The following is a 144,179-nucleotide window of genomic DNA, read 5'->3' on the forward strand; positions in this document are numbered from 1 at the left end:
AGCATTTTAAATGTTCCCATGTAAATAAACCACTGAAATTCAATTGGCTGCTTGTGGCTCCGCCCACTTTTAAAATTTGAACCCAAGCCACAACCCAAGCTGCAATTTAAATGTTCCCATATAAAACAAACAGCTGAAATGTGATTGGCTGTTGTAGGCTCCGCCCACTTTTCTAAAATTTTAACCATAGTAACCCAGTGACCCACGGTGCCAAGTTTAGGGACTCTGGCTTGAAAACTGTTAGAATGACAGCTTTTACAATTTTCCCATTGAAGTCAATAGGGAAAATGCGATTGGTTGTTTGTGGCTCCGCCCACTTTTGCAGTCCCCAAAATGTGAAAGAAATTTTATTTCAACCCCATGACTAAGTGACCCAAGTTTGGTGAGTTTACCTTCAGATCTGCCTGATTGGTGAAAGTTTAACATTTTCCAATGAAAGTCTATGGGGAAAAAATGGGGTTTTCGGGGGGCCGCCCCAGGGGCACCGAGGGTAAGATAGTTTAACAGAGCACAAGCAACCTACACGGCTATGGGCCGAAGAAGTGTGCAAAATTTCACACATGTACTCCTAAAACTCTTAAAACTGTAGAAAGAATAGAGTTTCCATGTTAAAAGTATTATTTGCATCTATTTACATTGGGCAGGTGTGTTGGCGAAGGGTTACTGTGCGTCTGTCTACCAAGTGGAAGGTTGTGAGTTCGATTCCTGGATGAGTCCAGCCCACCGAACCATGGGCGACGTGGGCTAAATTCCATGGCTGGACCGGGGTGGTAGATTCCAACCCCCTAGGTGGAGACAAAGCAGTAAAGCCTGCCCCAATTTTTATGTCACAATACTTTCTGACTGATTTTAGCCGCAAGTCATTTTTTTCCCTTTGGCTGTTGCTGGCTCCGCCCACTTTTTTTTAACCTTTTCAGCCCGCAGGTACTTTTCACCTCATGGCTGAGAGAAATTTTCCCATTTCAGCGCTCCTCCCTTTCATTCCCCAATAACTTTATCACTACTTATCACAAAGAAGTGATCTATACCTTGTTTTTTCCACCACCAATTAGGCTTTCTTTAGGTGGAGCATTATGCTAAGAATTATTTTATTCTAAATGCATTTTAACTGAAATAATTAGGAAAAAAATGGAAAAAATCATTATTTCTCAGGTTTCGGCCATTATAGTTTTAAAATACCACATGCTACTGTAATTAAAATCCACACATTTTATTTTCCCATTTGTCCCGGTTAATGCAACCTTAAAATTATATCCCTAGTATAATGTATGGTGACAATATTTTATTTGGAAATAAAGGTACATTTTTTCAGTTTTACATCCATCGCTAATTTTTAGCCCATACATTTATAATAATATGGCCTTTTATTTTATTTTTGTTCCCTAAAGTCAGTAGATGTCATTTTACTATTTGGCCACAAGATGTCCCCGCAGAGCAAAATCCTATGTAGCGTACAAGTACGCTACATAGGAAACAATTTGTTGCTACATTGTTACTAGGGAAGTGATGCAGGCTTCAATTAAAGCCTGCATCACGGGTGTCCGGTGGGGAGATTAATGAATGGGAACTTTGTTTCCATTCATTAGTCTATCGATCGGGTGGCGGAAAGTGGCAGAAATCGTCGGCAGGAGGAAGCATGGTGGAAATCGTCGGCAGAAGGAAGCGCGGCGGCTCTATTTAAGAATAAACACTGTATTTGAACAAAAACAGTGTTTATTCTCGGTGGACATGTACGGATTGGCACAGGGGACTTTTGTCCATTTCAGCCAATCGCCCCTGTTGCCGGCAACATCACGAACGTGAGCATCTGCCTGCACGATTGCGTGCACACACCCCCAAACTGCAGGGACGTGACTAGCGCGTCCCTGCGGCTGTAGCAGCTGCCGCTGGGGATGTGAAACTCACGTCCGCGTGGCATAAATGGTTAAAATAAGCTTATCGCAGTGAATTTGAGATTAAGGGTGTGATATATGAAAGGCTGATAATTTTGCTGTGCGCAATTTCACCAGTCCTAACGTCAGAATTACGCCGCTAGTTACCACAGCAATGCCCGCATTAGTTTTTTTTTTCTTCTTGAAAGTGAGTGCTTCATGCTGATATCAAAGTCAACAATACAAGCGAGAGCAAAAATGCAAATGCAGACGCATAGAGATTTATTAATTTTGTGGCAAAATCTGGACATGCATTGCACAGGACGCACATGACAGGCAAGCTGAAAATGCAAAAAAAAAACTGCTCAATTGCCTAGAGATGAGTAAATCCTATGCCGCAGTTGTGGCCACTTGTCTCAGAAGCGGCATAGTATTTACACCGCCGGATTTCAACGGTACTGTGTCAATCGACTGTGCACGCTGCTGGTGAATCGGCTGTGGTAAATCATGACAGCTGAGTAGTTAGGGCTCGTTCACATCTTGGATGTTTTTATGCACTGTAGCATAACGCTGACACCATGCATAACGCATGGTGTCTATAAAATGTATTTAAATCAATTGACCCCATGCAGGTCATTGCACTGCAATAAAGAGCGATGCTGACACTTAGGGTTGTCAGCATTTTTGAGCGTTGCTAATTAACAACGCATGTAATGAAAGTCAATGCCCGTTTTCTTTTTATCACACAAAAGCACGCAGAAGTGCACCTAAACGCAAGGTCATGTGTATTTTTTTATGCATAATTGTACTTGTAATTGTAGTTTTGTACACATATAGAAATCCTGCCCAGCCCTCCCATTATTCAGGGGAAAAAACACATAGTAATGCATACACAAACGTGCAAAAATGTGCTGAAACACGCTTGCGTTATTAAAGCCCATTTATGTGCAATCCCAAACGCACCTGATGTGAATGAGGCATCAGTGGCGGACATACGGCCGTGCAGGCCGTGCCGCCGCACGAGGGCCCCTGAAGTTCCGCTGCTTCAGGGGCCCATTAAGTATTGCAGGTTTTTTTTTTAAATTTTACCTTTTATTTTAACCTGGGGGGCCCCGACTCCTGTCCTCCCCCCTCACATCGGCTCCCCCTCATGCGATGCGGCGGGAGAGCAGAAAATACAGGAAGTCTCCGCCGGGGCTGCAGCAGACACTAGAGGCTGCTGCCGCTTGGTCTCCCGTATCTCCAACTTTGTACACTGCTCGCTACTTCCTGGTTTAGTAGCGAGCAGTGTACAAAGTTGGAGACACGGGAGACCAAGCGGCAGCAGCCTCTAGTGTCTGCTGCAGCCCCGGCGGAGACTTCCTGGATTTTCTGCTCTCCCGCCCGCCGCCGCCGCCGCGCATACCGGGAGGGGGGCCCCGAGGTGAGTGAGGGAGGATAGGAGTCGGGCCCCCCACCCGGATAGCTACACACCCATCCACCCGGCTACCTTACCCACCCGGCTAACTACCCACCCGGATACCCTCACACTCACCCGGCTACCTACCCACCCGGATACCCACACACCCACCCGGCTAACTAACCACCCACCCAGCTACCTACCCGGCTACCTAACCACCCTGCCGGCTACCTACCCACCCGGCTACCTACCCACCCGGATACCCACACACCCACCCGGCTACCTACCCGGCTACCTAACCACCCACCCGGCTACCTACCCGGCTACCTACCCAGCCACCCACCCGGCTACCTACCCACCCACCCACCCGGCTACCTACCCGGCTACCTAACCACCCTGCCGGCTACCTACCCACCCACCCGGCTACCTACCCACCCGGCTACCTAACCACCCACCCGGCTACCTACCCACCCGGCTACCTACCCGGCTACCTAACCACCCACCCGACTACCTACCCACCCAGCTACCTACCCGGCTACCTAACCACCCACCCGGCTACCCACCCGGCTACCTAACCACCCACACATCTACCCACCCACCCGGCTACCTAACCACCCACCCACCCGGCTACCTAACCACCCACCCGTCTACCTACCCACCCAGCTACCTAACCACCCACCCGGCTACCTACCTACCCACCCGGCTACCTACCTACCCACCCGGCTACCTACCCACCCGGCTACCTACCCACCCGGCTACCTACCCACCTGGCTACCCACCCACCCGGCTACCCAACCACTCACCCGGCTACCTAACCACCCACCCGGCTACCTACCCGGCTACCTAACCACCCACCCGGCTACCTACACACCCACCCGGCTACCTACCCACCCACCAGGCTACCTACCTACCTACCCACACGGCTACCTACCAACCCACCAGGCTACCTACCTAAAGACCCACCAGGCTACCTACCCACCCACCCAGCTACCTAACCACCCACCTACCCACCCACCAGGCTACCTACCCACCAGGCTACCCACCCGGCTACCCAGCCACCCACCAGGCTACTTACCCACCCGGCTAAGGGCTGCCTACCTACCTACCCACCAGGCTACCTATCCACCCAACCACCCATGGGAGCTGCGCGCTGGATGGAGGCTGGGACAGGAGGTCTGCTGCTGCAGGTGAGTAAATGGTTTTTTTTATTATTTATTTTAGCAGGTGTATGTTCTGGGCAGGTCTGCCACATGATTGCATGTATGTTCTGGGCAAATTTGCTACATGATTGCATGTGTTTTCTGGGTAAATCTGCCGACATGATTGCACGTATTTTCTGGGCATATCTGCCGACATGATTGCACGTATTTTCTGGGCATATCTGCCGACATGATTGCACGTATTTTCTGGGCATATCTGCCGACATGATTGCGCGTATTTTCTGGGCATATCTGCCGACATGATTGCACGTATTTTCTGGGCATATCTGCCGACATGATTGCACGTATTTTCTGGGCATATCTGCCGACATGATTGCACGTATTTTCTGGGCATATCTGCCGACATGATTGCACGTATTTTCTGGGCATATCTGCCGACATGATTGCACGTATTTTCTGGGCATATCTGCCGACATGATTGCGCGTATTTTCTGGGCATATCTGCCGACATGATTGCACGTATTTTCTGGGCATATCTGCCGACATGATTGCACGTATTTTCTGGGCATATCTGCCGACATGATTGCACGTATTTTCTGGGCATATCTGCCGACATCATTGCACGTATTTTCTGGGCAAATCTGCTCACATTATGTGTATTTTCATGAGAAAACCTGCACAATTATGTGAATTTTCTGGGGAAAGGGTCACCAAAACCTGGGCCCACTGTCTTTGCATTGCACTTTTCAAGGGAACCTGAGGTGAGAATAATATTGAGGCTGCCATATTTCTCTCCTTTTAAGCAATACCAGTTGCCTGGTTGCCGTTCTGGTCCTCTGCCTCTTATTCTTTCAACCATAGACCCTGAACAAGCATGCAGCAGGTCAGGGGTTTCTGACAATATTGTCAGAACTGAGAAGATTAAGCTGCATGCTTGTTGCTGGTGTAATTCAGTTTATTACTGCAGCCAAATAGATCAGCAGGGCCGCCAGGCAACTAGTATTGTTTAAAAGGAAATAAATATGGCAGCCTCCATATCACTCTCACCCCGGGATCACTTTAAATTACAGTTAGCTCCGCCCTTATCCGGTCATTGCCACGCCCATTTTTTGCTGCGGCGCTATGCGCCGCAGGTTCTGTCCACACCCATTTTTTGCTGCGGCGTGCTTCGCGCGTCGTAGGTTATAGCCACGCCCATTTTTTGCCGCGGCGCGCTTAGCGCGCCGCAGGTCAGGGTGGCCCACAATTGATATTTTGCACAGGGGCCCACTGCTGCCTGTGTCCGCCACTGTGAGGCATTAATGATTCAGTAAGGACTCAGTTTTATTGGCTCCCTACCATGTGATCGCTGTGAGCCAATCACTGTGATCACTAGAGAGAAAGCAACAAAGTTGCATTCTCTCCAGCTTTCTCAACCAGCTGCAGTGATCTCTGGATAGAGAGAGCTGTAGCTGCTGTGTGTCTGTGTCTCACAGACAGCGTTACAGTGTAAAAACACATTTATATTCACATAATTTCAGCTCACAACCCCTCTGATCCCTTTCCATTCACCCCTAGTATGTAGGTGAAGTCAGATATATATACATATACATATATATATATACATATACATATATATATATATATATATATATATATATATATATATATATATATATATATATATCAGTGGTGCTCAAATACCCCTTTTCAAAATTCGAGTTAGGTCGAATTCGAATAGTAAATTATTCGAGGTCAGTCGAATATTCGAGTCGAATAATTTTTACTATTCGATTCGACCTCGGAATTCGAGCTCACTATTCGAGTCGGTATTCGAGCTCATTATTCGAGCTGACTATTCGAAATGGCCTTAAATAGCTTCCAACACTTGTTTTGAGGGTGAATGATGCAAGAAACCTCTTTTTTTCCAAGTAACAACAGCAAGTGATTATGTGGGGATGTTCCTTTAAAAAAAAAAGTTGAAAAGAGAAGTTGTGTCCAGAAATTTGTTCAGTACTGTATATACTTCTTCTTCTTCTTCTTTATCTTCTATATCTTCTTCTTCTCCTTCTTCTATATCTTCTTCTTCTATATCTTCTTCTTCTATATCTTCTTCTATATCTTCTTCTTCTTTTATATTGTCTTCTTCTTCTTCTTCATCTTCTTCATCATCATCTTCTTCTTCTTCATCTTCTTTTTCTTCATCTTCTTCATCTTCTTCTTCATCTTCTTCATCTTCTTCTTCATCTTCTTCATCTTCTTCTTCTTCATCTTCTTCATCTTCATCTTCTTCATCTTCTTCTTCTTCTTCATCTTCTTCTTCTTCATCTTCTTCTTCTTCTTCTTCTTCTTCATCTTCTTCTTCTTCTTCATCTTCTTCTTCATCATCTTCTTCGTCTTCATCTTCTTCATCTTCATCTTCTTCATCTTCTTCATCTTCTTCTTCTTCATCATCTTCATCTTCTTCTTCTTCTTCATCTTCTTCTTCTTCATCTTCTTCTTCTTCTTCATCTTCTTCATCTTCATCTTCTTCATCTTCTTCATCTTCTTCATCTTCTTCTCCTTCTTCTCCTTTTTCTTCTTCTTCTTCTTCTTCTTCTTCTTCTTCTTCTTCTTCTTCTTCTTCTTCTTCTTCTTCTTCTTCTTCTTCATCTGCTTCTTCTTCAATATCGTCTTCTTCTTCACTTATTTCTCTTTTCAAATTTTTTTTTTTAAAGAAATGCAGCTATTTTTGAGCGTAACAAATAGCTGGTGGCGCACGCATGTTGGAAGCACCATTGTATGTGCTCCCTGGCAGTGGAAACACACAGACAGCAGGAGGTAAATTCAGCAGCAGGAGGAGGAGGATGAGTGTGTGGCAGCAGGCAGTCAATGAGGCAGGCAGCGTGACATAATAGCCCTGGTACCTAGCGGTGATACCAGGGCTGTAAATAAACACAGCAGGCAGGAGGTCCCAGACAGCGGTCGTGCAGCCCACATTGTGTCCAATACACAACTGGGACAACACAGTTTTCAACCCGGGCACCTCAGAAAAATTAAACCTTTTTTTTTTTGGTTTTTTTTGGTTTGTTTTTACAACCAATTACACAGATATAGCTATTTTTTGACGTAATAGCTGGTGGCAGAGTGGCAGCAGAAGGTAATTCTGTGTACCCTGGCAGTGTTAAACACAGACAGACAGCAGCAGCAGGAGGAATGGAGGAGTAGTGTGAGTGTGGCAGCAGGCAGGCAGCGTGACATAATAGCCCTGGTACCTAGCGGTGATACCAGGCCGTAAATGAACACAACAGGAGGTCCCAGACAGCGGTCGTGCAGCCCACATCGTGTCCAATACACAACTGGGACAACACAGTTTTCAACCCGGGCACCTCAGAAAAATTAAACCTTTTTTTTTTGGGTTTTTTTTGTTTTGTTTTTACAACCAATTACACAGATATAGCTATTTTTTGACGTAATAGCTGGTGGCAGAGTGGCAGCAGAAGGTAAATCTGTGTACCCTGGCAGTGGGAAACACAGACAGACAGCAGCAGCAGCAGGAGGAATGGAGGAGTAATGTGAGCAGCTATTGTTTGACGTAATAGCTGGTGGCAGAGTGGCAGCAGAAGCTAATTCTGTGTACCCTGGCAGTGGGAAACACAGACAGACAGCAGCATCAGCAGGAGGAATGGAGGAGTAGTGTGAGTGTGGCAGCAGGTAGGCAGCGTGACATAATAGCCCTGGTACCTAGCGGTGATACCAGGCCGTAAATGAACACAACAGGAGGTCCCAGACAGCGGTCGTGCAGCCCACATTGTGTCCAATACACAACTGGGACAACACAGTTTTCAACCCGGGCACCTCAGAAAAATTAAACCTTTCTTTTTTTGGTTTTTTTTGTTTTGTTTTTACAACCAATTACACAGATATAGCTATTTTTTGACGTAATAGCTGGTGGCAGAGTGGCAGCAGAAGGTAAATCTGTGTACCCTGGCAGTGGGAAACACAGACAGACAGCAGCAGCAGCAGGAGGAATGGAGGAGTAATGTGAGCAGCTATTGTTTGACGTAATAGCTGGTGGCAGAGTGGCAGCAGAAGCTAATTCTGTGTACCCTGGCAGTGGGAAACACAGACAGACAGCAGCATCAGCAGGAGGAATGGAGGAGTAGTGTGAGTGTGGCAGCAGGTAGGCAGCGTGACATAATAGCCCTGGTACCTAGCGGTGATACCAGGCCGTAAATGAACACAACAGGAGGTCCCAGACAGCGGTCGTGCAGCCCACATTGTGTCCAATACACAACTGGGACAACACAGTTTTCAACCCGGGCACCTCAGAAAAATTAAACCTTTTTTTTTTGGTTTTTTTTGTTTTGTTTTTACAACCAATTACACAGATATAGCTATTTTTTGACGTAATAGCTGGTGGCAGAGTGGCAGCAGAAGGTAAATCTGTGTACCCTGGCAGTGGGAAACACAGACAGACAGCAGCAGCAGCAGGAGGAATGGAGGAGTAATGTGAGCAGCTATTGTTTGACGTAATAGCTGGTGGCAGAGTGGCAGCAGAAGCTAATTCTGTGTACCCTGGCAGTGGGAAACACAGACAGACAGACAGCAGCAGCAGCAGCAGGAGGAATGGAGGAGTAATTATGTGTGCAGCTATTGTTTGACGTAATAGCTGGTGGCAGACTGGCAGCAGAAGGTAATTCTGTGTACCCTGGCAGTGGGAAACACAGACAGACAGCAGCAGCAGGAGGAATGGAGGAGTAGTGTGAGTGTGGCAGCAGGCAGGCAGCGTGACATAATAGCCCTGGTACCTAGCGGTGATACCAGGCCGTAAATGAACACAACAGGAGGTCCCAGACAGCGGTCGTGCAGCCCACATCGTGTCCAATACACAACTGGGACAACACAGTTTTCAACCCGGGCACCTCAGAAAAATTAAACCTTTTTTTTTTTTAATGGTTTTTTGGTTTTGTTTGTAAAACAAATTACACAGATATATAGCTATTGTTTGACGTAATAGCTGGTGGCAGAGTGGCAGCAGAAGGTAAATCTGTGTACCCTGGCAGTGGGAAACACAGACAGACAGCAGAAGGGCAGTACACAGCAGCCCACTGTAGGTGTAAAATGTGTGGCTGCAGGCGACGTAATAGTCAAAGTGAACCAGGCTGGCTTAGTGAGCAGGAGCCAGGAGGTGGTAAAGGGTGGTAAGGCACATTAACGATGGTTCTTAGCCAGTTCATGTCCCCCTCTCGCCGACAACAGGGGCCAGGAACTCGCCTTCCACCCACGCCTGGTTCATCTTGAGAAACGTCAGTCTGTCCACAGACTTGTGAGACAGACGTGAGCGTTTCTCGGTGACCACACCACCAGCTGCACTGAAGCAGCGCTCGGACAGCACGGTGGAAGGGGGGCAGGACAGCACTTCCAGGGCGTACTGCGCCAGCTCGCTCCAGATCTCCAGGCGCTTGACCCAATACTCCATGGGATCAACAGGGGCATCGCTGTCAAGCCCGCTGTAGGACCCCATGTAGTCAGCCACCATGCGGGTCAGGCGCTGGCTGTGACCGGTGGAGGATGCTGCTGCATGCACCTCCTCTCTAGTCACTGCTGCCGGAGCCTCTACAGTCCTGTAGAGCTCATGGCTGAGAGACAGCAGGTCTGTGGGGCGCTTGCTGCTGGATGCAGGCACCTGCTGCTGCCTCTGTGCTGGCTGCTGGACAGTGGGGGTGGAAGGCTGGGGGAAGGCTTCCTCCAAGCGCTCAACAAGGGCCTGCTGCAAGCTCCTTATTTGTTGCGCTGGGTCTCCTCCTGCAGGCGGCAGGAACTGGCTCAACTTCCCCTTGAGGCGTGGGTCCAACATCATGCTGATCCAGATGTCCTCCCTCTGCTTCATCTGGATCACCCTGGGGTCTCTGTGCAGGCACGTCAGCATGTGCGCTGCCATTGGGAAGAGGCGGGCCACGTCTGCTGGCACATCGACGGCAGTGCTGCTGTCCTCATCCTCCTCCTCTGCCTCGTCAGCCTCATCCTCTCTCCACCCCCGCACCAACTCAGCTGCACTGTGCTGCTCCCCCTCATCACCAGCAAGGTCAGGGACCTCCACCAAGTCCTCCTCCTCCTCCCCCTCAGAGGTGGACTGTGCAGCTGCTTGCCGCTCCTGCTGGTCCAAGGCTGCCGCTCCCTGTTCCAGCAAAGCATCGAGGGCCCTGTTCAGCAGACAAACCAGGGGCACCCACTCGCAGACCATAGCATGGTCCCTGCTCACCATGTTAGTGGCCTGCAGAAAGGGAGCCAGCACTAAGCACACCTGCTGCATGTGCCTCCAGTCATCATCGGGGACGATGGACGGGATGTTGCTGGTCTTGTCCCTTCTCTGAGCGGCGGAAACAGTGGCCAGGGCAAGGTACTGGTTGACAGCGTGCTTCTGTTCAACCAGACGCTCCAACATCGCCAGGGTGGAGTTCCAGCGAGTCGGAACGTCAAGGATCAGCCGATGGCGTGGCAGATCCAGCTCCTTTTGCACGTCTTCCAGGCTCGCACAGGCTGCAGCCGAGCGCCGGAAGTGACGCACAACGTTCCTTGCCGTTTCCAGCAGTTCGCCCATCCCCTGGTAGGTGCGCAAGAACTTCTGCACCACCAGGTTCAGCACGTGTGCAAGACAGGGGATGTGGGTCAGGTTTCCCCTGCCTATTGCGGCAACCAGATTGGCCCCATTGTCGGCCACCACCTCTCCGACTCTGAGGCCTCTGGGGGTCAGCCAAATCCTCTCCTGCTCCTGGAGTTTGGCCAACACATGGGTTGCCGTCAGCTTGGTCTTCCCAAGGCTGACCAAGTGCAGCAGCGCTTGGCAGTGGCGGGCCTTCACGCTGCTGCTGAGGCGGGGGGTTTGGCCAGGTGTGCCGGAGGATGGCAGAGGATCGGAACCTGCTGCAGTTCCCCTGACCCTGCGGGGTGGCACCACCCACTGTGTTGCTGCTGCTGCTGTGCCCGCTGCTGCTCTCCCATCCTCACCCCCTTCCACCAAGCTGACCCAGTGGACAGTGAAGGACAGGTAGCGGCCTGTCCCGAAGCGGCTGCTCCAGGAGTCCATGGTGACGTGGACCCTTTCACCAACCGCGTGCTCCAGCCCTCGCTCCACATTGGCCATCACAAAGCGGTGCAGTGCAGGAATGGCCTTGCGGGAGAAAAAGTGTCTGCTGGGGAGCTGCCAGTCTGGGGCTGCGCAAGCAAGCAGCGCACGAATGTCGCTCCCCTCCTGCACGAGCGTGTACGGCAGGAGTTGGGAGCACATGGCCCGTGCCAGCAAGCCGTTCAGCTGCCGCACGCGACGGCTGCTGGGAGGCAGAGCCCTAACCACCCCCTGGAAGGACTCGCTCAAAAGGCTCTGGCGTGGCCTTTTGCTGGCACGGGAATCAGCAGACACAGCGGAGGAGGCCACTGAGGACTGGCTGCCAGAACAGGCCTCAGTGTCGGCGGCAGGAGTTGCAGAGGGGGGAGGAGCAGTGCGTTTCCGCACTCCTGCTGGTGCTGCTGGAGGAGCAGGAGGGCGGGTGGCTGCTGTTGCTGCTGCTGCTGAAGGCTGTGCAGTGATGGGTGTGGTGCCACTGCCAGCACCAGATGCCTTCAGTCTCTGGAACTCCTCATGCTGGTGGAAATGTTTCGCAGCAAGGTGGTTGATGAGCGAGCTGGTGCTGAACTTTAAGGGGTCTGCACCTCTGCTCAACTTCCGCTGACAGTGGTTGCAAGTGGCGTACTTGCTGTACACAGTGGGCATGGTGAAATATCGCCAGATTGGTGACAGAAACATCCCCCTACGGCATGGAAGCGCTGCTGCCTGTCTCCCTGTGGTGGTTGGGGGGGGGGCTTAGGGGGCTTGGGTGCGGCTGGTGGTGGTACTGGCAGATGCTGCTGCTGCTGAGCCTGAGACACCAGCAGGCTGTGGGACCTGCCTACTGCTGCTGCCAATGCTTGCAATGATGCGCCTCCTTGCAAGGCCCACAAGAGCATCCTCCTCCTCCTCCTCAGAGCTGCTGAGGACGACATCCCCTGGAGGTGGTGGCACCCAGTCTCTGTCTGTCACCGGGTCATCATCATCCTCCCCCTCCTGAAACATGTCCTGCTGGGATGAGGACCCCCCAAACTCCTCTCCTGATGCATGGATGGGCTGCTTGACTGTCGCCACAGTCTTGCTGTCCAATCCCTCATCCCCCAAAGTGCCCATCAGCATCTCCTCCTCAAAATCGCCAACAACAGCAGACAATTGACTCATGATGCCTGGGGTCAAAAGACTGCTGAATGACAGGTCGCCAACTGACGGTGAACTGGCCTCCTCCCCAGGCCCTGCTGGGCGGCTGCTGCGAACAGGGGTGGTGGTGAGGGTGGAGGCCTCGGATGCAGAGCTGATGGCGGGCTGCTCATCCTCCGTCATGAGTTGCACCACAGTGTCTGCATGCTTTTCCTCAATGGGACGTTTCCGACCCGGCTGGAGGAAAATCGGAGCAGGTGCTACACGCTGCTGCTGCTGTGTCTCTGCAGCGTGAGTTGCAGATGCTCCTGCTGGGCGGCGCCCAAGGCGTCCACGGCCAGTGGCTATGGGAGGAATGTTAGCCACTGACGCTGCTGCTGCTGCTGCGGAACTGTGCATGGTGGCGCGGCCGCGGCCTGCCACAATGCTGCTCCCTCTCCTCCTAATTCCCTTGCTGCCCTTCCCCTTGCCCAAACCACGCTGGCTGCCACTTCCAGACATCTTCGATGTTTTGGGCGTATAGACAAAAGTTTTTTAAAAGGGCGGTTGAAAAGTGCGGTACTTTAATGGAGTGGGTTGGTGGGTGAGGTGACTGAGTGAGTGTCCCTAGTACAGTAAGTAAGTAGTAACAGTCAGGAAGTACAACTAGCAGTTACAATAATCAGTAGTAATCACAAGTAAATTTAGTGTGTGTACACTACAGACAGTGAGTGCACGCACGCATGCGCAAACACGCGCAGGAGCTAGCCTATGAACAGTGACTGAGTGAGTGTCCCTAGTACAGTAAGTAAGTAAGTAGTAACAGTCAGTAAGTACAACTAACTAATTACAATAATGAATCAGTTATCAGAAGGAAATAGAGTGTGTGTAGTGTGTACACAGAAAGTGAGTGCACACACGCAGGAGCTAGTAGCCTATGAACAGTGACTGAGTGTCCTAGACTCCTAGTACAGTAAGAGTAAGTAGTAACAGTAAGTACAAACAACTAACTAATTACAATAATCAATCAGTTATCAGAAGGAAATAGAGTGTGTGTAGTGTGTGTACACAGACAGTGAGTGCACACACGCAGGAGCTAGTAGACTATGAACAGTGACTGAGTGTCCTAGACTCCTAGTACAGTAAGAGTAAGTAGTAACAGTAAGTACAACTAACTAATTACAATAAGCAATGAGTTATCAGAAGGAAATAGAGTGTGTGTAGTGTGTGTACACAGACAGTGAGTGCACACACGCAGGAGCTAGTAGCCTATGAACAGTGACTGAGTGTCCTAGACTCCTAGTACAGTAAGAGTAAGTAGTAACAGTAAGTACAAACAGCTAACTAATTACAATAATCAATCAGTTATCAGAAGGAAATAGAGTGTGTGTAGTGTGTGTACACAGACAGTGAGTGCACACACGCAGGAGCTAGTAGACTATGAACAGTGACTGAGTGTCCTAGACTCCTAGTACAGTAAGAGTAAGTAGTAACAGTAAGTACAACTAACTAATTACAATAATCAATCAGTTATCAGAAGGAAATAGAGTGTGTGTAGTGTGTGTACACAGACAGTGAGTGCACACACGCAGGAGCTAGTAGCCTATGAACAGTGACTGAGTGTCCTAGACTCCTAGTACAGTAAGAGTAAGTAGTAACAGTAAGTACAAACAACTAACTAATTACAATAATCAATCAGTTATCAGAAGGAAATAGAGTGTGTGTAGTGTGTACACAGACAGTGAGTGCACACACGCAGGAGCTAGTAGCCTATGAACAGTGACTGAGTGTCCTAGACTCCTAGTACAGTAAGTAGTAACAGTAAGTACAACTAACTAATTACAATAATCAATTACAATAATCAATCAGTTATCAGAAGGAAATAGAGTGTGTGTAGTGTGTACACAGAAAGTGAGTGCACACACGCAGGAGCAGCTAGTAGCCTATGAACAGTGACAGTGAGTGTCCTAGTACAGTTACAGTATATAACTACAATACTAATACAATCAGTAGTAAAGGACAGCAGAAATATATAGAATAGAGAGAAATAAACAGAGGACAGGAGGACAGCTGCCCACACAGGCAAGGCCCTGAGGCCTAAAGCTGTAAGCCTGCAGCAGCTGGCCTGTCTCTATGTAACACAAATGCTACTAACTAAAATACAATGTCTAACTAACTAACAACAATATAGGTGTGTATAGGAGGTGTATGTGAGCAAAAACGCTAGGTAAATGACCACAATAGAGCTCTTGCTAAGCCAAAGCACAAAGGAGCAACTCTCTCTCTGTACAAGTCTCAGGCAAGCACGGAGAAACGTAACATGGCGGCCGCTATTTATAGGGTAGGGGCTGGCCAGGGTCCCCCTCTGTGATTGGCTGCCGTCAGAGGGCCTGGGAGCCCTCTGATTGGCTCTAAGGACATCAATCTGGGCTATGACGCTATTCGAGCTCGGTACCGAGCTCGAATAGCGCCGTTTGCTCGAATAGCTCGAATAGTGAATGGGCTATTCGAGTGTACGCGAATAGCCCATTCGAATAGCTACAGCTATTCGGAGCTCGAATACCGAGCTCGAATAGCTGGAAAAGAGCTCGAATATTCGAGCTACTCGAATATTCGAGCTCTGCTGAGCACCACTGATATATATATATATGCTTTGTAATGTTACTGTGTACAGGGGCTGTATCCTTATACAGTTAGTTTAAGTAATGTATGTATATTGACAACTTTCTCTGGACACTGGTTTTTACTACAGAAACAATGTAGCCACATATATCTTATATCATTTTATTCAGAAGGAGTTACTGAATCATTTTTGGGGTGAATTACTACAATACTCCAAAGCATATCTGTGAAAAAGCAGAACAGCTAACATATGTGAATAAAAGAAATGAATTTTACATTTTCTTGTTATACATTCCATCAAATTTCACCAATAATCTCTGCAGCCAAAATTATCAACACACCCATCGAAGGATACCTCAGGTGGTGTAGTTTACTAAATGAAGCCATTTATGGTGGGAATTTGACAATCTCTTTACCTCAGACTTTATTGTAAGTGGCCTATGCTGGAAAATACAAGCATGTGAATTATGCTCTGCGAAAGCTTAATTATTGACAACTTTCTCTGGACACTGGTTTTTACTACAGAAAAAATGTAGCCACATATATCTTATATCGGTTTGTTCAGGAGGAGTTATTGCATCATTTTTGGGGTGAATTACCACAATACTCCAAAACATATCTACGACAAAAGCAGAACAGCTGAAATATCTGAATAAAAGAAATGCATTTTTCATTTTGTTGTTATACATTCCATCAAATTTCACCAATAATCTCTGCAGCCAAAAGTATCAATGCATCCATCCATGGGTACCTCAGGGGGTGAAGTTTAATAAGTGAAGTCATTTTTGGTGGGAATTTGACAATCTCTTTACCTGAGACTTCATTGTAAGCAACCTACACTGGAAAATACAAGCATGTGATTTATGCTCTGTGAAAGCTCAATTATTGACAACTTTCTTTGGACACTGCTTTTTACTACAGAAGCAATGTAGCCACACATATCTGATATTGTTTTATTTAGAAGGAGTTACTGAATCATTTTTTGGGTAGATTTTCTGCCATATTCCAAAGCATGACTGTGAAAAAGCAGAAATGTATATATTACCATTAAATTGCAATAGGTAACATTTGATTGGCTGTTGTAAGCTCCGCCCCCGTTTTCTGAATTTTAACCCCAGTCCCCCAGTCATGGTCCGTGCCAAGTTTGGAGCCTCTGGCTTTAAAACTGTGAGAATGGCAATGTTTGAAAATTTTACATTGATGTCAATAGGTGAAATCTGATTGGCTGTTTGTGGCTCCACCCACTTTTGCTAAATTTTGACTGCAGTCACCCAGTGAGTAATTGTGCTAAGTTTGGGATGCCTGGCATTTAAACTGCAATAATAGCAGTAGTTAATCTTTTTTTATTAAGGTCAATAGCTGAAATCTGATTGGCTGTTATTGCCCCACCCCTTTTTTCCTTTAACTGTGAACCACAGTCACTCAGTGGCCAACACTTTAAGGTTTGGGAATCCTGGCATTTAAAGTGTCGAAATGGCAGAAGTTTTAATTTCTCCATTGAAAATCAATGGGTGAAATCTGATTGGTTGTCGGTGGCTCCGCCCACTTTTTCTAACCTTAAAGTGCAAACACCCAGTGAGAACATTTGTAAACTTTGGGGTCCTTGACATCAATAATATGAGAATAGCAGCATTTTAAATGTTCCCATGTAAATAAATCACTGAAATTCAATTGGCTGCTTGTGGCTCCGCCCACTTTTAAAATTTGAACCCAAGCCACAACCCAAGCTGCAATTTAAATGTTCCCATATAAAACAAACAGCTGAAATGTGATTGGCTGTTGTAGGCTCCGCCCACTTTTCTAAAATTTTAACCATAGTAACCCAGTGACCCACGGTGCCAAGTTTAGGGACTCTGGCTTGAAAACTGTTAGAATGACAGCTTTTACAATTTTCCCATTGAAGTCAATAGGGAAAATGCGATTGGTTGTTTGTGGCTCCGCCCACTTTTGCAGTCCCCAAAATGTGAAAGAAATTTTATTTCAACCCCATGACTAAGTGACCCAAGTTTGGTGAGTTTACCTTCAGATCTGCCTGATTGGTGAAAGTTTAACATTTTCCAATGAAAGTCTATGGGAAAAAATGGGGTTTTCGGGGGGCCGCCCCAGGGGCACCGAGGGTAAGATAGCTTAACAGAGCACAAGCAACCTACACGGCTATGGGCCGAAGAAGTGTGCAAAATTTCACACATGTACTCCTAAAACTCTTAAAACTGTAGAAAGAATAGAGTTTCCATGTTAAAAGTATTATTTGCATCTATTTACATTGGGCAGGTGTGTTGGCGAAGGGTTACTGTGCGTCTGTCTACCAAGTGGAAGGTTGTGAGTTCGATTCCTGGATGAGTCCAGCCCACCGAACCATGGGCGACGTGGGCTAAATTCCATGGCTGGACCGGGGTGGTAGATTCCAACCCCCTAGGTGGAGACAAAGCAGTAAAGCCTGCCCCAGTTTTTATGTCACAATACTTTCTGACTGATTTTAGCCGCAAGTCATTTTTTTCCCTTTGGCTGTTGCTGGCTCCGCCCACTTTTTTTAACCTTTTCAGCCCGCAGGTACTTTTCACCTCATGGCTGAGAGACATTTTCCCATTTCAGCGCTCCTCCCTTTCATTCCCCAATAACTTTATCACTACTTATCACAAAGAAGTGATCTATACCTTGTTTTTTCCACCACCAATTAGGCTTTCTTTAGGTGGAACATTATGCTAAGAATTATTTTATTCTAAATGCATTTTAACTGAAATAATTAGGAAAAAAATGGAAAAAATCATTATTTCTCAGGTTTCGGCCATTATAGTTTTAAAATACCACATGCTACTGTAATTAAAATCCACACATTTTATTTTCCCATTTGTCCCGGTTAATGCAACCTTAAAATTATATCCCTAGTATAATGTATGGTGACAATATTTTATTTGGAAATAAAGGTACATTTTTTCAGTTTTACATCCATCGCTAATTTTTAGCCCATACATTTATAATAATATGGCCTTTTATTTTATTTTTGTTCCCTAAAGTCAGTAGATGTCATTTTACTATTTGGCCACAAGATGTCCCCGCAGAGCAAAATCCTATGTAGCGTACAAGTACGCTACATAGGAAACAATTTGTTGCTACATTGTTACTAGGGAAGTGATGCAGGCTTCAATTAAAGCCTGCATCACGGGTGTCCGGTGGGGAGATTAATGAATGGGAACTTTGTTTCCATTCATTAGTCTATCGATCGGGTGGCGGAAAGTGGCAGAAATCGTCGGCAGGAGGAAGCATGGTGGAAATCATCGGCAGAAGGAAGCGCGGCGGCTCTATTTAAGAATAAACACTGTATTTGAACAAAAACAGTGTTTATTCTCGGTGGACATGTACGGATTGGCACAGGGGACTTTTGTCCCCTTCAGCCAATCGCCCCTGTTGCCGGCAACATCAAGAACGTGAGCATCTGCCTGCACGATTGCTTGCACACCCCCCCAAACTGCAGGGACGTGACTAGCGCGTCCCTGCGGCTATAGCAGCTGCCGCTGGGGATGTGAAACTCACGTCCGCGTGGCATAAATGGTTAAAATAAGCTTATCGCAGTGAATTTGAGATTAAGGGTGTGATATATGAAAGGCTGATAATTTTGCTGTGCGCAATTTCACCAGTCCTAACGTCAGAATTACGCCGCTAGTTACCACAGCAATGCCCGCATTAGTTTTTTTTTTCTTCTTGAAAGTGAGTGCTTCATGCTGATATCAAAGTCAACAATACAAGCGAGAGCAAAAATGCAAATGCAGACGCATAGAGATTTATTAATTTTGTGGCAAAATCTGGACATGCACTGCACAGGACGCACATGACAGGCAAGCTGAAAATGCAAAAAAAAACTGCTCAATTGCCTAGAGATGAGTAAATCCTATGCCGCAGTTGTGGCCACTTGTCTCAGAAGCGGCATAGTATTTACACCGCCGGATTTCAACGGTACTGTGTCAATCGACTGTTTACGCTGCTGGTGAATCGGCTGTGGTAAATAATGACAGCTGAGTAGTTAGGGCTCGTTCACATCTTGGATGTTTTTATGCACTGTAGCATAACGCTGACACCATGCATAACGCATGGTGTCTATAAAATGTATTTAAATCAATTGACCCCATGCAGGTCATTGCACTGCAATAAAGAGTGATGCTGACACTTAGGGTTGTCAGCATTTTTGAGCGTTGCTAATTAACAACGCATGTAATGAAAGTCAATGCCCGTTTTCTTTTTATCACACAAAAGCACGCAGAAGTGCACATAAACGCAAGGTAATGTGTATTTTTTTATGCATAATTGTACTTGTAATTGTAGTTTTGTACACATATAGAAATCCAGCCCAGCCCTCCCATTAGTCAGGGGAAAAAACACATAGTAATGCATACAAAACGTGCAAAAATGTGCTGAAACACGCTTGCGTTATTAAAGCCCATTCATGATGCGATCTCAAACGCACCTGATGTGAATGAGGCATTAATGATTCGGTAAGGACTCAGTTTTATTGGCTCCCTACCATGTGATCGCTGTGAGCCAATCACTGTGATCACTAGATAGTAAGCAAAAAAGTTGCATTCTCTCCAGCTTTCTCCACCAGCTGCAGTGATCTCTGGATAGAGAGAACTGTAGCTGCTGTGTGTCTGTGTCTCACAGACAACGTTACAGTGTAAAAACACATTTATTCACATAATTTCAGCTCACAACCCCTCTGATCCCTTTCCATCCACCCCTAGTATGTAGGTGAAGTCAGATATATATATATATATATATATATATATATATATATATATATATATATATACTGTGTAATGTTACTGTATACAGGGGCTGTATCCTTATACAGTTAGTTTAAGTAATGTATGTATATTGACAACTTTCTCTGGACACTGGTTTTTACTACAGAAACAATGTAGCCACATATATCTTATATCATTTTATTCAGAAGGAGTTACTGAATCATTTTTGGGGTGAATTACTACAATACTCCAAAGCATATCTGTGAAAAAGCAGAACAGCTAACATATGTGAATAAAAGAAATGAATTTTACATTTTCTTGTTATACATTCCATCCAATTTCACCAATAATCTCTGCAGCCAAAATTATCAACACACCCATCGAAGGATACCTCAGGTGGTGTAGTTTACTAAATGAAGCCATTTATGGTGGGAATTTGACAATCTCTTTACCTCAGACTTCATTGTAAGTGGCCTATGCTGGAAAATACAAGCATGTGAATTATGCTCTGCGAAAGCTCAATTATTGACAACTTTCTCTGGACACTGGTTTTTACTACAGAAAAAATGTAGCCACATATATCTTATATCGGTTTGTTCAGGAGGAGTTATTGCATCATTTTTGGGGTGAATTACCACAATACTCCAAAACATATCTACGACAAAAGCAGAACAGCTGACATATCTGAATAAAAGAAATGCATTTTTCATTTTGTTGTTATACATTCCATCAAATTTCACCAATAATCTCTGCAGCCAAAAGTATCAATGCATCCATCCATGGGTACCTCAGGGGGTGTAGTTTAATAAGTAAAGTCATTTTTGTTGGGAATTTGACAATCTCTTTACCTGAGACTTCATTGTAAGCAACCTACACTGGAAAATACAAGCATGTGATTTATGCTCTGTGAAAGCTCAATTATTGACAACTTTCTTTGGACACTGCTTTTTACTACAGAAGCAATGTAGCCACACATATCTGATATTGTTTTATTTAGAAGGCGTTACTGAATCATTTTTTGGGTAGATTTTCTGCCATATTCCAAAGCATGACTGTGAAAAAGCAGAAATGTATATATTACCATTAAATTGCAATAGGTAACATTTGATTGGCTGTTGTAAGCTCCGCCCAGTTTTCTGAATTTTAACCCCAGTCCCCCAGTCATGGTCCGTGCCAAGTTTGGAGCCTCTGGCTTTAAAACTGTGAGAATCGCAATGTTTGAAAATTTTACATTGATGTCAATAGGTGAAATCTGATTGGCTGTTTGTGGCTCCACCCACTTTTGCTAAATTTTGACTGCAGTCGCCCAGTGAGTAATTGTGCTAAGTTTGGGATGCCTGGCATTTAAACTGCAATAATAGCAGTAGTTAATCTTTTTTTTATTAAGGTCAATAGCTGAAATCTGATTGGCTGTTATTGCCCCACCCCTTTTTTCCTTTAACTGTGAACCACAGTCACTCAGTGGCCAACACTTTAAGGTTTGGGAATCCTGGCATTTAAAGTGTCGAAATGGCAGAAGTTTTAATTTCTCCATTGAAAATCAATGGGTGAAATCTGATTGGTTGTCGGTGGCTCCGCCCACTTTTTCTAACCTTAAAGTGCAAACACCCAGTGAGAACATTTGTAAACTTTGGGGTCCTTGACATCAATAATATGAGAATAGCAGCATTTTAAATGTTCCCATGTAAATAAATCACTGAAATTCAATTGGCTGCTTGTGGCTCCGCCCACTTTTAAAATTTGAACCCAAGCCACAACCCAAGCTGCAATTTAAATGTTCCCATATAAAACAAACAGCTGAAATGTGATTGGCTGTTGTAGGCTCCGCCCACTTTTCTAAAATTTTAACCATAGTAACCCAGTGACCCACGGTGCCAAGTTTAGGGACTCTGGCTTGAAAACTGTTAGAATGACAGCTTTTACAATTTTCCCATTGAAGTCAATAGGGAAAATGCGATTGGTTGTTTGTGGCTCCGCCCACTTTTGCAGTCCCCAAAATGTGAAAGAAATTTTATTTCAACCCCATGACTAAGTGACCCAAGTTTGGTGAGTTTACCTTCAGATCTGCCTGATTGGTGAAAGTTTAACATTTTCCAATGAAAGTCTATGGGAAAAAATGGGGTTTTCGGGGGGCCGCCCCACAGGCACCGAGGGTAAGATAGCTTAACAGAGCACAAGCAACCTACACGGCTATGGGCCGAAGAAGTGTGCAAAATTTCACACATGTACTCCTAAAACTCTTAAAACTGTAGAAAGAATAGAGTTTCCATGTTAAAAGTATTATTTGCATCTATTTACATTGGGCAGGTGTGTTGGCGAAGGGTTACTGTGCGTCTGTCTACCAAGTGGAAGGTTGTGAGTTCGATTCCTGGATGAGTCCAGCCCACCGAACCATGGGCGACGTGGGCTAAATTCCATGGCTGGACCGGGGTGGTAGATTCCAACCCCCTAGGTGGAGACAAAGCAGTAAAGCCTGCCCCAATTTTTATGTCACAATACTTTCTGACTGATTTTAGCCGCAAGTCATTTTTTTCCCTTTGGCTGTTGCTGGCTCCGCCCACTTTTTTTTTAACCTTTTCAGCCCGCAGGTACTTTTCACCTCATGGCTGAGAGAAATTTTCCCATTTCAGCGCTCCTCCCTTTCATTCCCCAATAACTTTATCACTACTTATCACAAAGAAGTGATCTATACCTTGTTTTTTCCACCACCAATTAGGCTTTCTTTAGGTGGAACATTATGCTAAGAATTATTTTATTCTAAATGCATTTTAACTGAAATAATTAGGAAAAAAATGGAAAAAATCATTATTTCTCAGGTTTCGGCCATTATAGTTTTAAAATACCACATGCTACTGTAATTAAAATCCACACATTTTATTTTCCCATTTGTCCCGGTTAATGCAACCTTAAAATTATATCCCTAGTATAATGTATGGTGACAATATTTTATTTGGAAATAAAGGTACATTTTTTCAGTTTTACATCCATCGCTAATTTTTAGCCCATACATTTATAATAATATGGCCTTTTATTTTATTTTTGTTCCCTAAAGTCAGTAGATGTCATTTTACTATTTGGCCACAAGATGTCCCCGCAGAGCAAAATCCTATGTAGCGTACAAGTACGCTACATAGGAAACAATTTGTTGCTACATTGTTACTAGGGAAGTGATGCAGGCTTCAATTAAAGCCTGCATCACGGGTGTCCGGTGGGGAGATTAATGAATGGGAACTTTGTTTCCATTCATTAGTCTATCGATCGGGTGGCGGAAAGTGGCAGAAATCGTCGGCAGGAGGAAGCATGGTGGAAATCGTCGGCAGAAGGAAGCGCGGCGGCTCTATTTAAGAATAAACACTGTATTTGAACAAAAACAGTGTTTATTCTCGGTGGACATGTACGGATTGGCACAGGGGACTTTTGTCCCCTTCAGCCAATCGCCCCTGTTGCCGGCAACATCACGAACGTGAGCATCTGCCTGCACGATTGCGTGCACACCCCCCCAAACTGCAGGGACGTGACTAGCGCGTCCCTGCGGCTGTAGCAGCTGCCGCTGGGGATGTGAAACTCACGTCCGCGTGGCATAAATGGTTAAAATAAGCTTATCGCAGTGAATTTGAGATTAAGGGTGTGATATATGAAAGGCTGATAATTTTGCTGTGCGCAATTTCACCAGTCCTAACGTCAGAATTACGCCGCTAGTTACCACAGCAATGCCCGCATTAGTTTTTTTTTTCTTCTTGAAAGTGAGTGCTTCATGCTGATATCAAAGTCAACAATACAAGCGAGAGCAAAAATGCAAATGCAGACGCATAGAGATTTATTAATTTTGTGGCAAAATCTGGACATGCACTGCACAGGACGCACATGACAGGCAAGCTGAAAATGCAAAAAAAAAACTGCTCAATTGCCTAGAGATGAGTAAATCCTATGCCGCAGTTGTGGCCACTTGTCTCAGAAGCGGCATAGTATTTACACCGCCGGATTTCAACGGTACTGTGTCAATCGACTGTGCACGCTGCTGGTGAATCGGCTGTGGTAAATCATGACAGCTGAGTAGTTAGGGCTCGTTCACATCTTGGATGTTTTTATGCACTGTAGCATAACGCTGACACCATGCATAAAGCATGGTGTCTATAAAATGTATTTAAATCAATTGACCCCATGCAGGTCATTGCACTGCAATAAAGAGTGATGCTGACACTTAGGGTTGTCAGCATTTTTGAGCGTTGCTAATTAACAACGCATGTAATGAAAGTCAATGCCCGTTTTCTTTTTATCACACAAAAGCACGCAGAAGTGCACATAAACGCAAGGTAATGTGTATTTTTTTATGCATAATTGTACTTGTAATTGTAGTTTTGTACACATATAGAAATCCAGCCCAGCCCTCCCATTAGTCAGGGGAAAAAACACATAGTAATGCATACAAAACGTGCAAAAATGTGCTGAAACACGCTTGCGTTATTAAAGCCCATTCATGATGCGATCTCAAACGCACCTGATGTGAATGAGGCATTAATGATTCGGTAAGGACTCAGTTTTATTGGCTCCCTACCATGTGATCGCTGTGAGCCAATCACTGTGATCACTAGATAGAAAGCAAAAAAGTTGCATTCTCTCCAGCTTTCTCCACCAGCTGCAGTGATCTCTGGATAGAGAGAACTGTAGCTGCTGTGTGTCTGTGTCTCACAGACAACGTTACAGTGTAAAAACACATTTATTCACATAATTTCAGCTCACAACCCCTCTGATCCCTTTCCATCCACCCCTAGTATGTAGGTGAAGTCAGATATATATATATATATATATATATATATATATATATATATATATATATATATATATATATGCTGTGTAATGTTACTGTATACAGGGGCTGTATCCTTATACAGTTAGTTTAAGTAATGTATGTATATTGACAACTTTCTCTGGACACTGGTTTTTACTACAGAAACAATGTAGCCACATATATCTTATATCATTTTATTCAGAAGGAGTTACTGAATCATTTTTGGGGTGAATTACTACAATACTCCAAAGCATATCTGTGAAAAAGCAGAACAGCTAACATATGTGAATAAAAGAAATGAATTTTACATTTTCTTGTTATACATTCCATCCAATTTCACCAATAATCTCTGCAGCCAAAATTATCAACACACCCATCGAAGGATACCTCAGGTGGTGTAGTTTACTAAATGAAGCCATTTATGGTGGGAATTTGACAATCTCTTTACCTCAGACTTCATTGTAAGTGGCCTATGCTGGAAAATACAAGCATGTGAATTATGCTCTGCGAAAGCTCAATTATTGACAACTTTCTCTGGACACTGGTTTTTACTACAGAAAAAATGTAGCCACATAAATCTTATATCGGTTTGTTCAGGAGGAGTTATTGCATCATTTTTGGGGTGAATTACCACAATACTCCAAAACATATCTACGACAAAAGCAGAACAGCTGACATATCTGAATAAAAGAAATGCATTTTTCATTTTGTTGTTATACATTCCATCAAATTTCACCAATAATCTCTGCAGCCAAAAGTATCAATGCATCCATCCATGGGTACCTCAGGGGGTGTAGTTTAATAAGTAAAGTCATTTTTGTTGGGAATTTGACAATCTCTTTACCTGAGACTTCATTGTAAGCAACCTACACTGGAAAATACAAGCATGTGATTTATGCTCTGTGAAAGCTCAATTATTGACAACTTTCTTTGGACACTGCTTTTTACTACAGAAGCAATGTAGCCACACATATCTGATATTGTTTTATTTAGAAGGAGTTACTGAATCATTTTTTGGGTAGATTTTCTGCCATATTCCAAAGCATGACTGTGAAAAAGCAGAAATGTATATATTACCATTAAATTGCAATAGGTAACATTTGATTGGCTGTTGTAAGCTCCGCCCAGTTTTCTGAATTTTAACCCCAGTCCCCCAGTCATGGTCCGTGCCAAGTTTGGAGCCTCTGGCTTTAAAACTGTGAGAATCGCAATGTTTGAAAATTTTACATTGATGTCAATAGGTGAAATCTGATTGGCTGTTTGTGGCTCCACCCACTTTTGCTAAATTTTGACTGCAGTCGCCCAGTGAGTAATTGTGCTAAGTTTGGGATGCCTGGCATTTAAACTGCAATAATAGCAGTAGTTAATCTTTTTTTATTAAGGTCAATAGCTGAAATCTGATTGGCTGTTATTGCCCCACCCCTTTTTTCCTTTAACTGTGAACCACAGTCACTCAGTGGCCAACACTTTAAGGTTTGGGAATCCTGGCATTTAAAGTGTCGAAATGGCAGACGTTTTAATTTCTCCATTGAAAATCAATGGGTGAAATCTGATTGGTTGTCGGTGGCTCCGCCCACTTTTTCTAACCTTAAAGTGCAAACACCCAGTGAGAAAATTTGTAAACTTTGGGGTCCTTGACATCAATAATATGAGAATAGCAGCATTTTAAATGTTCCCATGTAAATAAATCACTGAAATTCAATTGGCTGCTTGTGGCTCCGCCCACTTTTAAAATTTGAACCCAAGCCACAACCCAAGCTGCAATTTAAATGTTCCCATATAAAACAAACAGCTGAAATGTGATTGGCTGTTGTAGGCTCCGCCCACTTTTCTAAAATTTTAACCATAGTAACCCAGTGACCCACGGTGCCAAGTTTAGGGACTCTGGCTTGAAAACTGTTAGAATGACAGCTTTTACAATTTTCCCATTGAAGTCAATAGGGAAAATGCGATTGGTTGTTTGTGGCTCCGCCCACTTTTGCAGTCCCCAAAATGTGAAAGAAATTTTATTTCAACCCCATGACTAAGTGACCCAAGTTTGGTGAGTTTACCTTCAGATCTGCCTGATTGGTGAAAGTTTAACATTTTCCAATGAAAGTCTATGGGAAAAAATGGGGTTTTCGGGGGGCCGCCCCACAGGCACCGAGGGTAAGATAGCTTAACAGAGCACAAGCAACCTACACGGCTATGGGCCGAAGAAGTGTGCAAAATTTCACACATGTACTCCTAAAACTCTTAAAACTGTAGAAAGAATAGAGTTTCCATGTTAAAAGTATTATTTGCATCTATTTACATTGGGCAGGTGTGTTGGCGAAGGGTTACTGTGCGTCTGTCTACCAAGTGGAAGGTTGTGAGTTCGATTCCTGGATGAGTCCAGCCCACCGAACCATGGGCGACGTGGGCTAAATTCCATGGCTGGACCGGGGTGGTAGATTCCAGCCCCCTAGGTGGAGACAAAGCAGTAAAGCCTGCCCCAATTTTTATGTCACAATACTTTCTGACTGATTTTAGCCGCAAGTCATTTTTTTCCCTTTGGCTGTTGCTGGCTCCGCCCACTTTTTTTTTAACCTTTTCAGCCCGCAGGTACTTTTCACCTCATGGCTGAGAGAAATTTTCCCATTTCAGCGCTCCTCCCTTTCATTCCCCAATAACTTTATCACTACTTATCACAAAGAAGTGATCTATACCTTGTTTTTTCCACCACCAATTAGGCTTTCTTTAGGTGGAACATTATGCTAAGAATTATTTTATTCTAAATGCATTTTAACTGAAATAATTAGGAAAAAAATGGAAAAAATCATTATTTCTCAGGTTTCGGCCATTATAGTTTTAAAATACCACATGCTACTGTAATTAAAATCCACACATTTTATTTTCCCATTTGTCCCGGTTAATGCAACCTTAAAATTATATCCCTAGTATAATGTATGGTGACAATATTTTATTTGGAAATAAAGGTACATTTTTTCAGTTTTACATCCATCGCTAATTTTTAGCCCATACATTTATAATAATATGGCCTTTTATTTTATTTTTGTTCCCTAAAGTCAGTAGATGTCATTTTACTATTTGGCCACAAGATGTCCCCACAGAGCAAAATCCTATGTAGCGTACAAGTACGCTACATAGGAAACAATTTGTTGCTACATTGTTACTAGGGAAGTGATGCAGGCTTCAATTAAAGCCTGCATCACGGGTGTCCGGTGGGGAGATTAATGAATGGGAACTTTGTTTCCATTCATTAGTCTATCGATCGGGTGGCGGAAAGTGGCAGAAATCGTCGGCAGGAGGAAGCATGGTGGAAATCGTCGGCAGAAGGAAGCGCGGCGGCTCTATTTAAGAATAAACACTGTATTTGAACAAAAACAGTGTTTATTCTCGGTGGACATGTACGGATTGGCACAGGGGACTTTTGTCCCCTTCAGCCAATCGCCCCTGTTGCCGGCAACATCAAGAACGTGAGCATCTGCCTGCACGATTGCTTGCACACCCCCCCAAACTGCAGGGACGTGACTAGCGCGTCCCTGCGGCTATAGCAGCTGCCGCTGGGGATGTGAAACTCACGTCCGCGTGGCATAAATGGTTAAAATAAGCTTATCGCAGTGAATTTGAGATTAAGGGTGTGATATATGAAAGGCTGATAATTTTGCTGTGCGCAATTTCACCAGTCCTAACGTCAGAATTACGCCGCTAGTTACCACAGCAATGCCCGCATTAGTTTTTTTTTTCTTCTTGAAAGTGAGTGCTTCATGCTGATATCAAAGTCAACAATACAAGCGAGAGCAAAAATGCAAATGCAGACGCATAGAGATTTATTAATTTTGTGGCAAAATCTGGACATGCACTGCACAGGACGCACATGACAGGCAAGCTGAAAATGCAAAAAAAAACTGCTCAATTGCCTAGAGATGAGTAAATCCTATGCCGCAGTTGTGGCCACTTGTCTCAGAAGCGGCATAGTATTTACACCGCCGGATTTCAACGGTACTGTGTCAATCGACTGTTTACGCTGCTGGTGAATCGGCTGTGGTAAATAATGACAGCTGAGTAGTTAGGGCTCGTTCACATCTTGGATGTTTTTATGCACTGTAGCATAACGCTGACACCATGCATAACGCATGGTGTCTATAAAATGTATTTAAATCAATTGACCCCATGCAGGTCATTGCACTGCAATAAAGAGTGATGCTGACACTTAGGGTTGTCAGCATTTTTGAGCGTTGCTAATTAACAACGCATGTAATGAAAGTCAATGCCCGTTTTCTTTTTATCACACAAAAGCACGCAGAAGTGCACATAAACGCAAGGTAATGTGTATTTTTTTATGCATAATTGTACTTGTAATTGTAGTTTTGTACACATATAGAAATCCAGCCCAGCCCTCCCATTAGTCAGGGGAAAAAACACATAGTAATGCATACAAAACGTGCAAAAATGTGCTGAAACACGCTTGCGTTATTAAAGCCCATTCATGATGCGATCTCAAACGCACCTGATGTGAATGAGGCATTAATGATTCGGTAAGGACTCAGTTTTATTGGCTCCCTACCATGTGATCGCTGTGAGCCAATCACTGTGATCACTAGATAGTAAGCAAAAAAGTTGCATTCTCTCCAGCTTTCTCCACCAGCTGCAGTGATCTCTGGATAGAGAGAACTGTAGCTGCTGTGTGTCTGTGTCTCACAGACAACGTTACAGTGTAAAAACACATTTATTCACATAATTTCAGCTCACAACCCCTCTGATCCCTTTCCATCCACCCCTAGTATGTAGGTGAAGTCAGATATATATATATATATATATATATATATATATATATATATATATATATATATATATATATATATATACTGTGTAATGTTACTGTATACAGGGGCTGTATCCTTATACAGTTAGTTTAAGTAATGTATGTATATTGACAACTTTCTCTGGACACTGGTTTTTACTACAGAAACAATGTAGCCACATATATCTTATATCATTTTATTCAGAAGGAGTTACTGAATCATTTTTGGGGTGAATTACTACAATACTCCAAAGCATATCTGTGAAAAAGCAGAACAGCTAACATATGTGAATAAAAGAAATGAATTTTACATTTTCTTGTTATACATTCCATCCAATTTCACCAATAATCTCTGCAGCCAAAATTATCAACACACCCATCGAAGGATACCTCAGGTGGTGTAGTTTACTAAATGAAGCCATTTATGGTGGGAATTTGACAATCTCTTTACCTCAGACTTCATTGTAAGTGGCCTATGCTGGAAAATACAAGCATGTGAATTATGCTCTGCGAAAGCTCAATTATTGACAACTTTCTCTGGACACTGGTTTTTACTACAGAAAAAATGTAGCCACATATATCTTATATCGGTTTGTTCAGGAGGAGTTATTGCATCATTTTTGGGGTGAATTACCACAATACTCCAAAACATATCTACGACAAAAGCAGAACAGCTGACATATCTGAATAAAAGAAATGCATTTTTCATTTTGTTGTTATACATTCCATCAAATTTCACCAATAATCTCTGCAGCCAAAAGTATCAATGCATCCATCCATGGGTACCTCAGGGGGTGTAGTTTAATAAGTAAAGTCATTTTTGTTGGGAATTTGACAATCTCTTTACCTGAGACTTCATTGTAAGCAACCTACACTGGAAAATACAAGCATGTGATTTATGCTCTGTGAAAGCTCAATTATTGACAACTTTCTTTGGACACTGCTTTTTACTACAGAAGCAATGTAGCCACACATATCTGATATTGTTTTATTTAGAAGGCGTTACTGAATCATTTTTTGGGTAGATTTTCTGCCATATTCCAAAGCATGACTGTGAAAAAGCAGAAATGTATATATTACCATTAAATTGCAATAGGTAACATTTGATTGGCTGTTGTAAGCTCCGCCCAGTTTTCTGAATTTTAACCCCAGTCCCCCAGTCATGGTCCGTGCCAAGTTTGGAGCCTCTGGCTTTAAAACTGTGAGAATCGCAATGTTTGAAAATTTTACATTGATGTCAATAGGTGAAATCTGATTGGCTGTTTGTGGCTCCACCCACTTTTGCTAAATTTTGACTGCAGTCGCCCAGTGAGTAATTGTGCTAAGTTTGGGATGCCTGGCATTTAAACTGCAATAATAGCAGTAGTTAATCTTTTTTTTATTAAGGTCAATAGCTGAAATCTGATTGGCTGTTATTGCCCCACCCCTTTTTTCCTTTAACTGTGAACCACAGTCACTCAGTGGCCAACACTTTAAGGTTTGGGAATCCTGGCATTTAAAGTGTCGAAATGGCAGAAGTTTTAATTTCTCCATTGAAAATCAATGGGTGAAATCTGATTGGTTGTCGGTGGCTCCACCCACTTTTTCTAACCTTAAAGTGCAAACACCCAGTGAGAACATTTGTAAACTTTGGGGTCCTTGACATCAATAATATGAGAATAGCAGCATTTTAAATGTTCCCATGTAAATAAATCACTGAAATTCAATTGGCTGCTTGTGGCTCCGCCCACTTTTAAAATTTGAACCCAAGCCACAACCCAAGCTGCAATTTAAATGTTCCCATATAAAACAAACAGCTGAAATGTGATTGGCTGTTGTAGGCTCCGCCCACTTTTCTAAAATTTTAACCATAGTAACCCAGTGACCCACGGTGCCAAGTTTAGGGACTCTGGCTTGAAAACTGTTAGAATGACAGCTTTTACAATTTTCCCATTGAAGTCAATAGGGAAAATGCGATTGGTTGTTTGTGGCTCCGCCCACTTTTGCAGTCCCCAAAATGTGAAAGAAATTTTATTTCAACCCCATGACTAAGTGACCCAAGTTTGGTGAGTTTACCTTCAGATCTGCCTGATTGGTGAAAGTTTAACATTTTCCAATGAAAGTCTATGGGAAAAAATGGGGTTTTCGGGGGGCCGCCCCACAGGCACCGAGGGTAAGATAGCTTAACAGAGCACAAGCAACCTACACGGCTATGGGCCGAAGAAGTGTGCAAAATTTCACACATGTACTCCTAAAACTCTTAAAACTGTAGAAAGAATAGAGTTTCCATGTTAAAAGTATTATTTGCATCTATTTACATTGGGCAGGTGTGTTGGCGAAGGGTTACTGTGCGTCTGTCTACCAAGTGGAAGGTTGTGAGTTCGATTCCTGGATGAGTCCAGCCCACCGAACCATGGGCGACGTGGGCTAAATTCCATGGCTGGACCGGGGTGGTAGATTCCAACCCCCTAGGTGGAGACAAAGCAGTAAAGCCTGCCCCAATTTTTATGTCACAATACTTTCTGACTGATTTTAGCCGCAAGTCATTTTTTTCCCTTTGGCTGTTGCTGGCTCCGCCCACTTTTTTTTTAACCTTTTCAGCCCGCAGGTACTTTTCACCTCATGGCTGAGAGAAATTTTCCCATTTCAGCGCTCCTCCCTTTCATTCCCCAATAACTTTATCACTACTTATCACAAAGAAGTGATCTATACCTTGTTTTTTCCACCACCAATTAGGCTTTCTTTAGGTGGAACATTATGCTAAGAATTATTTTATTCTAAATGCATTTTAACTGAAATAATTAGGAAAAAAATGGAAAAAATCATTATTTCTCAGGTTTCGGCCATTATAGTTTTAAAATACCACATGCTACTGTAATTAAAATCCACACATTTTATTTTCCCATTTGTCCCGGTTAATGCAACCTTAAAATTATATCCCTAGTATAATGTATGGTGACAATATTTTATTTGGAAATAAAGGTACATTTTTTCAGTTTTACATCCATCGCTAATTTTTAGCCCATACATTTATAATAATATGGCCTTTTATTTTATTTTTGTTCCCTAAAGTCAGTAGATGTCATTTTACTATTTGGCCACAAGATGTCCCCGCAGAGCAAAATCCTATGTAGCGTACAAGTACGCTACATAGGAAACAATTTGTTGCTACATTGTTACTAGGGAAGTGATGCAGGCTTCAATTAAAGCCTGCATCACGGGTGTCCGGTGGGGAGATTAATGAATGGGAACTTTGTTTCCATTCATTAGTCTATCGATCGGGTGGCGGAAAGTGGCAGAAATCGTCGGCAGGAGGAAGCATGGTGGAAATCGTCGGCAGAAGGAAGCGCGGCGGCTCTATTTAAGAATAAACACTGTATTTGAACAAAAACAGTGTTTATTCTCGGTGGACATGTACAGATTGGCACAGGGGACTTTTGTCCCCTTCAGCCAATCGCCCCTGTTGCCGGCAACATCACGAACGTGAGCATCTGCCTGCACGATTGCGTGCACACCCCCCCAAACTGCAGGGACGTGACTAGCGCGTCCCTGCGGCTGTAGCAGCTGCCGCTGGGGATGTGAAACTCACGTCCGCGTGGCATAAATGGTTAAAATAAGCTTATCGCAGTGAATTTGAGATTAAGGGTGTGATATATGAAAGGCTGATAATTTTGCTGTGCGCAATTTCACCAGTCCTAACGTCAGAATTACGCCGCTAGTTACCACAGCAATGCCCGCATTAGTTTTTTTTTTCTTCTTGAAAGTGAGTGCTTCATGCTGATATCAAAGTCAACAATACAAGCGAGAGCAAAAATGCAAATGCAGACGCATAGAGATTTATTAATTTTGTGGCAAAATCTGGACATGCACTGCACAGGACGCACATGACAGGCAAGCTGAAAATGCAAAAAAAAAACTGCTCAATTGCCTAGAGATGAGTAAATCCTATGCCGCAGTTGTGGCCACTTGTCTCAGAAGCGGCATAGTATTTACACCGCCGGATTTCAACGGTACTGTGTCAATCGACTGTGCACGCTGCTGGTGAATCGGCTGTGGTAAATCATGACAGCTGAGTAGTTAGGGCTCGTTCACATCTTGGATGTTTTTATGCACTGTAGCATAACGCTGACACCATGCATAAAGCATGGTGTCTATAAAATGTATTTAAATCAATTGACCCCATGCAGGTCATTGCACTGCAATAAAGAGTGATGCTGACACTTAGGGTTGTCAGCATTTTTGAGCGTTGCTAATTAACAACGCATGTAATGAAAGTCAATGCCCGTTTTCTTTTTATCACACAAAAGCACGCAGAAGTGCACATAAACGCAAGGTAATGTGTATTTTTTTATGCATAATTGTACTTGTAATTGTAGTTTTGTACACATATAGAAATCCAGCCCAGCCCTCCCATTAGTCAGGGGAAAAAACACATAGTAATGCATACAAAACGTGCAAAAATGTGCTGAAACACGCTTGCGTTATTAAAGCCCATTCATGATGCGATCTCAAACGCACCTGATGTGAATGAGGCATTAATGATTCGGTAAGGACTCAGTTTTATTGGCTCCCTACCATGTGATCGCTGTGAGCCAATCACTGTGATCACTAGATAGAAAGCAAAAAAGTTGCATTCTCTCCAGCTTTCTCCACCAGCTGCAGTGATCTCTGGATAGAGAGAACTGTAGCTGCTGTGTGTCTGTGTCTCACAGACAGCGTTACAGTGTAAAAACACATTTATTCACATAATTTCAGCTCACAACCCCTCTGATCCCTTTCCATCCACCCCTAGTATGTAGGTGAAGTCAGATATATATATATATATATATATATATATATATATATATATATATATATATATATATATATATGCTGTGTAATGTTACTGTATACAGGGGCTGTATCCTTATACAGTTAGTTTAAGTAATGTATGTATATTGACAACTTTCTCTGGACACTGGTTTTTACTACAGAAACAATGTAGCCACATATATCTTATATCATTTTATTCAGAAGGAGTTACTGAATCATTTTTGGGGTGAATTACTACAATACTCCAAAGCATATCTGTGAAAAAGCAGAACAGCTAACATATGTGAATAAAAGAAATGAATTTTACATTTTCTTGTTATACATTCCATCCAATTTCACCAATAATCTCTGCAGCCAAAATTATCAACACACCCATCGAAGGATACCTCAGGTGGTGTAGTTTACTAAATGAAGCCATTTATGGTGGGAATTTGACAATCTCTTTACCTCAGACTTCATTGTAAGTGGCCTATGCTGGAAAATACAAGCATGTGAATTATGCTCTGCGAAAGCTCAATTATTGACAACTTTCTCTGGACACTGGTTTTTACTACAGAAAAAATGTAGCCACATAAATCTTATATCGGTTTGTTCAGGAGGAGTTATTGCATCATTTTTGGGGTGAATTACCACAATACTCCAAAACATATCTACGACAAAAGCAGAACAGCTGACATATCTGAATAAAAGAAATGCATTTTTCATTTTGTTGTTATACATTCCATCAAATTTCACCAATAATCTCTGCAGCCAAAAGTATCAATGCATCCATCCATGGGTACCTCAGGGGGTGTAGTTTAATAAGTAAAGTCATTTTTGTTGGGAATTTGACAATCTCTTTACCTGAGACTTCATTGTAAGCAACCTACACTGGAAAATACAAGCATGTGATTTATGCTCTGTGAAAGCTCAATTATTGACAACTTTCTTTGGACACTGCTTTTTACTACAGAAGCAATGTAGCCACACATATCTGATATTGTTTTATTTAGAAGGAGTTACTGAATCATTTTTTGGGTAGATTTTCTGCCATATTCCAAAGCATGACTGTGAAAAAGCAGAAATGTATATATTACCATTAAATTGCAATAGGTAACATTTGATTGGCTGTTGTAAGCTCCGCCCAGTTTTCTGAATTTTAACCCCAGTCCCCCAGTCATGGTCCGTGCCAAGTTTGGAGCCTCTGGCTTTAAAACTGTGAGAATCGCAATGTTTGAAAATTTTACATTGATGTCAATAGGTGAAATCTGATTGGCTGTTTGTGGCTCCACCCACTTTTGCTAAATTTTGACTGCAGTCGCCCAGTGAGTAATTGTGCTAAGTTTGGGATGCCTGGCATTTAAACTGCAATAATAGCAGTAGTTAATCTTTTTTTATTAAGGTCAATAGCTGAAATCTGATTGGCTGTTATTGCCCCACCCCTTTTTTCCTTTAACTGTGAACCACAGTCACTCAGTGGCCAACACTTTAAGGTTTGGGAATCCTGGCATTTAAAGTGTCGAAATGGCAGACGTTTTAATTTCTCCATTGAAAATCAATGGGTGAAATCTGATTGGTTGTCGGTGGCTCCGCCCACTTTTTCTAACCTTAAAGTGCAAACACCCAGTGAGAAAATTTGTAAACTTTGGGGTCCTTGACATCAATAATATGAGAATAGCAGCATTTTAAATGTTCCCATGTAAATAAATCACTGAAATTCAATTGGCTGCTTGTGGCTCCGCCCACTTTTAAAATTTGAACCCAAGCCACAACCCAAGCTGCAATTTAAATGTTCCCATATAAAACAAACAGCTGAAATGTGATTGGCTGTTGTAGGCTCCGCCCACTTTTCTAAAATTTTAACCATAGTAACCCAGTGACCCACGGTGCCAAGTTTAGGGACTCTGGCTTGAAAACTGTTAGAATGACAGCTTTTACAATGTTCCCATTGAAGTCAATAGGGAAAATGCGATTGGTTGTTTGTGGCTCCGCCCACTTTTGCAGTCCCCAAAATGTGAAAGAAATTTTATTTCAACCCCATGACTAAGTGACCCAAGTTTGGTGAGTTTACCTTCAGATCTGCCTGATTGGTGAAAGTTTAACATTTTCCAATGAAAGTCTATGGGAAAAAATGGGGTTTTCGGGGGGCCGCCCCAGGGGCACCGAGGGTAAGATAGCTTAACAGAGCACAAGCAACCTACACGGCTATGGGCCGAAGAAGTGTGCAAAATTTCACACATGTACTCCTAAAACTCTTAAAACTGTAGAAAGAATAGAGTTTCCATGTTAAAAGTATTATTTGCATCTATTTACATCGGGCAGGTGTGTTGGCGAAGGGTTACTGTGCGTCTGTCTACCAAGTGGAAGGTTGTGAGTTCGATTCCTGGATGAGTCCAGCCCACCGAACCATGGGCGACGTGGGCTAAATTCCATGGCTGGACCGGGGTGGTAGATTCCAACCCCCTAGGTGGAGACAAAGCAGTAAAGCCTGCCCCAATTTTTATGTCACAATACTTTCTGACTGATTTTAGCCGCAAGTCATTTTTTTCCCTTTGGCTGTTGCTGGCTCCGCCCACTTTTTTTTAACCTTTTCAGCCCGCAGGTACTTTTCACCTCATGGCTGAGAGAAATTTTCCCATTTCAGCGCTCCTCCCTTTCATTCCCCAATAACTTTATCACTACTTATCACAAAGAAGTGATCTATACCTTGTTTTTTCCACCACCAATTAGGCTTTCTTTAGGTGGAACATTATGCTAAGAATTATTTTATTCTAAATGCATTTTAACTGAAATAATTAGGAAAAAAATGGAAAAAATCATTATTTCTCAGGTTTCGGCCATTATAGTTTTAAAATACCACATGCTACTGTAATTAAAATCCACACATTTTATTTTCCCATTTGTCCCGGTTAATGCAACCTTAAAATTATATCCCTAGTATAATGTATGGTGACAATATTTTATTTGGAAATAAAGGTACATTTTTTCAGTTTTACATCCATCGCTAATTTTTAGCCCATACATTTATAATAATATGGCCTTTTATTTTATTTTTGTTCCCTAAAGTCAGTAGATGTCATTTTACTATTTGGCCACAAGATGTCCCCGCAGAGCAAAATCCTATGTAGCGTACAAGTACGCTACATAGGAAACAATTTGTTGCTACATTGTTACTAGGGAAGTGATGCAGGCTTCAATTAAAGCCTGCATCACGGGTGTCCGGTGGGGAGATTAATGAATGGGAACTTTGTTTCCATTCATTAGTCTATCGATCGGGTGGCGGAAAGTGGCAGAAATCGTCGGCAGGAGGAAGCATGGTGGAAATCGTCGGCAGAAGGAAGCGCGGCGGCTCTATTTAAGAATAAACACTGTATTTGAACAAAAACAGTGTTTATTCTCGGTGGACATGTACAGATTGGCACAGGGGACTTTTGTCCCCTTCAGCCAATCGCCCCTGTTGCCGGCAACATCACGAACGTGAGCATCTGCCTGCACGATTGCGTGCACACCCCCCCAAACTGCAGGGACGTGACTAGCGCGTCCCTGCGGCTGTAGCAGCTGCCGCTGGGGATGTGAAACTCACGTCCGCGTGGCATAAATGGTTAAAATAAGCTTATCGCAGTGAATTTGAGATTAAGGGTGTGATATATGAAAGGCTGATAATTTTGCTGTGCGCAATTTCACCAGTCCTAACGTCAGAATTACGCCGCTAGTTACCACAGCAATGCCCGCATTAGTTTTTTTTTTCTTCTTGAAAGTGAGTGCTTCATGCTGATATCAAAGTCAACAATACAAGCGAGAGCAAAAATGCAAATGCAGACGCATAGAGATTTATTAATTTTGTGGCAAAATCTGGACATGCACTGCACAGGACGCACATGACAGGCAAGCTGAAAATGCAAAAAAAAAACTGCTCAATTGCCTAGAGATGAGTAAATCCTATGCCGCAGTTGTGGCCACTTGTCTCAGAAGCGGCATAGTATTTACACCGCCGGATTTCAACGGTACTGTGTCAATCGACTGTGCACGCTGCTGGTGAATCGGCTGTGGTAAATCATGACAGCTGAGTAGTTAGGGCTCGTTCACATCTTGGATGTTTTTATGCACTGTAGCATAACGCTGACACCATGCATAAAGCATGGTGTCTATAAAATGTATTTAAATCAATTGACCCCATGCAGGTCATTGCACTGCAATAAAGAGTGATGCTGACACTTAGGGTTGTCAGCATTTTTGAGCGTTGCTAATTAACAACGCATGTAATGAAAGTCAATGCCCGTTTTCTTTTTATCACACAAAAGCACGCAGAAGTGCACATAAACGCAAGGTAATGTGTATTTTTTTATGCATAATTGTACTTGTAATTGTAGTTTTGTACACATATAGAAATCCAGCCCAGCCCTCCCATTAGTCAGGGGAAAAAACACATAGTAATGCATACAAAACGTGCAAAAATGTGCTGAAACACGCTTGCGTTATTAAAGCCCATTCATGATGCGATCTCAAACGCACCTGATGTGAATGAGGCATTAATGATTCGGTAAGGACTCAGTTTTATTGGCTCCCTACCATGTGATCGCTGTGAGCCAATCACTGTGATCACTAGATAGAAAGCAAAAAAGTTGCATTCTCTCCAGCTTTCTCCACCAGCTGCAGTGATCTCTGGATAGAGAGAACTGTAGCTGCTGTGTGTCTGTGTCTCACAGACAGCGTTACAGTGTAAAAACACATTTATTCACATAATTTCAGCTCACAACCCCTCTGATCCCTTTCCATCCACCCCTAGTATGTAGGTGAAGTCAGATATATATATATATATATATATATATATATATATATATATATATATATATATATATATATATATATGCTGTGTAATGTTACTGTATACAGGGGCTGTATCCTTATACAGTTAGTTTAAGTAATGTATGTATATTGACAACTTTCTCTGGACACTGGTTTTTACTACAGAAACAATGTAGCCACATATATCTTATATCATTTTATTCAGAAGGAGTTACTGAATCATTTTTGGGGTGAATTACTACAATACTCCAAAGCATATCTGTGAAAAAGCAGAACAGCTAACATATGTGAATAAAAGAAATGAATTTTACATTTTCTTGTTATACATTCCATCCAATTTCACCAATAATCTCTGCAGCCAAAATTATCAACACACCCATCGAAGGATACCTCAGGTGGTGTAGTTTACTAAATGAAGCCATTTATGGTGGGAATTTGACAATCTCTTTACCTCAGACTTCATTGTAAGTGGCCTATGCTGGAAAATACAAGCATGTGAATTATGCTCTGCGAAAGCTCAATTATTGACAACTTTCTCTGGACACTGGTTTTTACTACAGAAAAAATGTAGCCACATAAATCTTATATCGGTTTGTTCAGGAGGAGTTATTGCATCATTTTTGGGGTGAATTACCACAATACTCCAAAACATATCTACGACAAAAGCAGAACAGCTGACATATCTGAATAAAAGAAATGCATTTTTCATTTTGTTGTTATACATTCCATCAAATTTCACCAATAATCTCTGCAGCCAAAAGTATCAATGCATCCATCCATGGGTACCTCAGGGGGTGTAGTTTAATAAGTAAAGTCATTTTTGTTGGGAATTTGACAATCTCTTTACCTGAGACTTCATTGTAAGCAACCTACACTGGAAAATACAAGCATGTGATTTATGCTCTGTGAAAGCTCAATTATTGACAACTTTCTTTGGACACTGCTTTTTACTACAGAAGCAATGTAGCCACACATATCTGATATTGTTTTATTTAGAAGGAGTTACTGAATCATTTTTTGGGTAGATTTTCTGCCATATTCCAAAGCATGACTGTGAAAAAGCAGAAATGTATATATTACCATTAAATTGCAATAGGTAACATTTGATTGGCTGTTGTAAGCTCCGCCCAGTTTTCTGAATTTTAACCCCAGTCCCCCAGTCATGGTCCGTGCCAAGTTTGGAGCCTCTGGCTTTAAAACTGTGAGAATCGCAATGTTTGAAAATTTTACATTGATGTCAATAGGTGAAATCTGATTGGCTGTTTGTGGCTCCACCCACTTTTGCTAAATTTTGACTGCAGTCGCCCAGTGAGTAATTGTGCTAAGTTTGGGATGCCTGGCATTTAAACTGCAATAATAGCAGTAGTTAATCTTTTTTTATTAAGGTCAATAGCTGAAATCTGATTGGCTGTTATTGCCCCACCCCTTTTTTCCTTTAACTGTGAACCACAGTCACTCAGTGGCCAACACTTTAAGGTTTGGGAATCCTGGCATTTAAAGTGTCGAAATGGCAGACGTTTTAATTTCTCCATTGAAAATCAATGGGTGAAATCTGATTGGTTGTCGGTGGCTCCGCCCACTTTTTCTAACCTTAAAGTGCAAACACCCAGTGAGAAAATTTGTAAACTTTGGGGTCCTTGACATCAATAATATGAGAATAGCAGCATTTTAAATGTTCCCATGTAAATAAATCACTGAAATTCAATTGGCTGCTTGTGGCTCCGCCCACTTTTAAAATTTGAACCCAAGCCACAACCCAAGCTGCAATTTAAATGTTCCCATATAAAACAAACAGCTGAAATGTGATTGGCTGTTGTAGGCTCCGCCCACTTTTCTAAAATTTTAACCATAGTAACCCAGTGACCCACGGTGCCAAGTTTAGGGACTCTGGCTTGAAAACTGTTAGAATGACAGCTTTTACAATGTTCCCATTGAAGTCAATAGGGAAAATGCGATTGGTTGTTTGTGGCTCCGCCCACTTTTGCAGTCCCCAAAATGTGAAAGAAATTTTATTTCAACCCCATGACTAAGTGACCCAAGTTTGGTGAGTTTACCTTCAGATCTGCCTGATTGGTGAAAGTTTAACATTTTCCAATGAAAGTCTATGGGAAAAAATGGGGTTTTCGGGGGGCCGCCCCAGGGGCACCGAGGGTAAGATAGCTTAACAGAGCACAAGCAACCTACACGGCTATGGGCCGAAGAAGTGTGCAAAATTTCACACATGTACTCCTAAAACTCTTAAAACTGTAGAAAGAATAGAGTTTCCATGTTAAAAGTATTATTTGCATCTATTTACATCGGGCAGGTGTGTTGGCGAAGGGTTACTGTGCGTCTGTCTACCAAGTGGAAGGTTGTGAGTTCGATTCCTGGATGAGTCCAGCCCACCGAACCATGGGCGACGTGGGCTAAATTCCATGGCTGGACCGGGGTGGTAGATTCCAACCCCCTAGGTGGAGACAAAGCAGTAAAGCCTGCCCCAATTTTTATGTCACAATACTTTCTGACTGATTTTAGCCGCAAGTCATTTTTTTCCCTTTGGCTGTTGCTGGCTCCGCCCACTTTTTTTTAACCTTTTCAGCCCGCAGGTACTTTTCACCTCATGGCTGAGAGAAATTTTCCCATTTCAGCGCTCCTCCCTTTCATTCCCCAATAACTTTATCACTACTTATCACAAAGAAGTGATCTATACCTTGTTTTTTCCACCACCAATTAGGCTTTCTTTAGGTGGAACATTATGCTAAGAATTATTTTATTCTAAATGCATTTTAACTGAAATAATTAGGAAAAAAATGGAAAAAATCATTATTTCTCAGGTTTCGGCCATTATAGTTTTAAAATACCACATGCTACTGTAATTAAAATCCACACATTTTATTTTCCCATTTGTCCCGGTTAATGCAACCTTAAAATTATATCCCTAGTATAATGTATGGTGACAATATTTTATTTGGAAATAAAGGTACATTTTTTCAGTTTTACATCCATCGCTAATTTTTAGCCCATACATTTATAATAATATGGCCTTTTATTTTATTTTTGTTCCCTAAAGTCAGTAGATGTCATTTTACTATTTGGCCACAAGATGTCCCCGCAGAGCAAAATCCTATGTAGCGTACAAGTACGCTACATAGGAAACAATTTGTTGCTACATTGTTACTAGGGAAGTGATGCAGGCTTCAATTAAAGCCTGCATCACGGGTGTCCGGTGGGGAGATTAATGAATGGGAACTTTGTTTCCATTCATTAGTCTATCGATCGGGTGGCGGAAAGTGGCAGAAATCGTCGGCAGGAGGAAGCATGGTGGAAATCGTCGGCAGAAGGAAGCGCGGCGGCTCTATTTAAGAATAAACACTGTATTTGAACAAAAACAGTGTTTATTCTCGGTGGACATGTACGGATTGGCACAGGGGACTTTTGTCCCCTTCAGCCAATCGCCCCTGTTGCCGGCAACATCACGAACGTGAGCATCTGCCTGCACGATTGCTTGCACACCCCCCCCAAACTGCAGGGACGTGACTAGCGCGTCCCTGCGGCTATAGCAGCTGCCGCTGGGGATGTGAAACTCACGTCCGCGTGGCATAAATGGTTAAAATAAGCTTATCGCAGTGAATTTGAGATTAAGGGTGTGATATATGAAAGGCTGATAATTTTGCTGTGCGCAATTTCACCAGTCCTAACGTCAGAATTACGCCGCTAGTTACCACAGCAATGCCCGCATTAGTTTTTTTTTTCTTCTTGAAAGTGAGTGCTTCATGCTGATATCAAAGTCAACAATACAAGCGAGAGCAAAAATGCAAATGCAGACGCATAGAGATTTATTAATTTTGTGGCAAAATCTGGACATGCACTGCACAGGACGCACATGACAGGCAAGCTGAAAATGCAAAAAAAAACTGCTCAATTGCCTAGAGATGAGTAAATCCTATGCCGCAGTTGTGGCCACTTGTCTCAGAAGCGGCATAGTATTTACACCGCCGGATTTCAACGGTACTGTGTCAATCGACTGTTTACGCTGCTGGTGAATCGGCTGTGGTAAATAATGACAGCTGAGTAGTTAGGGCTCGTTCACATCTTGGATGTTTTTATGCACTGTAGCATAACGCTGACACCATGCATAACGCATGGTGTCTATAAAATGTATTTAAATCAATTGACCCCATGCAGGTCATTGCACTGCAATAAAGAGTGATGCTGACACTTAGGGTTGTCAGCATTTTTTAGCGTTGCTAATTAACAACGCATGTAATGAAAGTCAATGCCCGTTTTCTTTTTATCACACAAAAGCACGCAGAAGTGCACATAAACGCAAGGTAATGTGTATTTTTTTATGCATAATTGTACTTGTAATTGTAGTTTTGTACACATATAGAAATCCAGCCCAGCCCTCCCATTAGTCAGGGGAAAAAACACATAGTAATGCATACACAAACGTGCAAAAATGTGCTGAAACACGCTTGCGTTATTAAAGCCCATTCATGATGCGATCTCAAACGCACCTGATGTGAATGAGGCATTAATGATTCGGTAAGGACTCAGTTTTATTGGCTCCCTACCATGTGATCGCTGTGAGCCAATCACTGTGATCACTAGATAGAAAGCAAAAAAGTTGCATTCTCTCCAGCTTTCTCCACCAGCTGCAGTGATCTCTGGATAGAGAGAGCTGTAGCTGCTGTGTGTCTGTGTCTCACAGACAACGTTACAGTGTAAAAACACATTTATTCACATAATTTCAGCTCACAACCCCTCTGATCCCTTTCCATCCACCCCTAGTATGTAGGTGAAGTCAGATATATATATATATATATATATATATATATATATATATATATATATATATATATATATATATATATATATATATATATATATATATATATGCTGTGTAATGTTACTGTATACAGGGGCTGTATCCTTATACAGTTAGTTTAAGTAATGTATGTATATTGACAACTTTCTCTGGACACTGGTTTTTACTACAGAAACAATGTAGCCACATATATCTTATATCATTTTATTCAGAAGGAGTTACTGAATCATTTTTGGGGTGAATTACTACAATACTCCAAAGCATATCTGTGAAAAAGCAGAACAGCTAACATATGTGAATAAAAGAAATGAATTTTACATTTTCTTGTTATACATTCCATCCAATTTCACCAATAATCTCTGCAGCCAAAATTATCAACACACCCATCGAAGGATACCTCAGGTGGTGTAGTTTACTAAATGAAGCCATTTATGGTGGGAATTTGACAATCTCTTTACCTCAGACTTCATTGTAAGTGGCCTATGCTGGAAAATACAAGCATGTGAATTATGCTCTGCGAAAGCTCAATTATTGACAACTTTCTCTGGACACTGGTTTTTACTACAGAAAAAATGTAGCCACATATATCTTATATCGGTTTGTTCAGGAGGAGTTATTGCATCATTTTTGGGGTGAATTACCACAATACTCCAAAACATATCTACGACAAAAGCAGAACAGCTGACATATCTGAATAAAAGAAATGCATTTTTCATTTTGTTGTTATACATTCCATCAAATTTCACCAATAATCTCTGCAGCCAAAAGTATCAATGCATCCATCCATGGGTACCTCAGGGGGTGTAGTTTAATAAGTAAAGTCATTTTTGTTGGGAATTTGACAATCTCTTTACCTGAGACTTCATTGTAAGCAACCTACACTGGAAAATACAAGCATGTGATTTATGCTCTGTGAAAGCTCAATTATTGACAACTTTCTTTGGACACTGCTTTTTACTACAGAAGCAATGTAGCCACACATATCTGATATTGTTTTATTTAGAAGGCGTTACTGAATCATTTTTTGGGTAGATTTTCTGCCATATTCCAAAGCATGACTGTGAAAAAGCAGAAATGTATATATTACCATTGAATTGCAATAGGTAACATTTGATTGGCTGTTGTAAGCTCCGCCCAGTTTTCTGAATTTTAACCCCAGTCAGGGTCCGTGCCAAGTTTGGAGCCTCTGGCTTTAAAACTGTGAGAATCGCAATGTTTGAAAATTTTACATTGATGTCAATAGGTGAAATCTGATTGGCTGTTTGTGGCTCCACCCACTTTTGCTAAATTTTGACTGCAGTCGCCCAGTGAGTAATTGTGCTAAGTTTGGGATGCCTGGCATTTAAACTGCAATAATAGCAGTAGTTAATCTTTTTTTTATTAAGGTCAATAGCTGAAATCTGATTGGCTGTTATTGCCCCACCCCTTTTTTCCTTTAACTGTGAACCACAGTCACTCAGTGGCCAACACTTTAAGGTTTGGGAATCCTGGCATTTAAAGTGTCGAAATGGCAGAAGTTTTAATTTCTCCATTGAAAATCAATGGGTGAAATCTGATTGGTTGTCGGTGGCTCCGCCCACTTTTTCTAACCTTAAAGTGCAAACACCCAGTGAGAACATTTGTAAACTTTGGGGTCCTTGACATCAATAATATGAGAATAGCAGCATTTTAAATGTTCCCATGTAAATAAATCACTGAAATTCAATTGGCTGCTTGTGGCTCCGCCCACTTTTAAAATTTGAACCCAAGCCACAACCCAAGCTGCAATTTAAATGTTCCCATATAAAACAAACAGCTGAAATGTGATTGGCTGTTGTAGGCTCCGCCCACTTTTCTAAAATTTTAACCATAGTAACCCAGTGACCCACGGTGCCAAGTTTAGGGACTCTGGCTTGAAAACTGTTAGAATGACAGCTTTTACAATTTTCCCATTGAAGTCAATAGGGAAAATGCGATTGGTTGTTTGTGGCTCCGCCCACTTTTGCAGTCCCCAAAATGTGAAAGAAATTTTATTTCAACCCCATGACTAAGTGACCCAAGTTTGGTGAGTTTACCTTCAGATCTGCCTGATTGGTGAAAGTTTAACATTTTCCAATGAAAGTCTATGGGAAAAAATGGGGTTTTCGGGGGGCCGCCCCAGGGGCACCGAGGGTAAGATAGCTTAACAGAGCACAAGCAACCTACACGGCTATGGGCCGAAGAAGTGTGCAAAATTTCACACATGTACTCCTAAAACTCTTAAAACTGTAGAAAGAATAGAGTTTCCATGTTAAAAGTATTATTTGCATCTATTTACATTGGGCAGGTGTGTTGGCGAAGGGTTACTGTGCGTCTGTCTACCAAGTGGAAGGTTGTGAGTTCGATTCCTGGATGAGTCCAGCCCACCGAACCATGGGCGACGTGGGCTAAATTCCATGGCTGGACCGGGGTGGTAGATTCCAACCCCCTAGGTGGAGACAAAGCAGTAAAGCCTGCCCCAATTTTTATGTCACAATACTTTCTGACTGATTTTAGCCGCAAGTCATTTTTTTCCCTTTGGCTGTTGCTGGCTCCGCCCACTTTTTTTTAACCTTTTCAGCCCGCAGGTACTTTTCACCTCATGGCTGAGAGAAATTTTCCCATTTCAGCGCTCCTCCCTTTCATTCCCCAATAACTTTATCACTACTTATCACAAAGAAGTGATCTATACCTTGTTTTTTCCACCACCAATTAGGCTTTCTTTAGGTGGAACATTATGCTAAGAATTATTTTATTCTAAATGCATTTTAACTGAAATAATTAGGAAAAAAATGGAAAAAATCATTATTTCTCAGGTTTCGGCCATTATAGTTTTAAAATACCACATGCTACTGTAATTAAAATCCACACATTTTATTTTCCCATTTGTCCCGGTTAATGCAACCTTAAAATTATATCCCTAGTATAATGTATGGTGACAATATTTTATTTGGAAATAAAGGTACATTTTTTCAGTTTTACATCCATCGCTAATTTTTAGCCCATACATTTATAATAATATGGCCTTTTATTTTATTTTTGTTCCCTAAAGTCAGTAGATGTCATTTTACTATTTGGCCACAAGATGTCCCCGCAGAGCAAAATCCTATGTAGCGTACAAGTACGCTACATAGGAAACAATTTGTTGCTACATTGTTACTAGGGAAGTGATGCAGGCTTCAATTAAAGCCTGCATCACGGGTGTCCGGTGGGGAGATTAATGAATGGGAACTTTGTTTCCATTCATTAGTCTATCGATCGGGTGGCGGAAAGTGGCAGAAATCGTCGGCAGGAGGAAGCATGGTGGAAATCGTCGGCAGAAGGAAGCGCGGCGGCTCTATTTAAGAATAAACACTGTATTTGAACAAAAACAGTGTTTATTCTCGGTGGACATGTACGGATTGGCACAGGGGACTTTTGTCCCCTTCAGCCAATCGCCCCTGTTGCCGGCAACATCACGAACGTGAGCATCTGCCTGCACGATTGCGTGCACACCCCCCCAAACTGCAGGGACGTGACTAGCGCGTCCCTGCGGCTGTAGCAGCTGCCGCTGGGGATGTGAAACTCACGTCCGCGTGGCATAAATGGTTAAAATAAGCTTATCGCAGTGAATTTGAGATTAAGGGTGTGATATATGAAAGGCTGATAATTTTGCTGTGCGCAATTTCACCAGTCCTAACGTCAGAATTACGCCGCTAGTTACCACAGCAATGCCCGCATTCGTTTTTTTTTTTCTTCTTGAAAGTGAGTGCTTCATGCTGATATCAAAGTCAACAATACAAGCGAGAGCAAAAATGCAAATGCAGACGCATAGAGATTTATTAATTTTGTGGCAAAATCTGGACATGCACTGCACAGGACGCACATGACAGGCAAGCTGAAAATGCAAAAAAAAAACTGCTCAATTGCCTAGAGATGAGTAAATCCTATGCCGCAGTTGTGGCCACTTGTCTCAGAAGCGGCATAGTATTTACACCGCCGGATTTCAACGGTACTGTGTCAATCGACTGTGCACGCTGCTGGTGAATCGGCTGTGGTAAATCATGACAGCTGAGTAGTTAGGGCTCGTTCACATCTTGGATGTTTTTATGCACTGTAGCATAACGCTGACACCATGCATAACGCATGGTGTCTATAAAATGTATTTAAATCAATTGACCCCATGCAGGTCATTGCACTGCAATAAAGAGTGATGCTGACACTTAGGGTTGTCAGCATTTTTGAGCGTTGCTAATTAACAACGCATGTAATGAAAGTCAATGCCCGTTTTCTTTTTATCACACAAAAGCACGCAGAAGTGCACATAAACGCAAGGTAATGTGTATTTTTTTATGCATAATTGTACTTGTAATTGTAGTTTTGTACACATATAGAAATCCAGCCCAGCCCTCCCATTAGTCAGGGGAAAAAACACATAGTAATGCATACAAAACGTGCAAAAATGTGCTGAAACACGCTTGCGTTATTAAAGCCCATTCATGATGCGATCTCAAACGCACCTGATGTGAATGAGGCATTAATGATTCGGTAAGGACTCAGTTTTATTGGCTCCCTACCATGTGATCGCTGTGAGCCAATCACTGTGATCACTAGATAGAAAGCAAAAAAGTTGCATTCTCTCCAGCTTTCTCCACCAGCTGCAGTGATCTCTGGATAGAGAGAGCTGTAGCTGCTGTGTGTCTGTGTCTCACAGACAGCGTTACAGTGTAAAAACACATTTATTCACATAATTTCAGCTCACAACCCCTCTGATCCCTTTCCATCCACCCCTAGTATGTAGGTGAAGTCAGATATATATATATATATATATATATATATATATATATATATATATATATATATATATATATGCTGTGTAATGTTACTGTATACAGGGGCTGTATCCTTATACAGTTAGTTTAAGTAATGTATGTATATTGACAACTTTCTCTGGACACTGGTTTTTACTACAGAAACAATGTAGCCACATATATCTTATATCATTTTATTCAGAAGGAGTTACTGAATCATTTTTGGGGTGAATTACTACAATACTCCAAAGCATATCTGTGAAAAAGCAGAACAGCTAACATATGTGAATAAAAGAAATGAATTTTACATTTTCTTGTTATACATTCCATCCAATTTCACCAATAATCTCTGCAGCCAAAATTATCAACACACCCATCGAAGGATACCTCAGGTGGTGTAGTTTACTAAATGAAGCCATTTATGGTGGGAATTTGACAATCTCTTTACCTCAGACTTCATTGTAAGTGGCCTATGCTGGAAAATACAAGCATGTGAATTATGCTCTGCGAAAGCTCAATTATTGACAACTTTCTCTGGACACTGGTTTTTACTACAGAAAAAATGTAGCCACATATATCTTATATCGGTTTGTTCAGGAGGAGTTATTGCATCATTTTTGGGGTGAATTACCACAATACTCCAAAACATATCTACGACAAAAGCAGAACAGCTGACATATCTGAATAAAAGAAATGCATTTTTCATTTTGTTGTTATACATTCCATCAAATTTCACCAATAATCTCTGCAGCCAAAAGTATCAATACATCCATCCATGGGTACCTCAGGGGGTGTAGTTTAATAAGTAAAGTCATTTTTGTTGGGAATTTGACAATCTCTTTACCTGAGACTTCATTGTAAGCAACCTACACTGGAAAATACAAGCATGTGATTTATGCTCTGTGAAAGCTCAATTATTGACAACTTTCTTTGGACACTGCTTTTTACTACAGAAGCAATGTAGCCACACATATCTGATATTGTTTTATTTAGAAGGCGTTACTGAATCATTTTTTGGGTAGATTTTCTGCCATATTCCAAAGCATGACTGTGAAAAAGCAGAAATGTATATATTACCATTGAATTGCAATAGGTAACATTTGATTGGCTGTTGTAAGCTCCGCCCAGTTTTCTGAATTTTAACCCCAGTCATGGTCCGTGCCAAGTTTGGAGCCTCTGGCTTTAAAACTGTGAGAATGGCAATGTTTGAAAATTTTACATTGATGTCAATAGGTGAAATCTGATTGGCTGTTTGTGGCTCCACCCACTTTTGCTAAATTTTGACTGCAGTCGCCCAGTGAGTAATTGTGCTAAGTTTGGGATGCCTGGCATTTAAACTGCAATAATAGCAATAGTTAATCTTTTTTTATTAAGGTCAATAGCTGAAATCTGATTGGCTGTTATTGCCCCACCCCTTTTTTCCTTTAACTGTGAACCACAGTCACTCAGTGGCCAACACTTTAAGGTTTGGGAATCCTGGCATTTAAAGTGTCGAAATGGCAGAAGTTTTAATTTTTCCATTGAAAATCAATGGGTGAAATCTGATTGGTTGTCGGTGGCTCCGCCCACTTTTTCTAACCTTAAAGTGCAAACACCCAGTGAGAACATTTGTAAACTTTGGGGTCCTTGACATCAATAATATGAGAATAGCAGCATTTTAAATGTTCCCATGTAAATAAATCACTGAAATTCAATTGGCTGCTTGTGGCTCCGCCCACTTTTAAAATTTGAACCCAAGCCACAACCCAAGCTGCAATTTAAATGTTCCCATATAAAACAAACAGCTGAAATGTGATTGGCTGTTGTAGGCTCCGCCCACTTTTCTAAAATTTTAACCATAGTAACCCAGTGACCCACGGTGCCAAGTTTAGGGACTCTGGCTTGAAAACTGTTAGAATGACAGCTTTTACAATTTTCCCATTGAAGTTAATAGGGAAAATGCGATTGGTTGTTTGTGGCTCCGCCCACTTTTGCAGTCCCCAAAATGTGAAAGAAATTTTATTTCAACCCCATGACTAAGTGACCCAAGTTTGGTGAGTTTACCTTCAGATCTGCCTGATTGGTGAAAGTTTAACATTTTCCAATGAAAGTCTATGGGAAAAAATGGGGTTTTCGGGGGGCCGCCCCAGGGGCACCGAGGGTAAGATAGCTTAACAGAGCACAAGCAACCTACACGGCTATGGGCCGAAGAAGTGTGCAAAATTTCACACATGTACTCCTAAAACTCTTAAAACTGTAGAAAGAATAGAGTTTCCATGTCAAAAGTATTATTTGCTTCTATTTACATTGGGCAGGTGTGTTGGCGAAGGGTTACTGTGCGTCTGTCTACCAAGTGGAAGGTTGTGAGTTCGATTCCTGGATGAGTCCAGCCCACCGAACCATGGGCGACGTGGGCTAAATTCCATGGCTGGACCGGGGTGGTAGATTCCAACCCCCTAGGTGGAGACAAAGCAGTAAAGCCTGCCCCAATTTTTATGTCACAATACTTTCTGACTGATTTTAGCCGCAAGTCATTTTTTTCCCTTTGGCTGTTGCTGGCTCCGCCCACTTTTTTTTAACCTTTTCAGCCCGCAGGTACTTTTCACCTCATGGCTGAGAGAAATTTTCCCATTTCAGCGCTCCTCCCTTTCATTCCCCAATAACTTTATCACTACTTATCACAAAGAAGTGATCTATACCTTGTTTTTTCCACCACCAATTAGGCTTTCTTTAGGTGGAACATTATGCTAAGAATTATTTTATTCTAAATGCATTTTAACTGAAATAATTAGGAAAAAAATGGAAAAAATCATTATTTCTCAGGTTTCGGCCATTATAGTTTTAAAATACCACATGCTACTGTAATTAAAATCCACACATTTTATTTTCCCATTTGTCCCGGTTAATGCAACCTTAAAATTATATCCCTAGTATAATGTATGGTGACAATATTTTATTTGGAAATAAAGGTACATTTTTTCAGTTTTACATCCATCGCTAATTTTTAGCCCATACATTTATAATAATATGGCCTTTTATTTTATTTTTGTTCCCTAAAGTCAGTAGATGTCATTTTACTATTTGGCCACAAGATGTCCCCGCAGAGCAAAATCCTATGTAGCGTACAAGTACGCTACATAGGAAACAATTTGTTGCTACATTGTTACTAGGGAAGTGATGCAGGCTTCAATTAAAGCCTGCATCACGGGTGTCCGGTGGGGAGATTAATGAATGGGAACTTTGTTTCCATTCATTAGTCTATCGATCGGGTGGCGGAAAGTGGCAGAAATCGTCGGCAGGAGGAAGCATGGTGGAAATCGTCGGCAGAAGGAAGCGCGGCGGCTCTATTTAAGAATAAACACTGTATTTGAACAAAAACAGTGTTTTTTCTCGGTGGACATGTACGGATTGGCACAGGGGACTTTTGTCCCCTTCAGCCAATCGCCCCTGTTGCCGGCAACATCACGAACGTGAGCATCTGCCTGCACGATTGCGTGCACACCCCCCCAAACTGCAGGGACGTGACTAGCGCGTCCCTGCGGCTGTAGCAGCTGCCGCTGGGGATGTGAAACTCACGTCCGCGTGGCATAAATGGTTAAAATAAGCTTATCGCAGTGAATTTGAGATTAAGGGTGTGATATATGAAAGGCTGATAATTTTGCTGTGCGCAATTTCACCAGTCCTAACGTCAGAATTACGCCGCTAGTTACCACAGCAATGCCCGCATTAGTTTTTTTTTTCTTCTTGAAAGTGAGTGCTTCATGCTGATATCAAAGTCAACAATACAAGCGAGAGCAAAAATGCAAATGCAGACGCATAGAGATTTATTAATTTTGTGGCAAAATCTGGACATGCACTGCACAGGACGCACATGACAGGCAAGCTGAAAATGCAAAAAAAAAACTGCTCAATTGCCTAGAGATGAGTAAATCCTATGCCGCAGTTGTGGCCACTTGTCTCAGAAGCGGCATAGTATTTACACCGCCGGATTTCAACGGTACTGTGTCAATCGACTGTGCACGCTGCTGGTGAATCGGCTGTGGTAAATCATGACAGCTGAGTAGTTAGGGCTCGTTCACATCTTGGATGTTTTTATGCACTGTAGCATAACGCTGACACCATGCATAACGCATGGTGTCTATAAAATGTATTTAAATCAATTGACCCCATGCAGGTCATTGCACTGCAATAAAGAGTGATGCTGACACTTAGGGTTGTCAGCATTTTTGAGCGTTGCTAATTAACAACGCATGTAATGAAAGTCAATGCCCGTTTTCTTTTTATCACACAAAAGCACGCAGAAGTGCACATAAACGCAAGGTAATATGTATTTTTTTATGCATAATTGTACTTGTAATTGTAGTTTTGTACACATATAGAAATCCAGCCCAGCCCTCCCATTAGTCAGGGGAAAAAACACATAGTAATGCATACAAAACGTGCAAAAATGTGCTGAAACACGCTTGCGTTATTAAAGCCCATTCATGATGCGATCTCAAACGCACCTGATGTGAATGAGGCATTAATGATTCGGTAAGGACTCAGTTTTATTGGCTCCCTACCATGTGATCGCTGTGAGCCAATCACTGTGATCACTAGATAGAAAGCAAAAAAGTTGCATTCTCTCCAGCTTTCTCCACCAGCTGCAGTGATCTCTGGATAGAGAGAACTGTAGCTGCTGTGTGTCTGTGTCTCACAGACAACGTTACAGTGTAAAAACACATTTATTCACATAATTTCAGCTCACAACCCCTCTGATCCCTTTCCATCCACCCCTAGTATGTAGGTGAAGTCAGATATATATATATATATATATATATATATATATATATATATATATATATATATATATATATATATATATATATGCTGTGTAATGTTACTGTATACAGGGGCTGTATCCTTATACAGTTAGTTTAAGTAATGTATGTATATTGACAACTTTCTCTGGACACTGGTTTTTACTACAGAAACAATGTAGCCACATATATCTTATATCATTTTATTCAGAAGGAGTTACTGAATCATTTTTGGGGTGAATTACTACAATACTCCAAAGCATATCTGTGAAAAAGCAGAACAGCTAACATATGTGAATAAAAGAAATGAATTTTACATTTTCTTGTTATACATTCCATCCAATTTCACCAATAATCTCTGCAGCCAAAATTATCAACACACCCATCGAAGGATACCTCAGGTGGTGTAGTTTACTAAATGAAGCCATTTATGGTGGGAATTTGACAATCTCTTTACCTCAGACTTCATTGTAAGTGGCCTATGCTGGAAAATACAAGCATGTGAATTATGCTCTGCGAAAGCTCAATTATTGACAACTTTCTCTGGACACTGGTTTTTACTACAGAAAAAATGTAGCCACATAAATCTTATATCGGTTTGTTCAGGAGGAGTTATTGCATCATTTTTGGGGTGAATTACCACAATACTCCAAAACATATCTACGACAAAAGCAGAACAGCTGACATATCTGAATAAAAGAAATGCATTTTTCATTTTGTTGTTATACATTCCATCAAATTTCACCAATAATCTCTGCAGCCAAAAGTATCAATGCATCCATCCATGGGTACCTCAGGGGGTGTAGTTTAATAAGTAAAGTCATTTTTGTTGGGAATTTGACAATCTCTTTACCTGAGACTTCATTGTAAGCAACCTACACTGGAAAATACAAGCATGTGATTTATGCTCTGTGAAAGCTCAATTATTGACAACTTTCTTTGGACACTGCTTTTTACTACAGAAGCAATGTAGCCACACATATCTGATATTGTTTTATTTAGAAGGAGTTACTGAATCATTTTTTGGGTAGATTTTCTGCCATATTCCAAAGCATGACTGTGAAAAAGCAGAAATGTATATATTACCATTAAATTGCAATAGGTAACATTTGATTGGCTGTTGTAAGCTCCGCCCAGTTTTCTGAATTTTAACCCCAGTCCCCCAGTCATGGTCCGTGCCAAGTTTGGAGCCTCTGGCTTTAAAACTGTGAGAATCGCAATGTTTGAAAATTTTACATTGATGTCAATAGGTGAAATCTGATTGGCTGTTTGTGGCTCCACCCACTTTTGCTAAATTTTGACTGCAGTCGCCCAGTGAGTAATTGTGCTAAGTTTGGGATGCCTGGCATTTAAACTGCAATAATAGCAGTAGTTAATCTTTTTTTATTAAGGTCAATAGCTGAAATCTGATTGGCTGTTATTGCCCCACCCCTTTTTTCCTTTAACTGTGAACCACAGTCACTCAGTGGCCAACACTTTAAGGTTTGGGAATCCTGGCATTTAAAGTGTCGAAATGGCAGAAGTTTTAATTTCTCCATTGAAAATCAATGGGTGAAATCTGATTGGTTGTCGGTGGCTCCGCCCACTTTTTCTAACCTTAAAGTGCAAACACCCAGTGAGAAAATTTGTAAACTTTGGGGTCCTTGACATCAATAATATGAGAATAGCAGCATTTTAAATGTTCCCATGTAAATAAATCACTGAAATTCAATTGGCTGCTTGTGGCTCCGCCCACTTTTAAAATTTGAACCCAAGCCACAACCCAAGCTGCAATTTAAATGTTCCCATATAAAACAAACAGCTGAAATGTGATTGGCTGTTGTAGGCTCCGCCCACTTTTCTAAAATTTTAACCATAGTAACCCAGTGACCCACGGTGCCAAGTTTAGGGACTCTGGCTTGAAAACTGTTAGAATGACAGCTTTTACAATTTTCCCATTGAAGTCAATAGGGAAAATGCGATTGGTTGTTTGTGGCTCCGCCCACTTTTGCAGTCCCCAAAATGTGAAAGAAATTTTATTTCAACCCCATGACTAAGTGACCCAAGTTTGGTGAGTTTACCTTCAGATCTGCCTGATTGGTGAAAGTTTAACATTTTCCAATGAAAGTCTATGGGAAAAAATGGGGTTTTCGGGGGGCCGCCCCAGGGGCACCGAGGGTAAGATAGCTTAACAGAGCACAAGCAACCTACACGGCTATGGGCCGAAGAAGTGTGCAAAATTTCACACATGTACTCCTAAAACTCTTAAAACTGTAGAAAGAATAGAGTTTCCATGTTAAAAGTATTATTTGCATCTATTTACATCGGGCAGGTGTGTTGGCGAAGGGTTACTGTGCGTCTGTCTACCAAGTGGAAGGTTGTGAGTTCGATTCCTGGATGAGTCCAGCCCACCGAACCATGGGCGACGTGGGCTAAATTCCATGGCTGGACCGGGGTGGTAGATTCCAACCCCCTAGGTGGAGACAAAGCAGTAAAGCCTGCCCCAATTTTTATGTCACAATACTTTCTGACTGATTTTAGCCGCAAGTCATTTTTTTCCCTTTGGCTGTTGCTGGCTCCGCCCACTTTTTTTTAACCTTTTCAGCCCGCAGGTACTTTTCACCTCATGGCTGAGAGAAATTTTCCCATTTCAGCGCTCCTCCCTTTCATTCCCCAATAACTTTATCACTACTTATCACAAAGAAGTGATCTATACCTTGTTTTTTCCACCACCAATTAGGCTTTCTTTAGGTGGAACATTATGCTAAGAATTATTTTATTCTAAATGCATTTTAACTGAAATAATTAGGAAAAAAATGGAAAAAATCATTATTTCTCAGGTTTCGGCCATTATAGTTTTAAAATACCACATGCTACTGTAATTAAAATCCACACATTTTATTTTCCCATTTGTCCCGGTTAATGCAACCTTAAAATTATATCCCTAGTATAATGTATGGTGACAATATTTTATTTGGAAATAAAGGTACATTTTTTCAGTTTTACATCCATCGCTAATTTTTAGCCCATACATTTATAATAATATGGCCTTTTATTTTATTTTTGTTCCCTAAAGTCAGTAGATGTCATTTTACTATTTGGCCACAAGATGTCCCCGCAGAGCAAAATCCTATGTAGCGTACAAGTACGCTACATAGGAAACAATTTGTTGCTACATTGTTACTAGGGAAGTGATGCAGGCTTCAATTAAAGCCTGCATCACGGGTGTCCGGTGGGGAGATTAATGAATGGGAACTTTGTTTCCATTCATTAGTCTATCGATCGGGTGGCGGAAAGTGGCAGAAATCGTCGGCAGGAGGAAGCATGGTGGAAATCGTCGGCAGAAGGAAGCGCGGCGGCTCTATTTAAGAATAAACACTGTATTTGAACAAAAACAGTGTTTATTCTCGGTGGACATGTACGGATTGGCACAGGGGACTTTTGTCCCCTTCAGCCAATCGCCCCTGTTGCCGGCAACATCACGAACGTGAGCATCTGCCTGCACGATTGCTTGCACACCCCCCCCAAACTGCAGGGACGTGACTAGCGCGTCCCTGCGGCTATAGCAGCTGCCGCTGGGGATGTGAAACTCACGTCCGCGTGGCATAAATGGTTAAAATAAGCTTATCGCAGTGAATTTGAGATTAAGGGTGTGATATATGAAAGGCTGATAATTTTGCTGTGCGCAATTTCACCAGTCCTAACGTCAGAATTACGCCGCTAGTTACCACAGCAATGCCCGCATTAGTTTTTTTTTTCTTCTTGAAAGTGAGTGCTTCATGCTGATATCAAAGTCAACAATACAAGCGAGAGCAAAAATGCAAATGCAGACGCATAGAGATTTATTAATTTTGTGGCAAAATCTGGACATGCACTGCACAGGACGCACATGACAGGCAAGCTGAAAATGCAAAAAAAAACTGCTCAATTGCCTAGAGATGAGTAAATCCTATGCCGCAGTTGTGGCCACTTGTCTCAGAAGCGGCATAGTATTTACACCGCCGGATTTCAACGGTACTGTGTCAATCGACTGTTTACGCTGCTGGTGAATCGGCTGTGGTAAATAATGACAGCTGAGTAGTTAGGGCTCGTTCACATCTTGGATGTTTTTATGCACTGTAGCATAACGCTGACACCATGCATAACGCATGGTGTCTATAAAATGTATTTAAATCAATTGACCCCATGCAGGTCATTGCACTGCAATAAAGAGTGATGCTGACACTTAGGGTTGTCAGCATTTTTGAGCGTTGCTAATTAACAACGCATGTAATGAAAGTCAATGCCCGTTTTCTTTTTATCACACAAAAGCACGCAGAAGTGCACATAAACGCAAGGTAATGTGTATTTTTTTATGCATAATTGTACTTGTAATTGTAGTTTTGTACACATATAGAAATCCAGCCCAGCCCTCCCATTAGTCAGGGGAAAAAACACATAGTAATGCATACAAAACGTGCAAAAATGTGCTGAAACACGCTTGCGTTATTAAAGCCCATTCATGATGCGATCTCAAACGCACCTGATGTGAATGAGGCATTAATGATTCGGTAAGGACTCAGTTTTATTGGCTCCCTACCATGTGATCGCTGTGAGCCAATCACTGTGATCACTAGATAGAAAGCAAAAAAGTTGCATTCTCTCCAGCTTTCTCCACCAGCTGCAGTGATCTCTGGATAGAGAGAGCTGTAGCTGCTGTGTGTCTGTGTCTCACAGACAGCGTTACAGTGTAAAAACACATTTATTCACATAATTTCAACTCACAACCCCTCTGATCCCTTTCCATCCACCCCTAGTATGTAGGTGAAGTCAGATATATATATATATATATATATATATATATATATATATATATATATATATATATATATATATGCTGTGTAATGTTACTGTATACAGGGGCTGTATCCTTATACAGTTAGTTTAAGTAATGTATGTATATTGACAACTTTCTCTGGACACTGGTTTTTACTACAGAAACAATGTAGCCACATATATCTTATATCATTTTATTCAGAAGGAGTTACTGAATCATTTTTGGGGTGAATTACTACAATACTCCAAAGCATATCTGTGAAAAAGCAGAACAGCTAACATATGTGAATAAAAGAAATGAATTTTACATTTTCTTGTTATACATTCCATCCAATTTCACCAATAATCTCTGCAGCCAAAATTATCAACACACCCATCGAAGGATACCTCAGGTGGTGTAGTTTACTAAATGAAGCCATTTATGGTGGGAATTTGACAATCTCTTTACCTCAGACTTCATTGTAAGTGGCCTATGCTGGAAAATACAAGCATGTGAATTATGCTCTGCGAAAGCTCAATTATTGACAACTTTCTCTGGACACTGGTTTTTACTACAGAAAAAATGTAGCCACATATATCTTATATCGGTTTGTTCAGGAGGAGTTATTGCATCATTTTTGGGGTGAATTACCACAATACTCCAAAACATATCTACGACAAAAGCAGAACAGCTGACATATCTGAATAAAAGAAATGCATTTTTCATTTTGTTGTTATACATTCCATCAAATTTCACCAATAATCTCTGCAGCCAAAAGTATCAATGCATCCATCCATGGGTACCTCAGGGGGTGTAGTTTAATAAGTAAAGTCATTTTTGTTGGGAATTTGACAATCTCTTTACCTGAGACTTCATTGTAAGCAACCTACACTGGAAAATACAAGCATGTGATTTATGCTCTGTGAAAGCTCAATTATTGACAACTTTCTTTGGACACTGCTTTTTACTACAGAAGCAATGTAGCCACACATATCTGATATTGTTTTATTTAGAAGGCGTTACTGAATCATTTTTTGGGTAGATTTTCTGCCATATTCCAAAGCATGACTGTGAAAAAGCAGAAATGTATATATTACCATTGAATTGCAATAGGTAACATTTGATTGGCTGTTGTAAGCTCCGCCCAGTTTTCTGAATTTTAACCCCAGTCATGGTCCGTGCCAAGTTTGGAGCCTCTGGCTTTAAAACTGTGAGAATGGCAATGTTTGAAAATTTTACATTGATGTCAATAGGTGAAATCTGATTGGCTGTTTGTGGCTCCACCCACTTTTGCTAAATTTTGACTGCAGTCGCCCAGTGAGTAATTGTGCTAAGTTTGGGATGCCTGGCATTTAAACTGCAATAATAGCAGTAGTTAATCTTTTTTTTATTAAGGTCAATAGCTGAAATCTGATTGGCTGTTATTGCCCCACCCCTTTTTTCCTTTAACTGTGAACCACAGTCACTCAGTGGCCAACACTTTAAGGTTTGGGAATCCTGGCATTTAAAGTGTCGAAATGGCAGAAGTTTTAATTTCTCCATTGAAAATCAATGGGTGAAATCTGATTGGTTGTCGGTGGCTCCGCCCACTTTTTCTAACCTTAAAGTGCAAACACCCAGTGAGAACATTTGTAAACTTTGGGGTCCTTGACATCAATAATATGAGAATAGCAGCATTTTAAATGTTCCCATGTAAATAAATCACTGAAATTCAATTGGCTGCTTGTGGCTCCGCCCACTTTTAAAATTTGAACCCAAGCCACAACCCAAGCTGCAATTTAAATGTTCCCATATAAAACAAACAGCTGAAATGTGATTGGCTGTTGTAGGCTCCGCCCACTTTTCTAAAATTTTAACCATAGTAACCCAGTGACCCACGGTGCCAAGTTTAGGGACTCTGGCTTGAAAACTGTTAGAATGACAGCTTTTACAATTTTCCCATTGAAGTCAATAGGGAAAATGCGATTGGTTGTTTGTGGCTCCGCCCACTTTTGCAGTCCCCAAAATGTGAAAGAAATTTTATTTCAACCCCATGACTAAGTGACCCAAGTTTGGTGAGTTTACCTTCAGATCTGCCTGATTGGTGAAAGTTTAACATTTTCCAATGAAAGTCTATGGGAAAAAATGGGGTTTTCGGGGGGCCGCCCCAGGGGCACCGAGGGTAAGATAGCTTAACAGAGCACAAGCAACCTACACGGCTATGGGCCGAAGAAGTGTGCAAAATTTCACACATGTACTCCTAAAACTCTTAAAACTGTAGAAAGAATAGAGTTTCCATGTTAAAAGTATTATTTGCATCTATTTACATTGGGCAGGTGTGTTGGCGAAGGGTTACTGTGCGTCTGTCTACCAAGTGGAAGGTTGTGAGTTCGATTCCTGGATGAGTCCAGCCCACCGAACCATGGGCGACGTGGGCTAAATTCCATGGCTGGACCGGGGTGGTAGATTCCAACCCCCTAGGTGGAGACAAAGCAGTAAAGCCTGCCCCAATTTTTATGTCACAATACTTTCTGACTGATTTTAGCCGCAAGTCATTTTTTTCCCTTTGGCTGTTGCTGGCTCCGCCCACTTTTTTTTAACCTTTTCAGCCCGCAGGTACTTTTCACCTCATGGCTGAGAGAAATTTTCCCATTTCAGCGCTCCTCCCTTTCATTCCCCAATAACTTTATCACTACTTACCACAAAGAAGTGATCTATACCTTGTTTTTTCCACCACCAATTAGGCTTTCTTTAGGTGGAACATTATGCTAAGAATTATTTTATTCTAAATGCATTTTAACTGAAATAATTAGGAAAAAAATGGAAAAAATCATTATTTCTCAGGTTTCGGCCATTATAGTTTTAAAATACCACATGCTACTGTAATTAAAATCCACACATTTTATTTTCCCATTTGTCCCGGTTAATGCAACCTTAAAATTATATCCCTAGTATAATGTATGGTGACAATATTTTATTTGGAAATAAAGGTACATTTTTTCAGTTTTACATCCATCGCTAATTTTTAGCCCATACATTTATAATAATATGGCCTTTTATTTTATTTTTGTTCCCTAAAGTCAGTAGATGTCATTTTACTATTTGGCCACAAGATGTCCCCGCAGAGCAAAATCCTATGTAGCGTACAAGTACGCTACATAGGAAACAATTTGTTGCTACATTGTTACTAGGGAAGTGATGCAGGCTTCAATTAAAGCCTGCATCACGGGTGTCCGGTGGGGAGATTAATGAATGGGAACTTTGTTTCCATTCATTAGTCTATCGATCGGGTGGCGGAAAGTGGCAGAAATCGTCGGCAGGAGGAAGCATGGTGGAAATCGTCGGCAGAAGGAAGCGCGGCGGCTCTATTTAAGAATAAACACTGTTTTGAACAAAACCAGTGTTTATTCTCGGTGGACATGTACGGATTGGCACAGGGGACTTTTGTCCCCTTCAGCCAATCGCCCCTGTTGCCGGCAACATCACGAACGTGAGCATCTGCCTGCACGATTGCGTGCACACCCCCCCAAACTGCAGGGACGTGACTAGCGCGTCCCTGCGGCTGTAGCAGCTGCCGCTGGGGATGTGAAACTCACGTCCGCGTGGCATAAATGGTTAAAATAAGCTTATCGCAGTGAATTTGAGATTAAGGGTGTGATATATGAAAGGCTGATAATTTTGCTGTGCGCAATTTCACCAGTCCTAACGTCAGAATTACGCCGCTAGTTACCACAGCAATGCCCGCATTAGTTTTTTTTTTTCTTCTTGAAAGTGAGTGCTTCATGCTGATATCAAAGTCAACAATACAAGCGAGAGCAAAAATGCAAATGCAGACGCATAGAGATTTATTAATTTTGTGGCAAAATCTGGACATGCACTGCACAGGACGCACATGACAGGCAAGCTGAAAATGCAAAAAAAAAACTGCTCAATTGCCTAGAGATGAGTAAATCCTATGCCGCAGTTGTGGCCACTTGTCTCAGAAGCGGCATAGTATTTACACCGCCGGATTTCAACGGTACTGTGTCAATCGACTGTGCACGCTGCTGGTGAATCGGCTGTGGTAAATCATGACAGCTGAGTAGTTAGGGCTCGTTCACATCTTGGATGTTTTTATGCACTGTAGCATAACGCTGACACCATGCATAACGCATGGTGTCTATAAAATGTATTTAAATCAATTGACCCCATGCAGGTCATTGCACTGCAATAAAGAGTGATGCTGACACTTAGGGTTGTCAGCATTTTTGAGCGTTGCTAATTAACAACGCATGTAATGAAAGTCAATGCCCGTTTTCTTTTTATCACACAAAAGCACGCAGAAGTGCACATAAACGCAAGGTAATGTGTATTTTTTTATGCATAATTGTACTTGTAATTGTAGTTTTGTACACATATAGAAATCCAGCCCAGCCCTCCCATTAGTCAGGGGAAAAAACACATAGTAATGCATACAAAACGTGCAAAAATGTGCTGAAACACGCTTGCGTTATTAAAGCCCATTCATGATGCGATCTCAAACGCACCTGATGTGAATGAGGCATTAATGATTCGGTAAGGACTCAGTTTTATTGGCTCCCTACCATGTGATCGCTGTGAGCCAATCACTGTGATCACTAGATAGAAAGCAAAAAAGTTGCATTCTCTCCAGCTTTCTCCACCAGCTGCAGTGATCTCTGGATAGAGAGAACTGTAGCTGCTGTGTGTCTGTGTCTCACAGACAACGTTACAGTGTAAAAACACATTTATTCACATAATTTCAGCTCACAACCCCTCTGATCCCTTTCCATCCACCCCTAGTATGTAGGTGAAGTCAGATATATATATATATATATATATATATATATATATATATATATATATATATATATATATATGCTGTGTAATGTTACTGTATACAGGGGCTGTATCCTTATACAGTTAGTTTAAGTAATGTATGTATATTGACAACTTTCTCTGGACACTGGTTTTTACTACAGAAACAATGTAGCCACATATATCTTATATCATTTTATTCAGAAGGAGTTACTGAATCATTTTTGGGGTGAATTACTACAATACTCCAAAGCATATCTGTGAAAAAGCAGAACAGCTAACATATGTGAATAAAAGAAATGAATTTTACATTTTCTTGTTATACATTCCATCCAATTTCACCAATAATCTCTGCAGCCAAAATTATCAACACACCCATCGAAGGATACCTCAGGTGGTGTAGTTTACTAAATGAAGCCATTTATGGTGGGAATTTGACAATCTCTTTACCTCAGACTTCATTGTAAGTGGCCTATGCTGGAAAATACAAGCATGTGAATTATGCTCTGCGAAAGCTCAATTATTGACAACTTTCTCTGGACACTGGTTTTTACTACAGAAAAAATGTAGCCACATAAATCTTATATCGGTTTGTTCAGGAGGAGTTATTGCATCATTTTTGGGGTGAATTACCACAATACTCCAAAACATATCTACGACAAAAGCAGAACAGCTGACATATCTGAATAAAAGAAATGCATTTTTCATTTTGTTGTTATACATTCCATCAAATTTCACCAATAATCTCTGCAGCCAAAAGTATCAATGCATCCATCCATGGGTACCTCAGGGGGTGTAGTTTAATAAGTAAAGTCATTTTTGTTGGGAATTTGACAATCTCTTTACCTGAGACTTCATTGTAAGCAACCTACACTGGAAAATACAAGCATGTGATTTATGCTCTGTGAAAGCTCAATTATTGACAACTTTCTTTGGACACTGCTTTTTACTACAGAAGCAATGTAGCCACACATATCTGATATTGTTTTATTTAGAAGGAGTTACTGAATCATTTTTTGGGTAGATTTTCTGCCATATTCCAAAGCATGACTGTGAAAAAGCAGAAATGTATATATTACCATTAAATTGCAATAGGTAACATTTGATTGGCTGTTGTAAGCTCCGCCCAGTTTTCTGAATTTTAACCCCAGTCCCCCAGTCATGGTCCGTGCCAAGTTTGGAGCCTCTGGCTTTAAAACTGTGAGAATGGCAATGTTTGAAAATTTTACATTGATGTCAATAGGTGAAATCTGATTGGCTGTTTGTGGCTCCACCCACTTTTGCTAAATTTTGACTGCAGTCGCCCAGTGAGTAATTGTGCTAAGTTTGGGATGCCTGGCATTTAAACTGCAATAATAGCAGTAGTTAATCTTTTTTTATTAAGGTCAATAGCTGAAATCTGATTGGCTGTTATTGCCCCACCCCTTTTTTCCTTTAACTGTGAACCACAGTCACTCAGTGGCCAACACTTTAAGGTTTGGGAATCCTGGCATTTAAAGTGTCGAAATGGCAGAAGTTTTAATTTCTCCATTGAAAATCAATGGGTGAAATCTGATTGGTTGTCGGTGGCTCCGCCCACTTTTTCTAACCTTAAAGTGCAAACACCCAGTGAGAACATTTGTAAACTTTGGGGTCCTTGACATCAATAATATGAGAATAGCAGCATTTTAAATGTTCCCATGTAAATAAATCACTGAAATTCAATTGGCTGCTTGTGGCTCCGCCCACTTTTAAAATTTGAACCCAAGCCACAACCCAAGCTGCAATTTAAATGTTCCCATATAAAACAAACAGCTGAAATGTGATTGGCTGTTGTAGGCTCCGCCCACTTTTCTAAAATTTTAACCATAGTAACCCAGTGACCCACGGTGCCAAGTTTAGGGACTCTGGCTTGAAAACTGTTAGAATGACAGCTTTTACAATTTTCCCATTGAAGTCAATAGGGAAAATGCGATTGGTTGTTTGTGGCTCCGCCCACTTTTGCAGTCCCCAAAATGTGAAAGAAATTTTATTTCAACCCCATGACTAAGTGACCCAAGTTTGGTGAGTTTACCTTCAGATCTGCCTGATTGGTGAAAGTTTAACATTTTCCAATGAAAGTCTATGGGAAAAAATGGGGTTTTCGGGGGGCCGCCCCAGGGGCACCGAGGGTAAGATAGCTTAACAGAGCACAAGCAACCTACACGGCTATGGGCCGAAGAAGTGTGCAAAATTTCACACATGTACTCCTAAAACTCTTAAAACTGTAGAAAGAATAGAGTTTCCATGTTAAAAGTATTATTTGCATCTATTTACATTGGGCAGGTGTGTTGGCGAAGGGTTACTGTGCGTCTGTCTACCAAGTGGAAGGTTGTGAGTTCGATTCCTGGATGAGTCCAGCCCACCGAACCATGGGCGACGTGGGCTAAATTCCATGGCTGGACCGGGGTGGTAGATTCCAACCCCCTAGGTGGAGACAAAGCAGTAAAGCCTGCCCCAATTTTTATGTCACAATACTTTCTGACTGATTTTAGCCGCAAGTCATTTTTTTCCCTTTGGCTGTTGCTGGCTCCGCCCACTTTTTTTTAACCTTTTCAGCCCGCAGGTACTTTTCACCTCATGGCTGAGAGAAATTTTCCCATTTCAGCGCTCCTCCCTTTCATTCCCCAATAACTTTATCACTACTTATCACAAAGAAGTGATCTATACCTTGTTTTTTCCACCACCAATTAGGCTTTCTTTAGGTGGAACATTATGCTAAGAATTATTTTATTCTAAATGCATTTTAACTGAAATAATTAGGAAAAAAATGGAAAAAATCATTATTTCTCAGGTTTCGGCCATTATAGTTTTAAAATACCACATGCTACTGTAATTAAAATCCACACATTTTATTTTCCCATTTGTCCCGGTTAATGCAACCTTAAAATTATATCCCTAGTATAATGTATGGTGACAATATTTTATTTGGAAATAAAGGTACATTTTTTCAGTTTTACATCCATCGCTAATTTTTAGCCCATACATTTATAATAATATGGCCTTTTATTTTATTTTTGTTCCCTAAAGTCAGTAGATGTCATTTTACTATTTGGCCACAAGATGTCCCCGCAGAGCAAAATCCTATGTAGCGTACAAGTACGCTACATAGGAAACAATTTGTTGCTACATTGTTACTAGGGAAGTGATGCAGGCTTCAATTAAAGCCTGCATCACGGGTGTCCGGTGGGGAGATTAATGAATGGGAACTTTGTTTCCATTCATTAGTCTATCGATCGGGTGGCAGAAAGTGGCAGAAATCGTCGGCAGGAGGAAGCATGGTGGAAATCGTCGGCAGAAGGAAGCGCGGCGGCTCTATTTAAGAATAAACACTGTATTTGAACAAAAACAGTGTTTATTCTCGGTGGACATGTACGGATTGGCACAGGGGACTTTTGTCCCCTTCAGCCAATCGCCCCTGTTGCCGGCAACATCACGAACGTGAGCATCTGCCTGCACGATTGCTTGCACACCCCCCCAAACTGCAGGGACGTGACTAGCGCGTCCCTGCGGCTATAGCAGCTGCCGCTGGTGATGTGAAACTCACGTCCGCGTGGCATAAATGGTTAAAATAAGCTTATCGCAGTGAATTTGAGATTAAGGGTGTGATATATGAAAGGCTGATAATTTTGCTGTGCGCAGTTTCACCAGTCCTAACGTCAGAATTACGCCGCTAGTTACCACAGCAATGCCCGCATTAGTTTTTTTTTTCTTCTTGAAAGTGAGTGCTTCATGCTGATATCAAAGTCAACAATACAAGCGAGAGCAAAAATGCAAATGCAGACGCATAGAGATTTATTAATTTTGTGGCAAAATCTGGACATGCACTGCACAGGACGCACATGACAGGCAAGCTGAAAATGCAAAAAAAAACTGCTCAATTGCCTAGAGATGAGTAAATCCTATGCCGCAGTTGTGGCCACTTGTCTCAGAAGCGGCATAGTATTTACACCGCCGGATTTCAACGGTACTGTGTCAATCGACTGTTTACGCTGCTGGTGAATCGGCTGTGGTAAATAATGACAGCTGAGGGCTCGTTCACATCTTGGATGTTTTTATGCACTGTAGCATAACGCTGACACCATGCATAACGCATGGTGTCTATAAAATGTATTTAAATCAATTGACCCCATGCAGGTCATTGCACTGCAATAAAGAGTGATGCTGACACTTAGGGTTGTCAGCATTTTTGAGCGTTGCTAATTAACAACGCATGTAATGAAAGTCAATGCCCGTTTTCTTTTTATCACACAAAAGCACGCAGAAGTGCACATAAACGCAAGGTAATGTGTATTTTTTTATGCATAATTGTACTTGTAATTGTAGTTTTGTACACATATAGAAATCCAGCCCAGCCCTCCCATTAGTCAGGGGAAAAAACACATAGTAATGCATACAAAACGTGCAAAAATGTGCTGAAACACGCTTGCGTTATTAAAGCCCATTCATGATGCGATCTCAAACGCACCTGATGTGAATGAGGCATTAATGATTCGGTAAGGACTCAGTTTTATTGGCTCCCTACCATGTGATCGCTGTGAGCCAATCACTGTGATCACTAGATAGAAAGCAAAAAAGTTGCATTCTCTCCAGCTTTCTCCACCAGCTGCAGTGATCTCTGGATAGAGAGAACTGTAGCTGCTGTGTGTCTGTGTCTCACAGACAACGTTACAGTGTAAAAACACATTTATTCACATAATTTCAGCTCACAACCCCTCTGATCCCTTTCCATCCACCCCTAGTATGTAGGTGAAGTCAGATATATATATATATATATATATATATATATATATATATATATATGCTGTGTAATGTTACTGTATTCAGGGGCTGTATCCTTATACAGTTAGTTTAACCACTTAACAACCGCCCCCAGCCGATGGGCGGCGGCAAAGTCCGGGCCCAAACGACCGCAATACGCCCATCGGCGGGGGCGGCTGCGGGAGTGGCTATGCGGCGATCGCGTCATTCGTGACGCGATCAGCCGCCGGGGACTGGCTCCGCCCCCCGTTCGCCGTAACCCGCCGGCCGTTCGGAAGCGCCGGCGGGTTACTGGCATCCGGATCGCCGCTGCAACAGTGTATAATAGGCTTTGTAATGTATACAAAGCCTATTATACTGGCTGCCTCCTGCCCTGGTGGTCCCAGTGTCCGAGGGACCACCAGGGCAGGCTGCAGCCACCCTAGTCTGCACCCAAGCACACTGATTTCCCCCCCCCTGCCCCCTGATCGCCCACAGCACCCCTCAGACCCCCCCCCTGCCCACCCCCCAGACCACTGTTTGCACCCAGTCACCCTCCTAATCACCCATCAATCACTCCCTGTCACTATCTGTCAACGCTATTTTTTTTTTAAGTCCCTAATCTGCCCCCTACTCCCTCCTGATCACCCCCCCACCCCTCAGATTCTCCCCAGACCCCCCCCCAGACCCCCCCCCCCGTGTACTGTATGCATCTATCCCCCCTGATCACCTGTCAATCACCTGTCAATCACCTGTCAATCACCCGTCAATCACCCCCTGTCACTGCCACCCATCAATCAGCCCCTGATCTGCCCCTTGCGGGCAATCTGATCACCCCCCCACACCAATAGATCGCCCGCAGATCCGACATCAGATCACCTCCCAAATCCATTGTTTACATCTATTATCTCCTCTAAACACCCACTAATTACCCATCAATCACCCCCTATCACCACCTGTCACTGTTACCCATCAGATTAGACCCTAATCTGCCCCTTGCGGGCACCCAATCACCTGCCCACACGCTCAGATTGCCCTCAGACCCCCCCCTTATCAATTCGCCCGTGCAATATTTACATCTGTTATTCCGGGTAATAACCCACTGATCACCTGTCAATCACCCATCAATCACCCCCTGTCACTGCCACCCATCAATCACCCCCTGTCACTGCCACCCATCAATCAGCCCCTAACCTGCCCCTTGCGGGCAATCTGATCACCCCCCCACACCAATAGATCGCCCGCAGATCCGACATCAGATCACCTCCCAAATCCATTGTTTACATCTATTCTCTCCTCTAAACACCCACTAATTACCCATCAATCACCCCCTATCACCGCCTGTCACTGTTACCCATCAGATTAGACCCTAATCTGCCCCTTGCGGGCACCCAATCACCTGCCCACACGCTCAGATTGCCCTCAGACCCCCCCCTTATCAATTCGCCCGTGCAATATTTACATCTGTTATTCCGGGTAATAACCCACTGATCACCTGTCAATCACCCATCAATCACCCCCTGTCACTGCCACCCATCAATCACCCCCTGTCACTGCCACCCATCAATCAGCCCCTAACCTGCCCCTTGCGGGCAATCTGATCACCCACCCACACCAATAGATCGCCCGCAGATCCGACATCAGATCACCTCCCAAATCCATTGTTTACATCTATTCTCTCCTCTAAACACCCACTAATTACCCATCAATCACCCCCTATCACCACCTGTCACTGTTACCCATCAGATTAGACCCTAATCTGCCCCTTGCGGGCACCCAATCACCCGCCCACACCTCAGAACGCCCTCAGACCCCAGCCCTGATCACCTCGCCAGTGCATTGCTTGCATCTATTTCCCCCCTCTAATCACACCTTGAGACACCCATCAATCACCTCCTGTCACCCCCTAGCACACCTACCCATCAGATCAGGCCCTAATTTGCCCCGTGTGGGCTCCTGATCACTCGGCCAAACCCTCAGATCCCCCTCAGACCCCCTTCCGATCACCTCCCCAGTGCATTGATTGCATCTATTTTCCCCTCTAACCGCCCCCTGAGACACCCATCAATCACCTCCTGTCACCCCCCTAGCACTCCTATCCATCAGATCAGGCCCAATACATCCTGTCATCTAAGAGGCCACCCTGCTTATGACCGATTCCACAAAATTTGCCCCCTCATAGACCACCTGTCATCAAAATTTGCAGATGCTTATACCCCTGAACAGTCATTTTGAGAAATTTGGTTTCCAGACTACTCACAGTTTTGGGCCCGTAAAATGCCAGGGCAGTATAGGAACCCCACAAGTGACCCCATTTTAGAAAGAAGACACCCCAAGGTATTCTGTTAGGTGTATGATGAGTTCATAGAATATTTTATTTTTTGTCAAAAGTTAGCGGAAATTGGATTGTTATTGTTTTTTTCACAAAGTGTCATTTTTCACTAACTTGTGAGAAAAAATAAAATCTTCTATAAACTCACCATACCCCTAACGGAATACCTTGGGGTGTCTTCTTTCTAAAATGGGGTCACTTGTGGGGTTCCTATACTGCCCTGGCATTTTAGGGGCCCTAAACCGTGAGGAGTAGTCTAGAAAACAAATGCCTCAAAATGACCTGTGAATAGGACGTTGGGCCCCTTAGCGCACCTAGGCTGCAAAAAAGTGTCACACATGTGGTATCGCCATACTCAGGAGAAGTAGTATAATGTGTTTTGTGGTGTATTTTTACACATACCCATGCTGGGTGGGAGAAATCTCTCTGTAAATGGACAATTGTGTGTAAAACAAATAAAAAAATGTGTCATTTACAGAGATATTTCTCCCACCCAGCATGGTTATATGTAAAAATACACCACAAAACACATTATACTACTTCTTCTGAGTACGGCGATACCACATGTGTGACACTTTTTTGCAGCCTAACTGTGCTAAGGGGCCCAAAGTCCAATGAGTACCTTTAGGATTTCACAGGTCATTTTGAGACATTTGGGTTCAAGACTACTCCTCACGGTTTAGGGCCCCTAAAATGCCAGGGCAGTATAGGAACCCCACAAGTGACCCCATTTTAGAAAGAAGACACCCCAAGGTATTCTTTTAGGTGTATGATGAGTTCATAGAAGATTTTATTTTTTGTCACAAGTTAGCGGAAATTGATATGTATTGTTTTTTTTTTCACAAAGTGTCATTTTCCGCTAACTTGTGACAAAAAAAAAATCTTCTATGAACTCACCATACTCCTAACAGAATACCTTGGGGTGTCTTCTTTCTAAAATGGGGTCACTTGTGGGGTTCCTATACTGCCCTGGCATTTTAGGGGCCCTAAACCGTGAGGAGTAGTCTAGAATCCAAATGCCTCAAAATGACCTGTGAATAGGACGTTAGGCCCCTTAGCGCACCTAGGTTGCAAAAAAGTGTCACACATGTGGTATCGCCGTACTCAGAAGAAGTAGTATAATGTGTTTTGGGGTGTATTTTTATACATACCCATGCTGGGTGGGAGAAATCTCTCTGTAAATGGACAATTGTGTGTAAAAAAAATCAAATAATTGTCATTTACAGAGATATTTCTCCCACCCAGCATGGGTATGTGTAAAAATACACCCCAAAACACATTATACTACTTCTCCTGAGTACGGCGGTACCACATGTGTGGCACTTTTTTGCACCCTAAGTGCGCTAAGGGGCCCAAAGTCCAATGAGTACCTTTAGGATTTCACAGGTCATTTTGCCACATTTGGTTTCAAGACTACTCCTCACGGTTTAGGGCCCCTAAAATACCAGGGCAGTATAGGAACCCCACAAATGACTCCATTTTAGAAAGAAGACACCCCAAGGTATTCCGTTAGGAGAATGGCGAGTTCATAGAAGATTTTATTTTTTGTCACAAGTTAGCGGAAAATGACACTTTGTGAAAAAAAACAATTAAAATCAATTTCCGCTAACTTGTGACAAAAAAAAAAAAATCTTCTATGAACTCACCATACATCTAACGGAATACCTTGGGGTGTCTTCTTTCTAAAATGGGGTAATTTGTGGGGTTCCTATACTGTCCTGGCATTTTAGGGGCCCTAAACCGTGAGGAGTAGTCTTGAAACGAAATTTCTCAAAATGACCTGTGAAATCCTAAAGGTACTCATTGGACTTTGGGCCCCTTAGCGCAGTTAGGGTGCAAAAAAGTGCCACACATGTGGTATCGCCGTACTCAGGAGAAGTAGTATAATGTGTTTTGGGGTGTATTTTTCCACATACCCATGCTGAGTGGGAGAAATATCTCTATAAATAGACAATTGTGTGTAAAAAAAATAAAAAAATTGTCATTTACGGAGATATTTCTCCCACCCAGCATGTGTATGTGTAAAAATACACCCCAAAACACATTATACTACTTTTCCTGAGTACGGCAATACCACATGTGTGGCACTTTTTTGCGGCCTAACTGCGCTAAGGGGCCCAAAGTCCAATGAGCATCTTTAGGCTTTACAGGGGTGCTTACAATTAGGCACCCCCCAAATGCCAGGACAGTAAACACACCCCACAAATGACCCCATTCTGGAAAGTAGACACTTCAAGGTATTCAGAGAGGAGCATAGTGAGTCTGTGGCAGATTTCATTTTTTTTTGTCGCAAGTTAGAAGAAATGGAAACTTTTTTTTTTTTTTTTTTTGTCACAAACTGTCATTTTCCGCTAACTTGTGACAAAAAATAAAATCTTCTATGAACTCACCATGCCTCTCACTGAATACTTTGGGATGTCTTCTTTCCAAAATGGGGTCATTTGGGGGGTATTTGTACTATCCTGGAATTTTAGCCCCTCATGAAACATGACAGGTGCGCAGAAAAGTCAGAGATGCTTGAAAATGGGAAAATTCACTTTTGGCACCATAGTTTGTAAACGCTATAACTTTTACCCAATCCAATAAATATACACTGAATGTTTTTTTTTTTATCAAAGACATGTAGCAGAATAACTTTCGCGCTCAAATGTATAGGAAATTTTACTTTATTTGAAAAATGTCAGCACAGAAAGTTAAAAAAGTCATTTTTTTGACAAAATTCATGTCTTTTTTGATGAATATAATAAAAAGTAAAACTCGCAGCAGCAATCAAATAGCATCAAAAGAAAGCTGTATTAGTGACAAGAAAAGGAGGTAAAATTCATTTAGGTGGTAGGTTGTATGACCGAGCAATAAACTGTGAAAGCTGCAGTGGTCTGAATGGAGAAAAAGGCTCTGGTCCTTAAGGGGCGAAAAGACTGTGGTCCTGAAGTGGTTAAGTAATGTATGTATATTGACAACTTTCTCTGGACACTGGTTTTTACTACAGAAACAATGTAGCCACATATATCTTATATCATTTTATTCAGAAGGAGTTACTGAATCATTTTTGGGGTGAATTACTACAATACTCCAAAGCATATCTGTGAAAAAGCAGAACAGCTAACATATGTGAATAAAAGAAATGAATTTTACATTTTCTTGTTATACATTCCATCCAATTTCACCAATAATCTCTGCAGCCAAAATTATCAACACACCCATCGAAGGATACCTCAGGTGGTGTAGTTTACTAAATGAAGCCATTTATGGTGGGAATTTGACAATCTTTTTACCTAAGACTTCATTGTAAGTGGCCTATGCTGGAAAATACAAGCATGTGAATTATGCTCTGCGAAAGCTTAATTATTGACAACTTTCTCTGGACACTGGTTTTTACTACAGAAAAAATGTAGCCACATATATCTTATATCGGTTTGTTCAGGAGGAGTTATTGCATCATTTTTGGGGTGAATTACCCCACTCCAAAACATATCTACGACAAAAGCAGAACAGCTGACATATCTGAATAAAAGAAATGCATTTTTCATTTTGTTGTTATACATTCCATCAAATTTCACCAATAATCTCTGCAGCCAAAAGTATCAATGCATCCATCCATGGGTACCTCAGGGGGTGTAGTTTAATAAGTAAAGTCATTTTTGTTGGGAATTTGACAATCTCTTTACCTGAGACTTCATTGTAAGCAACCTACACTGGAAAATACAAGCATGTGATTTATGCTCTGTGAAAGCTCAATTATTGACAACTTTCTTTGGACACTGCTTTTTACTACAGAAGCAATGTAGCCACACATATCTGATATTGTTTTATTTAGAAGGCGTTACTGAATCATTTTTTGGGTAGATTTTCTGCCATATTCCAAAGCATGACTGTGAAAAAGCAGAAATGTATATATTACCATTGAATTGCAATAGGTAACATTTGATTGGCTGTTGTAAGCTCCGCCCAGTTTTCTGAATTTTAACCCCAGTCATGGTCCGTGCCAAGTTTGGAGCCTCTGGCTTTAAAACTGTGAGAATGGCAATGTTTGAAAATTTTACATTGATGTCAATAGGTGAAATCTGATTGGCTGTTTGTGGCTCCACCCACTTTTGCTAAATTTTGACTGCAGTCGCCCAGTGAGTAATTGTGCTAAGTTTGGGATGCCTGGCATTTAAACTGCAATAATAGCAATAGTTAATCTTTTTTTATTAAGGTCAATAGCTGAAATCTGATTGGCTGTTATTGCCCCACCCCTTTTTTCCTTTAACTGTGAACCACAGTCACTCAGTGGCCAACACTTTAAGGTTTGGGAATCCTGGCATTTAAAGTGTCGAAATGGCAGAAGTTTTAATTTCTCCATTGAAAATCAATGGGTGAAATCTGATTGGTTGTCGGTGGCTCCGCCCACTTTTTCTAACCTTAAAGTGCAAACACCCAGTGAGAACATTTGTAAACTTTGGGGTCCTTGACATCAATAATATGAGAATAGCAGCATTTTAAATGTTCCCATGTAAATAAATCACTGAAATTCAATTGGCTGCTTGTGGCTCCGCCCACTTTTAAAATTTGAACCCAAGCCACAACCCAAGCTGCAATTTAAATGTTCCCATATAAAACAAACAGCTGAAATGTGATTGGCTGTTGTAGGCTCCGCCCACTTTTCTAAAATTTTAACCATAGTAACCCAGTGACCCACGGTGCCAAGTTTAGGGACTCTGGCTTGAAAACTGTTAGAATGACAGCTTTTACAATTTTCCCATTGAAGTCAATAGGGAAAATGCGATTGGTTGTTTGTGGCTCCGCCCACTTTTGCAGTCCCCAAAATGTGAAAGAAATTTTATTTCAACCCCATGACTAAGTGACCCAAGTTTGGTGAGTTTACCTTCAGATCTGCCTGATTGGTGAAAGTTTAACATTTTCCAATGAAAGTCTATGGGAAAAAATGGGGTTTTCGGGGGGCCGCCCCAGGGGCACCGAGGGTAAGATAGCTTAACAGAGCACAAGCAACCTACACGGCTATGGGCCGAAGAAGTGTGCAAAATTTCACACATGTACTCCTAAAACTCTTAAAACTGTAGAAAGAATAGAGTTTCCATGTCAAAAGTATTATTTGCATCTATTTACATTGGGCAGGTGTGTTGGCGAAGGGTTACTGTGCGTCTGTCTACCAAGTGGAAGGTTGTGAGTTCGATTCCTGGATGAGTCCAGCCCACCGAACCATGGGCGACGTGGGCTAAATTCCATGGCTGGACCGGGGTGGTAGATTCCAACCCCCTAGGTGGAGACAAAGCAGTAAAGCCTGCCCCAATTTTTATGTCACAATACTTTCTGACTGATTTTAGCCGCAAGTCATTTTTTTCCCTTTGGCTGTTGCTGGCTCCGCCCACTTTTTTTTTAACCTTTTCAGCCCGCAGGTACTTTTCACCTCATGGCTGAGAGAAATTTTCCCATTTCAGCGCTCCTCCCTTTCATTCCCCAATAACTTTATCACTACTTATCACAAAGAAGTGATCTATACCTTGTTTTTTCCACCACCAATTAGGCTTTCTTTAGGTGGAACATTATGCTAAGAATTATTTTATTCTAAATGCATTTTAACTGAAATAATTAGGAAAAAAATGGAAAAAATCATTATTTCTCAGGTTTCGGCCATTATAGTTTTAAAATACCACATGCTACTGTAATTAAAATCCACACATTTTATTTTCCCATTTGTCCCGGTTAATGCAACCTTAAAATTATATCCCTAGTATAATGTATGGTGACAATATTTTATTTGGAAATAAAGGTACATTTTTTCAGTTTTACATCCATCGCTAATTTTTAGCCCATACATTTATAATAATATGGCCTTTTATTTTATTTTTGTTCCCTAAAGTCAGTAGATGTCATTTTACTATTTGGCCACAAGATGTCCCCGCAGAGCAAAATCAAGTACGCTACATAGGAAACAATTTGTTGCTACATTGTTACTAGGGAAGTGATGCAGGCTTCAATTAAAGCCTGCATCACGGGTGTCCGGTGGGGAGATTAATGAATGGGAACTTTGTTTCCATTCATTAGTCTATCGATCGGGTGGCGGAAAGTGGCAGAAATCGTCGGCAGGAGGAAGCATGGTGGAAATCGTCGGCAGAAGGAAGCGCGGCGGCTCTATTTAAGAATAAACACTGTATTTGAACAAAAACAGTGTTTATTCTCGGTGGACATGTACGGATTGGCACAGGGGACTTTTGTCCCCTTCAGCCAATCGCCCCTGTTGCCGGCAACATCACGAACGTGAGCATCTGCCTGCACGATTGCGTGCACACCCCCCCAAACTGCAGGGACGTGACTAGCGCGTCCCTGCGGCTGTAGCAGCTGCCGCTGGGGATGTGAAACTCACGTCCGCGTGGCATAAATGGTTAAAATAAGCTTATCGCAGTGAATTTGAGATTAAGGGTGTGATATATGAAAGGCTGATAATTTTGCTGTGCGCAATTTCACCAGTCCTAACGTCAGAATTACGCCGCTAGTTACCACAGCAATGCCCGCATTAGTTTTTTTTTTTCTTCTTGAAAGTGAGTGCTTCATGCTGATATCAAAGTCAACAATACAAGCGAGAGCAAAAATGCAAATGCAGACGCATAGAGATTTATTAATTTTGTGGCAAAATCTGGACATGCACTGCACAGGACGCACATGACAGGCAAGCTGAAAATGCAAAAAAAAAAACTGCTCAATTGCCTAGAGATGAGTAAATCCTATGCCGCAGTTGTGGCCACTTGTCTCAGAAGCGGCATAGTATTTACACCGCCGGATTTCAACGGTACTGTGTCAATCGACTGTGCACGCTGCTGGTGAATCGGCTGTGGTAAATCATGACAGCTGAGTAGTTAGGGCTCGTTCACATCTTGGATGTTTTTATGCACTGTAGCATAACGCTGACACCATGCATAACGCATGGTGTCTATAAAATGTATTTAAATCAATTGACCCCATGCAGGTCATTGCACTGCAATAAAGAGCGATGCTGACACTTAGGGTTGTCAGCATTTTTGAGCGTTGCTAATTAACAACGCATGTAATGAAAGTCAATGCCCGTTTTCTTTTTATCACACAAAAGCACGCAGAAGTGCACATAAACGCAAGGTAATGTGTATTTTTTTATGCATAATTGTACTTGTAATTGTAGTTTTGTACACATATAGAAATCCAGCCCAGCCCTCCCATTAGTCAGGGGAAAAAACACATAGTAATGCATACAAAACGTGCAAAAATGTGCTGAAACACGCTTGCGTTATTAAAGCCCATTCATGATGCGATCTCAAACGCACCTGATGTGAATGAGGCATTAATGATTCGGTAAGGACTCAGTTTTATTGGCTCCCTACCATGTGATCGCTGTGAGCCAATCACTGTGATCACTAGATAGAAAGCAAAAAAGTTGCATTCTCTCCAGCTTTCTCCACCAGCTGCAGTGATCTCTGGATAGAGAGAACTGTAGCTGCTGTGTGTCTGTGTCTCACAGACAACGTTACAGTGTAAAAACACATTTATTCACATAATTTCAGCTCACAACCCCTCTGATCCCTTTCCATCCACCCCTAGTATGTAGGTGAAGTCAGATATATATATATATATATATATATATATATATATATATATATATATATATATATATATATATATATATATGCTGTGTAATGTTACTGTATTCAGGGGCTGTATCCTTATACAGTTAGTTTAAGTAATGTATGTATATTGACAACTTTCTCTGGACACTGGTTTTTACTACAGAAACAATGTAGCCACATATATCTTATATCATTTTATTCAGAAGGAGTTACTGAATCATTTTTGGGGTGAATTACTACAATACTCCAAAGCATATCTGTGAAAAAGCAGAACAGCTAACATATGTGAATAAAAGAAATGAATTTTACATTTTCTTGTTATACATTCCATCCAATTTCACCAATAATCTCTGCAGCCAAAATTATCAACACACCCATCGAAGGATACCTCAGGTGGTGTAGTTTACTAAATGAAGCCATTTATGGTGGGAATTTGACAATCTCTTTACCTCAGACTTCATTGTAAGTGGCCTATGCTGGAAAATACAAGCATGTGAATTATGCTCTGCGAAAGCTCAATTATTGACAACTTTCTCTGGACACTGGTTTTTACTACAGAAAAAATGTAGCCACATATATCTTATATCGGTTTGTTCAGGAGGAGTTATTGCATCATTTTTGGGGTGAATTACCACAATACTCCAAAACATATCTACGACAAAAGCAGAACAGCTGACATATCTGAATAAAAGAAATGCATTTTTCATTTTGTTGTTATACATTCCATCAAATTTCACCAATAATCTCTGCAGCCAAAAGTATCAATGCATCCATCCATGGGTACCTCAGGGGGTGTAGTTTAATAAGTAAAGTCATTTTTGTTGGGAATTTGACAATCTCTTTACCTGAGACTTCATTGTAAGCAACCTACACTGGAAAATACAAGCATGTGATTTATGCTCTGTGAAAGCTCAATTATTGACAACTTTCTTTGGACACTGCTTTTTACTACAGAAGCAATGTAGCCACACATATCTGATATTGTTTTATTTAGAAGGCGTTACTGAATCATTTTTTGGGTAGATTTTCTGCCATATTCCAAAGCATGACTGTGAAAAAGCAGAAATGTATATATTACCATTGAATTGCAATAGGTAACATTTGATTGGCTGTTGTAAGCTCCGCCCAGTTTTCTGAATTTTAACCCCAGTCATGGTCCGTGCCAAGTTTGGAGCCTCTGGCTTTAAAACTGTGAGAATGGCAATGTTTGAAAATTTTACATTGATGTCAATAGGTGAAATCTGATTGGCTGTTTGTGGCTCCACCCACTTTTGCTAAATTTTGACTGCAGTCGCCCAGTGAGTAATTGTGCTAAGTTTGGGATGCCTGGCATTTAAACTGCAATAATAGCAATAGTTAATCTTTTTTTATTAAGGTCAATAGCTGAAATCTGATTGGCTGTTATTGCCCCACCCCTTTTTTCCTTTAACTGTGAACCACAGTCACTCAGTGGCCAACACTTTAAGGTTTGGGAATCCTGGCATTTAAAGTGTCGAAATGGCAGAAGTTTTAATTTCTCCATTGAAAATCAATGGGTGAAATCTGATTGGTTGTCGGTGGCTCCGCCCACTTTTTCTAACCTTAAAGTGCAAACACCCAGTGAGAACATTTGTAAACTTTGGGGTCCTTGACATCAATAATATGAGAATAGCAGCATTTTAAATGTTCCCATGTAAATAAATCACTGAAATTCAATTGGCTGCTTGTGGCTCCGCCCACTTTTAAAATTTGAACCCAAGCCACAACCCAAGCTGCAATTTAAATGTTCCCATATAAAACAAACAGCTGAAATGTGATTGGCTGTTGTAGGCTCCGCCCACTTTTCTAAAATTTTAACCATAGTAACCCAGTGACCCACGGTGCCAAGTTTAGGGACTCTGGCTTGAAAACTGTTAGAATGACAGCTTTTACAATTTTCCCATTGAAGTCAATAGGGAAAATGCGATTGGTTGTTTGTGGCTCCGCCCACTTTTGCAGTCCCCAAAATGTGAAAGAAATTTTATTTCAACCCCATGACTAAGTGACCCAAGTTTGGTGAGTTTACCTTCAGATCTGCCTGATTGGTGAAAGTTTAACATTTTCCAATGAAAGTCTATGGGAAAAAATGGGGTTTTCGGGGGGCCGCCCCAGGGGCACCGAGGGTAAGATAGCTTAACAGAGCACAAGCAACCTACACGGCTATGGGCCGAAGAAGTGTGCAAAATTTCACACATGTACTCCTAAAACTCTTAAAACTGTAGAAAGAATAGAGTTTCCATGTCAAAAGTATTATTTGCATCTATTTACATTGGGCAGGTGTGTTGGCGAAGGGTTACTGTGCGTCTGTCTACCAAGTGGAAGGTTGTGAGTTCGATTCCTGGATGAGTCCAGCCCACCGAACCATGGGCGACGTGGGCTAAATTCCATGGCTGGACCGGGGTGGTAGATTCCAACCCCCTAGGTGGAGACAAAGCAGTAAAGCCTGCCCCAATTTTTATGTCACAATACTTTCTGACTGATTTTAGCCGCAAGTCATTTTTTTCCCTTTGGCTGTTGCTGGCTCCGCCCACTTTTTTTTTAACCTTTTCAGCCCGCAGGTACTTTTCACCTCATGGCTGAGAGAAATTTTCCCATTTCAGCGCTCCTCCCTTTCATTCCCCAATAACTTTATCACTACTTATCACAAAGAAGTGATCTATACCTTGTTTTTTCCACCACCAATTAGGCTTTCTTTAGGTGGAACATTATGCTAAGAATTATTTTATTCTAAATGCATTTTAACTGAAATAATTAGGAAAAAAATGGAAAAAATCATTATTTCTCAGGTTTCGGCCATTATAGTTTTAAAATACCACATGCTACTGTAATTAAAATCCACACATTTTATTTTCCCATTTGTCCCGGTTAATGCAACCTTAAAATTATATCCCTAGTATAATGTATGGTGACAATATTTTATTTGGAAATAAAGGTACATTTTTTCAGTTTTACATCCATCGCTAATTTTTAGCCCATACATTTATAATAATATGGCCTTTTATTTTATTTTTGTTCCCTAAAGTCAGTAGATGTCATTTTACTATTTGGCCACAAGATGTCCCCGCAGAGCAAAATCAAGTACGCTACATAGGAAACAATTTGTTGCTACATTGTTACTAGGGAAGTGATGCAGGCTTCAATTAAAGCCTGCATCACGGGTGTCCGGTGGGGAGATTAATGAATGGGAACTTTGTTTCCATTCATTAGTCTATCGATCGGGTGGCGGAAAGTGGCAGAAATCGTCGGCAGGAGGAAGCATGGTGGAAATCGTCGGCAGAAGGAAGCGCGGCGGCTCTATTTAAGAATAAACACTGTATTTGAACAAAAACAGTGTTTATTCTCGGTGGACATGTACGGATTGGCACAGGGGACTTTTGTCCCCTTCAGCCAATCGCCCCTGTTGCCGGCAACATCACGAACGTGAGCATCTGCCTGCACGATTGCGTGCACACCCCCCCAAACTGCAGGGACGTGACTAGCGCGTCCCTGCGGCTGTAGCAGCTGCCGCTGGGGATGTGAAACTCACGTCCGCGTGGCATAAATGGTTAAAATAAGCTTATCGCAGTGAATTTGAGATTAAGGGTGTGATATATGAAAGGCTGATAATTTTGCTGTGCGCAATTTCACCAGTCCTAACGTCAGAATTACGCCGCTAGTTACCACAGCAATGCCCGCATTAGTTTTTTTTTTTCTTCTTGAAAGTGAGTGCTTCATGCTGATATCAAAGTCAACAATACAAGCGAGAGCAAAAATGCAAATGCAGACGCATAGAGATTTATTAATTTTGTGGCAAAATCTGGACATGCACTGCACAGGACGCACATGACAGGCAAGCTGAAAATGCAAAAAAAAAAACTGCTCAATTGCCTAGAGATGAGTAAATCCTATGCCGCAGTTGTGGCCACTTGTCTCAGAAGCGGCATAGTATTTACACCGCCGGATTTCAACGGTACTGTGTCAATCGACTGTGCACGCTGCTGGTGAATCGGCTGTGGTAAATCATGACAGCTGAGTAGTTAGGGCTCGTTCACATCTTGGATGTTTTTATGCACTGTAGCATAACGCTGACACCATGCATAACGCATGGTGTCTATAAAATGTATTTAAATCAATTGACCCCATGCAGGTCATTGCACTGCAATAAAGAGCGATGCTGACACTTAGGGTTGTCAGCATTTTTGAGCGTTGCTAATTAACAACGCATGTAATGAAAGTCAATGCCCGTTTTCTTTTTATCACACAAAAGCACGCAGAAGTGCACATAAACGCAAGGTAATGTGTATTTTTTTATGCATAATTGTACTTGTAATTGTAGTTTTGTACACATATAGAAATCCAGCCCAGCCCTCCCATTAGTCAGGGGAAAAAACACATAGTAATGCATACAAAACGTGCAAAAATGTGCTGAAACACGCTTGCGTTATTAAAGCCCATTCATGATGCGATCTCAAACGCACCTGATGTGAATGAGGCATTAATGATTCGGTAAGGACTCAGTTTTATTGGCTCCCTACCATGTGATCGCTGTGAGCCAATCACTGTGATCACTAGATAGAAAGCAAAAAAGTTGCATTCTCTCCAGCTTTCTCCACCAGCTGCAGTGATCTCTGGATAGAGAGAACTGTAGCTGCTGTGTGTCTGTGTCTCACAGACAACGTTACAGTGTAAAAACACATTTATTCACATAATTTCAGCTCACAACCCCTCTGATCCCTTTCCATCCACCCCTAGTATGTAGGTGAAGTCAGATATATATATATATATATATATATATATATATATATATATATATATATATATATATATATGCTGTGTAATGTTACTGTATTCAGGGGCTGTATCCTTATACAGTTAGTTTAAGTAATGTATGTATATTGACAACTTTCTCTGGACACTGGTTTTTACTACAGAAACAATGTAGCCACATATATCTTATATCATTTTATTCAGAAGGAGTTACTGAATCATTTTTGGGGTGAATTACTACAATACTCCAAAGCATATCTGTGAAAAAGCAGAACAGCTAACATATGTGAATAAAAGAAATGAATTTTACATTTTCTTGTTATACATTCCATCCAATTTCACCAATAATCTCTGCAGCCAAAATTATCAACACACCCATCGAAGGATACCTCAGGTGGTGTAGTTTACTAAATGAAGCCATTTATGGTGGGAATTTGACAATCTCTTTACCTCAGACTTCATTGTAAGTGGCCTATGCTGGAAAATACAAGCATGTGAATTATGCTCTGCGAAAGCTCAATTATTGACAACTTTCTCTGGACACTGGTTTTTACTACAGAAAAAATGTAGCCACATATATCTTATATCGGTTTGTTCAGGAGGAGTTATTGCATCATTTTTGGGGTGAATTACCACAATACTCCAAAACATATCTACGACAAAAGCAGAACAGCTGACATATCTGAATAAAAGAAATGCATTTTTCATTTTGTTGTTATACATTCCATCAAATTTCACCAATAATCTCTGCAGCCAAAAGTATCAATGCATCCATCCATGGGTACCTCAGGGGGTGTAGTTTAATAAGTAAAGTCATTTTTGTTGGGAATTTGACAATCTCTTTACCTGAGACTTCATTGTAAGCAACCTACACTGGAAAATACAAGCATGTGATTTATGCTCTGTGAAAGCTCAATTATTGACAACTTTCTTTGGACACTGCTTTTTACTACAGAAGCAATGTAGCCACACATATCTGATATTGTTTTATTTAGAAGGCGTTACTGAATCATTTTTTGGGTAGATTTTCTGCCATATTCCAAAGCATGACTGTGAAAAAGCAGAAATGTATATATTACCATTGAATTGCAATAGGTAACATTTGATTGGCTGTTGTAAGCTCCGCCCAGTTTTCTGAATTTTAACCCCAGTCATGGTCCGTGCCAAGTTTGGAGCCTCTGGCTTTAAAACTATGAGAATGGCAATGTTTGAAAATTTTACATTGATGTCAATAGGTGAAATCTGATTGGCTGTTTGTGGCTCCACCCACTTTTGCTAAATTTTGACTGCAGTCGCCCAGTGAGTAATTGTGCTAAGTTTGGGATGCCTGGCATTTAAACTGCAATAATAGCAATAGTTAATCTTTTTTTATTAAGGTCAATAGCTGAAATCTGATTGGCTGTTATTGCCCCACCCCTTTTTTCCTTTAACTGTGAACCACAGTCACTCAGTGGCCAACACTTTAAGGTTTGGGAATCCTGGCATTTAAAGTGTTGAAATGGCAGAAGTTTTAATTTCTCCATTGAAAATCAATGGGTGAAATCTGATTGGTTGTCGGTGGCTCCGCCCACTTTTTCTAACCTTAAAGTGCAAACACCCAGTGAGAACATTTGTAAACTTTGGGGTCCTTGACATCAATAATATGAGAATAGCAGCATTTTAAATGTTCCCATGTAAATAAATCACTGAAATTCAATTGGCTGCTTGTGGCTCCGCCCACTTTTAAAATTTGAACCCAAGCCACAACCCAAGCTGCAATTTAAATGTTCCCATATAAAACAAACAGCTGAAATGTGATTGGCTGTTGTAGGCTCCGCCCACTTTTCTAAAATTTTAACCATAGTAACCCAGTGACCCACGGTGCCAAGTTTAGGGACTCTGGCTTGAAAACTGTTAGAATGACAGCTTTTACAATTTTCCCATTGAAGTCAATAGGGAAAATGCGATTGGTTGTTTGTGGCTCCGCCCACTTTTGCAGTCCCCAAAATGTGAAAGAAATTTTATTTCAACCCCATGACTAAGTGACCCAAGTTTGGTGAGTTTACCTTCAGATCTGCCTGATTGGTGAAAGTTTAACATTTTCCAATGAAAGTCTATGGGAAAAAATGGGGTTTTCGGGGGGCCGCCCCAGGGGCACCGAGGGTAAGATAGCTTAACAGAGCACAAGCAACCTACACGGCTATGGGCCGAAGAAGTGTGCAAAATTTCACACATGTACTCCTAAAACTCTTAAAACTGTAGAAAGAATAGAGTTTCCATGTCAAAAGTATTATTTGCATCTATTTACATTGGGCAGGTGTGTTGGCGAAGGGTTACTGTGCGTCTGTCTACCAAGTGGAAGGTTGTGAGTTCGATTCCTGGATGAGTCCAGCCCACCGAACCATGGGCGACGTGGGCTAAATTCCATGGCTGGACCGGGGTGGTAGATTCCAACCCCCTAGGTGGAGACAAAGCAGTAAAGCCTGCCCCAATTTTTATGTCACAATACTTTCTGACTGATTTTAGCCGCAAGTCATTTTTTTCCCTTTGGCTGTTGCTGGCTCCGCCCACTTTTTTTAACCTTTTCAGCCCGCAGGTACTTTTCACCTCATGGCTGAGAGAAATTTTCCCATTTCAGCGCTCCTCCCTTTTATTCCCCAATAACTTTATCACTACTTATCACAAAGAAGTGATCTATACCTTGTTTTTTCCACCACCAATTAGGCTTTCTTTAGGTGGAACATTATGCTAAGAATTATTTTATTCTAAATGCATTTTAACTGAAATAATTAGGAAAAAAATGGAAAAAATCATTATTTCTCAGGTTTCGGCCATTATAGTTTTAAAATACCACATGCTACTGTAATTAAAATCCACACATTTTATTTTCCCATTTGTCCCGGTTAATGCAACCTTAAAATTATATCCCTAGTATAATGTATAGTGACAATATTTTATTTGGAAATAAAGGTACATTTTTTCAGTTTTACATCCATCGCTAATTTTTAGCCCATACATTTATAATAATATGGCCTTTTATTTTATTTTTGTTCCCTAAAGTCAGTGGATGTCATTTTACTATTTGGCCACAAGATGTCCCCGCAGAGCAAAATCCTATGTAGCGTACAAGTACGCTACATAGGAAACAATTTGTTGCTACATTGTTACTAGGGAAGTGATGCAGGCTTCAATTAAAGCCTGCATCACGGGTGTCCGGTGGGGAGATTAATGAATGGGAACTTTGTTTCCATTCATTAGTCTATCGATCGGGTGGCGGAAAGTGGCAGAAATCGTCGGCAGGAGGAAGCATGGTGGAAATCGTCGGCAGAAGGAAGCGCGGCGGCTCTATTTAAGAATAAACACTGTATTTGAACAAAAACAGTGTTTATTCTCGGTGGACATGTACGGATTGGCACAGGGGACTTTTGTCCCCTTCAGCCAATCGCCCCTGTTGCCGGCAACATCACGAACGTGAGCATCTGCCTGCACGATTGCGTGCACACCCCCCCAAACTGCAGGGACGTGACTAGCGCGTCCCTGCGGCTGTAGCAGCTGCCGCTGGGGATGTGAAACTCACGTCCGCGTGGCATAAATGGTTAAAATAAGCTTATCGCAGTGAATTTGAGATTAAGGGTGTGATATATGAAAGGCTGATAATTTTGCTGTGCGCAATTTCACCAGTCCTAACGTCAGAATTACGCCGCTAGTTACCACAGCAATGCCCGCATTAGTTTTTTTTTTCTTCTTGAAAGTGAGTTCTTCATGCTGATATCAAAGTCAACAATACAAGCGAGAGCAAAAATGCAAATGCAGACGCATAGAGATTTATTAATTTTGTGGCAAAATCTGGACATGCACTGCACAGGACGCACATGACAGGCAAGCTGAAAATGCAAAAAAAAACTGCTCAATTGCCTAGAGATGAGTAAATCCTATGCCGCAGTTGTGGCCACTTGTCTCAGAAGCGGCATAGTATTTACACCGCCGGATTTCAACGGTACTGTGTCAATCGACTGTTTACGCTGCTGGTGAATCGGCTGTGGTAAATAATGACAGCTGAGTAGTTAGGGCTCGTTCACATCTTGGATGTTTTTATGCACTGTAGCATAACGCTGACACCATGCATAATGCATGGTGTCTATAAAATGTATTTAAATCAATTGACCCCATGCAGGTCATTGCACTGCAATAAAGAGTGATGCTGACACTTAGGGTTGTCAGCATTTTTGAGCGTTGCTAATTAACAACGCATGTAATGAAAGTCAATGCCCGTTTTCTTTTTATCACACAAAAGCACGCAGAAGTGCACATAAACGCAAGGTAATGTGTATTTTTTTATGCATAATTGTACTTGTAATTGTAGTTTTGTACACATATAGAAATCCAGCCCAGCCCTCCCATTAGTCAGGGGAAAAAACACATAGTAATGCATACAAAACGTGCAAAAATGTGCTGAAACACGCTTGCGTTATTAAAGCCCATTCATGATGCGATCTCAAACGCACCTGATGTGAATGAGGCATTAATGATTCGTTAAGGACTCAGTTTTATTGGCTCCCTACCATGTGATCGCTGTGAGCCAATCACTGTGATCACTAGATAGAAAGCAAAAAAGTTGCATTCTCTCCAGCTTTCTCCACCAGCTGCAGTGATCTCTGGATAGAGAGAACTGTAGCTGCTGTGTGTCTGTGTCTCACAGACAACGTTACAGTGTAAAAACACATTTATTCACATAATTTCAGCTCACAACCCCTCTGATCCCTTTCCATCCACCCCTAGTATGTAGGTGAAGTCAGATATATATATATATATATATATATATATATATATATATATATATATATATATATATGCTGTGTAATGTTACTGTATACAGGGGCTGTATCCTTATACAGTTAGTTTAAGTAATGTATGTATATTGACAACTTTCTCTGGACACTGGTTTTTACTACAGAAACAATGTAGCCACATATATCTTATATCATTTTATTCAGAAGGAGTTACTGAATCATTTTTGGGGTGAATTACTACAATACTCCAAAGCATATCTGTGAAAAAGCAGAACAGCTAACATATGTGAATAAAAGAAATGAATTTTACATTTTCTTGTTATACATTCCATCCAATTTCACCAATAATCTCTGCAGCCAAAATTATCAACACACCCATCGAAGGATACCTCAGGTGGTGTAGTTTACTAAATGAAGCCATTTATGGTGGGAATTTGACAATCTCTTTACCTCAGACTTCATTGTAAGTGGCCTATGCTGGAAAATACAAGCATGTGAATTATGCTCTGCGAAAGCTCAATTATTGACAACTTTCTCTGGACACTGGTTTTTACTACAGAAAAAATGTAGCCACATATATCTTATATCGGTTTGTTCAGGAGGAGTTATTGCATCATTTTTGGGGTGAATTACCACAATACTCCAAAACATATCTACGACAAAAGCAGAACAGCTGACATATCTGAATAAAAGAAATGCATTTTTCATTTTGTTGTTATACATTCCATCAAATTTCACCAATAATCTCTGCAGCCAAAAGTATCAATGCATCCATCCATGGGTACCTCAGGGGGTGTAGTTTAATAAGTAAAGTCATTTTTGTTGGGAATTTGACAATCTCTTTACCTGAGACTTCATTGTAAGCAACCTACACTGGAAAATACAAGCATGTGATTTATGCTCTGTGAAAGCTCAATTATTGACAACTTTCTTTGGACACTGCTTTTTACTACAGAAGCAATGTAGCCACACATATCTGATATTGTTTTATTTAGAAGGCGTTACTGAATCATTTTTTGGGTAGATTTTCTGCCATATTCCAAAGCATGACTGTGAAAAAGCAGAAATGTATATATTACCATTGAATTGCAATAGGTAACATTTGATTGGCTGTTGTAAGCTCCGCCCAGTTTTCTGAATTTTAACCCCAGTCATGGTCCGTGCCAAGTTTGGAGCCTCTGGCTTTAAAACTGTGAGAATGGCAATGTTTGAAAATTTTATATTGATGTCAATAGGTGAAATCTGATTGGCTGTTTGTGGCTCCACCCACTTTTGCTAAATTTTGACTGCAGTCGCCCAGTGAGTAATTGTGCTAAGTTTGGGATGCCTGGCATTTAAACTGCAATAATAGCAGTAGTTAATCTTTTTTTTATTAAGGTCAATAGCTGAAATCTGATTGGCTGTTATTGCCCCACCCCTTTTTTCCTTTAACTGTGAACCACAGTCACTCAGTGGCCAACACTTTAAGGTTTGGGAATCCTGGCATTTAAAGTGTCGAAATGGCAGAAGTTTTAATTTCTCCATTGAAAATCAATGGGTGAAATCTGATTGGTTGTCGGTGGCTCCGCCCACTTTTTCTAACCTTAAAGTGCAAACACCCAGTGAGAACATTTGTAAACTTTGGGGTCCTTGACATCAATAATATGAGAATAGCAGCATTTTAAATGTTCCCATGTAAATAAATCACTGAAATTCAATTGGCTGCTTGTGGCTCCACCCACTTTTAAAATTTGAACCCAAGCCACAACCCAAGCTGCAATTTAAATGTTCCCATATAAAACAAACAGCTGAAATGTGATTGGCTGTTGTAGGCTCCGCCCACTTTTCTAAAATTTTAACCATAGTAACCCAGTGACCCACGGTGCCAAGTTTAGGGACTCTGGCTTGAAAACTGTTAGAATGACAGCTTTTACAATTTTCCCATTGAAGTCAATAGGGAAAATGCGATTGGTTGTTTGTGGCTCCGCCCACTTTTGCAGTCCCCAAAATGTGAAAGAAATTTTATTTCAACCCCATGACTAAGTGACCCAAGTTTGGTGAGTTTACCTTCAGATCTGCCTGATTGGTGAAAGTTTAACATTTTCCAATGAAAGTCTATGGGAAAAAATGGGGTTTTCGGGGGGCCGCCCCAGGGGCACCGAGGGTAAGATAGCTTAACAGAGCACAAGCAACCTACACGGCTATGGGCCGAAGAAGTGTGCAAAATTTCACACATGTACTCCTAAAACTCTTAAAACTGTAGAAAGAATAGAGTTTCCATGTTAAAAGTATTATTTGCATCTATTTACATTGGGCAGGTGTGTTGGCGAAGGGTTACTGTGCGTCTGTCTACCAAGTGGAAGGTTGTGAGTTCGATTCCTGGATGAGTCCAGCCCACCGAACCATGGGCGACGTGGGCTAAATTCCATGGCTGGACCGGGGTGGTAGATTCCAACCCCCTAGGTGGAGACAAAGCAGTAAAGCCTGCCCCAATTTTTATGTCACAATACTTTCTGACTGATTTTAGCCGCAAGTCATTTTTTTCCCTTTGGCTGTTGCTGGCTCCGCCCACTTTTTTTTAACCTTTTCAGCCCGCAGGTACTTTTCACCTCATGGCTGAGAGAAATTTTCCCATTTCAGCGCTCCTCCCTTTCATTCCCCAATAACTTTATCACTACTTATCACAAAGAAGTGATCTTTACCTTGTTTTTTCCACCACCAATTAGGCTTTCTTTAGGTGGAACATTATGCTAAGAATTATTTTATTCTAAATGCATTTTAACTGAAATAATTAGGAAAAAAATGGAAAAAATCATTATTTCTCAGGTTTCGGCCATTATAGTTTTAAAATACCACATGCTACTGTAATTAAAATCCACACATTTTATTTTCCCATTTGTCCCGGTTAATGCAACCTTAAAATTATATCCCTAGTATAATGTATAGTGACAATATTTTATTTGGAAATAAAGGTACATTTTTTCAGTTTTACATCCATCGCTAATTTTTAGCCCATACATTTATAATAATATGGCCTTTTATTTTATTTTTGTTCCCTAAAGTCAGTGGATGTCATTTTACTATTTGGCCACAAGATGTCCCCGCAGAGCAAAATCCTATGTAGCGTACAAGTACGCTACATAGGAAACAATTTGTTGCTACATTGTTACTAGGGAAGTGATGCAGGCTTCAATTAAAGCCTGCATCACGGGTGTCCGGTGGGGAGATTAATGAATGGGAACTTTGTTTCCATTCATTAGTCTATCGATCGGGTGGCGGAAAGTGGCAGAAATCGTCGGCAGGAGGAAGCATGGTGGAAATCGTCGGCAGAAGGAAGCGCGGCGGCTCTATTTAAGAATAAACACTGTATTTGAACAAAAACAGTGTTTATTCTCGGTGGACATGTACGGATTGGCACAGGGGACTTTTGTCCCCTTCAGCCAATCGCCCCTGTTGCCGGCAACATCACGAACGTGAGCATCTGCCTGCACGATTGCTTGCACACCCCCCCAAACTGCAGGGACGTGACTAGCGCGTCCCTGCGGCTATAGCAGCTGCCGCTGGGGATGTGAAACTCACGTCCGCGTGGCATAAATGGTTAAAATAAGCTTATCGCAGTGAATTTGAGATTAAGGGTGTGATATATGAAAGGCTGATAATTTTGCTGTGCGCAATTTCACCAGACCTAACGTCAGAATTACGCCGCTAGTTACCACAGCAATGCCCGCATTAGTTTTTTTTTTCTTATTGAAAGTGAGTTCTTCATGCTGATATCAAAGTCAACAATACAAGCGAGAGCAAAAATGCAAATGCAGACGCATAGAGATTTATTAATTTTGTGGCAAAATCTGGACATGCACTGCACAGGACGCACATGACAGGCAAGCTGAAAATGCAAAAAAAACCTGCTCAATTGCCTAGAGATGAGTAAATCCTATGCCGCAGTTGTGGCCACTTGTCTCAGAAGCGGCATAGTATTTACACCGCCGGATTTCAACGGTACTGTGTCAATCGACTGTTTACGCTGCTGGTGAATCGGCTGTGGTAAATAATGACAGCTGAGTAGTTAGGGCTCGTTCACATCTTGGATGTTTTTATGCACTGTAGCATAACGCTGACACCATGCATAACGCATGGTGTCTATAAAATGTATTTAAATCAATTGACCCCATGCAGGTCATTGCACTGCAATAAAGAGTGATGCTGACACTTAGGGTTGTCAGCATTTTTGAGCGTTGCTAATTAACAACGCATGTAATGAAAGTCAATGCCCGTTTTCTTTTTATCACACAAAAGCACGCAGAAGTGCACATAAACGCAAGGTAATGTGTATTTTTTTATGCATAATTGTACTTGTAATTGTAGTTTTGTACACATATAGAAATCCAGCCCAGCCCTCCCATTAGTCAGGGGAAAAAACACATAGTAATGCATACAAAACGTGCAAAAATGTGCTGAAACACGCTTGCGTTATTAAAGCCCATTCATGATGCGATCTCAAACGCACCTGATGTGAATGAGGCATTAATGATTCGTTAAGGACTCAGTTTTATTGGCTCCCTACCATGTGATCGCTGTGAGCCAATCACTGTGATCACTAGATAGAAAGCAAAAAAGTTGCATTCTCTCCAGCTTTCTCCACCAGCTGCAGTGATCTCTGGATAGAGAGAACTGTAGCTGCTGTGTGTCTGTGTCTCACAGACAACGTTACAGTGTAAAAACACATTTATTCACATAATTTCAGCTCACAACCCCTCTGATCCCTTTCCATCCACCCCTAGTATGTAGGTGAAGTCAGATATATATATATATATATATATATATATATATATATATATATATATATATATATATATATATATATGCTGTGTAATGTTACTGTATACAGGGGCTGTATCCTTATACAGTTAGTTTAAGTAATGTATGTATATTGACAACTTTCTCTGGACACTGGTTTTTACTACAGAAACAATGTAGCCACATATATCTTATATCATTTTATTCAGAAGGAGTTACTGAATCATTTTTGGGGTGAATTACTACAATACTCCAAAGCATATCTGTGAAAAAGCAGAACAGCTAACATATGTGAATAAAAGAAATGAATTTTACATTTTCTTGTTATACATTCCATCCAATTTCACCAATAATCTCTGCAGCCAAAATTATCAACACACCCATCGAAGGATACCTCAGGTGGTGTAGTTTACTAAATGAAGCCATTTATGGTGGGAATTTGACAATCTCTTTACCTCAGACTTCATTGTAAGTGGCCTATGCTGGAAAATACAAGCATGTGAATTATGCTCTGCGAAAGCTCAATTATTGACAACTTTCTCTGGACACTGGTTTTTACTACAGAAAAAATGTAGCCACATATATCTTATATCGGTTTGTTCAGGAGGAGTTATTGCATCATTTTTGGGGTGAATTACCACAATACTCCAAAACATATCTACGACAAAAGCAGAACAGCTGACATATCTGAATAAAAGAAATGCATTTTTCATTTTGTTGTTATACATTCCATCAAATTTCACCAATAATCTCTGCAGCCAAAAGTATCAATGCATCCATCCATGGGTACCTCAGGGGGTGTAGTTTAATAAGTAAAGTCATTTTTGTTGGGAATTTGACAATCTCTTTACCTGAGACTTCATTGTAAGCAACCTACACTGGAAAATACAAGCATGTGATTTATGCTCTGTGAAAGCTCAATTATTGACAACTTTCTTTGGACACTGCTTTTTACTACAGAAGCAATGTAGCCACACATATCTGATATTGTTTTATTTAGAAGGCGTTACTGAATCATTTTTTGGGTAGATTTTCTGCCATATTCCAAAGCATGACTGTGAAAAAGCAGAAATGTATATATTACCATTGAATTGCAATAGGTAACATTTGATTGGCTGTTGTAAGCTCCGCCCAGTTTTCTGAATTTTAACCCCAGTCATGGTCCGTGCCAAGTTTGGAGCCTCTGGCTTTAAAACTGTGAGAATGGCAATGTTTGAAAATTTTATATTGATGTCAATAGGTGAAATCTGATTGGCTGTTTGTGGCTCCACCCACTTTTGCTAAATTTTGACTGCAGTCGCCCAGTGAGTAATTGTGCTAAGTTTGGGATGCCTGGCATTTAAACTGCAATAATAGCAGTAGTTAATCTTTTTTTTATTAAGGTCAATAGCTGAAATCTGATTGGCTGTTATTGCCCCACCCCTTTTTTCCTTTAACTGTGAACCACAGTCACTCAGTGGCCAACACTTTAAGGTTTGGGAATCCTGGCATTTAAAGTGTCGAAATGGCAGAAGTTTTAATTTCTCCATTGAAAATCAATGGGTGAAATCTGATTGGTTGTCGGTGGCTCCGCCCACTTTTTCTAACCTTAAAGTGCAAACACCCAGTGAGAACATTTGTAAACTTTGGGGTCCTTGACATCAATAATATGAGAATAGCAGCATTTTAAATGTTCCCATGTAAATAAATCACTGAAATTCAATTGGCTGCTTGTGGCTCCACCCACTTTTAAAATTTGAACCCAAGCCACAACCCAAGCTGCAATTTAAATGTTCCCATATAAAACAAACAGCTGAAATGTGATTGGCTGTTGTAGGCTCCGCCCACTTTTCTAAAATTTTAACCATAGTAACCCAGTGACCCACGGTGCCAAGTTTAGGGACTCTGGCTTGAAAACTGTTAGAATGACAGCTTTTACAATTTTCCCATTGAAGTCAATAGGGAAAATGCGATTGGTTGTTTGTGGCTCCGCCCACTTTTGCAGTCCCCAAAATGTGAAAGAAATTTTATTTCAACCCCATGACTAAGTGACCCAAGTTTGGTGAGTTTACCTTCAGATCTGCCTGATTGGTGAAAGTTTAACATTTTCCAATGAAAGTCTATGGGAAAAAATGGGGTTTTCGGGGGGCCGCCCCAGGGGCACCGAGGGTAAGATAGCTTAACAGAGCACAAGCAACCTACACGGCTATGGGCCGAAGAAGTGTGCAAAATTTCACACATGTACTCCTAAAACTCTTAAAACTGTAGAAAGAATAGAGTTTCCATGTTAAAAGTATTATTTGCATCTATTTACATTGGGCAGGTGTGTTGGCGAAGGGTTACTGTGCGTCTGTCTACCAAGTGGAAGGTTGTGAGTTCGATTCCTGGATGAGTCCAGCCCACCGAACCATGGGCGACGTGGGCTAAATTCCATGGCTGGACCGGGGTGGTAGATTCCAACCCCCTAGGTGGAGACAAAGCAGTAAAGCCTGCCCCAATTTTTATGTCACAATACTTTCTGACTGATTTTAGCCGCAAGTCATTTTTTTCCCTTTGGCTGTTGCTGGCTCCGCCCACTTTTTTTTAACCTTTTCAGCCCGCAGGTACTTTTCACCTCATGGCTGAGAGAAATTTTCCCATTTCAGCGCTCCTCCCTTTCATTCCCCAATAACTTTATCACTACTTATCACAAAGAAGTGATCTTTACCTTGTTTTTTCCACCACCAATTAGGCTTTCTTTAGGTGGAACATTATGCTAAGAATTATTTTATTCTAAATGCATTTTAACTGAAATAATTAGGAAAAAAATGGAAAAAATCATTATTTCTCAGGTTTCGGCCATTATAGTTTTAAAATACCACATGCTACTGTAATTAAAATCCACACATTTTATTTTCCCATTTGTCCCGGTTAATGCAACCTTAAAATTATATCCCTAGTATAATGTATAGTGACAATATTTTATTTGGAAATAAAGGTACATTTTTTCAGTTTTACATCCATCGCTAATTTTTAGCCCATACATTTATAATAATATGGCCTTTTATTTTATTTTTGTTCCCTAAAGTCAGTGGATGTCATTTTACTATTTGGCCACAAGATGTCCCCGCAGAGCAAAATCCTATGTAGCGTACAAGTACGCTACATAGGAAACAATTTGTTGCTACATTGTTACTAGGGAAGTGATGCAGGCTTCAATTAAAGCCTGCATCACGGGTGTCCGGTGGGGAGATTAATGAATGGGAACTTTGTTTCCATTCATTAGTCTATCGATCGGGTGGCGGAAAGTGGCAGAAATCGTCGGCAGGAGGAAGCATGGTGGAAATCGTCGGCAGAAGGAAGCGCGGCGGCTCTATTTAAGAATAAACACTGTATTTGAACAAAAACAGTGTTTATTCTCGGTGGACATGTACGGATTGGCACAGGGGACTTTTGTCCCCTTCAGCCAATCGCCCCTGTTGCCGGCAACATCACGAACGTGAGCATCTGCCTGCACGATTGCTTGCACACCCCCCCAAACTGCAGGGACGTGACTAGCGCGTCCCTGCGGCTATAGCAGCTGCCGCTGGGGATGTGAAACTCACGTCCGCGTGGCATAAATGGTTAAAATAAGCTTATCGCAGTGAATTTGAGATTAAGGGTGTGATATATGAAAGGCTGATAATTTTGCTGTGCGCAATTTCACCAGACCTAACGTCAGAATTACGCCGCTAGTTACCACAGCAATGCCCGCATTAGTTTTTTTTTTCTTATTGAAAGTGAGTTCTTCATGCTGATATCAAAGTCAACAATACAAGCGAGAGCAAAAATGCAAATGCAGACGCATAGAGATTTATTAATTTTGTGGCAAAATCTGGACATGCACTGCACAGGACGCACATGACAGGCAAGCTGAAAATGCAAAAAAAACCTGCTCAATTGCCTAGAGATGAGTAAATCCTATGCCGCAGTTGTGGCCACTTGTCTCAGAAGCGGCATAGTATTTACACCGCCGGATTTCAACGGTACTGTGTCAATCGACTGTGCACGCTGCTGGTGAATCGGCTGTGGTAAATAATGACAGCTGAGTAGTTAGGGCTCGTTCACATCTTGGATGTTTTTATGCACTGTAGCATAACGCTGACACCATGCATAACGCATGGTGTCTATAAAATGTATTTAAATCAATTGACCCCATGCAGGTCATTGCACTGCAATAAAGAGTGATGCTGACACTTAGGGTTGTCAGCATTTTTGAGCGTTGCTAATTAACAACGCATGTAATGAAAGTCAATGCCCGTTTTCTTTTTATCACACAAAAGCACGCAGAAGTGCACATAAACGCAAGGTAATGTGTATTTTTTTATGCATAATTGTACTTGTAATTGTAGTTTTGTACACATATAGAAATCCAGCCCAGCCCTCCCATTAGTCAGGGGAAAAAACACATAGTAATGCATACAAAACGTGCAAAAATGTGCTGAAACACGCTTGCGTTATTAAAGCCCATTCATGATGCGATCTCAAACGCACCTGATGTGAATGAGGCATTAATGATTCGGTAAGGACTCAGTTTTATTGGCTCCCTACCATGTGATCGCTGTGAGCCAATCACTGTGATCACTAGATAGAAAGCAAAAAAGTTGCATTCTCTCCAGCTTTCTCCACCAGCTGCAGTGATCTCTGGATAGAGAGAACTGTAGCTGCTGTGTGTCTGTGTCTCACAGACAACGTTACAGTGTAAAAACACATTTATTCACATAATTTCAGCTCACAACCCCTCTGATCCCTTTCCATCCACCCCTAGTATGTAGGTGAAGTCAGATATATATATATATATATATATATATATATATATATATATATATATATATATATATATGCTGTGTAATGTTACTGTATACAGGGGCTGTATCCTTATACAGTTAGTTTAAGTAATGTATGTATATTGACAACTTTCTCTGGACACTGGTTTTTACTACAGAAACAATGTAGCCACATATATCTTATATCATTTTATTCAGAAGGAGTTACTGAATCATTTTTGGGGTGAATTACTACAATACTCCAAAGCATATCTGTGAAAAAGCAGAACAGCTAACATATGTGAATAAAAGAAATGAATTTTACATTTTCTTGTTATACATTCCATCCAATTTCACCAATAATCTCTGCAGCCAAAATTATCAACACACCCATCGAAGGATACCTCAGGTGGTGTAGTTTACTAAATGAAGCCATTTATGGTGGGAATTTGACAATCTCTTTACCTCAGACTTCATTGTAAGTGGCCTATGCTGGAAAATACAAGCATGTGAATTATGCTCTGCGAAAGCTCAATTATTGACAACTTTCTCTGGACACTGGTTTTTACTACAGAAAAAATGTAGCCACATATATCTTATATCGGTTTGTTCAGGAGGAGTTATTGCATCATTTTTGGGGTGAATTACCACAATACTCCAAAACATATCTACGACAAAAGCAGAACAGCTGACATATCTGAATAAAAGAAATGCATTTTTCATTTTGTTGTTATACATTCCATCAAATTTCACCAATAATCTCTGCAGCCAAAAGTATCAATGCATCCATCCATGGGTACCTCAGGGGGTGTAGTTTAATAAGTAAAGTCATTTTTGTTGGGAATTTGACAATCTCTTTACCTGAGACTTCATTGTAAGCAACCTACACTGGAAAATACAAGCATGTGATTTATGCTCTGTGAAAGCTCAATTATTGACAACTTTCTTTGGACACTGCTTTTTACTACAGAAGCAATGTAGCCACACATATCTGATATTGTTTTATTTAGAAGGAGTTACTGAATCATTTTTTGGGTAGATTTTCTGCCATATTCCAAAGCATGACTGTGAAAAAGCAGAAATGTATATATTACCATTAAATTGCAATAGGTAACATTTGATTGGCTGTTGTAAGCTCCGCCCAGTTTTCTGAATTTTAACCCCAGTCCCCCAGTCATGGTCCGTGCCAAGTTTGGAGCCTCTGGCTTTAAAACTGTGAGAATGGCAATGTTTGAAAATTTTACATTGATGTCAATAGGTGAAATCTGATTGGCTGTTTGTGGCTCCACCCACTTTTGCTAAATTTTGACTGCAGTCGCCCAGTGAGTAATTGTGCTAAGTTTGGGATGCCTGGCATTTAAACTGCAATAATAGCAGTAGTTAATCTTTTTTTATTAAGGTCAATAGCTGAAATCTGATTGGCTGTTATTGCCCCACCCCTTTTTTCCTTTAACTGTGAACCACAGTCACTCAGTGGCCAACACTTTAAGGTTTGGGAATCCTGGCATTTAAAGTGTCGAAATGGCAGAAGTTTTAATTTCTCCATTGAAAATCAATGGGTGAAATCTGATTGGTTGTCGGTGGCTCCGCCCACTTTTTCTAACCTTAAAGTGCAAACACCCAGTGAGAACATTTGTAAACTTTGGGGTCCTTGACATCAATAATATGAGAATAGCAGCATTTTAAATGTTCCCATGTAAATAAATCACTGAAATTCAATTGGCTGCTTGTGGCTCCGCCCACTTTTAAAATTTGAACCCAAGCCACAACCCAAGCTGCAATTTAAATGTTCCCATATAAAACAAACAGCTGAAATGTGATTGGCTGTTGTAGGCTCCGCCCACTTTTCTAAAATTTTAACCATAGTAACCCAGTGACCCACGGTGCCAAGTTTAGGGACTCTGGCTTGAAAACTGTTAGAATGACAGCTTTTACAATTTTCCCATTGAAGTCAATAGGGAAAATGCGATTGGTTGTTTGTGGCTCCGCCCACTTTTGCAGTCCCCAAAATGTGAAAGAAATTTTATTTCAACCCCATGACTAAGTGACCCAAGTTTGGTGAGTTTACCTTCAGATCTGCCTGATTGGTGAAAGTTTAACATTTTCCAATGAAAGTCTATGGGAAAAAATGGGGTTTTCGGGGGGCCGCCCCAGGGGCACCGAGGGTAAGATAGCTTAACAGAGCACAAGCAACCTACACGGCTATGGGCCGAAGAAGTGTGCAAAATTTCACACATGTACTCCTAAAACTCTTAAAACTGTAGAAAGAATAGAGTTTCCATGTTAAAAGTATTATTTGCATCTATTTACATTGGGCAGGTGTGTTGGCGAAGGGTTACTGTGCGTCTGTCTACCAAGTGGAAGGTTGTGAGTTCGATTCCTGGATGAGTCCAGCCCACCGAACCATGGGCGACGTGGGCTAAATTCCATGGCTGGACCGGGGTGGTAGATTCCAACCCCCTAGGTGGAGACAAAGCAGTAAAGCCTGCCCCAATTTTTATGTCACAATACTTTCTGACTGATTTTAGCCGCAAGTCATTTTTTTCCCTTTGGCTGTTGCTGGCTCCGCCCACTTTTTTTAACCTTTTCAGCCCGCAGGTACTTTTCACCTCATGGCTGAGAGAAATTTTCCCATTTCAGCGCTCCTCCCTTTTATTCCCCAATAACTTTATCACTACTTATCACAAAGAAGTGATCTATACCTTGTTTTTTCCACCACCAATTAGGCTTTCTTTAGGTGGAACATTATGCTAAGAATTATTTTATTCTAAATGCATTTTAACTGAAATAATTAGGAAAAAAATGGAAAAAATCATTATTTCTCAGGTTTCGGCCATTATAGTTTTAAAATACCACATGCTACTGTAATTAAAATCCACACATTTTATTTTCCCATTTGTCCCGGTTAATGCAACCTTAAAATTATATCCCTAGTATAATGTATAGTGACAATATTTTATTTGGAAATAAAGGTACATTTTTTCAGTTTTACATCCATCGCTAATTTTTAGCCCATACATTTATAATAATATGGCCTTTTATTTTATTTTTGTTCCCTAAAGTCAGTGGATGTCATTTTACTATTTGGCCACAAGATGTCCCCGCAGAGCAAAATCCTATGTAGCGTACAAGTACGCTACATAGGAAACAATTTGTTGCTACATTGTTACTAGGGAAGTGATGCAGGCTTCAATTAAAGCCTGCATCACGGGTGTCCGGTGGGGAGATTAATGAATGGGAACTTTGTTTCCATTCATTAGTCTATCGATCGGGTGGCGGAAAGTGGCAGAAATCGTCGGCAGGAGGAAGCATGGTGGAAATCGTCGGCAGAAGGAAGCGCGGCGGCTCTATTTAAGAATAAACACTGTATTTGAACAAAAACAGTGTTTATTCTCGGTGGACATGTACGGATTGGCACAGGGGACTTTTGTCCCCTTCAGCCAATCGCCCCTGTTGCCGGCAACATCACGAACGTGAGCATCTGCCTGCACGATTGCGTGCACACCCCCCCAAACTGCAGGGACGTGACTAGCGCGTCCCTGCGGCTGTAGCAGCTGCCGCTGGGGATGTGAAACTCACGTCCGCGTGGCATAAATGGTTAAAATAAGCTTATCGCAGTGAATTTGAGATTAAGGGTGTGATATATGAAAGGCTGATAATTTTGCTGTGCGCAATTTCACCAGTCCTAACGTCAGAATTACGCCGCTAGTTACCACAGCAATGCCCGCATTAGTTTTTTTTTTCTTCTTGAAAGTGAGTTCTTCATGCTGATATCAAAGTCAACAATACAAGCGAGAGCAAAAATGCAAATGCAGACGCATAGAGATTTATTAATTTTGTGGCAAAATCTGGACATGCACTGCACAGGACGCACATGACAGGCAAGCTGAAAATGCAAAAAAAAAACTGCTCAATTGCCTAGAGATGAGTAAATCCTATGCCGCAGTTGTGGCCACTTGTCTCAGAAGCGGCATAGTATTTACACCGCCGGATTTCAACGGTACTGTGTCAATCGACTGTTTACGCTGCTGGTGAATCGGCTGTGGTAAATAATGACAGCTGAGTAGTTAGGGCTCGTTCACATCTTGGATGTTTTTATGCACTGTAGCATAACGCTGACACCATGCATAACGCATGGTGTCTATAAAATGTATTTAAATCAATTGACCCCATGCAGGTCATTGCACTGCAATAAAGAGTGATGCTGACACTTAGGGTTGTCAGCATTTTTGAGCGTTGCTAATTAACAACGCATGTAATGAAAGTCAATGCCCGTTTTCTTTTTATCACACAAAAGCACGCAGAAGTGCACATAAACGCAAGGTAATGTGTATTTTTTTATGCATAATTGTACTTGTAATTGTAGTTTTGTACACATATAGAAATCCAGCCCAGCCCTCCCATTAGTCAGGGGAAAAAACACATAGTAATGCATACAAAACGTGCAAAAATGTGCTGAAACACGCTTGCGTTATTAAAGCCCATTCATGATGCGATCTCAAACGCACCTGATGTGAATGAGGCATTAATGATTCGTTAAGGACTCAGTTTTATTGGCTCCCTACCATGTGATCGCTGTGAGCCAATCACTGTGATCACTAGATAGAAAGCAAAAAAGTTGCATTCTCTCCAGCTTTCTCCACCAGCTGCAGTGATCTCTGGATAGAGAGAACTGTAGCTGCTGTGTGTCTGTGTCTCACAGACAACGTTACAGTGTAAAAACACATTTATTCACATAATTTCAGCTCACAACCCCTCTGATCCCTTTCCATCCACCCCTAGTATGTAGGTGAAGTCAGATATATATATATATATATATATATATATATATATATATATATATATATATATATGCTGTGTAATGTTACTGTATACAGGGGCTGTATCCTTATACAGTTAGTTTAAGTAATGTATGTATATTGACAACTTTCTCTGGACACTGGTTTTTACTACAGAAACAATGTAGCCACATATATCTTATATCATTTTATTCAGAAGGAGTTACTGAATCATTTTTGGGGTGAATTACTACAATACTCCAAAGCATATCTGTGAAAAAGCAGAACAGCTAACATATGTGAATAAAAGAAATGAATTTTACATTTTCTTGTTATACATTCCATCCAATTTCACCAATAATCTCTGCAGCCAAAATTATCAACACACCCATCGAAGGATACCTCAGGTGGTGTAGTTTACTAAATGAAGCCATTTATGGTGGGAATTTGACAATCTCTTTACCTCAGACTTCATTGTAAGTGGCCTATGCTGGAAAATACAAGCATGTGAATTATGCTCTGCGAAAGCTCAATTATTGACAACTTTCTCTGGACACTGGTTTTCACTACAGAAAAAATGTAGCCACATATATCTTATATCGGTTTGTTCAGGAGGAGTTATTGCATCATTTTTGGGGTGAATTACCACAATACTCCAAAACATATCTACGACAAAAGCAGAACAGCTGACATATCTGAATAAAAGAAATGCATTTTTCATTTTGTTGTTATACATTCCATCAAATTTCACCAATAATCTCTGCAGCCAAAAGTATCAATGCATCCATCCATGGGTACCTCAGGGGGTGTAGTTTAATAAGTAAAGTCATTTTTGTTGGGAATTTGACAATCTCTTTACCTGAGACTTCATTGTAAGCAACCTACACTGGAAAATACAAGCATGTGATTTATGCTCTGTGAAAGCTCAATTATTGACAACTTTCTTTGGACACTGCTTTTTACTACAGAAGCAATGTAGCCACACATATCTGATATTGTTTTATTTAGAAGGCGTTACTGAATCATTTTTTGGGTAGATTTTCTGCCATATTCCAAAGCATGACTGTGAAAAAGCAGAAATGTATATATTACCATTGAATTGCAATAGGTAACATTTGATTGGCTGTTGTAAGCTCCGCCCAGTTTTCTGAATTTTAACCCCAGTCATGGTCCGTGCCAAGTTTGGAGCCTCTGGCTTTAAAACTGTGAGAATGGCAATGTTTGAAAATTTTACATTGATGTCAATAGGTGAAATCTGATTGGCTGTTTGTGGCTCCACCCACTTTTGCTAAATTTTGACTGCAGTCGCCCAGTGAGTAATTGTGCTAAGTTTGGGATGCCTGGCATTTAAACTGCAATAATAGCAGTAGTTAATCTTTTTTTTATTAAGGTCAATAGCTGAAATCTGATTGGCTGTTATTGCCCCACCCCTTTTTTCCTTTAACTGTGAACCACAGTCACTCAGTGGCCAACACTTTAAGGTTTGGGAATCCTGGCATTTAAAGTGTCGAAATGGCAGAAGTTTTAATTTCTCCATTGAAAATCAATGGGTGAAATCTGATTGGTTGTCGGTGGCTCCGCCCACTTTTTCTAACCTTAAAGTGCAAACACCCAGTGAGAACATTTGTAAACTTTGGGGTCCTTGACATCAATAATATGAGAATAGCAGCATTTTAAATGTTCCCATGTAAATAAATCACTGAAATTCAATTGGCTGCTTGTGGCTCCACCCACTTTTAAAATTTGAACCCAAGCCACAACCCAAGCTGCAATTTAAATGTTCCCATATAAAACAAACAGCTGAAATGTGATTGGCTGTTGTAGGCTCCGCCCACTTTTCTAAAATTTTAACCATAGTAACCCAGTGACCCACGGTGCCAAGTTTAGGGACTCTGGCTTGAAAACTGTTAGAATGACAGCTTTTACAATTTTCCCATTGAAGTCAATAGGGAAAATGCGATTGGTTGTTTGTGGCTCCGCCCACTTTTGCAGTCCCCAAAATGTGAAAGAAATTTTATTTCAACCCCATGACTAAGTGACCCAAGTTTGGTGAGTTTACCTTCAGATCTGCCTGATTGGTGAAAGTTTAACATTTTCCAATGAAAGTCTATGGGAAAAAATGGGGTTTTCGGGGGGCCGCCCCAGGGGCACCGAGGGTAAGATAGCTTAACAGAGCACAAGCAACCTACACGGCTATGGGCCGAAGAAGTGTGCAAAATTTCACACATGTACTCCTAAAACTCTTAAAACTGTAGAAAGAATAGAGTTTCCATGTTAAAAGTATTATTTGCATCTATTTACATTGGGCAGGTGTGTTGGCGAAGGGTTACTGTGCGTCTGTCTACCAAGTGGAAGGTTGTGAGTTCGATTCCTGGATGAGTCCAGCCCACCGAACCATGGGCGACGTGGGCTAAATTCCATGGCTGGACCGGGGTGGTAGATTCCAACCCCCTAGGTGGAGACAAAGCAGTAAAGCCTGCCCCAATTTTTATGTCACAATACTTTCTGACTGATTTTAGCCGCAAGTCATTTTTTTCCCTTTGGCTGTTGCTGGCTCCGCCCACTTTTTTTAACCTTTTCAGCCCGCAGGTACTTTTCACCTCATGGCTGAGAGAAATTTTCCCATTTCAGCGCTCCTCCCTTTCATTCCCCAATAACTTTATCACTACTTATCACAAAGAAGTGATCTTTACCTTGTTTTTTCCACCACCAATTAGGCTTTCTTTAGGTGGAACATTATGCTAAGAATTATTTTATTCTAAATGCATTTTAACTGAAATAATTAGGAAAAAAATGGAAAAAATCATTATTTCTCAGGTTTCGGCCATTATAGTTTTAAAATACCACATGCTACTGTAATTAAAATCCACACATTTTATTTTCCCATTTGTCCCGGTTAATGCAACCTTAAAATTATATCCCTAGTATAATGTATAGTGACAATATTTTATTTGGAAATAAAGGTACATTTTTTCAGTTTTACATCCATCGCTAATTTTTAGCCCATACATTTATAATAATATGGCCTTTTATTTTATTTTTGTTCCCTAAAGTCAGTGGATGTCATTTTACTATTTGGCCACAAGATGTCCCCGCAGAGCAAAATCCTATGTAGCGTACAAGTACGCTACATAGGAAACAATTTGTTGCTACATTGTTACTAGGGAAGTGATGCAGGCTTCAATTAAAGCCTGCATCACGGGTGTCCGGTGGGGAGATTAATGAATGGGAACTTTGTTTCCATTCATTAGTCTATCGATCGGGTGGCGGAAAGTGGCAGAAATCGTCGGCAGGAGGAAGCATGGTGGAAATCGTCGGCAGAAGGAAGCGCGGCGGCTCTATTTAAGAATAAACACTGTATTTGAACAAAAACAGTGTTTATTCTCGGTGGACATGTACGGATTGGCACAGGGGACTTTTGTCCCCTTCAGCCAATCGCCCCTGTTGCCGGCAACATCACGAACGTGAGCATCTGCCTGCACGATTGCTTGCACACCCCCCCAAACTGCAGGGACGTGACTAGCGCGTCCCTGCGGCTATAGCAGCTGCCGCTGGGGATGTGAAACTCACGTCCGCGTGGCATAAATGGTTAAAATAAGCTTATCGCAGTGAATTTGAGATTAAGGGTGTGATATATGAAAGGCTGATAATTTTGCTGTGCGCAATTTCACCAGACCTAACGTCAGAATTACGCCGCTAGTTACCACAGCAATGCCCGCATTAGTTTTTTTTTTCTTATTGAAAGTGAGTTCTTCATGCTGATATCAAAGTCAACAATACAAGCGAGAGCAAAAATGCAAATGCAGACGCATAGAGATTTATTAATTTTGTGGCAAAATCTGGACATGCACTGCACAGGACGCACATGACAGGCAAGCTGAAAATGCAAAAAAAACCTGCTCAATTGCCTAGAGATGAGTAAATCCTATGCCGCAGTTGTGGCCACTTGTCTCAGAAGCGGCATAGTATTTACACCGCCGGATTTCAACGGTACTGTGTCAATCGACTGTGCACGCTGCTGGTGAATCGGCTGTGGTAAATAATGACAGCTGAGTAGTTAGGGCTCGTTCACATCTTGGATGTTTTTATGCACTGTAGCATAACGCTGACACCATGCATAACGCATGGTGTCTATAAAATGTATTTAAATCAATTGACCCCATGCAGGTCATTGCACTGCAATAAAGAGTGATGCTGACACTTAGGGTTGTCAGCATTTTTGAGCGTTGCTAATTAACAACGCATGTAATGAAAGTCAATGCCCGTTTTCTTTTTATCACAAAAAAGCACGCAGAAGTGCACATAAACGCAAGGTAATGTGTATTTTTTTATGCATAATTGTACTTGTAATTGTAGTTTTGTACACATATAGAAATCCAGCCCAGCCCTCCCATTAGTCAGGGGAAAAAACACATAGTAATGCATACAAAACGTGCAAAAATGTGCTGAAACACGCTTGCGTTATTAAAGCCCATTCATGATGCGATCTCAAACGCACCTGATGTGAATGAGGCATTAATGATTCGGTAAGGACTCAGTTTTATTGGCTCCCTACCATGTGATCGCTGTGAGCCAATCACTGTGATCACTAGATAGAAAGCAAAAAAGTTGCATTCTCTCCAGCTTTCTCCACCAGCTGCAGTGATCTCTGGATAGAGAGAACTGTAGCTGCTGTGTGTCTGTGTCTCACAGACAACGTTACAGTGTAAAAACACATTTATTCACATAATTTCAGCTCACAACCCCTCTGATCCCTTTCCATCCACCCCTAGTATGTAGGTGAAGTCAGATATATATATATATATATATATATATATATATATATATATATATATATATATATATATATATATATATATATATATATATATATATATGCTGTGTAATGTTACTGTATACAGGGGCTGTATCCTTATACAGTTAGTTTAAGTAATGTATGTATATTGACAACTTTCTCTGGACACTGGTTTTTACTACAGAAACAATGTAGCCACATATATCTTATATCATTTTATTCAGAAGGAGTTACTGAATCATTTTTGGGGTGAATTACTACAATACTCCAAAGCATATCTGTGAAAAAGCAGAACAGCTAACATATGTGAATAAAAGAAATGAATTTTACATTTTCTTGTTATACATTCCATCCAATTTCACCAATAATCTCTGCAGCCAAAATTATCAACACACCCATCGAAGGATACCTCAGGTGGTGTAGTTTACTAAATGAAGCCATGTATGGTGGGAATTTGACAATCTCTTTACCTCAGACTTCATTGTAAGTGGCCTATGCTGGAAAATACAAGCATGTGAATTATGCTCTGCGAAAGCTCAATTATTGACAACTTTCTCTGGACACTGGTTTTTACTACAGAAAAAATGTAGCCACATATATCTTATATCGGTTTGTTCAGGAGGAGTTATTGCATCATTTTTGGGGTGAATTACCACAATACTCCAAAACATATCTACGACAAAAGCAGAACAGCTGACATATCTGAATAAAAGAAATGCATTTTTCATTTTGTTGTTATACATTCCATCAAATTTCACCAATAATATCTGCAGCCAAAAGTATCAATGCATCCATCCATGGGTACCTCAGGGGGTGTAGTTTAATAAGTAAAGTCATTTTTGTTGGGAATTTGACAATCTCTTTACCTGAGACTTCATTGTAAGCAACCTACACTGGAAAATACAAGCATGTGATTTATGCTCTGTGAAAGCTCAATTATTGACAACTTTCTTTGGACACTGCTTTTTACTACAGAAGCAATGTAGCCACACATATCTGATATTGTTTTATTTAGAAGGCGTTACTGAATCATTTTTTGGGTAGATTTTCTGCCATATTCCAAAGCATGACTGTGAAAAAGCAGAAATGTATATATTACCATTGGATTGCAATAGGTAACATTTGATTGGCTGTTGTAAGCTCCGCCCAGTTTTCTGAATTTTAACCCCAGTCATGGTCCGTGCCAAGTTTGGAGCCTCTGGCTTTAAAACTGTGAGAATGGCAATGTTTGAAAATTTTACATTGATGTCAATAGGTGAAATCTGATTGGCTGTTTGTGGCTCCACCCACTTTTGCTAAATTTTGACTGCAGTCGCCCAGTGAGTAATTGTGCTAAGTTTGGGATGCCTGGCATTTAAACTGCAATAATAGCAGTAGTTAATCTTTTTTTTTATTAAGGTCAATAGCTGAAATCTGATTGGCTGTTATTGCCCCACCCCTTTTTTCCTTTAACTGTGAACCACAGTCACTCAGTGGCCAACACTTTAAGGTTTGGGAATCCTGGCATTTAAAGTGTCGAAATGGCAGAAGTTTTAATTTCTCCATTGAAAATCAATGGGTGAAATCTGATTGGTTGTCGGTGGCTCCGCCCACTTTTTCTAACCTTAAAGTGCAAACACCCAGTGAGAACATTTGTAAACTTTGGGGTCCTTGACATCAATAATATGAGAATAGCAGCATTTTAAATGTTCCCATGTAAATAAATCACTGAAATTCAATTGGCTGCTTGTGGCTCCGCCCACTTTTAAAATTTGAACCCAAGCCACAACCCAAGCTGCAATTTAAATGTTCCCATATAAAACAAACAGCTGAAATGTGATTGGCTGTTGTAGGCTCCGCCCACTTTTCTAAAATTTTAACCATAGTAACCCAGTGACCCACGGTGCCAAGTTTAGGGACTCTGGCTTGAAAACTGTTAGAATGACAGCTTTTACAATTTTCCCATTGAAGTCAATAGGGAAAATGCGATTGGTTGTTTGTGGCTCCGCCCACTTTTGCAGTCCCCAAAATGTGAAAGAAATTTTATTTCAACCCCATGACTAAGTGACCCAAGTTTGGTGAGTTTACCTTCAGATCTGCCTGATTGGTGAAAGTTTAACATTTTCCAATGAAAGTCTATGGGAAAAAATGGGGTTTTCGGGGGGCCGCCCCAGGGGCACCGAGGGTAAGATAGCTTAACAGAGCACAAGCAACCTACACGGCTATGGGCCGAAGAAGTGTGCAAAATTTCACACATGTACTCCTAAAACTCTTAAAACTGTAGAAAGAATAGAGTTTCCATGTTAAAAGTATTATTTGCATCTATTTACATTGGGCAGGTGTGTTGGCGAAGGGTTACTGTGCGTCTGTCTACCAAGTGGAAGGTTGTGAGTTCGATTCCTGGATGAGTCCAGCCCACCGAACCATGGGCGACGTGGGCTAAATTCCATGGCTGGACCGGGGTGGTAGATTCCAACCCCCTAGGTGGAGACAAAGCAGTAAAGCCTGCCCCAATTTTTATGTCACAATACTTTCTGACTGATTTTAGCCGCAAGTCATTTTTTTCCCTTTGGCTGTTGCTGGCTCCGCCCACTTTTTTTTAACCTTTTCAGCCCGCAGGTACTTTTCACCTCATGGCTGAGAGAAATGTTCCCATTTCAGCGCTCCTCCCTTTCATTCCCCAATAACTTTATCACTACTTATCACAAAGAAGTGATCTATACCTTGTTTTTTCCACCACCAATTAGGCTTTCTTTAGGTGGAACATTATGCTAAGAATTATTTTATTCTAAATGCATTTTAACTGAAATAATTAGGAAAAAAATGGAAAAAATCATTATTTCTCAGGTCAGAGCAAAATCCTATGTAGCGTACAAGTACGCTACATAGGAAACAATTTGTTGCTACATTGTTACTAGGGAAGTGATGCAGGCTTCAATTAAAGCCTGCATCACGGGTGTCCGGTGGGGAGATTAATGAATGGGAACTTTGTTTCCATTCATTAGTCTATCGATCGGGTGGCGGAAAGTGGCAGAAATCGTCGGCAGGAGGAAGCATGGTGGAAATCGTCGGCAGAAGGAAGCGCGGCGGCTCTATTTAAGAATAAACACTGTATTTGAACAAAAACAGTGTTTATTCTCGGTGGACATGTACGGATTGGCACAGGGGACTTTTGTCCCCTTCAGCCAATCGCCCCTGTTGCCGGCAACATCACGAACGTGAGCATCTGCCTGCACGATTGCGTGCACACACCCCCAAACTGCAGGGACGTGACTAGCGCGTCCCTGCGGCTGTAGCAGCTGCCGCTGGGGATGTGAAACTCACGTCCGCGTGGCATAAATGGTTAAAATAAGCTTATCGCAGTGAATTTGAGATTAAGGGTGTGATATATGAAAGGCTGATAATTTTGCTGTGCGCAATTTCACCAGTCCTAACGTCAGAATTACGCCGCTAGTTACCACAGCAATGCCCGCATTAGTTTTTTTTTTCTTCTTGAAAGTGAGTGCTTCATGCTGATATCAAAGTCAACAATACAAGCGAGAGCAAAAATGCAAATGCAGACGCATAGAGATTTATTAATTTTGTGGCAAAATCTGGACATGCACTGCACAGGACGCACATGACAGGCAAGCTGAAAATGCAAAAAAAAAACTGCTTAATTGCCTAGAGATGAGTAAATCCTATGCCGCAGTTGTGGCCACTTGTCTCAGAAGCGGCATAGTATTTACACCGCCGGATTTCAACGGTACTGTGTCAATCGACTGTGCACGCTGCTGGTGAATCGGCTGTGGTAAATCATGACAGCTGAGTAGTTAGGGCTCGTTCACATCTTGGATGTTTTTATGCACTGTAGCATAACGCTGACACCATGCATAACGCATGGTGTCTATAAAATGTATTTAAATCAATTGACCCCATGCAGGTCATTGCACTGCAATAAAGAGCGATGCTGACACTTAGGGTTGTCAGCATTTTTGAGCGTTGCTAATTAACAACGCATGTAATGAAAGTCAATGCCCGTTTTCTTTTTATCACACAAAAGCACGCAGAAGTGCACCTAAACGCAAGGTCATGTGTATTTTTTTATCCATAATTGTACTTGTAATTGTAGTTTTGTACACATATAGAAATCCTGCCCAGCCCTCCCATTATTTAGGGGAAAAAACACATAGTAATGCATACACAAACGTGCAAAAATGTGCTGAAACACGCTTGCGTTATTAAAGCCCATTTATGTGCAATCCCAAACGCACCTGATGTGAATGAGGCATTAATGATTCAGTAAGGACTCAGTTTTATTGGCTCCCTACCATGTGATCGCTGTGAGCCAATCACTGTGATCACTAGAGAGAAAGCAACAAAGTTGCATTCTCTCCAGCTTTCTCCACCAGCTGCAGTGATCTCTGGATAGAGAGAGCTGTAGCTGCTGTGTGTCTGTGTCTCACAGACAGCGTTACAGTGTAAAAACACATTTATATTCACATAATTTCAGCTCACAACCCCTCTGATCCCTTTCCATCCACCCCTAGTATGTAGGTGAAGTCAGATATATATATATATATATATATATATATATATATATGCTTTGTAATGTTACTGTGTACAGGGGCTGTATCCTTATACAGTTAGTTTAAGTAATGTATGTATATTGACAACTTTCTCTGGACACTGGTTTTTACTACAGAAACAATGTAGCCACATATATCTTATATCATTTTATTCAGAAGGAGTTACTGAATCATTTTTGGGGTGAATTACTACAATACTCCAAAGCATATCTGTGAAAAAGCAGAACAGCTAACATATATGAATAAAAGAAATGAATTTTACATTTTCTTGTTATACATTCCATCAAATTTCACCAATAATCTCTGCAGCCAAAATTATCAACACACCCATCGAAGGATACCTCAGATGGTGTAGTTTACTAAATGAAGCCATTTATGGTGGGAATTTGACAATCTCTTTACCTCAGACTTTATTGTAAGTGGCCTATGCTGGAAAATACAAGCATGTGAATTATGCTCTGCGAAAGCTCAATTATTGACAACTTTCTCTGGACACTGGTTTTTACTACAGAAAAAATGTAGCCACATATATCTTATATCGGTTTGTTCAGGAGGAGTTATTGCATCATTTTTGGGGTGAATTACCACAATACTCCAAAACATATCTACGACAAAAGCAGAACAGCTGACATATCTGAATAAAAGAAATGCATTTTTCATTTTGTTGTTATACATTCCATCAAATTTCACCAATAATCTCTGCAGCCAAAAGTATCAATGCATCCATCCATGGGTACCTCAGGGGGTGAAGTTTAATAAGTGAAGTCATTTTTGGTGGGAATTTGACAATCTCTTTACCTGAGACTTCATTGTAAGCAACCTACACTGGAAAATACAAGCATGTGATTTATGCTCTGTGAAAGCTCAATTATTGACAACTTTCTTTGGACACTGCTTTTTACTACAGAAGCAATGTAGCCACACATATCTGATATTGTTTTATTTAGAAGGAGTTACTGAATCATTTTTTGGGTAGATTTTCTGCCATATTCCAAAGCATGACTGTGAAAAAGCAGAAATGTATATATTACCATTAAATTGCAATAGGTAACATTTGATTGGCTGTTGTAAGCTCCGCCCAGTTTTCTGAATTTTAACCCCAGTCCCCCAGTCATGGTCCGTGCCAAGTTTGGAGCCTCTGGCTTTAAAACTGTGAGAATGGCAATGTTTGAAAATTTTACATTGATGTCAATAGGTGAAATCTGATTGGCTGTTTGTGGCTCCACCCACTTTTGCTAAATTTTGACTGCAGTCGCCCAGTGAGTAATTGTGCTAAGTTTGGGATGCCTGGCATTTAAACTACAATAATAGCAGTAGTTAATCTTTTTTTTTATTAAGGTCAATAGCTGAAATCTGATTGGCTGTTATTGCCCCACCCCTTTTTTCCTTTAACTGTGAACCACAGTCACTCAGTGGCCAACACTTTAAGGTTTGGGAATCCTGGCATTTAAAGTGTCGAAATGGCAGAAGTTTTAATTTCTCCATTGAAAATCAATGGGTGAAATCTGATTGGTTGTCGGTGGCTCCGCCCACTTTTTCTAACCTTAAAGTGCAAACACCCAGTGAGAACATTTGTAAACTTTGGGGTCCTTGACATCAATAATATGAGAATAGCAGCATTTTAAATGTTCCCATGTAAATAAATCACTGAAATTCAATTGGCTGCTTGTGGCTCCGCCCACTTTTAAAATTTGAACCCAAGCCACAACCCAAGCTGCAATTTAAATGTTCCCATATAAAACAAACAGCTGAAATGTGATTGGCTGTTGTAGGCTCCGCCCACTTTTCTAAAATTTTAACCATAGTAACCCAGTGACCCACGGTGCCAAGTTTAGGGACTCTGACTTGAAAACTGTTAGAATGACAGCTTTTACAATTTTCCCATTGAAGTCAATAGGGAAAATGCGATTGGTTGTTTGTGGCTCCGCCCACTTTTGCAGTCCCCAAAATGTGAAAGAAATTTTATTTCAACCCCATGACTAAGTGACCCAAGTTTGGTGAGTTTACCTTCAGATCTGCCTGATTGGTGAAAGTTTAACATTTTCCAATGAAAGTCTATGGGAAAAAATGGGGTTTTCGGGGGGCCGCCCCAGGGGCACCGAGGGTAAGATAGCTTAACAGAGCACAAGCAACCTACACGGCTATGGGCCGAAGAAGTGTGCAAAATTTCACACATGTACTCCTAAAACTCTTAAAACTGTAGAAAGAATAGAGTTTCCATGTTAAAAGTATTATTTGCATCTATTTACATTGGGCAGGTGTGTTGGCGAAGGGTTACTGTGCGTCTGTCTACCAAGTGGAAGGTTGTGAGTTCGATTCCTGGATGAGTCCAGCCCACCGAACCATGGGCGACGTGGGCTAAATTCCATGGCTGGACCGGGGTGGTAGATTCCAACCCCCTAGGTGGAGACAAAGCAGTAAAGCCTGCCCCAATTTTTATGTCACAATACTTTCTGACTGATTTTAGCCGCAAGTCATTTTTTTCCCTTTGGCTGTTGCTGGCTCCGCCCACTTTTTTTTAACCTTTTCAGCCCGCAGGTACTTTTCACCTCATGGCTGAGAGAAATTTTCCCATTTCAGCGCTCCTCCCTTTCATTCCCCAATAACTTTATCACTACTTATCACAAAGAAGTGATCTATACCTTGTTTTTTCCACCACCAATTAGGCTTTCTTTAGGTGGAACATTATGCTAAGAATTATTTTATTCTAAATGCATTTTAACTGAAATAATTAGGAAAAAAATTGAAAAAATCATTATTTCTCAGGTTTCGGCCATTATAGTTTTAAAATACCACATGCTACTGTAATTAAAATCCACACATTTTATTTTCCCATTTGTCCCGGTTAATGCAACCTTAAAATTATATCCTTAGTATAATGTATGGTGACAATATTTCATTTGGAAATAAAGGTACATTTTTTCAGTTTTACATCCATCGCTAATTTTTAGCCCATACATTTATAATAATATGGCCTTTTATTTTATTTTTGTTCCCTAAAGTCAGTAGATGTCATTTTACTATTTGGCCACAAGATGTCCCCGCAGAGCAAAATCCTATGTAGCGTACAAGTACGCTACATAGGAAACAATTTGTTGCTACATTGTTACTAGGGAAGTGATGCAGGCTTCAATTAAAGCCTAGATCACGGGTGTCCGGTGGGGAGATTAATGAATGGGAACTTTGTTTCCATTCATTAGTCTATCGATCGGGTGGCGGAAAGTGGCAGAAATCGTCGGCAGGAGGAAGCATGGTGGAAATCGTCGGCAGAAGGAAGCGCGGCGGCTCTATTTAAGAATAAACACTGTATTTGAACAAAAACAGTGTTTATTCTCGGTGGACATGTACGGATTGGCACAGGGGACTTTTGTCCCCTTCAGCCAATCGCCCCTGTTGCCGGCAACATCCCGAACGTGAGCATCTGCCTGCACGATTGCTTGCACACCCCCCCAAACTGCAGGGACGTGACTAGCGCGTCCCTGCGGCTGTAGCAGCTGCCGCTGGGGATGTGAAACTCACGTCCGCGTGGCATAAATGGTTAAAATAAGCTTATCGCAGTGAATTTGAGATTAAGGGTGTGATATATGAAAGGCTGATAATTTTGCTGTGCGCAATTTCACCAGTCCTAACGTCAGAATTACGCCGCTAGTTACCACAGCAATGCCCGCATTAGTTTTTTTTTTTCTTCTTGAAACTGAGTGCTTCATGCTGATATCAAAGTCAACAATACAAGCGAGAGCAAAAATGCAAATGCAGACGCATAGAGATTTATTAATTTTGTGGCAAAATCTGGACATGCACTGCACAGGACGCACATGACAGGCAAGCTGAAAATGCAAAAAAAACCTGCTCAATTGCCTAGAGATGAGTAAATCCTATGCCGCAGTTGTGGCCACTTGTCTCAGAAGCGGCATAGTATTTACACCGCCGGATTTCAACGGTACTGTGTCAATCGACTGTTTACGCTGCTGGTGAATCGGCTGTGGTAAATAATGACAGCTGAGTAGTTAGGGCTCGTTCACATCTTGGATGTTTTTATGCACTGTAGCATAACGCTGACACCATGCATAACGCATGGTGTCTATAAAATGTATTTAAATCAATTGACCCCATGCAGGTCATTGCACTGCAATAAAGAGTGATGCTGACACTTAGGGTTGTCAGCATTTTTGAGCGTTGCTAATTAACAACGCATGTAATGAAAGTCAATGCCCGTTTTCTTTTTATCACACAAAAGCACGCAGAAGTGCACATAAACGCAAGGTAATGTGTATTTTTTTATGCATAATTGTACTTGTAATTGTAGTTTTGTACACATATAGAAATCCAGCCCAGCCCTCCCATTAGTCAGGTGAAAAAACACATAGTAATGCATACAAAACGTGCAAAAATGTGCTGAAACACGCTTGCGTTATTAAAGCCCATTCATGATGCGATCTCAAATGCACCTGATGTGAATAAGGCATTAATGATTCGGTAAGGACTCAGTTTTATTGGCTCCCTACCATGTGATCGCTGTGAGCCAATCACTGTGACCACTAGATAGAAAGCAAAAAAGTTGCATTCTCTCCAGCTTTCTCCACCAGCTGCAGTGATCTCTGGATAGAGAGAACTGTAGCTGCTGTGTGTCTGTGTCTCACAGACAACGTTACAGTGTAAAAACACATTTATTCACATAATTTCAGCTCACAACCCCTCTGATCCCTTTCCATCCACCCCTAGTATGTAGGTGAAGTCAGATATATATATATATATATATATATATATATATATATATATATATATATATATATATATATATATGCTGTGTAATGTTACTGTATACAGGGGCTGTATCCTTATACAGTTAGTTTAAGTAATGTATGTATATTGACAACTTTCTCTGGACACTGGTTTTTACTACAGAAACAATGTAGCCACATATATCTTATATCATTTTATTCAGAAGGAGTTACTGAATCATTTTTGGGGTGAATTACTACAATACTCCAAAGCATATCTGTGAAAAAGCAGAACAGCTAACATATGTGAATAAAAGAAATGAATTTTACATTTTCTTGTTATACATTCCATCCAATTTCACCAATAATCTCTGCAGCCAAAATTATCAACACACCCATCGAAGGATACCTCAGGTGGTGTAGTTTACTAAATGAAGCCATTTATGGTGGGAATTTGACAATCTCTTTACCTCAGACTTCATTGTAAGTGGCCTATGCTGGAAAATACAAGCATGTGAATTATGCTCTGCGAAAGCTCAATTATTGACAACTTTCTCTGGACACTGGTTTTTACTACAGAAAAAATGTAGCCACATATATCTTATATCGGTTTGTTCAGGAGGAGTTATTGCATCATTTTTGGGGTGAATTACCACAATACTCCAAAACATATCTACGACAAAAGCAGAACAGCTGACATATCTGAATAAAAGAAATGCATTTTTCATTTTGTTGTTATACATTCCATCAAATTTCACCAATAATCTCTGCAGCCAAAAGTATCAATGCATCCATCCATGGGTACCTCAGGGGGTGTAGTTTAATAAGTAAAGTCATTTTTGTTGGGAATTTGACAATCTCTTTACCTGAGACTTCATTGTAAGCAACCTACACTGGAAAATACAAGCATGTGATTTATGCTCTGTGAAAGCTCAATTATTGACAACTTTCTTTGGACACTGCTTTTTACTACAGAAGCAATGTAGCCACACATATCTGATATTGTTTTATTTAGAAGGCGTTACTGAATCATTTTTTGGGTAGATTTTCTGCCATATTCCAAAGCATGACTGTGAAAAAGCAGAAATGTATATATTACCATTGAATTGCAATAGGTAACATTTGATTGGCTGTTGTAAGCTCCGCCCAGTTTTCTGAATTTTAACCCCAGTCATGGTCCGTGCCAAGTTTGGAGCCTCTGGCTTTAAAACTGTGAGAATGGCAATGTTTGAAAATTTTACATTGATGTCAATAGGTGATATCTGATTGGCTGTTTGTGGCTCCACCCACTTTTGCTAAATTTTGACTGCAGTCGCCCAGTGAGTAATTGTGCTAAGTTTGGGATGCCTGGCATTTAAACTGCAATAATAGCAGTAGTTAATCTTTTTTTATTAAGGTCAATAGCTGAAATCTGATTGGCTGTTATTGCCTCACCCCTTTTTTCCTTTAACTGTGAACCACAGTCACTCAGTGGCCAACACTTTAAGGTTTGGGAATCCTGGCATTTAAAGTGTCGAAATGGCAGAAGTTTTAATTTCTCCATTGAAAATCAATGGGTGAAATCTGATTGGTTGTCGGTGGCTCCACCCACTTTTTCTAACCTTAAAGTGCAAACACCCAGTGAGAACATTTGTAAACTTTGGGGTCCTTGACATCAATAATATGAGAATAGCAGCATTTTAAATGTTCCCATGTAAATAAATCACTGAAATTCAATTGGCTGCTTGTGGCTCCGCCCACTTTTAAAATTTTAACCCAAGCCACAACCCAAGCTGCAATTTAAATGTTCCCATATAAAACAAACAGCTGAAATGTGATTGGCTGTTGTAGGCTCCGCCCACTTTTCTAAAATTTTAACCATAGTAACCCAGTGACCCACGGTGCCAAGTTTAGGGACTCTGGCTTGAAAACTGTTAGAATGACAGCTTTTACAATTTTCCCATTGAAGTCAATAGGGAAAATGCGATTGGTTGTTTGTGGCTCCGCCCACTTTTGCAGTCCCCAAAATGTGAAAGAAATTTTATTTCAACCCCATGACTAAGTGACCCAAGTTTGGTGAGTTTACCTTCAGATCTGCCTGATTGGTGAAAGTTTAACATTTTCCAATGAAAGTCTATGGGAAAAAATGGGGTTTTCGGGGGGCCGCCCCAGGGGCACCGAGGGTAAGATAGTTTAACAGAGCACAAGCAACCTACACGGCTATGGGCCGAAGAAGTGTGCAAAATTTCACACATGTACTCCTAAAACTCTTAAAACTGTAGAAAGAATAGAGTTTCCATGTTAAAAGTATTATTTGCATCTATTTACATTGGGCAGGTGTGTTGGCAAAGGGTTACTGTGCGTCTGTCTACCAAGTGGAAGGTTGTGAGTTCGATTCCTGGATGAGTCCAGCCCACCGAACCATGGGCGACGTGGGCTAAATTCCATGGCTGGACCGGGGTGGTAGATTCCAACCCCCTAGGTGGAGACAAAGCAGTAAAGCCTGCCCCAATTTTTATGTCACAATACTTTCTGACTGATTTTAGCCGCAAGTCATTTTTTTCCCTTTGGCTGTTGCTGGCTCCGCCCACTTTTTTTAACCTTTTCAGCCCCAGAGGAAATTTTCACCTCATGGCTGAGAGAAATTTTCCCATTTCAGCGCTCCTCCCTTTCATTCCCCAATAACTTTATCACTACTTATCACAAATAAGTGATCTATACCTTGTTTTTTCCACCACCAATTAGGCTTTCTTTAGGTGGAACATTATGCTAAGAATTATTTTATTCTAAATGCATTTTAACTGAAATAATTAGGAAAAAAATGGAAAAAATCATTATTTCTCAGGTTTCGGCCATTATAGTTTTAAAATACCACATGCTACTGTAATTAAAATCCACACATTTTATTTTCCCATTTGTCCCGGTTAATGCAACCTTAAAATTATATCCCTAGTATAATGTATAGTGACAATATTTTATTTGGAAATAAAGGTACATTTTTTCAGTTTTACATCCATCGCTAATTTTTAGCCCATACATTTATAATAATATGGCCTTTTATTTTATTTTTGTTCCCTAAAGTCAGTAGATGTCATTTTACTATTTGGCCACAAGATGTCCCCGCAGAGCAAAATCCTATGTAGCGTACAAGTACGCTACATAGGAAACAATTTGTTGCTACATTGTTACTAGGGAAGTGATGCAGGCTTCAATTAAAGCCTGCATCACGGGTGTCCGGTGGGGAGATTAATGAATGGGAACTTTGTTTCCATTCATTAGTCTATCGATCGGGTGGCGGAAAGTGGCAGAAATCGTCGGCAGGAGGAAGCATGGTGGAAATCGTCGGCAGAAGGAAGCGCGGCGGCTCTATTTAAGAATAAACACTGTATTTGAACAAAAACAGTGTTTATTCTCGGTGGACATGTACGGATTGGCACAGGGGACTTTTGTCCCCTTCAGCCAATCGCCCCTGTTGCCGGCAACATCACGAACGTGAGCATCTGCCTGCACGATTGCGTGCACACCCCCCCAAACTGCAGGGACGTGACTAGCGCGTCCCTGCGGCTGTAGCAGCTGCCGCTGGGGATGTGAAACTCACGTCCGCGTGGCATAAATGGTTAAAATAAGCTTATCGCAGTGAATTTGAGATTAAGGGTGTGATATATGAAAGGCTGATAATTTTGCTGTGCGCAATTTCACCAGTCCTAACGTCAGAATTACGCCGCTAGTTACCACAGCAATGCCCGCATTAGTTTTTTTTTTCTTCTTGAAAGTGAGTGCTTCATGCTGATATCAAAGTCAACAATACAAGCGAGAGCAAAAATGCAAATGCAGACGCATAGAGATTTATTAATTTTGTGGCAAAATCTGGACATGCACTGCACAGGACGCACATGACAGGCAAGCTGAAAATGCAAAAAAAAACTGCTCAATTGCCTAGAGATGAGTAAATCCTATGCCGCAGTTGTGGCCACTTGTCTCAGAAGCGGCATAGTATTTACACCGCCGGATTTCAACGGTACTGTGTCAATCGACTGTGCACGCTGCTGGTGAATCGGCTGTGGTAAATCATGACAGCTGAGTAGTTAGGGCTCGTTCACATCTTGGATGTTTTTATGCACTGTAGCATAAAGCTGACACCATGCATAACGCATGGTGTCTATAAAATGTATTTAAATCAATTGACCCCATGCAGGTCATTGCACTGCAATAAAGAGCGATGCTGACACTTAGGGTTGTCAGCATTTTTGAGCGTTGCTAATTAACAACGCATGTAATGAAAGTCAATGCCCGTTTTCTTTTTATCACACAAAAGTACGCAGAAGTGCACCTAAACGCAAGGTCATGTGTATTTTTTTATGCATAATTGTACTTGTAATTGTAGTTTTGTACACATATAGAAATCCTGCCCAGCCCTCCCATTATTCAGGGGAAAAAACACATAGTAATGCATACACAAACGTGCAAAAATGTGCTGAAACACGCTTGCGTTATTAAAGCCCATTTATGTGCAATCCCAAACGCACCTGATGTGAATGAGGCATTAATGATTCAGTAAGGACTCAGTTTTATTGGCTCCCTACCATGTGATCGCTGTGAGCCAATCACTGTGATCACTAGAGAGAAAGCAACAAAGTTGCATTCTCTCCAGCTTTCTCCACCAGCTGCAGTGATCTCTGGATAGAGAGAGCTGTAGCTGCTGTGTGTCTGTGTCTCACAGACAGCGTTACAGTGTAAAAACACATTTATTCACATAATTTCAGCTCACAACCCCTCTGATCCCTTTCCATTCACCCCTAGTATGTAGGTGAAGTCATATATATATATATATATATATATATATATATATATATATATATATACATACATATATATATATATATATATATATATATATATATGCTTTGTAATGTTACTGTGTACAGGGGCTGTATCCTTATACAGTTAGTTTAAGTAATGTATGTATATTGACAACTTTCTCTGGACACTGGTTTTTACTACAGAAACAATGTAGCCACATATATCTTATATCATTTTATTCAGAAGGAGTTACTGAATCATTTTTGGGGTGAATTACTACAATACTCCAAAGCATATCTGTGAAAAAGCAGAACAGCTAACATATATGAATAAAAGAAATGAATTTTACATTTTCTTGTTATACATTCCATCAAATTTCACCAATAATCTCTGCAGCCAAAATTATCAACACACCCATCGAAGGATACCTCAGGTGGTGTAGTTTACTAAATGAAGCCATTTATGGTGGGAATTTGACAATCTCTTTACCTCAGACTTTATTGTAAGTGGCCTATGCTGGAAAATACAAGCATGTGAATTATGCTCTGCGAAAGCTCAATTATTGACAACTTTCTCTGGACACTGGTTTTTACTACAGAAAAAATGTAGCCACATATATCTTATATCGGTTTGTTCAGGAGGAGTTATTGCATCATTTTTGGGGTGAATTACCACAATACTCCAAAACATATCTACGACAAAAGCAGAACAGCTGACATATCTGAATAAAAGAAATGCATTTTTCATTTTGTTGTTATACATTCCATCAAATTTCACCAATAATCTCTGCAGCCAAAAGTATCAATGCATCCATCCATGGGTACCTCAGGGGGTGAAGTTTAATAAGTGAAGTCATTTTTGGTGGGAATTTGACAATCTCTTTACCTGAGACTTCATTGTAAGCAACCTACACTGGAAAATACAAGCATGTGATTTATGCTCTGTGAAAGCTCAATTATTGACAACTTTCTTTGGACACTGCTTTTTACTACAGAAGCAATGTAGCCACACATATCTGATATTGTTTTATTTAGAAGGAGTTACTGAATCATTTTTTGGGTAGATTTTCTGCCATATTCCAAAGCATGACTGTGAAAAAGCAGAAATGTATATATTACCATTAAATTGCAATAGGTAACATTTGATTGGCTGTTGTAAGCTCCGCCCAGTTTTCTGAATTTTAACCCCAGTCCCCCAGTCATGGTCCGTGCCAAGTTTGGAGCCTCTGGCTTTAAAACTGTGAGAATGGCAATGTTTGAAAATTTTACATTGATGCCAATAGGTGAAATCTGATTGGCTGTTTGTGGCTCCACCCACTTTTGCTAAATTTTGACTGCAGTCGCCCAGTGAGTAATTGTGCTAAGTTTGGGATGCCTGGCATTTAAACTGCAATAATAGCAGTAGTTAATCTTTTTTTATTAAGGTCAATAGCTGAAATCTGATTGGCTGTTATTGCCCCACCCCTTTTTTCCTTTAACTGTGAACCACAGTCACTCAGTGGCCAACACTTTAAGGTTTGGGAATCCTGGCATTTAAAGTGTCGAAATGGCAGAAGTTTTAATTTCTCCATTGAAAATCAATGGGTGAAATCTGATTGGTTGTCGGTGGCTCCGCCCACTTTTTCTAACCTTAAAGTGCAAACACCCAGTGAGAACATTTGTAAACTTTGGGGTCCTTGACATCAATAATATGAGAATAGCAGCATTTTAAATGTTCCCATGTAAATAAATCACTGAAATTCAATTGGCTGCTTGTGGCTCCGCCCACTTTTAAAATTTGAACCCAAGCCACAACCCAAGCTGCAATTTAAATGTTCCCATATAAAACAAACAGCTGAAATGTGATTGGCTGTTGTAGGCTCCGCCCACTTTTCTAAAATTTTAACCATAGTAACCCAGTGACCCACGGTGCCAAGTTTAGGGACTCTGGCTTGAAAACTGTTAGAATGACAGCTTTTACAATTTTCCCATTGAAGTCAATAGGGAAAATGCGATTGGTTGTTTGTGGCTCCGCCCACTTTTGCAGTCCCCAAAATGTGAAAGAAATTTTATTTCAACCCCATGACTAAGTGACCCAAGTTTGGTGAGTTTACCTTCAGATCTGCCTGATTGGTGAAAGTTTAACATTTTCCAATGAAAGTCTATGGGAAAAAATGGGGTTTTCGGGGGGCCGCCCCAGGGGCACCGAGGGTAAGATAGCTTAACAGAGCACAAGCAACCTACACGGCTATGGGCCGAAGAAGTGTGCAAAATTTCACACATGTACTCCTAAAACTCTTAAAACTGTAGAAAGAATAGAGTTTCCATGTTAAAAGTATTATTTGCATCTATTTACATTGGGCAGGTGTGTTGGCGAAGGGTTACTGTGCGTCTGTCTACCAAGTGGAAGGTTGTGAGTTCGATTCCTGGATGAGTCCAGCCCACCGAACCATGGGCGACGTGGGCTAAATTCCATGGCTGGACCGGGGTGGTAGATTCCAACCCCCTAGGTGGAGACAAAGCAGTAAAGCCTGCCCCAATTTTTATGTCACAATACTTTCTGACTGATTTTAGCCGCAAGTCATTTTTTTCCCTTTGGCTGTTGCTGGCTCCGCCCACTTTTTTTTAACCTTTTCAGCCCGCAGGTACTTTTCACCTCATGGCTGAGAGAAATTTTCCCATTTCAGCGCTCCTCCCTTTCATTCCCCAATAACTTTATCACTACTTATCACAAAGAAGTGATCTATACCTTGTTTTTTCCACCACCAATTAGGCTTTCTTTAGGTGGAACATTATGCTAAGAATTATTTTATTCTAAATGCATTTTAACTGAAATAATTAGGAAAAAAATGGAAAAAATCATTATTTCTCAGGTTTCGGCCATTATAGTTTTAAAATACCACATGCTACTGTAATTAAAATCCACACATTTTATTTTCCCATTTGTCCCGGTTAATGCAACCTTAAAATTATATCCCTAGTATAATGTATAGTGACAATATTTTATTTGGAAATAAAGGTACATTTTTTCAGTTTTACATCCATCGCTAATTTTTAGCCCATACATTTATAATAATATGGCCTTTTATTTTATTTTTGTTCCCTAAAGTCAGTGGATGTCATTTTACTATTTGGCCGCAAGATGTCCCCGCAGAGCAAAATCCTATGTAGCGTACAAGTACGCTACATAGGAAACAATTTGTTGCTACATTGTTACTAGGGAAGTGATGCAGGCTTCAATTAAAGCCTGCATCACGGGTGTCCGGTGGGGAGATTAATGAATGGGAACTTTGTTTCCATTCATTAGTCTATCGATCGGGTGGCGGAAAGTGGCAGAAATCGTCGGCAGGAGGAAGCATGGTGGAAATCGTCGGCAGAAGGAAGCGCGGCGGCTCTATTTAAGAATAAACACTGTATTTGAACAAAAACAGTGTTTATTCTCGGTGGACATGTACGGATTGGCACAGGGGACTTTTGTCCCCTTCAGCCAATCGCCCCTGTTGCCGGCAACATCACGAACGTGAGCATCTGCCTGCACGATTGCGTGCACACCCCCCCAAACTGCAGGGACGTGACTAGCGCGTCCCTGCGGCTGTAGCAGCTGCCGCTGGGGATGTGAAACTCACGTCCGCGTGGCATAAATGGTTAAAATAAGCTTATCGCAGTGAATTTGAGATTAAGGGTGTGATATATGAAAGGCTGATAATTTTGCTGTGCGCAATTTCACCAGTCCTAACGTCAGAATTACGCCGCTAGTTACCACAGCAATGCCCGCATTAGTTTTTTTTTTCTTCTTGAAAGTGAGTTCTTCATGCTGATATCAAAGTCAACAATACAAGCGAGAGCAAAAATGCAAATGCAGACGCATAGAGATTTATTAATTTTGTGGCAAAATCTGGACATGCACTGCACAGGACGCTTATGACAGGCAAGCTGAAAATGCAAAAAAAAACTGCTCAATTGCCTAGAGATGAGTAAATCCTATGCCGCAGTTGTGGCCACTTGTCTCAGAAGCGGCATAGTATTTACACCGCCGGATTTCAACGGTACTGTGTCAATCGACTGTTTACGCTGCTGGTGAATCGGCTGTGGTAAATAATGACAGCTGAGTAGTTAGGGCTCGTTCACATCTTGGATGTTTTTATGCACTGTAGCATAACGCTGACACCATGCATAACGCATGGTGTCTATAAAATGTATTTAAATCAATTGACCCCATGCAGGTCATTGCACTGCAATAAAGAGTGATGCTGACACTTAGGGTTGTCAGCATTTTTGAGCGTTGCTAATTAACAACGCATGTAATGAAAGTCAATGCCCGTTTTCTTTTTATCACACAAAAGCACGCAGAAGTGCACATAAACGCAAGGTAATGTGTATTTTTTTATGCATAATTGTACTTGTAATTGTAGTTTTGTACACATATAGAAATCCAGCCCAGCCCTCCCATTAGTCAGGGGAAAAAACACATAGTAATGCATACAAAACGTGCAAAAATGTGCTGAAACACGCTTGCGTTATTAAAGCCCATTCATGATGCGATCTCAAACGCACCTGATGTGAATGAGGCATTAATGATTCGGTAAGGACTCAGTTTTATTGGCTCCCTACCATGTGATCGCTGTGAGCCAATCACTGTGATCACTAGATAGAAAGCAAAAAAGTTGCATTCTCTCCAGCTTTCTCCACCAGCTGCAGTGATCTCTGGATAGAGAGAACTGTAGCTGCTGTGTGTCTGTGTCTCACAGACAACGTTACAGTGTAAAAACACATTTATTCACATAATTTCAGCTCACAACCCCTCTGATCCCTTTCCATCCACCCCTAGTATGTAGGTGAAGTCAGATATATATATATATATATATATATATATATATATATATATATATATATATATATATATGCTGTGTAATGTTACTGTATACAGGGGCTGTATCCTTATACAGTTAGTCTAAGTAATGTATGTATATTGACAACTTCCTCTGGACACTGGTTTTTACTACAGAAACAATGTAGCCACATATATCTTATATCATTTTATTCAGAAGGAGTTACTGAATCATTTTTGGGGTGAATTACTACAATACTCCAAAGCATATCTGTGAAAAAGCAGAACAGCTAACATATGTGAATAAAAGAAATGAATTTTACATTTTCTTGTTATACATTCCATCCAATTTCACCAATAATCTCTGCAGCCAAAATTATCAACACACCCATCGAAGGATACCTCAGGTGGTGTAGTTTACTAAATGAAGCCATTTATGGTGGGAATTTGACAATCTCTTTACCTCAGACTTCATTGTAAGTGGCCTATGCTGGAAAATACAAGCATGTGAATTATGCTCTGCGAAAGCTCAATTATTGACAACTTTCTCTGGACACTGGTTTTTACTACAGAAAAAATGTAGCCACATATATCTTATATCGGTTTGTTCAGGAGGAGTTATTGCATCATTTTTGGGGTGAATTACCACAATACTCCAAAACATATCTACGACAAAAGCAGAACAGCTGACATATCTGAATAAAAGAAATGCATTTTTCATTTTGTTGTTATACATTCCATCAAATTTCACCAATAATCTCTGCAGCCAAAAGTATCAATGCATCCATCCATGGGTACCTCAGGGGGTGTAGTTTAATAAGTAAAGTCATTTTTGGTGGGAATTTGACAATCTCTTTACCTGAGACTTCATTGTAAGCAACCTACACTGGAAAATACAAGCATGTGATTTATGCTCTGTGAAAGCTCAATTATTGACAACTTTCTTTGGACACTGCTTTTTACTACAGAAGCAATGTAGCCACACATATCTGATATTGTTTTATTTAGAAGGCGTTACTGAATCATTTTTTGGGTAGATTTTCTGCCATATTCCAAAGCATGACTGTGAAAAAGCAGAAATGTATATATTACCATTGAATTGCAATAGGTAACATTTGATTGGCTGTTGTAAGCTCCGCCCAGTTTTCTGAATTTTAACCCCAGTCATGGTCCGTGCCAAGTTTGGAGCCTCTGGCTTTAAAACTGTGAGAATGGCAATGTTTGAAAATTTTACATTGATGTCAATAGGTGAAATCTGATTGGCTGTTTGTGGCTCCACCCACTTTTGCTAAATTTTGACTGCAGTCGCCCAGTGAGTAATTGTGCTAAGTTTGGGATGCCTGGCATTTAAACTGCAATAATAGCAGTAGTTAATCTTTTTTTTATTAAGGTCAATAGCTGAAATCTGATTGGCTGTTATTGCCCCACCCCTTTTTTCCTTTAACTGTGAACCACAGTCACTCAGTGGCCAACACTTTAAGGTTTGGGAATCCTGGCATTTAAAGTGTCGAAATGGCAGAAGTTTTAATTTCTCCATTGAAAATCAATGGGTGAAATCTGATTGGTTGTCGGTGGCTCCGCCCACTTTTTCTAACCTTAAAGTGCAAACACCCAGTGAGAACATTTGTAAACTTTGGGGTCCTTGACATCAATAATATGAGAATAGCAGCATTTTAAATGTTCCCATGTAAATAAATCACTGAAATTCAATTGGCTGCTTGTGGCTCCGCCCACTTTTAAAATTTGAACCCAAGCCACAACCCAAGCTGCAATTTAAATGTTCCCATATAAAACAAACAGCTGAAATGTGATTGGCTGTTGTAGGCTCCGCCCACTTTTCTAAAATTTTAACCATAGTAACCCAGTGACCCACGGTGCCAAGTTTAGGGACTCTGGCTTGAAAACTGTTAGAATGACAGCTTTTACAATTTTCCCATTGAAGTCAATAGGGAAAATGCGATTGGTTGTTTGTGGCTCCGCCCACTTTTGCAGTCCCCAAAATGTGAAAGAAATTTTATTTCAACCCCATGACTAAGTGACCCAAGTTTGGTGAGTTTACCTTCAGATCTGCCTGATTGGTGAAAGTTTAACATTTTCCAATGAAAGTCTATGGGAAAAAATGGGGTTTTCGGGGGGCCGCCCCAGGGGCACCGAGGGTAAGATAGCTTAACAGAGCACAAGCAACCTACACGGCTATGGGCCGAAGAAGTGTGCAAAATTTCACACATGTACTCCTAAAACTCTTAAAACTGTAGAAAGAATAGAGTTTCCATGTTAAAAGTATTATTTGCATCTATTTACATTGGGCAGGTGTGTTGGCGAAGGGTTACTGTGCGTCTGTCTACCAAGTGGAAGGTTGTGAGTTCGATTCCTGGATGAGTCCAGCCCACCGAACCATGGGCGACGTGGGCTAAATTCCATGGCTGGACCGGGGTGGTAGATTCCAACCCCCTAGGTGGAGACAAAGCAGTAAAGCCTGCCCCAATTTTTATGTCACAATACTTTCTGACTGATTTTAGCCGCAAGTCATTTCTTTCCCTTTGGCTGTTGCTGGCTCCGCCCACTTTTTTTAACCTTTTCAGCCCGCAGGTACTTTTCACCTCATGGCTGAGAGAAATTTTCCCATTTCAGCGCTCCTCCCTTTCATTCCCCAATAACTTTATCACTACTTATCACAAAGAAGTGATCTATACCTTGTTTTTTCCACCACCAATTAGGCTTTCTTTAGGTGGAACATTATGCTAAGAATTATTTTATTCTAAATGCATTTTAACTGAAATAATTAGGAAAAAAATGGAAAAAATCATTATTTCTCAGGTTTCGGCCATTATAGTTTTAAAATACCACATGCTACTGTAATTAAAATCCACACATTTTATTTTCCCATTTGTCCCGGTTAATGCAACCTTAAAATTATATCCCTAGTATAATGTATAGTGACAATATTTTATTTGGAAATAAAGGTACATTTTTTCAGTTTTACATCCATCGCTAATTTTTAGCCCATACATTTATAATAATATGGCCTTTTATTTTATTTTTGTTCCCTAAAGTCAGTGGATGTCATTTTACTATTTGGCCACAAGATGTCCCCGCAGAGCAAAATCCTATGTAGCGTACAAGTACGCTACATAGGAAACAATTTGTTGCTACATTGTTACTAGGGAAGTGATGCAGGCTTCAATTAAAGCCTGCATCACGGGTGTCCGGTGGGGAGATTAATGAATGGGAACTTTGTTTCCATTCATTAGTCTATCGATCGGGTGGCGGAAAGTGGCAGAAATCGTCGGCAGGAGGAAGCATGGTGGAAATCGTCGGCAGAAGGAAGCGCGGCGGCTCTATTTAAGAATAAACACTGTATTTGAACAAAAACAGTGTTTATTCTCGGTGGACATGTACGGATTGGCACAGGGGACTTTTGTCCCCTTCAGCCAATCGCCCCTGTTGCCGGCAACATCACCAACGTGAGCATCTGCCTGCACGATTGCGTGCACACACCCCCAAACTGCAGGGACGTGACTAGCGCGTCCCTGCGGCTGTAGCAGCTGCCGCTGGGGATGTGAAACTCACGTCCGCGTGGCATAAATGGTTAAAATAAGCTTATCGCAGTGAATTTGAGATTAAGGGTGTGATATATGAAAGGCTGATAATTTTGCTGTGCGCAATTTCACCAGTCCTAACGTCAGAATTACGCCGCTAGTTACCACAGCAATGCCCGCATTAGTTTTTTTTTTCTTCTTGAAAGTGAGTTCTTCATGCTGATATCAAAGTCAACAATACAAGCGAGAGCAAAAATGCAAATGCAGACGCATAGAGATTTATTAATTTTGTGGCAAAATCTGGACATGCACTGCACAGGACGCACATGACAGGCAAGCTGAAAATGCAAAAAAAAACTGCTCAATTGCCTAGAGATGAGTAAATCCTATGCCGCAGTTGTGGCCACTTGTCTCAGAAGCGGCATAGTATTTACACCGCCGGATTTCAACGGTACTGTGTCAATCGACTGTTTACGCTGCTGGTGAATCGGCTGTGGTAAATAATGACAGCTGAGTAGTTAGGGCTCGTTCACATCTTGGATGTTTTTATGCACTGTAGCATAACGCTGACACCATGCATAACGCATAGTGTCTATAAAATGTATTTAAATCAATTGACCCCATGCAGGTCATTGCACTGCAATAAAGAGTGATGCTGACACTTAGGGTTGTCAGCATTTTTGAGCGTTGCTAATTAACAACGCATGTAATGAAAGTCAATGCCCGTTTTCTTTTTATCACACAAAAGCACGCAGAAGTGCACATAAACGCAAGGTAATGTGTATTTTTTTATGCATAATTGTACTTGTAATTGTAGTTTTGTACGCATATAGAAATCCAGCCCAGCCCTCCCATTAGTCAGGGGAAAAAACACATAGTAATGCATACAAAACGTGCAAAAATGTGCTGAAACACGCTTGCGTTATTAAAGCCCATTCATGATGCGATCTCAAACGCACCTGATGTGAATGAGGCATTAATGATTCGGTAAGGACTCAGTTTTATTGGCTCCCTACCATGTGATCGCTGTGAGCCAATCACTGTGATCACTAGATAGAAAGCAAAAAAGTTGCATTCTCTCCAGCTTTCTCCACCAGCTGCAGTGATCTCTGGATAGAGAGAACTGTAGCTGCTGTGTGTCTGTGTCTCACAGACAACGTTACAGTGTAAAAACACATTTATTCACATAATTTCAGCTCACAACCCCTCTGATCCCTTTCCATCCACCCCTAGTATGTAGGTGAAGTCAGATATATATATATATATATATATATATATATATATATATATATATATATATATGCTGTGTAATGTTACTGTATACAGGGGCTGTATCCTTATACAGTTAGTTTAAGTAATGTATGTATATTGACAACTTTCTCTGGACACTGGTTTTTACTACAGAAACAATGTAGCCACATATATCTTATATCATTTTATTCAGAAGGAGTTACTGAATCATTTTTGGGGTGAATTACTACAATACTCCAAAGCATATCTGTGAAAAAGCAGAACAGCTAACATATGTGAATAAAAGAAATGAATTTTACATTTTCTTGTTATACATTCCATCAAATTTCACCAATAATCTCTGCAGCCAAAATTATCAACACACCCATCGAAGGATACCTCAGGTGGTGTAGTTTACTAAATGAAGCCATTTATGGTGGGAATTTGACAATCTCTTTACCTCAGACTTCATTGTAAGTGGCCTATGCTGGAAAATACAAGCATGTGAATTATGCTCTGCGAAAGCTCAATTATTGACAACTTTCTCTGGACACTGGTTTTTACTACAGAAAAAATGTAGCCACATATATCTTATATCGGTTTGTTCAGGAGGAGTTATTGCATCATTTTTGGGGTGAATTACCACAATACTCCAAAACATATCTACGACAAAAGCAGAACAGCTGACATATCTGAATAAAAGAAATGCATTTTTCATTTTGTTGTTATACATTCCATCAAATTTCACCAATAATCTCTGCAGCCAAAAGTATCAATGCATCCATCCATGGGTACCTTAGGGGGTGTAGTTTAATAGGTAAAGTCATTTTTGGTGGGAATTTGACAGTCTCTTTACCTGAGACTTCATTGTAAGCAACCTACACTGGAAAATACAAGCATGTGATTTATGCTCTGTGAAAGCTCAATTATTGACAACTTTCTTTGGACACTGCTTTTTACTACAGAAGCAATGTAGCCACACATATCTGATATTGTTTTATTTAGAAGGCTTTACTGAATCATTTTTTGGGTAGATTTTCTGCCATATTCCAAAGCATGACTGTGAAAAAGCAGAAATGTATATATTACCATTGAATTGCAATAGGTAACATTTGATTGGCTGTTGTAAGCTCCGCCCAGTTTTCTGAATTTTAACCCCAGTCATGGTCCGTGCCAAGTTTGGAGCCTCTGGCTTTAAAACTGTGAGAATGGCAATGTTTGAAAATTTTACATTGATGTCAATAGGTGAAATCTGATTGGCTGTTTGTGGCTCCACCCACTTTTGCTAAATTTTGACTGCAGTCGCCCAGTGAGTAATTGTGCTAAGTTTGGGATGCCTGGCATTTAAACTGCAATAATAGCAGTAGTTAATCTTTTTTTTATTAAGGTCAATAGCTGAAATCTGATTGGCTGTTATTGCCCCACCCCTTTTTTCCTTTAACTGTGAACCACAGTCACTCAGTGGCCAACACTTTAAGGTTTGGGAATCCTGGCATTTAAAGTGTCGAAATGGCAGAAGTTTTAATTTCTCCATTGAAAATCAATGGGTGAAATCTGATTGGTTGTCGGTGGCTCCGCCCACTTTTTCTAACCTTAAAGTGCAAACACCCAGTGAGAACATTTGTAAACTTTGGGGTCCTTGACATCAATAATATGAGAATAGCAGCATTTTAAATGTTCCCATGTAAATAAATCACTGAAATTCAATTGGCTGCTTGTGGCTCCGCCCACTTTTAAAATTTGAACCCAAGCCACAACCCAAGCTGCAATTTAAATGTTCCCATATAAAACAAACAGCTGAAATGTGATTGGCTGTTGTAGGCTCCGCCCACTTTTCTAAAATTTTAACCATAGTAACCCAGTGACCCACGGTGCCAAGTTTAGGGACTCTGGCTTGAAAACTGTTAGAATGACAGCTTTTACAATTTTCCCATTGAAGTCAATAGGGAAAATGCGATTGGTTGTTTGTGGCTCCGCCCACTTTTGCAGTCCCCAAAATGTGAAAGAAATTTTATTTCAACCCCATGACTAAGTGACCCAAGTTTGGTGAGTTTACCTTCAGATCTGCCTGATTGGTGAAAGTTTAACATTTTCCAATGAAAGTCTATGGGAAAAAATGGGGTTTTCGGGGGGCCGCCCCAGGGGCACCGAGGGTAAGATAGCTTAACAGAGCACAAGCAACCTACACGGCTATGGGCCGAAGAAGTGTGCAAAATTTCACACATGTACTCCTAAAACTCTTAAAACTGTAGAAAGAATAGAGTTTCCATGTTAAAAGTATTATTTGCATCTATTTACATTGGGCAGGTGTGTTGGCGAAGGGTTACTGTGCGTCTGTCTACCAAGTGGAAGGTTGTGAGTTCGATTCCTGGATGAGTCCAGCCCACCGAACCATGGGCGACGTGGGCTAAATTCCATGGCTGGACCGGGGTGGTAGATTCCAACCCCCTAGGTGGAGACAAAGCAGTAAAGCCTGCCCCAATTTTTATGTCACAATACTTTCTGACTGATTTTAGCCGCAAGTCATTTTTTTCCCTTTGGCTGTTGCTGGCTCCGCCCACTTTTTTTTAACCTTTTCAGCCCGCAGGTACTTTTCACCTCATGGCTGAGAGAAATTTTCCCATTTCAGCGCTCCTCCCTTTCATTCCCCAATAACTTTATCACTACTTATCACAAAGAAGTGATCTATACCTTGTTTTTTCCACCACCAATTAGGCTTTCTTTAGGTGGAACATTATGCTAAGAATTATTTTATTCTAAATGCATTTTAACTGAAATAATTAGGAAAAAAATGGAAAAAATCATTATTTCTCAGGTTTCGGCAATTATAGTTTTAAAATACCACATGCTACTGTAATTAAAATCCACACATTTTATTTTCCCATTTGTCCCGGTTAATGCAACCTTAAAATTATATCCCTAGTATAATGTATGGTGACAATATTTTATTTGGAAATAAAGGTAAATTTTTTCAGTTTTACATCCATCGCTAATTTTTAGCCCATACATTTATAATAATATGGCCTTTTATTTTATTTTTGTTCCCTAAAGTCAGTAGATGTCATTTTACTATTTGGCCACAAGATGTCCCCGCAGAGCAAAATCCTATGTAGCGTACAAGTACGCTACATAGGAAACAATTTGTTGCTACATTGTTACTAGGGAAGTGATGCAGGCTTCAATTAAAGCCTGCATCACGGGTGTCCGGTGGGGAGATTAATGAATGGGAACTTTGTTTCCATTCATTAGTCTATCGATCGGGTGGCGGAAAGTGGCAGAAATCGTCGGCAGGAGGAAGCATGGTGGAAATCGTCGGCAGAAGGAAGCGCTGCGGCTCTATTTAAGAATAAACACTGTATTTGAACAAAAACAGTGTTTATTCTCGGTGGACATGTACGGATTGGCACAGGGGACTTTTGTCCCCTTCAGCCAATCGCCCCTGTTGCCGGCAACATCACGAACGTGAGCATCTGCCTGCACGATTGCGTGCACACACCCCCAAACTGCAGGGACGTGACTAGCGCGTCCCTGCGGCTGTAGCAGCTGCCGCTGGGGATGTGAAACTCACGTCCGCGTGGCATAAATGGTTAAAATAAGCTTATCGCAGTGAATTTGAGATTAAGGGTGTGATATATGAAAGGCTGATAATTTTGCTGTGCGCAATTTCACCAGTCCTAACGTCAGAATTACGCCGCTAGTTACCACAGCAATGCCCGCATTAGTTTTTTTTTTCTTCTTGAAAGTGAGTTCTTCATGCTGATATCAAAGTCAACAATACAAGCGAGAGCAAAAATGCAAATGCAGACGCATAGAGATTTATTAATTTTGTGGCAAAATCTGGACATGCACTGCACAGGACGCACATGACAGGCAAGCTGAAAATGCAAAAAAAAACTGCTCAATTGCCTAGAGATGAGTAAATCCTATGCGGCAGTTGTGGCCACTTGTCTCAGAAGCGGCATAGTATTTACACCGCCGGATTTCAACGGTACTGTGTCAATCGACTGTTTACGCTGCTGGTGAATCAGCTGTGGTAAATAATGACAGCTGAGTAGTTAGGGCTTGTTCACATCTTGGATGTTTTTATGCACTGTAGCATAACGCTGACACCATGCATAACGCATGGTGTCTATAAAATGTATTTAAATCAATTGACCCCATGCAGGTCATTGCACTGCAATAAAGAGTGATGCTGACACTTAGGGTTGTCAGCATTTTTGAGCGTTGCTAATTAACAACGCATGTAATGAAAGTCAATGCCCGTTTTCTTTTTATCACACAAAAGCACGCAGAAGTGCACATAAACGCAAGGTAATGTGTATTTTTTTATGCATAATTGTACTTGTAATTGTAGTTTTGTACACATATAGAAATCCAGCCCAGCCCTCCCATTAGTCAGGGGAAAAAACACATAGTAATGCATACAAAACGTGCAAAAATGTGCTGAAACACGCTTGCGTTATTAAAGCCCATTCATGATGCGATCTCAAACGCACCTGATGTGAATGAGGCATTAATGATTCGGTAAGGACTCAGTTTTATTGGCTCCCTACCATGTGATCGCTGTGAGCCAATCACTGTGATCACTAGATAGAAAGCAAAAAAGTTGCATTCTCTCCAGCTTTCTCCACCAGCTGCAGTGATCTCTGGATAGAGAGAACTGTAGCTGCTGTGTGTCTGTGTCTCACAGACAACGTTACAGTGTAAAAACACATTTATTCACATAATTTCAGCTCACAACCCCTCTGATCCCTTTCCATCCACCCCTAGTATGTAGGTGAAGTCAGATATATATATATATATATATATATATATATATATATATATATATATATATATATATATATATATATATATATATATATATATATATGCTGTGTAATGTTACTGTATACAGGGGCTGTATCCTTATACAGTTAGTTTAAGTAATGTATGTATATTGACAACTTTCTCTGGACACTGGTTTTTACTACAGAAACAATGTAGCCACATATATCTTATATCATTTTATTCAGAAGGAGTTACTGAATCATTTTTGGGGTGAATTACTACAATACTCCAAAGCATATCTGTGAAAAAGCAGAACAGCTAACATATGTGAATAAAAGAAATGAATTTTACATTTTCTTGTTATACATTCCATCAAATTTCACCAATAATCTCTGCAGCCAAAATTATCAACACACCCATCGAAGGATACCTCAGGTGGTGTAGTTTACTAAATGAAGCCATTTATGGTGGGAATTTGACAATCTCTTTACCTCAGACTTCATTGTAAGTGGCCTATGCTGGAAAATACAAGCATGTGAATTATGCTCTGCGAAAGCTCAATTATTGACAACTTTCTCTGGACACTGGTTTTTACTACAGAAAAAATGTAGCCACATATATCTTATATCGGTTTGTTCAGGAGGAGTTATTGCATCATTTTTGGGGTGAATTACCACAATACTCCAAAACATATCTACGACAAAAGCAGAACAGCTGACATATCTGAATAAAAGAAATGCATTTTTCATTTTGTTGTTATACATTCCATCAAATTTCACCAATAATCTCTGCAGCCAAAAGTATCAATGCATCCATCCATGGGTACCTCAGGGGGTGTAGTTTAATAAGTAAAGTCATTTTTGGTGGGAATTTGACAATCTCTTTACCTGAGACTTCATTGTAAGCAACCTACACTGGAAAATACAAGCATGTGATTTATGCTCTGTGAAAGCTCAATTATTGACAACTTTCTTTGGACACTGCTTTTTACTACAGAAGCAATGTAGCCACACATATCTGATATTGTTTTATTTAGAAGGCGTTACTGAATCATTTTTTGGGTAGATTTTCTGCCATATTCCAAAGCATGACTGTGAAAAAGCAGAAATGTATATATTACCATTGAATTGCAATAGGTAACATTTGATTGGCTGTTGTAAGCTCCGCCCAGTTTTCTGAATTTTAACCCCAGTCATGGTCCGTGCCAAGTTTGGAGCCTCTGGCTTTAAAACTGTGAGAATGGCAATGTTTGAAAATTTTACATTGATGTCAATAGGTGAAATCTGATTGGCTGTTTGTGGCTCCACCCACTTTTGCTAAATTTTGACTGCAGTCGCCCAGTGAGTAATTGTGCTAAGTTTGGGATGCCTGGCATTTAAACTGCAATAATAGCAGTAGTTAATCTTTTTTTTATTAAGGTCAATAGCTGAAATCTGATTGGCTGTTATTGCCCCACCCCTTTTTTCCTTTAACTGTGAACCACAGTCACTCAGTGGCCAACACTTTAAGGTTTGGGAATCCTGGCATTTAAAGTGTCGAAATGGCAGAAGTTTTAATTTCTCCATTGAAAATCAATGGGTGAAATCTGATTGGTTGTCGGTGGCTCCGCCCACTTTTTCTAACCTTAAAGTGCAAACACCCAGTGAGAACATTTGTAAACTTTGGGGTCCTTGACATCAATAATATGAGAATAGCAGCATTTTAAATGTTCCCATGTAAATAAATCACTGAAATTCAATTGGCTGCTTGTGGCTCCGCCCACTTTTAAAATTTGAACCCAAGCCACAACCCAAGCTGCAATTTAAATGTTCCCATATAAAACAAACAGCTGAAATGTGATTGGCTGTTGTAGGCTCCGCCCACTTTTCTAAAATTTTAACCATAGTAACCCAGTGACCCACGGTGCCAAGTTTAGGGACTCTGGCTTGAAAACTGTTAGAATGACAGCTTTTACAATTTTCCCATTGAAGTCAATAGGGAAAATGCGATTGGTTGTTTGTGGCTCCGCCCACTTTTGCAGTCCCCAAAATGTGAAAGAAATTTTATTTCAACCCCATGACTAAGTGACCCAAGTTTGGTGAGTTTACCTTCAGATCTGCCTGATTGGTGAAAGTTTAACATTTTCCAATGAAAGTCTATGGGAAAAAATGGGGTTTTCGGGGGGCCGCCCCAGGGGCACCGAGGGTAAGATAGCTTAACAGAGCACAAGCAACCTACACGGCTATGGGCCGAAGAAGTGTGCAAAATTTCACACATGTACTCCTAAAACTCTTAAAACTGTAGAAAGAATAGAGTTTCCATGTTAAAAGTATTATTTGCATCTATTTACATTGGGCAGGTGTGTTGGCAAAGGGTTACTGTGCGTCTGTCTACCAAGTGGAAGGTTGTGAGTTCGATTCCTGGATGAGTCCAGCCCACCGAACCATGGGCGACGTGGGCTAAATTCCATGGCTGGACCGGGGTGGTAGATTCCAACCCCCTAGGTGGAGACAAAGCAGTAAAGCCTGCCCCAATTTTTATGTCACAATACTTTCTGACTGATTTTAGCCGCAAGTCATTTTTTTCCCTTTGGCTGTTGCTGGCTCCGCCCACTTTTTTTAACCTTTTCAGCCCCAGAGGAAATTTTCACCTCATGGCTGAGAGAAATTTTCCCATTTCAGCGCTCCTCCCTTTCATTCCCCAATAACTTTATCACTACTTATCACAAATAAGTGATCTATACCTTGTTTTTTCCACCACCAATTAGGCTTTCTTTAGGTGGAACATTATGCTAAGAATTATTTTATTCTAAATGCATTTTAACTGAAATAATTAGGAAAAAAATGGAAAAAATCATTATTTCTCAGGTTTCGGCCATTATAGTTTTAAAATACCACATGCTACTGTAATTAAAATCCACACATTTTATTTTCCCATTTGTCCCGGTTAATGCAACCTTAAAATTATATCCCTAGTATAATGTATAGTGACAATATTTTATTTGGAAATAAAGGTACATTTTTTCAGTTTTACATCCATCGCTAATTTTTAGCCCATACATTTATAATAATATGGCCTTTTATTTTATTTTTGTTCCCTAAAGTCAGTAGATGTCATTTTACTATTTGGCCACAAGATGTCCCCGCAGAGCAAAATCCTATGTAGCGTACAAGTACGCTACATAGGAAACAATTTGTTGCTACATTGTTACTAGGGAAGTGATGCAGGCTTCAATTAAAGCCTGCATCACGGGTGTCCGGTGGGGAGATTAATGAATGGGAACTTTGTTTCCATTCATTAGTCTATCGATCGGGTGGCGGAAAGTGGCAGAAATCGTCGGCAGGAGGAAGCATGGTGGAAATCGTCGGCAGAAGGAAGCGCGGCGGCTCTATTTAAGAATAAACACTGTATTTGAACAAAAACAGTGTTTATTCTCGGTGGACATGTACGGATTGGCACAGGGGACTTTTGTCCCCTTCAGCCAATCGCCCCTGTTGCCGGCAACATCACGAACGTGAGCATCTGCCTGCACGATTGCGTGCACACCCCCCCAAACTGCAGGGACGTGACTAGCGCGTCCCTGCGGCTGTAGCAGCTGCCGCTGGGGATGTGAAACTCACGTCCGCGTGGCATAAATGGTTAAAATAAGCTTATCGCAGTGAATTTGAGATTAAGGGTGTGATATATGAAAGGCTGATAATTTTGCTGTGCGCAATTTCACCAGTCCTAACGTCAGAATTACGCCGCTAGTTACCACAGCAATGCCCGCATTAGTTTTTTTTTTCTTCTTGAAAGTGAGTGCTTCATGCTGATATCAAAGTCAACAATACAAGCGAGAGCAAAAATGCAAATGCAGACGCATAGAGATTTATTAATTTTGTGGCAAAATCTGGACATGCACTGCACAGGACGCACATGACAGGCAAGCTGAAAATGCAAAAAAAAAACTGCTCAATTGCCTAGAGATGAGTAAATCCTATGCCGCAGTTGTGGCCACTTGTCTCAGAAGCGGCATAGTATTTACACCGCCGGATTTCAACGGTACTGTGTCAATCGACTGTGCACGCTGCTGGTGAATCGGCTGTGGTAAATCATGACAGCTGAGTAGTTAGGGCTCGTTCACATCTTGGATGTTTTTATGCACTGTAGCATAAAGCTGACACCATGCATAACGCATGGTGTCTATAAAATGTATTTAAATCAATTGACCCCATGCAGGTCATTGCACTGCAATAAAGAGCGATGCTGACACTTAGGGTTGTCAGCATTTTTGAGCGTTGCTAATTAACAACGCATGTAATGAAAGTCAATGCCCGTTTTCTTTTTATCACACAAAAGTACGCAGAAGTGCACCTAAACGCAAGGTCATGTGTATTTTTTTATGCATAATTGTACTTGTAATTGTAGTTTTGTACACATATAGAAATCCTGCCCAGCCCTCCCATTATTCAGGGGAAAAAACACATAGTAATGCATACACAAACGTGCAAAAATGTGCCGAAACACGCTTGCGTTATTAAAGCCCATTTATGTGCAATCCCAAACGCACCTGATGTGAATGAGGCATTAATGATTCAGTAAGGACTCAGTTTTATTGGCTCCCTACCATGTGATCGCTGTGAGCCAATCACTGTGATCACTAGAGAGAAAGCAACAAAGTTGCATTCTCTCCAGCTTTCTCCACCAGCTGCAGTGATCTCTGGATAGAGAGAGCTGTAGCTGCTGTGTGTCTGTGTCTCACAGACAGCGTTACAGTGTAAAAACACATTTATTCACATAATTTCAGCTCACAACCCCTCTGATCCCTTTCCATTCACCCCTAGTATGTAGGTGAAGTCATATATATATATATATATATATATATATATATATATATATATATACATACATATATATATATATATATATATATATATATATATGCTTTGTAATGTTACTGTGTACAGGGGCTGTATCCTTATACAGTTAGTTTAAGTAATGTATGTATATTGACAACTTTCTCTGGACACTGGTTTTTACTACAGAAACAATGTAGCCACATATATCTTATATCATTTTATTCAGAAGGAGTTACTGAATCATTTTTGGGGTGAATTACTACAATACTCCAAAGCATATCTGTGAAAAAGCAGAACAGCTAACATATATGAATAAAAGAAATGAATTTTACATTTTCTTGTTATACATTCCATCAAATTTCACCAATAATCTCTGCAGCCAAAATTATCAACACACCCATCGAAGGATACCTCAGGTGGTGTAGTTTACTAAATGAAGCCATTTATGGTGGGAATTTGACAATCTCTTTACCTCAGACTTTATTGTAAGTGGCCTATGCTGGAAAATACAAGCATGTGAATTATGCTCTGCGAAAGCTCAATTATTGACAACTTTCTCTGGACACTGGTTTTTACTACAGAAAAAATGTAGCCACATATATCTTATATCGGTTTGTTCAGGAGGAGTTATTGCATCATTTTTGGGGTGAATTACCACAATACTCCAAAACATATCTACGACAAAAGCAGAACAGCTGACATATCTGAATAAAAGAAATGCATTTTTCATTTTGTTGTTATACATTCCATCAAATTTCACCAATAATCTCTGCAGCCAAAAGTATCAATGCATCCATCCATGGGTACCTCAGGGGGTGAAGTTTAATAAGTGAAGTCATTTTTGGTGGGAATTTGACAATCTCTTTACCTGAGACTTCATTGTAAGCAACCTACACTGGAAAATACAAGCATGTGATTTATGCTCTGTGAAAGCTCAATTATTGACAACTTTCTTTGGACACTGCTTTTTACTACAGAAGCAATGTAGCCACACATATCTGATATTGTTTTATTTAGAAGGAGTTACTGAATCATTTTTTGGGTAGATTTTCTGCCATATTCCAAAGCATGACTGTGAAAAAGCAGAAATGTATATATTACCATTAAATTGCAATAGGTAACATTTGATTGGCTGTTGTAAGCTCCGCCCAGTTTTCTGAATTTTAACCCCAGTCCCCCAGTCATGGTCCGTGCCAAGTTTGGAGCCTCTGGCTTTAAAACTGTGAGAATGGCAATGTTTGAAAATTTTACATTGATGCCAATAGGTGAAATCTGATTGGCTGTTTGTGGCTCCACCCACTTTTGCTAAATTTTGACTGCAGTCGCCCAGTGAGTAATTGTGCTAAGTTTGGGATGCCTGGCATTTAAACTGCAATAATAGCAGTAGTTAATCTTTTTTTATTAAGGTCAATAGCTGAAATCTGATTGGCTGTTATTGCCCCACCCCTTTTTTCCTTTAACTGTGAACCACAGTCACTCAGTGGCCAACACTTTAAGGTTTGGGAATCCTGGCATTTAAAGTGTCGAAATGGCAGAAGTTTTAATTTCTCCATTGAAAATCAATGGGTGAAATCTGATTGGTTGTCGGTGGCTCCGCCCACTTTTTCTAACCTTAAAGTGCAAACACCCAGTGAGAACATTTGTAAACTTTGGGGTCCTTGACATCAATAATATGAGAATAGCAGCATTTTAAATGTTCCCATGTAAATAAATCACTGAAATTCAATTGGCTGCTTGTGGCTCCGCCCACTTTTAAAATTTGAACCCAAGCCACAACCCAAGCTGCAATTTAAATGTTCCCATATAAAACAAACAGCTGAAATGTGATTGGCTGTTGTAGGCTCCGCCCACTTTTCTAAAATTTTAACCATAGTAACCCAGTGACCCACGGTGCCAAGTTTAGGGACTCTGGCTTGAAAACTGTTAGAATGACAGCTTTTACAATTTTCCCATTGAAGTCAATAGGGAAAATGCGATTGGTTGTTTGTGGCTCCGCCCACTTTTGCAGTCCCCAAAATGTGAAAGAAATTTTATTTCAACCCCATGACTAAGTGACCCAAGTTTGGTGAGTTTACCTTCAGATCTGCCTGATTGGTGAAAGTTTAACATTTTCCAATGAAAGTCTATGGGAAAAAATGGGGTTTTCGGGGGGCCGCCCCAGGGGCACCGAGGGTAAGATAGCTTAACAGAGCACAAGCAACCTACACGGCTATGGGCCGAAGAAGTGTGCAAAATTTCACACATGTACTCCTAAAACTCTTAAAACTGTAGAAAGAATAGAGTTTCCATGTTAAAAGTATTATTTGCATCTATTTACATTGGGCAGGTGTGTTGGCGAAGGGTTACTGTGCGTCTGTCTACCAAGTGGAAGGTTGTGAGTTCGATTCCTGGATGAGTCCAGCCCACCGAACCATGGGCGACGTGGGCTAAATTCCATGGCTGGACCGGGGTGGTAGATTCCAACCCCCTAGGTGGAGACAAAGCAGTAAAGCCTGCCCCAATTTTTATGTCACAATACTTTCTGACTGATTTTAGCCGCAAGTCATTTTTTTCCCTTTGGCTGTTGCTGGCTCCGCCCACTTTTTTTTAACCTTTTCAGCCCGCAGGTACTTTTCACCTCATGGCTGAGAGAAATTTTCCCATTTCAGCGCTCCTCCCTTTCATTCCCCAATAACTTTATCACTACTTATCACAAAGAAGTGATCTATACCTTGTTTTTTCCACCACCAATTAGGCTTTCTTTAGGTGGAACATTATGCTAAGAATTATTTTATTCTAAATGCATTTTAACTGAAATAATTAGGAAAAAAATGGAAAAAATCATTATTTCTCAGGTTTCGGCCATTATAGTTTTAAAATACCACATGCTACTGTAATTAAAATCCACACATTTTATTTTCCCATTTGTCCCGGTTAATGCAACCTTAAAATTATATCCCTAGTATAATGTATAGTGACAATATTTTATTTGGAAATAAAGGTACATTTTTTCAGTTTTACATCCATCGCTAATTTTTAGCCCATACATTTATAATAATATGGCCTTTTATTTTATTTTTGTTCCCTAAAGTCAGTGGATGTCATTTTACTATTTGGCCGCAAGATGTCCCCGCAGAGCAAAATCCTATGTAGCGTACAAGTACGCTACATAGGAAACAATTTGTTGCTACATTGTTACTAGGGAAGTGATGCAGGCTTCAATTAAAGCCTGCATCACGGGTGTCCGGTGGGGAGATTAATGAATGGGAACTTTGTTTCCATTCATTAGTCTATCGATCGGGTGGCGGAAAGTGGCAGAAATCGTCGGCAGGAGGAAGCATGGTGGAAATCGTCGGCAGAAGGAAGCGCGGCGGCTCTATTTAAGAATAAACACTGTATTTGAACAAAAACAGTGTTTATTCTCGGTGGACATGTACGGATTGGCACAGGGGACTTTTGTCCCCTTCAGCCAATCGCCCCTGTTGCCGGCAACATCACGAACGTGAGCATCTGCCTGCACGATTGCGTGCACACCCCCCCAAACTGCAGGGACGTGACTAGCGCGTCCCTGCGGCTGTAGCAGCTGCCGCTGGGGATGTGAAACTCACGTCCGCGTGGCATAAATGGTTAAAATAAGCTTATCGCAGTGAATTTGAGATTAAGGGTGTGATATATGAAAGGCTGATAATTTTGCTGTGCGCAATTTCACCAGTCCTAACGTCAGAATTACGCCGCTAGTTACCACAGCAATGCCCGCATTAGTTTTTTTTTTCTTCTTGAAAGTGAGTTCTTCATGCTGATATCAAAGTCAACAATACAAGCGAGAGCAAAAATGCAAATGCAGACGCATAGAGATTTATTAATTTTGTGGCAAAATCTGGACATGCACTGCACAGGACGCTTATGACAGGCAAGCTGAAAATGCAAAAAAAAACTGCTCAATTGCCTAGAGATGAGTAAATCCTATGCCGCAGTTGTGGCCACTTGTCTCAGAAGCGGCATAGTATTTACACCGCCGGATTTCAACGGTACTGTGTCAATCGACTGTTTACGCTGCTGGTGAATCGGCTGTGGTAAATAATGACAGCTGAGTAGTTAGGGCTCGTTCACATCTTGGATGTTTTTATGCACTGTAGCATAACGCTGACACCATGCATAACGCATGGTGTCTATAAAATGTATTTAAATCAATTGACCCCATGCAGGTCATTGCACTGCAATAAAGAGTGATGCTGACACTTAGGGTTGTCAGCATTTTTGAGCGTTGCTAATTAACAACGCATGTAATGAAAGTCAATGCCCGTTTTCTTTTTATCACACAAAAGCACGCAGAAGTGCACATAAACGCAAGGTAATGTGTATTTTTTTATGCATAATTGTACTTGTAATTGTAGTTTTGTACACATATAGAAATCCAGCCCAGCCCTCCCATTAGTCAGGGGAAAAAACACATAGTAATGCATACAAAACGTGCAAAAATGTGCTGAAACACGCTTGCGTTATTAAAGCCCATTCATGATGCGATCTCAAACGCACCTGATGTGAATGAGGCATTAATGATTCGGTAAGGACTCAGTTTTATTGGCTCCCTACCATG

Source organism: Hyperolius riggenbachi, chromosome 8 (assembly GCF_040937935.1).
Source record: "Hyperolius riggenbachi isolate aHypRig1 chromosome 8, aHypRig1.pri, whole genome shotgun sequence".
Taxonomy (NCBI): domain Eukaryota; kingdom Metazoa; phylum Chordata; class Amphibia; order Anura; family Hyperoliidae; genus Hyperolius; species Hyperolius riggenbachi.